The 141,717-nt window shown below is 49.0% G+C and overlaps 4 protein-coding genes across 7 annotated transcripts; 3 read left to right on the plus strand and 1 right to left on the minus strand.

The window, feature by feature from the left end:
* The first annotated feature begins 17,226 nt into the window (after positions 1–17,226).
* On the plus strand, positions 17,227–23,335 carry PROCR (protein C receptor). The gene is made up of 4 exons (XM_073360337.1): positions 17,227–17,449; positions 18,130–18,369; positions 20,272–20,553; positions 20,840–23,335. Exons 1-4 carry the CDS (start codon positions 17,395–17,397, stop codon positions 20,950–20,952), a joined length of 690 nt encoding a protein of 229 aa, XP_073216438.1. The 5' UTR covers positions 17,227–17,394; the 3' UTR covers positions 20,953–23,335.
* An 11,764-nt stretch (positions 23,336–35,099) lies between these two features.
* DNAJB11 (DnaJ heat shock protein family (Hsp40) member B11) lies at positions 35,100–54,902 on the minus strand. The gene is made up of 10 exons (XM_073360338.1): positions 54,615–54,902; positions 53,521–53,677; positions 47,984–48,081; positions 46,500–46,632; positions 44,629–44,771; positions 43,974–44,056; positions 42,028–42,085; positions 40,344–40,455; positions 39,787–39,946; positions 35,100–35,475 (listed from the first exon to the last, which is right to left on the minus strand). Exons 1-10 carry the CDS (start codon positions 54,680–54,682, stop codon positions 35,411–35,413), a joined length of 1,077 nt encoding a protein of 358 aa, XP_073216439.1. The 5' UTR covers positions 54,683–54,902; the 3' UTR covers positions 35,100–35,410.
* A 290-nt stretch (positions 54,903–55,192) lies between these two features.
* Positions 55,193–75,339, plus strand: TBCCD1 (TBCC domain containing 1). 4 transcript variants are annotated; one of them, XM_073360339.2, is made up of 8 exons: positions 55,193–55,576; positions 56,245–56,634; positions 58,918–59,073; positions 60,830–61,196; positions 62,426–62,612; positions 62,770–63,267; positions 66,839–66,999; positions 74,790–75,339. In XM_073360339.2, exons 2-7 carry the CDS (start codon positions 56,299–56,301, stop codon positions 66,966–66,968), a joined length of 1,674 nt encoding a protein of 557 aa, XP_073216440.1. In that variant the 5' UTR covers positions 55,193–55,576; positions 56,245–56,298; the 3' UTR covers positions 66,969–66,999; positions 74,790–75,339. The 4 variants fall into 4 exon arrangements, 3 of the variants coding, with proteins under 3 accessions (XP_073216440.1, XP_073216441.1, XP_073216442.1); XM_073360340.1 differs by lacking the exon at positions 55,193–55,576 and adding an exon at positions 55,610–55,695; XR_012160836.1 differs by lacking the exon at positions 55,193–55,576 and having other exon boundaries at positions 74,790–75,032; positions 75,267–75,339.
* CRYGS (crystallin gamma S) lies at positions 74,883–86,688 on the plus strand. The gene is made up of 3 exons (XM_078854210.1): positions 74,883–75,032; positions 81,715–81,957; positions 86,329–86,688. Exons 1-3 carry the CDS (start codon positions 74,883–74,885, stop codon positions 86,599–86,601), a joined length of 666 nt encoding a protein of 221 aa, XP_078710336.1. The 3' UTR covers positions 86,602–86,688.
* The last annotated feature ends 55,029 nt before the right edge of the window (positions 86,689–141,717 follow it).

Genomic DNA, 141,717 nt, shown 5'->3' on the forward strand with positions numbered 1-141,717 from the left:
GCAATGCCGTCTACAAAAGTGCCATGCGAACACCTGTTCTCGCTTTCAGGTGACATTGTAAATAAGAAGCAGGCAGCATTATCTCCCGTAAATACAAACTTGTTTGTCTTAGAGATTGGCTGAACAAGAAGTGGGACTGAGTGGACTTGTAGGTCTAAAGTTTTACATTGTTTTGTTTTTGAATGTAGTTATGTAACAAACAAAATCTACATTCATAAGTTGCGCTTTCATGATAAAGAAATCACACTACAGTACTTGTGCAAGGTGAATTGAAAAATAGTATTTCTTTTGTTTACCATTTTTTCAGTGCAAATATTTGTAATAAAAAAATAATAATATAAAGTGAGCACTGTACACTTTGTATTCTGTGTTGTAATTGAAATCAATATATTTGAAAATGCAGAAAAAATTCAAAAATATTTAATACATTTCAATTGGTATTCTATAGTTTAACAATGCCATTAAAACTGTGATTAATTGTGATTAATTTTTTTAATCGCAATTAATTTTTTTGAGATAATTGCGTGAGTTAACTGCGATTAATCGACAGTCCTAAAAACGAGAGAAGGTTTATTTAAGAGAGAATGGAGATTCAATTAGAGACAAAAGATATTGATGGAACAACTGGTCACAATATAAAACAACATCAAAGATTGAGTACTCAGGCCTACACTTATTAATAGATCCCTTTCCTAGCTAGTACAGTAGGTTCTCTGCCCCTGCCTCCCAGTTCAATCTGTTGCAAAGATGGCTGACTTCTCAGGAACCAGAATCCAAACTTTCATGAAACACCCCTGCGCCACGTGACGGCTCCTCAGTGAACAGATTCACAGGGCTTGGCAGAATTCAATTTTTATTTTTTTCTAAATTTGACACTTTTTATCAATTTTTCATTTAAAGATTTTTTTTTCTCTGTAGTTATTTTGATTTTTACACTGTGGGGTTGGGGTTAGGGCAGTGCTGACAGCAGGGCTGCAGGCCCTGTGCAACCAAGGGGCCCAGGATATGGGGCACAAGGTGTTGGGGAGGCTGTGGCCCTGGCTCTGTGGAGCAGAGACCCCCAGCTAGGGCTGAAAGCAGGAGATCAAGCCCCTTGCCAGGGGAAAGGCCACCCCACTGCTGAACAGTTCCTGTCTGGGGATGCTCCCCCATTCCTAGCTGCTGAGAGGTCCCAGTTGGCTGGCATGTGACAGCAGGGCTGCAGAGGGCTCCCTGCACTGCCATGGGCCGGTGTGCCTGATCCCTGCAGGTGCACTGTCACCCATTGATATTTTTTGCGTTGATTTCAGTGGGTCAGCTGAAACTGCCCTTTACTGACAGATAGTGATTAAAACCAAATCCTGCCAAACCTAGTTGTACTGAAGCAGTCTTTTGTCTTTATCTATAGGGCCACCCCCGTCTGTTGTAATTAGGGTGACCAGATAGAAAGTGTGAAGAATTGGGATGCGGGTAGAGGGTAATAGGCAAATATAAGACAAAGCACCTAATATCGGGACTGTCCCGATAAAATCAGGACATTTGGTCACCCTGTTTGTAATATTCCTTTTTGACCTCCAAGGGTTTTGATTGTTTGCAGTTGTCTTTGATGGTTTTTCATTGATGGTTCTGGGATGGAGCATTGCCAGACAACTGAGCCTGGTATTACAGTGCTGGCTGACCAGGGAGGAGTGGCTACGCCCTCTGCATGAATAGACTGTCACCGAGTAATATTACTGCTTGATGACCCCTTTTAACCTTAAGACCATCGGGGCATAATTTTCAATATAGTTACATTATTCCTTAAAAGACCTTAAATATCACCGATACACACATCACACCAGGATTATGAACATCCATAAGCTGCAAGTGTTCAGTAGAGACCTGAGTTGTTACCCTTGCTGGGCCATTCTCTGTATGTGGTGGATTTGACATAGTGAGTTTTTCAGGTCTGAGACGAACGTTGTTTGCAAAGAACAGGGGATCCATTGTCAAGGGGCCTTTGTGGCACAGAGCTGGCGGATGCTTTTCAGGACCAGGTCAACCCCTCTACCCCACCAGCCTGTGGAGATGTGTTCCTCCTGAATGAGCTCATTGGATCATCAGCCATGCACCTAAGCACAATAGGACTGTCTAGACTCATGGGGATCAGCTTCTAGCAGGCGAGGGGTTGAGAAGGACCCTGCTGTGACACTGGTGTGAGGAGTGGGCAGGGGGCCCCCAGAAGCACCCAAGCCTTGTTGTGGAAGTCCCAGTGAGCTTCCAAAGTCTTACAGGAAGGCCAATAAAACTTTTAAGGTCTGTAGAAGGAGTGAAATTCCCCCACTCCACTGCTAACCCATCACCCTTTCTTCACTGCCATGGCCCATACTCCTTTTCTCCCTGCTGTCCCCCTTCCTCCCTTTTCTGCTGTCCTCCCACTCTGCTGCCACCCTCCATACCCTAAAGATCCATGCTCTTCCTTCCCAGCAGGGGACTTGGGACATGGGTAAAGCAGGAGTGCAGGCACGCCCTGAAACTGACGCATCCCTCTCTCTGATCTGGCAAAGGAGCATTAGCAGAACTCCCTGATGGTGCTGAACACACTTTTCTTAAAGCATCCTAGTTTACCAACAATCCATCTGATGAATGTCAGCGTTTGGGGAAAATTCTCCTCTTCCCATTGACAGGCCCCTGCGAGCGTGTGACAGATTTCTGTTACCAATCTGCCTGAGGCATCAGGTGATCAGGCTGAGGCCACATAGGGGAGGAGATGACGGAACACACCAAGTGTCTAAATTTTAAAGCTTTATTGATAAAATAATAAAATAACAGCGGAGAGTGCTGGGGGGGGGGCGCTTCCCCCATCACTCAGAGGAAGGAAGAAAGCATTAGTGCCCCAAGCCCTAACCCACTTTCATACTCACACATGCACTACCCGAGGCTGGCCAGGCCTGAGTGTAACGTAAGAAGAAGAGGAGGAGGGGTGGACGGGAGTTCTGTCCTGTGCGCACAGTTCGTCCACGGTCCGCTGTTGATCTCCGATTTGCCTTGGCTCTCAGAAGGTTTTTTAAGTCCTGGGTTCTTTTGAGGGCGTTTTGTTCAGCAACCTCTGTTCCCCGTGCTCTTTGTACCAGTCCAAACTGGGTCTCTGTGGCCTCCTCAGCTTTCCTAAAACACATCGGCTCCAGGGATGGAAAACTTTGTTTTCCCTCGCTTCTGCTGGCTTTTGCCGTCTTGTTCATTTTTGCAATCTCTGCAGTCCTGCTCAGCTTAGTTCTCCTTTTCTTATGGCTGGCTGGGGTTGGCTAAGATACGAATACAGCTACAGAATATGAATACTTCTCGTCGGGCTTCGTGACCTTGGACTGGGGCCAGTGTCTTATCTTCGGACTGAGCTAGCTGAAGTATTGAGTTAACCTGTTCTCTGCTGTCTTCCTCCCTCCCCCTTTGGCCTCTCACAGCCTGCAAAGGAATCTTCCACTCCACACTCACACCTTTAACCCTTTCCAAAATGCCTTGCGAAGCTTGCAACAGCGTTAGCAATATACGATGCTGATCTGCCTCTCCCAGGGGACCCCCTGAGGGAGGGGCCATTGGGATGTGACAAGGGGTCAGTTTAAATGTGAATTCCGTCTTTGCACTCAGTCAATGATCTGTTTTAAAACAGCTGTTGAGCATTATCCCACTATCTGGAGCATCGCAAGACCCTGAGTGCCACTCTCAGGGGAGATTGTCAGAAAGCAGGGCATGAACCCCAAACTGGTGGTGTGTTCTAGAATTAAATTTCACTAACCCTGTAACAAATGTGAACTCAAGCACTATAACAGCCTTAACATGGAGTCACAGACAGTCCCCTTGGACACTCCAATTTATCTTGCCCTCCAGGCAAGCCTACCTTTGTGATACATGGTCTCTTATGCCAAGAATCAGAACAATATTCAAGTTACTCCCAGTCTGAAAGGGCAAGTTGCTTACCCCAGCAGGTCAATTGCACCCAAGATCTCTTACCAAACTAAACACTTGTAGCCAATCCTATAATAAACTAACTAAAGATTAATTAACTTGGAAAAGAACTGAGTTATTTACAAGGTTAAAGAAGGTGAAGATCCACACACAAATAAGATACAGTCTCAGGTTCTGAAAGATGATAGCAGCTGCTATAATACACATGTTTTATATGTCCTTTAGGGCTAACCCAAGGTAAACAGCTCAGAACTCTTTGCTTATGCTTAGAAACCTTTGTCCCTCAGAGTTCAAGCAGCACAGCAATAAAGTTTATTCTGTTCAGGCATTTTTATTCCTTTCCCCCAGAGTTCAAACTGACAGACAAGCGTCAGAGCCCGTCTCCTCTTCATGTGAATGGGGTAGTCAATCGACAAAGTCTTTGTCCTTTGATGTTGCACAAAAGCTACTCATAAGATCTAAACACTAAACATGTTCTTATCAACTTAACATCTAGTTAACAACGCTAACACACAGGTGAACCAGACTGGTCTCCAGCTATGCATTTGTCAGTGCTCATTGAGGCCTAAGAGCCTTGGCATGAACTGGCCCCTGGTCTGCCAGCGTCACAAGCAAATTCTGACATTAGTATGGTATTCAAAATCTTAATCACTTTCAAAATTAATTTAAGCAACTAATCTTTGTTCTGGGTGTGACGTTGCACTCCATAGGATGTTATGAAAATATGCTAATGCATGTGAATATAAGGTAACTGGAATATGCTTCATGCAAAAGGTCTCTTGTAAGGTATCATTACAAAGCTTATAATCTACTGAGTGTGTTCATCCTATTTGTATGAATGTATCATTCTTGTATCTGAAACTAGGAATATGAAATATAACCCTGAGGTCCTATTGTAGTTATGCAAAGTGTGGGCCATTAATGGTGGTTTAGAATCTTGATGGCTCCCATCAACCAGGACAATACTGTAGATGGCTCTGTTTACTTGCAAGCCTTCCTGTGAGTCAGGCTGGGAAGAATGAAGGCTTGGGGTCCCACAGGACATGCGACCATGTCACCTGGTACTGAAATCCAACTTAAACCTGGTGCTTTTCCATTTAGAAGGAAGGGTGGGGACCCAGAGAGACAAAAGGTTCCCACCTTGTGCCAAAGCTATAAAAGGGGTAGAACAGAACAAAGGGGGCTACAGTCATGAGAAATCCCCTAGTTACCACCTGAGCTGGAACAAGGACTGTAGCAGGGGAAAGGATTGGGTCCAGACTAGAAAGGAGTCTAGTCTGTGAAAGAAGCTTATTGGAACATCCCTGAGCATGAGATTTACCTGTATTCAGTTTCTTAAATGTATTAGGCTTAGACCTGCATGGTTTTGTTTTATTTTGCTTGGTAATTTACTTTGTTCTGTCTGTTACTACTTGGAACCACTTAAATCCTACTTTTTATATTTAATTAAATCATTTTTATTAATTAACCCAGAGTAAGCAATTAATTCCTGGGGGGAGCAAACAGCTGTGCATCTCTCTCTATCAGTGTTATAGAGGGCGGACAATTTATGAGTTTACCCTGTATAAGCTTTATACAGAGTAAAATGGATTTATTTGAGATTTGGACCCCATTGGGAACTGGGTATCTGGGTGCTGGAGACAGGAGGACTTCTTAAGCTGTTTTCAGTTAAGCCTGCAGCTTTTGGAGGACGTGGTTCAGACCTGGGTCTGTGTTGTAGCAGGCTAGTGTGTCTGGCTCAACAAGGCAGGGTACTGAAGTCCCAAGCTGCTAGGGAAAATGGGGCTCAGAGGTAGTCTCAGCACATCAGGTGGTAGTCCCAAGGGGATTTCTGTGACCCAACCCATCACACTGGGGCACTAGATTTCTGCTAGGTGAATTGTCCAAGCTAAGGGTCACAGTCATGGGGTTGGCTCACACCTCTGTCCCCTCCTGGTCTCTGTGTTCACCCCTTCAGGTGTCTGGTCCTGTGCCCTTACCTGTCTGAGAGTGGAATTTTGCAATTCTCCCACTCTCAGACTGGGCCCTGAGTATACCATCTCTGGAGGAGGGTTGACTGGTGCATCCTACAGTGGCTGTGTGTGGCATAGCAGCTATTTCTTTTCTAGTGCCCCCTGCTGGTTGCTCCGGCCCCATGTAGGCCCACCTCTTCTCACGACTCAGCCCTGCAGCCAAGTCACATTTTAATGCCTCCCCCTCCAGGGGAACAGAAAGTCCAACAAACAATAGGTCTTCAGACCTAACTCTGGGCCCTGTGTTTTTTGCACCCTCTTGTGGCAGGGCTTTCAAATATCCATATCCCCTTATATCATGAGGCTTCATCCCACCTTCCCAGTTGCTAGTAGTGGGACCCAGGCCCTCCCACTACACCAAATTCCAGTCCAGGGACTCTAGGACAAGCAGCCAAGGTCTGTTCCATAAGACACTTTGCAGCTGCTTTCCTGGACACCCTCCTACCATTAGCCTTTCTTCAGGCCTCTCCCCAGCTTCTTTCTGGGATTTTTGTGACAAACAACACCTGCCAGGGCTCCGCCCCAGACTAGGTCTGGTTCCTGGCCTTGTGTCAGGGTCGGCCACAGGAATTTGCTCTAATCCTGTCTTGCAGGCTTCCTCCTCCCAATGCAGGAGACTTTCTGCTCCCACTCAGCCTCCACTCCCTGCTACCTCTCTCCCTGCAGCCCCCTTCTTCATCATCAACATCTTCTTCGTGGGTTTGTGGCGCTGTTACTCACTTCCTGAATCTCTGGCCACCATTCACTGGACTCTGTAGTTATGACTTACAGTCTGTCACCCTTCCCAGTATTCTTAAAGAACTGCAGAATAGCTTTTTAAATTGGGGCCCATTTTTACTTGTACAGTAAAACATGCTTTAGTGACCACCTCTGAAGAGAGACCACCTGTCAGGAGTGACTACTTGCAGAGGCCATGGAACTTTTCCCCCTATCATTTGACTGTGATTAAACTCTGAAGAGCAACCGCCTCTCATCTGTGACCATTGACCGTATTTTCTTACTCCCTTCAGAGCCGGGTGCCTGGCCAGCAGCTGCTGCTCTCAGCTCTGCCTTCAGAGGTGGATGCTTGGAAAGCAGCAGCTGCTTGCTGGGTGCCCAGCGATAAAGACAGCACTGCTGCCAGCAGCAGTGCAGAAGTAAGGGTGTCATGGTATGGTATTTCCACCCTTACTTCGCTACTGCAGCTTGCCACGGTACTGCCTTCAGAACTGGGTGCCCGTCTAGTAGACTCCGCTCTCTGGCTGCCCAGCTCTGAAGTCTGCAAACCTTTGAAGAGAGACCATCTCTTACAAGTGACCACTTTTGCTAACTCTGATGAGTGGTCATTCTTGGCAGGTTTTAATGTATTCTGGACTGGTGCTGCAAAGAAAATTTTATTACTCCAAGGCTTCTGTGTTTTCTATATAAATATCTCCTTTCACTAGGACAGGCTTTACAATTCCACAAGAGATGATCTATTGTTTCCTGGACCAAACATGTTTTGCATAGCCAATCCTTACCTTTGTTTATTAGCAATAGATTATTATTAAATTGACAATGACCTGTTAAAATTCTGAACAGAGTCACTTCCCTCTTCCTCTCTAGGCCTTGGATCATATCACTATTTTCAACCCTTGGGCGTACTTTACAGAATTTTTTCCCCTCCGTTTCATGTGCCCACATTCTTCCCATATCTTCCTTAGCTCATTTTTGATTAAGTCAATTCCAGTTTGCTTAAGGGGATCTCTAGGTCAACTTGTACTGTATGTTCTAAATGGCATTTTTTGCCTCTTAGTCTGCCAATTTGTTGCCAGCTATCTCTACATGCTCTGGAATCCATGTTATTACTATGGTCACATGCCAGCCAACTGGGCCAATTCGGTTGTTAGCAGTAATATTTCATTACGCGTATCATTTCTGCAGTCAGACTTGCCATTGTATGGTGCCTACCACCCTGATAAGGAATTGGACAGGATGGCCAGGGCAGCTGGCTGCACATCTAAGGCCCAAGTTAGTGCCAGCAATATTCCTGTACGCTCAGTCATAAAGACAGACATAAAGTTAGTTAGTGCCTGAATGTGGGCACTCAGAAAGCTGTTCCCACTCTACCTGTTCCTTCCTCTTTGAAGCCACGAGTATACAGTTGGCAAAAGCATCCCAATTTATCACAGACATATTGGTTTTTTATATTGTGTATATTTATCATTATTCTCCTTTTGTTTATTTGATTTATAATTTCATGTCTCTCTCTGGAGCAGGGTGGCGGGGAGGGGAGGCAAAGAGGGGTTCTAGTGAAAGAGTATTTTCCCACAGCTATAGATTTCGGCTTCTTTTAAGTCTTTCTTTTCATTGAGATTTATTCACTTCTTTACCCTACTTACATGAGGAATGTTGAGTTTTTGTCCTGCCCGGCCTCCGCTTAATTCCCATCAGTTGGTGTATATTAGCTTAGGGTTATCTTCAATATTCCCTAGTACACTGGGCCAAAAGGGGAACTCTAGGAGCTTCATTCTAAGAGCGATAGACATTTCTCTAGATGCTATCTGCAGTACACACATAGCCTTCATAGTGATGAAGGCTATACGCAATGCCTGTGCTTCGATACAGTCTAGTTTTCTCAGGTTTGTTTTCCATGCTGACCTAAGGGCCTAGCAGCCATACTCAGTTATAGGTCGGGTTAACGCTCTGTATAGCATTATCACTCTTTTCTTATCCACTCCCCAGGAGGTTCTAGAGATACTTTTACGCAACTTGATTCTTCCTTTGCACTTATCTATAATATTTTCAGTAAGATTCCCTGCAGGTGCACTTATTATCAAATATCTCATCTAAGAATTTGTCCTTTTTTGCTATACTTATCTGCTGGTCATATATGTATGTATGGTAGATAAATGAATAGATTTTACCTCTTTTGAATCATCTGTGCTGTGAAGAACTTTCCTTTAGTTTTGTCAGTGGAGAACTTGAAGCCCTATCTGTTTCCCTGTTCTGTACTCTGAAATGCATCCTTGTTGCTTTTGATGGAACTTTGAAGGTTTCTGCATTTCATCCATGTGGCACAGTCATCAGCGAATCATGAGATGCCTATTCCTGTATGTGTCTCCTTTGGAAGGTCATTTATCACAATGACAAAAGGGGTGGGGCTAATCACACTCCCCTTGGAGTATGGTCACAGAATAGACTCAAAAGAGGGTGCAAAAGGCTTTCCCCAGCTGGCCTGTATAACTCTTTTGCTTAGGAAATCCCTTCTCCATCTGTACATTCTTCGTATAAAACCCTCATGTTGGAATGATTATTACTTATGCAGGGTTCTACCAGGGCACCAGTTTAACCAGAAATCCCTTTATTAAATCCAAAGGCCAAATGGTGTTTATACAATTACTCTAAACATGCCTAAAAAGCTGAACTAATAAGTAATTTACTACATCCAAACAGGAACAAAGCATTGATAAGCATTTCATCAAGATACTTACAAATGGGCTAAACCCAGAGTGTCCTACCTCTCAGGCAGGGATTAGCAGTGAGCCCTGAAAAGTTTACTTTGTCGATCCTTTACCAAACAACAGGGAAACCAGAACAGAGGGGGCCAGGAGGCCATGGCTCCATCGCTGTTAGAAGTGGGAGGGCTATGCCCTCTCACTTTTTACCAGCTGACAAGGCGAACAATGGGGGGGAAGGGCCAGTTCGGGGAGGCGGGACCATGGTTCTAGCACCGGTGTCTCCCCCACTTTTAGGGCGCTCCCGCCGCTCCTGCCAAACAAGTGATGTCGTTGCCAATTACTGACTTCAGCTAAAAATCAACTTGAGACAGTTCACCCTTATTTCCAGTCCTAACCCAGAGCACATTTACAGCCTCCTCTCCGCCCAAGAAGGCCTTTCCTTCCTGTCTTTTCCAGTTGAGCAACAGCTTTTCTCTAGCCCCTGGGGTCACGCAGGCCCTGATTTTGGAGAGAATGCTGCTGTGTGAGGTGGGAAGGGCCCCGTTGGCGCTTTTTAAGACAGAGTCTTTTTGTCTTTTTTAAAATCATCTGCAGCCACCACTATTGGTCAGACACCTTTTTTTTTAGAAACCATCTCTTATTTCATTCGTTCGCCTTTGAACCAGACGTCCTCCCTGCTTCCTTTCTTCTGGCGCATAACTCATTATTTTCTAGGCCTTCCTTCTACTTGCTAGTCGGGGCCCTGCCTTACAACACAGAGATTTCCTTAGTCAAACATAAGCTAGCTCTAAGTCTTTAATTTCCTCTGTCTCCTACACCACGGATGCCACTTTATATAAAAATGCCTCTCTCCAAAACATAGCGCAGGTTTTTTCAAAGTGCAGGAAGGTTACTATCAGGTATTCTTTACTTCTCCAGCTTTCCGTGCTCCTGTCGCTATCTGCACAATGTGGTCAGTCGTGCTCCTATCTCTTCTGAACCCACTTTGCTCCATTAATTTCTCATTACGTGTGTTGCTACCCTCGCAGTCACCAGTTTTTCCATTATTTTACCAAAGCATGCTGGGAGGGCAGTTGGCCTGGATGCCTGAGGTGTGGAGCGCATCTGGAGCAGCTGCATTAGCTTCAGTTCCCTGCCTCAATTCCATGGGAGTTAATTACACACTGCTGCACAGCTAGATGCTCGCAGCAATTTCACTTGGAGCAGTGCAGAGCTTCCGTGACTGAATCCAAAGCCAGGTGAAACTCAGCTAGCGTCAGATCCGAACACCCAGATGAAACTAGCCACAGTTCGTGCAGAGCAGTGTGGGGTCCACAGATCGCTTGGCTGGGTCTGGGAAGGCAGGGCAGTGTCAGTCCTGGGTCTGCAGTTTAGTTTGTGGTTTGTTTGTTACAGACCATGAGGGTCCCATGACATGCTGCAGGTAACAGGCTTCTGGGCCAATGACCAGCTGAGCCCCCTTTAAGCGGGGCAGTACGCCAAACGGCCATGCAGTAGGCAGCTGAGCTGTGCAATCTGTCACCGACAGTCACAACCTTGGGCCCGGAGGCAGGGATGGATGGAGGGCACAGGGCTTGCTTTGGCAGATGCTCCATCCCAGAGTCATTCCTGTTTCTAAAGTGGGGTGAAAGGCCACATCTGCGACTAGCAGCGTCAGCAGCCAGGAGGCCTGACGGAACCTCCATGCAGTAGAAGCAGGCCTGGAAGTTCATTATTTGAGGCTGGGGATTATTATTTTACCTAATCACCAGGCCAAAGATGATTATTAAAGAAGCAGCATGAGACCAACAGAAAGAATTTGCGGCAAAAGGCCCATGGTGCCTCACCACAGGAGACATGCCTTTCAAGGGGCTGCAGCTGCCATTGGGAGAGTGGGGGAGGCAGCTGTATAGATTGTACCATGCTGTGTGTGTGTGTGTGGGAGTTGGGGAGAAACACCCAGGTTCCACCGCTTCAGGGAGCCCCCTTTGGTCAAAGCCCAGTGGGAAGCCAGGGCATAAGCAGTTACTAACAAGGATTCACATGGGCTGGAGTGGGTCCGATGCCCAGGCTGGTGCTGGCTGCCGAGATGGCAGACCCAAGGGGGCAGGTTGCCAGGGAGCAGCAATATACATGCCCTCACAGGCCTGGATTAAAGTCTGAGGCAGGAGCGTTAAGGGCTGATGGGTGGTTTGATGTTGAAAATGATGCTCTGCCATGGCCCAAGAGGGCAGCAGATGGAGATCGCTCCCACAGCACATGCCCAGCATGAAAGGCACTGGACACAATGCCACACAGCTCCCCTTCTTTATGGACTTGCTTCTCAAGCCTTTATCTACAGCAGAGCAATTGCCTGCATCCGATAGCTGGGGGCAGCAGGAGGTCCAGGGGGACTAGCATGGAGTGGCTCAGGACATGCGGCTTTCAACACCACCTCCAGGGGCAAGGGGCAGAGCTGTCTCCAGCTGCATCCCGTCACCATGTGTGATGTTATCTGATTAAAATATGACCATATAGATCATTGTTGCAACCACTGTTATATATTTGCAGCAAATATTGTACAAAGGTTGTCAAGTGAGGTGTCTATGAAAAGGTTGTTTTGCTGGTTATGATTATGCTATCTGTATGCATGTATCATTTTTGTATGTGAAGTTATAAGTATTGGAATCTCCACCAGCTTTTTGCAGTTCACAGTAATTGAGTAACCATAGCTATCCCACACTGGGACTCCGGTCACAGCCAGATATGCCATGTAAGATATATGCAAAAATGTTATAATTTTCCAGATATGATCATCTTGTTTATATGTTTGTATTACCTTTGTATTATGAGTTAGAGATGTATGTATGTCTGTATTTCAAACTTATGCTATGCTTCTGGGTGACACCCCCAGACAGTTTGGCATCAGCACTGCCTAGCCTTCTTGATGGCCCATTAAGGACCATCAGCCATACAACTGACCCATTGAGAGAAGGCAGATACACCTTGTGACTCAGCAAGGCATGCAGGGACATGCCTATGGAGAGAACTCTAAGGCTTCCAAGCCATGTGCTGGGCAGCTTGTGTTTAAAACAAAGGACGCACAGGCTGCATGGCAAGAGACTATAAAAGGCAGCTGCATCTTCTCCATTTTGTCTTCAATCCTGCTTCTTACCTGTGAAAGAACTTTGCTACAAACTGAAGCTCTGAACAAAGGACTGAATGACCTATACAGCTGTGGATGTACTCCAGACACTTGACTTAAGCCAGCAGTTTATACCATCATTGCTACAAGCCTGAACCAAGAACTTTGCCATTACTGGATGTAATTGATTCTTTTAACCAATTTTAACTCTCATCTTTCTTTCTTTCTTTCTTTCTTTCTTTCTTTCTTTCTTTCTTTCTTTCTTTCTTTCTTTCTTTCTTTCTTTCTTTCTTTCTTTCTAAATAAACCTTTAGATTTTAGATACTAAAGGATTGGCATCAGCATGATTATTGGGTAAGATCTAAGTTATATATTGACCTGGGTGTGTGGCTGGTCCTTTGGGATCAGAAGAACCTATTATTTGATGAGACGGGTTGTAAAGAACCACTCATCTCTGAATCCAGTGTTTTTGGTGGTGATATAAGAACTGGAATGCCTAAGGAAACTGTCTTTATGTTTTCTTGTTAGCCAGTGTGGTGAAACGAGTTTATTTTTGTGGCTGGTTTGGTATATCTTATAAAAGAATAACCACCAATTTTGAGTTGTGTTTGCCCTATTTCTCAGCAGTTTGTCCTGAATTTGGCATTCTCAGTTATGACCCACTAAGGCATGGTTACACCATGTCTGATGGGGCAAGTCAAGGAGTGCCTTGGCATTGGCTGGGCCTTATCCAACAGCCAAGCATCTGCAATGGGTGGGATGGGGGCTTTGCACCAACCTCGGATGCTGGCCAAGGCACCCTCAGTGAGGCAACCCCCTCATTGTGGCGGATGAAACGGCAGCTGAAGGTGTCCAGCCTGAGAATGGGCATGTTCCAACTCCTGCCTTCAAACAGGAGGCTGGAGAACTGAATGGGAGAGGGGATACATCTGCTTTCATCTACATCTGCTGCAGGGCCACCACTCAGCCCCAGCTGAGAAGGCAGCATGTTCACCCTTTAGTGCAGGGGTGGGCAAATTTTTTGGCCCAAGGGCCACATCTGGGTATGGAAATTGTATGGCGGGCCATGAATGCTCACAAAATTGGGGGTTGGAGTGCAGGGACTGAGGGGTCCAGCTGGGGGTGCAGGCTCGGGGGGGCAGGAATAAGGAGTTCAGGATGTGGGAGGGGGTTCCGGGCTGGGGTAAGGGGTTGGGGTGTGTGTGAGGCGGTGTGGGCTCTGGGGTGTGGGCTGGGGATGAGGGGTTTGGGGTGCAAGAAGGTGCTCTGGACTGGGACCGAGGTGTTTGGAGGCTGGGAGGGGGATCAGGGATGGGGCAGGGGACTGGGGTTCAGGAGGGGTTGAGGGCTCTGGCTGGGGGTGCAGGCTCTGTGCTGGGGCTGGGAATGAGGGGTTTAGGGTGCAGGAGGCTGCTCCAAGCTGGGGCAGGGGATTGGGGCATGGTGTGGGACTCAGGGGTACAGGCTCCGGGTGGCACTTACCTCAAGCAGCTCCCAGAAGCAGGAGCATGTCCCCACTCCGGCTCCTATGCGGAGGCGCCGCCAGGTGACTTTGTGTGCTGCCCCGTCCACAGGCGCCGCTCCTACAGCTCCCATTGGCCATGGTTCCCGGCCAATGGGAGCTGTGGGGGCGGCATTTGGGGCTGGGGAAGTGTGAGGAGCCTCCTGGCTGCCCCTACGTGTAGGAGCCAGAGTGGGGGCATGCCAGTGCTTCCGGGAGCCACGTGGAAAGCCCCCAACCCCGCTGTCTGGTGGGAGCTCCAGGGCTGGATTAAAAGGTCTGATGGCCTTGCTGTGGCCCGCAGCCCCTAGTTTGCCCACGTCTGCTTTAGTGGCTGGAACAGCCTGGGGTCTCCTGGTTTTTGAATGTTTGGGGTTGGTCATACTGCACCTACATGTCTGTCTGTTAGGGGTTCCCTTTGGTTGCTTTGTTTTGCCAGGATTCCTTCATACAGCTCTTCCTGCTGGGGCTCAGCACTGCTACATGGGGCTGGACCTGGTCTGAAAAAAGTGGAGGCGACTGCCATTTTCTACAGATATGAAAGAGGCAAAGAGTCCTGTGGCACCTTATAGACTAACAGACGAATTGGAGCATAAGCTTATGTGGGTGAATACCCATTTCGTCAGATGCATCCGACGAAGTGGGTATTCACCTACATAAGCTTATGCTCCATCTGTTAGTCTATAAGGTGCCACAGGACTCTTTGCCGTTTTTACAGATCCAGACTAACACGGTGACCCCTCTGATACTTGAGATATGAAAGAGACAGCACAGCTGTTCTGCCCCCACCCCCAGATCCCTGTCAGTTCTATACCCTCATCTGTCCTGCCCCCAGCTGCCTGTCAGTTCTGCACCCACATCTGTTCTGCCCCCCACCCCAGCAGTTTTGCACCCACATCTATTCTGCCCCCAACTCCCTGTCAGTTCTTCACCCACATCTGTGCCCCCCAGCTCCCCATCAATTCTGCACCCACATCTGTCCTACCTCCAGCTCCCTGTCAGTTCTGCTCCCACATCTGTCCTGCCCCAGTTCCCCATCAGTTCTGCTCCCACATCTGTCCTGCCTCCCAGCTCCATCAGTTCCACACCCACATCCATTCTGCCACCCAGCTCCCCATCAGTTCTGCTCCCATATCTGTCCTGCCCCAAGCTCCCCATCAATTCTGCACCCCCTGGCATCACCTCTACTCCTCCTGCCACTCCTGGCATTCTTCACCCCCCCCACCTTGCAGGCCTGGGGGGTGGGTCTGTGGCAGGGTTTCCTCCCCCTTCCAGGTTGTCGGGGGGGAGTGGGGAAAGCAGCCACTCAGAGGGTTGAAATGTGGCCCCTCAGCCGGCTGGAGTCATTATTTGCAGGGTCTGTGTCCCCTGGGAGCCCAGAGAGTTTGAAGCCCCCTCGCAGAGGTAGTAGAACCTGTCCCAGACTCCCCCGTTCCCCAGCAGTGGAGACAGCTCTATTGCTAATCCCAGACGTTCCCAAAGCATGAGTCAGGCTTCAAAAATCATGAGACTGGCTTCAAAATAATACACGTTGTGTCCTTTCCCTTCGCCTTCTGGCTGCTGTCGAGGGGCACGCAGGTCACATGCTCAGGCTCTTCACCCAACTATGAGGGCGAGAAACTTAGCTTTTGTAACTGAAAGCTGAGGCTGGCTCCCCCTGACCTGCCAGTGCTGGGAGGTCTAGCCCCAGGCAAGGAAGGGGCTGCTGGAGTGGTGGGGCAGGCGGGGGGATCCCCATGGAGGTCACAGCTGAGCGGGAGCCAGGGAGAGCGAGGCCAGAAAACCAGTCATGCTACAGGCCCAGCTGCAATGACACATCTCCAGGTGAGCAGGTGCTGCCAATGGCACGGCAGAGGGCAATGGGCCAGCCAGCAGCAGGGTCACCAGGGAGAGAGGCGAGCCCAGGGCAGAGCCCAGTCCTCACAGATCGCTCCCCTTCTTGAAGCCCACTGGGAGTGACGGGGCCCCTCGGAGAGGAGCAGGCCTGGGCTGTGGAGCAGTAGGGGTTAAAGACCTGTGGCCAGCAGCTGAGAGCGGTTTCCACAGCATCCTGCACTACAGCCTCAGCTCCCCCTGTATTGGGGGGCAGAGTGATCATGTGGGGAAGATCCCAATTGTCCCAGGCCAGGCAGGCCGGGGGAGCCGGTGTCCACGCCCAGGGCTCAGCATAAATGACCCGGCTTGCTGTGCCTCAGTTTGTCTGGTCACCCCCCATGTGTGGCTAACTGTACGTGCCCAGGGCGGGAGTCAGTAGCCCCAGCCCTGCCCCTTGGGAACAGGACCACATCTGTTTGCTCTGCCCCCACAGGAGGGGCTGTGTTGTCCCTTCCGTGCCAGAGGGGCGAGCAGTGTAACGCCCAGCCCAGGCCAGAGAGGAGAGGGGGGCCTGCAGGGAACTGAGCAGCTGTGCTGAGGGCCAGCCATTTCCTGACACAGGCAGGGAGGGGCTGGGCTGCTCCAGGGGGTGACTCCCGAGCCAGCCAGCTCCGTGGTGCGCCGCACAGAGCCAGAGCATGGTCAGGATTCAAGCACGGAGCAGGCTTCTCTGTCCTCTCTGGAGTAGGCCATCCAGGGATCACTGTGCAGTTCATAGCCAGCCTGCGCGTCCACCCCTGTGCCTCACGTCCCCTTGGAGGGTCCATAGCCATTCTACAAAGGAGAAAACTGAGGCACAGAGGTGAGTGACTTGCCCAAAATCACACAAGGAGTCCGTAGCAGTGGTAGGCATAGAACACAGGAGTCCTGCCTGCCAATCCCCCTGCTCTAACCCATTAGTCCACACTCCCCACCACAGCTTGGAGCAGAACCCAGGAGTCCTGCCTCTGTCCATCACTCCAACACTCCTCATGTGAGCCTGGGAGTGGAATCCAGGAGTCCTGACTCCCACCCCACTGTTCAGCCCATCAGAGCTTGGCCTGGCAGCTGGGGTTAACAAACACTCCCCCCTGGGGGGGAAGTGCTGGGTGCGGGTCCTGGTACATCATGTTTGCTGGGGCCCCATTTCACGCATTACATATATTCAGGGGGGTCTCCAGAGCTCAGGGCCCCAGAATACTTCCTCCCCTCCTGCCATCAGCCCTGGGTGTGTGAGCTCCAGGGTCCAGCCCAGCTGCATTGTGGGGACAGCAGAGGGGAGCCAGGCCCTGGGCTGGCAGAGAAGGGGTGTCAGCAGCTGCGGAAATGGAACAGAGCTGCAATAACAGAGCTGGACTAACATTCCCGCCCTCTTCATCCCTGCCAGCCCCAGCTCCCTCCCACGGCCCTGATTGCTCCACAGCACTGCCCCTGCATTTATATCCTCTGCACAGCTCGGCACAGAGGCATGGGGCACGGGGTCCCTGCCATTGCTCTGCCGGGCTCCGGGACCTCCCACCTCCTCCACCAAGGGCACCAGGCTAGAACTGAGCAGTGACTGGGCCCCCCAGCCAGCCCGCGGGAATGCTGCTACTTCTGCTCCTTGTCAGTGCTCTCTGCCACCAGGGAGATGGGGCAGGTAAGAGGGGACCAGCACCCCTAGTCAGGGCCCCATGCGGCTCTGATGGCTTGGCCATGGAGACAACCCCTCGCTCTGATCAGCCTAGCTGAGAGAGAGTCAGATTCCCAACGATGTGGCCGAGGGATGGGATGGGGGGGTCTCAGGCCAGGTTTCCCCTGCAGACACTGTAACAGCCCCCATCCCCCTCCAGCCCCTGTGACAAGAGGAAGTGGCAGGGCATGTCCCAGCTTAAATGCTTTTCCTGCACTCAAAGCACCACAGGAAAGGCTGGTGCCAGCCAGTCTGAAACGGCTCCCGCAATGAGATACCAGCGGTGCTAGCATGACTGAGAGACTGGCAGTGCTGGGCCGGGGAGGGAACAGGATCCCTGAGAGGGGAGGTGGGCAGGGAGGCCCCACAATGAGTGAAGCAAGGCAGGGAAATCCCAGCAGCTGCTGAGCCCTCCTGCAGGAATTCCGTGTGGGCTTCTTTTCCCATGCATGGCTGAGTGTGGGTGAGCCCGAGCAGCTGGCCAGTGCGCCAGCAGGGGAGGCTGGGGCCTTGTTGCAGTGATGGAGGAAGGCCCCCTGGGAGGGAGGGCTTTGTATGGCAGGAAGCCCAAAGTCAGCTGTTGGGGGGGATGTGCGTGGCCCAGCGCCTTCTGGCTCTCTGATTCTCTGGGTGTCTGTTCCTCCCAGCCCTGCACACCTTCACCATGATTCAGCTCACCCACCTCCCAAACAGCAGCGCCATTGAATTTTGGGGGAACGCCACTCTGAACGGGGTACTGACCCACAGCCTGCAGGGCTTCAATGCCAGCCAGCTGCTCCCGCTGGAGCCCCCGCCGCAGTGGCAGGAGAGGGAGAACAGCCTGCAGACTTACTTACACTCCTTCCATGCCTTCGTGCAGGTGATCACCAAGGAGAGGGAGGTGCAGTGTAAGTACCAGAGCGGGAGTGGTGCTGGGGGCCATGGGCCCCTGTGACACCTGGAGCTGGTGATATGGTATGGCCGAGGGGGGTGGGGGGCAGCAAAGTGGACGAAACAGAGTTCGCATCAGCCAGATGGCATGGGGGGGCATGTGTGGAGTTTGTCACCCATAGATGGGTCAGCCAGGCAGGGTGCTGCGCTGTTGTGTCTCCCCCCCGCCCCCCGCACTGTGTGTATCGTGTGGGCAGGGAGACACAGTGGGGGCATGGGTGTTATTCTTTCCCAGGATTCCCAGGTGAACGTTTTTCAAGTAATTGGTTTTGGTTGAAAAATGCATTTTTGTGTCCAAAACCCAGGGCCGGCTCCAGGATTTTTGCCGCCCCAAGCAAAAAAACATTTTGGCCGCCCCCACGTTTTTTCGTGCCCCCTGCCCCCGGCTCCACCCCTTCCCCAAATCCCGGCCTGCCTCCTCCCCCGAGCGTGCTGCATTCCCCCTCCATTGCTTCCTGTGGCTCCCCGCTCCTGCAACAGCTCCCCTCCGCTCCACCTGGTCCCCGAATACGCCGCCGCTCCGCTTCTCCCGCCTCCCTCTCAGGCGAGGGAGAGGCAGCGCGTTCAGGGGAGCAGGCGGAGAGGAGGGGAGCGCGGGAAGTAAATGGGGAGGGGGATAGAGGAACCGCTTCCTGCCCCAGCTCGCCTCCGCTCCATCACCGCTGCCGCACGGCTTCTCCTCCCTCCCTCCCACGCTTGCCGCGCCAAACAGTGGTTTGGTGCGGGGCAAGCCTGGGAGGGAGGATGGGACGGGGGAGGAGCGGTGGTGGCGGGGCGCTCAGGGGAGCAGGCGGAGGCGAGCTGGGGCGGCGGGGGCACATTTCTAGGGGCGGCATGGCCGGCGCCGGAATGCCGCCCCTAGAAATGTGCAGCCCCAAGCACCTGCTTGTTTTGCTGGTGCCTAGAGCCGGCCCTGCCAAAACCTCAAATAATTTCGGCTTGAAATTTTGTGTTTCGTTCAGACTGAAACGTTACATCACCACTTTTCTACTCCCAACACCGTTTTGAGTTTAAATGTGGCCCGTTCAAAAAAAAACAACCCCAAAACAAGGGTGAGAAACACTTGAACTGGCCGGCTCAAAACAAAACATTTAGGGGGAAAATGGGTTTTGAGCCAACTCGATCCCTTTGAAACAACCTTTTCCCCTGCGTTGTTTGATTCCAGGAGCAAATTGGTTTTGGTTCAGATTCAACCGGATTTTTTGTCACATTTTTCAGTTTGGCCCCATTCCCTGCTTGGCCCCAAGAGCTGCCATAGCCTATCAACAGCAGTGACTTAGATCTTGGCCAAAAGGAAACAGCCAGGTGGGCCAGAGTCACGGCTCTGTGAGCAAGCACTGTGTGAGTGTCTCCTGGCTCCAGGCTGCGCCCACCCGGTGAACAAAAAGGCAGCTGCCACCCAGCTTTCCCGGGACTCTGAGCATGCCACGAAAGGGGAACAGAGACACATCAGTTACCTGGCAGCGTGTGGCACCCAGTGGGGTGGGCAGCATGCTGGAGATGGGGAAGCAGAGAAAGAAGGTGTGGGGGATGGCAAGGGAAGGAGGAGGGTAGAGGGATCAGGCCAAGGGAGAGAAAAGGGGTAAAGGAAAGCAAGTGGGGGATAGATCTGGGGAGCGCAAAAGGAGTGGGGGTGGGATCGGGGGAAAGAAGTGAGGGGACAGGGAGATGGGGCTGAGCCCAGGGAGCAGATAGCAGTGGGGAGGGTGCTGCTGAATGCCCCCAATCTGCCTGAGGGTTGCTCTGGCAAAACAAGGAGGCGTTGGGGTGCTCCCCCATGTCCCTTCCTTCTATGTGCCCTCCTGACCCCTGCATCTGGGCCATGCCAGCCTGACCCCTCTGGCTCTGCCCCCTCACAGACCCCCTGCACTTGCGCTGCAAGCTGGGCTGCCAGCTCTCCCCTGATGGCACCTCCCACAGCTTCTACGAGGTGGCACTCAATGGAGACGACTTCCTGAGCTTCCGGGCGGCCAATGCCAGCTGGGCACTATTGGGGCACAAGGAGGGGGACAAGCTGGCCACATTCGCCCATGCCCAGGTGAGCCGGTACCCACAGACCACCTCCGAGCTGCAGTCCTTCCTGGAGACGACGTGTGTGGAGTTCATGAGGCAGCACAGCAAAATGGATGATGCCAGGACCGGTATGTGAAGGGTGGGACTGCTGGGCATGGTTTCCCAGGGGTTCTGCATAGGGAGGGTATTGCAGCCCAGCAATCCCTGCGCCAGCCCATGCCCTCTGCCCAACAGCAGGAATATGAACCCCCTATCACACTGGCAGTGGCTCCCTTCGGGCCCCCAGCCCAGGGGAAGTAGAGGAAACATGGGAATGGAACCTGGATCAGTCCCTCGCACCAGGCCCGGCCCCCACTGTGCGCAGCCCTTGAGAGCGAAGCCCAGCTCTGAGCCCATTCCTCTTGTGTCTTGCAGAAGGACAGCAGAGGCGTTCGCACGCTCCTCTGGTGCTGGGCATCACCTTGGGAGCCTTTGCCCTGGCAGCCTTGGCCGTAGGAGTCTTTCTCTGCACGGGAGGGCGAAGATAGCGGCACCAGAGGAGGCCACCCCCCACCCAGCCCTTGCGGTGCAGCGTGGCGGGGACTCGGCAGCTGTTGCCCCCAGCGAGGGGAAGGGAACGCTGCTCAGTCCCCACCGCTGATCAGCTCTGTGTGTGGATCACCTCCCCTAAAGTACTTGCTCCCCAGCTATGCACCTGGCTGGCACCTGACCAGATATGGGGCAGTACCTGTCCACTGCTCCCACCGCACCCTGTTCTTGTAGCCACCCCCGGCCCCCTGCCAGTAGCCATCCGGCTGCCCTCTCCCATTCCTCGCCTGTCCCTATGCGGAGCCCAGGGTCTCAAGCAGTGACTCAGACACCAAGTAGCCCTCCTGGAGCCACGGCAGGATTGGGCCCTTTGTCCGTCCTTGGGGGGCTTTGCCCAGCCCTGGTTTGGAGTACTCCCAGCAAGGGCCTCGGCTCTGCTGGGGTGGGTGATGTGGTTGGAGACGCGGCCAGGACCTTTGCATGGTCCGGGGTGAGGGCGGTTACATTGACACAGATTTCTGTGAGGGACGGGGCTGCCCATTCTGGGCCAGAAACTGGGAGGGTGGCGTGGCGTGGGGGCGTGTCAGCACCCAGGCTAGCTGACACTGAGCTGCGAAGAAGCACGTCTGACCACGCCAGAGAGGAAGCCAACACACCCCCGGGGACAAACCTGGCATCACCCAGCCAGGAGGGGCAAGCTCAGGCACTAGCGCTGGGCGAGGAGGGGGCAGCTGGACCACCAGCCAGCTCCTCCCCTTTGGTAGCGGTGGAGAGCCATGCCTGACTCATAGGCAAGGCCTCACAGACGCTCCCAGTGCTTCTCCTTTGACTGAGCGAGGGCACTGGTGGTTGTAACCAGTGGCACCGGGCGTGGCCATCTGGGTGCCTGGCACCGTTTACGCTCAGCCGGGTCAGGGATGGTTCAGTCTGTGCTCTATTAGCCTAAATCCGGTGTTGTACATCCAGAGTGGACTGTGTGAACAGCCAACAATTTCTTGGCACTGCCTTGGGGTGGCCCTGAATCAGCTCAGGAGCCACCTGCCTCCTTGCCAACCAGAGAGGGGCTCTGCAGTACAAAGAGAGGATTCAATCGTTTGGAGGAACGAGGTTGAGGCCATGCAGCTCAGTGAACCTGCTGGATGAAGACATGCAGCATCCCACACCCCCAGGGGTCAAAAAACAGTGTTGCCAACCCTTCAGGATTGGCCTGGACTCTCCAGGAGTGAAAAATTAATCTAATTAAAGATTATGTCATGTGAAGAAACATCCAAGAATACCTCCAACCAAAACTGGCAACCCTAAAAAGCATGAGTCAGGCTGCAAAAAAGGCACAGGATTTAAAACTCTAATAAATGCTGGGTTCGTTTGACTTGTCTCGTTTCTCTAAGGGGTGCATGCGGGGTCACGTTTTCAAGTGGGTCCCTGCAACCATGTGATCTTGAAACTTCCGTTTTTCAAATGAAAACTGGGTTCTCCCACAATCTCCGGATTCCAGGAGTGAAGAGGGTGGTTAGGAAAAACACCAGGTCTTGTGAGGCTACCGATAAAACCATAAAACTTGGCAACACAGGGGTTGTATGTTTGTTACACTGCAGTTACTTTAACTGTGATTCTAAAGGAGAGAGGAGTGACTCCTTTGGGAAATGTAAATATGCTGGCCAAGATTTAAAATACAATAGGAGCACCATGTCCCAGTTTGTTCTCAATTCATTGCCATTTGGATAATTCAGTTTCATGGGACTTGTTCATTCTTTCCACCTGCTTGAGGGTGGAAGGGGATGTGTAACGGTAGGGGAACACTGGCCCATGTACCCACTTTGGTACACCTGACCGATGAAAGCTGGTCCATTATCAGAGTCAATAGTGTGTGATAAACACCATTTAGGAAAGATTTCTATTAACACTTTTGCAGCTGCCAGACTACTCTCTTTCCACCCATTTGCTGAAGCTGTCACAATTACAAACATAAATCTATTCTTCCTAGGTGTGGTGGGCAAGGGTCCCACAAAATCCATCTGCAAGCGCTGCAAGGGACCCTTTAAAGCCTGATGCATTAATTCTCCACACCTTTTCCTTCTAGCAGGGTCTTGTTTTGCACAAGTTAAACAACTATCAATATGCACATCCAAATCCTCTTTCATTCCAGGCTACCAGCCCATCTTTTTAAGTTTTTCCAATGCCTCTTTTAATTTCGGGTGTCCCCCCACAACAGAACCATGTATCCACCCCAAAGGGAGGTGTTGCATTTGCTAAGACTGCTAAAACCCATTCATTGTCTGGTTTTGCCATAATTAAGCTTCGTTCTTTTTTCAATGGAATGCCCTGCCACTTTGAATGGCATTCTACAATCCATTGCTGAACCAACACAATTTTTGCCTGAAGGTCCTGTAATAATAGCAACCCTTCCTGGTTGTTTTCATCATTTTTTTGTTCTGGTTTTGCTTGTGCCCAGGTGGTTCCTGTCACGAGCACAGCTTCCAATATTGTACCAGTGATTGCCACTTCATTTACAAGCTTATCTGCCTGTTCATTTCCCCATTGTAATGGACCTTTTGCTTTGTGTGATCTTATTTTAACCAGTCTGAACTTATTCAAATTGGCTGCCAATTCTTCCATTCGGTGCCAAAGGATCTTGTGATTAATTTCAGATGCATCAGTTCCTGTAAAAGTCATAGTTTTCCACCATGGAAGATAAATGGTGGTATCTTTATAAACATAACCCAAATCAGTTCCAATAATTATTTCAGTTTGTTTTTCATTCTCTCCAAAACTTCTACAACTGCTGACACATCTGCAGACTGTGTTCCTCCTGTCTTTAGCTTGTATTGAAAGGATTTGCCTATCTCCTGTCACTGAATCCTGTAATTCACTTTCCTTCTTTATAATATAAGCTACCATCCACAAGCCAGATTGTTTTCCCAATTACCTGTTCAACCGGAGTTGTCATAAAGACAGGGTGTGCTTTAGATTCCTCCTGGGGCTCACAAACATGTTTTTGACCAGTTAGGGTCAGACTCCATACAGATCAGGTTCTTTCAGGGTGAGCAACTGGACATTTTCTGTCCTGAGAGCAAAGACCCATTATATAGCCTTATCCACTCTCAAATGAATAAATTTTCCTGACTTAGGATAAATTTGGACACATTTTCCTGACTTAGTAGTTTTCCCAGAGCATGATGGCTTTTAACAATTACTTTACTTGCTCTGATAATTCCCTGGGCTTTCCGTAGTGTCCAGTAAGCAGCAAGAGCAGTTTGCTCACAGATTCCCAGTTTGCTTTCTGGAACCGTTAGTGCTCTGCTATAGAACGCAACCAGTCTTTGTTGGGGGCAGCCAAAGCAGATGCTTCCATTAACCCCCTTTTCAAGCTTTCCCATGCACTAGTTGCTTCTTCTGTCCAGATCCATTGCAGCCTTTTAAGCACCTCATACAAGGGTCCTGCCTTTTCTGTATATCTCACCATAAATTCTCAGCAAAAGTTAGTGAGCCCCAAAAAAGACTGCAAGGATATAGTATCCACTAGCATCAGAAGGTTACACTTCACTCTGTCCTTATCTACTGATCTTCCCCCCTGTGTGCAGAGTCTAATTTCCAGATACTGCACTTCTCTCTGTTTGATCTGGGATTTAGAAGGGTTACATTTCAAGGTGTGTGCTTGGCAGCAACCCAGTAACTGGTGCACTAACCCTTCATGCTCTTTTTCTGTTTCACTTACTACCAAGATATCATCCACCTACTGAACTATCTTTCCCCTTTGCAACAACCCTCCTTTTCCCCAATATATTCCTCTTAGCAGCATGGAATATAATGGGTGCATCGCAGTATGTCATAGGCAAAACATTTCAGCAATACAGTATTGAGTACCCTGGAACACAATGTTGCACTGGGTGGGTAGCACTGGTGGCAGCAGAGGTGAAAGTAAGCCGGTACGCCCCAGCACTGGCAAGAGCCGGTGCACCGTACTGGGGCAGCCCGGCTTCCCCAGGGGGCAATTCAAAGGGCCTGGGGCTCCCAGCAGTGGCTGGAGCCCCAGGCTCTTTAAATTGCCTCCAGAGCCCCGCTGCTGGAGCCCTGGGGTAGTGGCTGCAGGGCTCCAGGGGCTATTTAAAGGGCTGGGGCAGTAGAAGCAGGGGAGCCCTGGGCCCTTTAAACAGCCCCCAGAGCCCTAGGGTAGGGTGTGGGGCTCCAGGGGCTAGTTAAAGGGCTGGGGCTCCAGCTGCCTCTACTGCTCTGGTCCTTTAAATAGCCGCTGGAGCCCCGCTGCTTCTCCAGGGCTTCGGGGGCTATTTAAACAGCCCATGGCTCCCCTGCTTCTACCTGGGGAAGCGGCGGGGCTCCAGCGGCTATTTAAAGGACCGGAGCTGCAGCTGGAGCCCCTGCTACTCCAGGGGCTATTTAAAGGGCCAGGGCGGTAGAAGAGGGGAGCCCCAGGCCCTTTAAATAGCCCCTGGAGCCCTGGGCTGCTGCTGCTGCTACCCAGGTGGGGGCTTGGGGGGGTGCTTACATTTCAGGGTGGGCTGGGGCTGGCTCTGACCCCCTCAACCCTGCCTCTTCTGCCTTAGGCCCCACCCCTTCCGGGGGCCAGAGCTGGCCCCAGCGTACCAGTAAGTCACCCGACTTACTTTCACCCCCGGGTGGCAGAGATAAATTGCACATGGAAACAGGCTTCCCTGTAGGACAGTGAAAAATCCTGAGCTGAAATCTCTGTCAGAAATGGGTCTTATGTACTGTCCCTGACCCTGGGCAAAACCTGTGTGTCTTGAATGAGCAACCCTCGCCATCCTCCAGGAAGAGGGATAACCTCTGGCGAAATGAGGTTTGCATTGCCTGAGTCCAGTGGAAGGAGGGGCACCAGGATAGATGAAAGAGGGGGACTTAAATTTGTGGGAAGATTAACTCAGATCATGTTGCGAGCCCATTGTCTGATGTGGTATTTTTTTTAATATGGTTTGCCGCTTCCAGTGGAGGGGTTACACAGGAGAATTAGCGAGGTTGACAGGTCTCTGCATAGCTCCACCATTTGTCATTATATTGTGCACTAGACCACAGAGTGTGGCCAGCAACTCTTGCTGGTGGCCACACTGACCCTTTTTCCTAAAATACTTAATTAACTTTAGGAAAACCAAATAAATATGCTCTTATACACATCCACAGCATTGTAATTATTTATGTAGTTTTTTTTTTTTTGCAGACTCAATAATAAAAAATAATGCTCTGAAAAGGTGTATGTTCATTAATATCACTTTTCACAGCACACTTAGCCCTGGTCTACACTAGGAGTTGAGGTCGAATTTAGCAGCGTTAAATCGATTTAACCCCACACGATGAAGCCCTTTTTTTCGACTTAAAGGGCTCTTAAAATCGATTTCCGTACTCCACCCCTGACAAGGGGATTAGCGCTTAAATTGGCCTTGCCGGGTCGAATTTGTGGTACTGTGGATGCAATTAGACGGTATTGGCCGGGAGCTATCCCAGAGTGCTCCATTGTGACTGCTCTGGACAGCACTCTCAACTCAGATGCACTGGCCAGGTAGACAGGGAAAGGCCCGCAAACTTTTGAATTTCAATTTCCTGTTTGCATGGTCACCTGCAGCTTGCTACGCTGGCCAGAGCTCATCAGCAGAGGTGACCATGATGGAGTCCCAGAATCGCAAAAGAGCTCCAGCATGGACTGAACGGGAGGTAGGGGACCTGATCGCTGTATGGGGAGAGGAATCCGTGCTATCAGAACTCGTTCCAGTTTTTGAAACGCCAAAACATTTGTCAAAATCTCCCAGGGCATGAAGGACAGAGGCCATAACAGGGACCCGAAGCAGTGCCACGTGAAACTTAAGGAGCTGAGGCAAGCCTACCAGAAAACCAGAGAGGCAAACGGCCGCTCTGGGTCAGAACCCCAAACATGCCGCTTCTATGATGAGCTGCATGCCATTTTAGGGGGTTCAGCCACCACTACCCCAGCCGTGTTGTTTGACTCCTTCAATGGAGATGGAGGCAACACAGAAGCAGGTTTGGGGGATGAGGAAGATGATGATGATGAAGTTGTAGATAGCTCACAGCAAGCAAGTGGAGAAACTGGTTTTCCCTACAGCCAGGAACTGTTTCTCACCCTGGACCTGGAGCCAGTACCTTCCGAACCCACCCAAGGCTGCCTCCTGGACATGCCAGGCAGAGAAGGGACCTCTGGTGAGTGTACCTTTTAAAATATTATACATGGTTTAAAAGCAAGCATGTTTAATGATTAATTTGCCCTGGCATTTGCGGCTCTCCTGGATGTACTCCCAAAGCCTTTGCAAAAGGTTTCTGGGGAGGGCAGCCTTATTCCGTCCACCATTCAGAGGTGCCTGTTCCTGCTGGGCTGTTTGCCTATGGCTGAACAGAAATGTTCCCCGCTGTTAGCCATGGGGAGGGGTGAGGGGCTAGCTACGTAGTGAGGGGAGGCAAAATGCGACATTGGAATGAAAGCACATGTGCTGTGTATGTAATGTTAACAGCAAGGTTTACCATGAAAGAGTGTAGCCATTGTTTTAGAAAATGTGTCTTTTTAAATACCACTGTCTCTTTTTTTTTTCCCCTCCACCAGCTGCATGTGTTTCAAGGATCACAGGATCTTCTCCTTCCCAGAGGCTAGTGAAGATTAGAAGGCAATAAAACCACACTTGTGATGAAATGTTCTCTGAGCTCAAGGAAAGGCAGCTGGAGCACAGACCACCGCTACAGCCCCTCTGTAACCAACCACCCTCCTCCCCAAGTTCCATAGCCTCCTCACCCAGGCACCCAAGAACGCAGTGGGGGGGGACCTCTGGCCACCCAGCCACTCCACCCCAGAGGATTGCCCAAGCAACAGAAGGCTGGCATTCAATAAGTTTTAAAATTGTAAACTTTTAAAATGCTGTGTGGCCTTGTCCTTCCCTCCTCCACCACCCCTCCTGGTGCTTCTCTCCTCCACCACCCCCACCTGGGCTACCCTGGTAGTTATCCCCCTATTTGTGTGATGAATGAATAAAGAATGCACAAATGTGAAGCAACAATGACTTTATTGCCTCTGCAAGTGGTGATTGAAGGGAGGTGGGGAGGGTGGTTAGTTTACAGGGAAGTAGTGTGAACCAAAGGGCAGGGGGTTTCATCAAGGAGAAACAAACAGAACTTTCATACTGTAGCCTGTCCAGTCATGAAAGTGGTTTTCAAAGCTTCTCTGATGCGCACTGCGCCCTCCTGTGCTCTTCTAACCGCCCTGGTGTCTGGCTGTGCAAAACCAGCAGCCAGGCTATTTGCCTCAACCTCCCACCCCGCCATAAACGTCTCCCCCTTACTCTCACAGATATTGTGGAGCGCACAGCAAGCAGTAACAACAGTGGGAATAGTGGTTTCGCTGAGGTCTAACCAAGCCAGTAAACTGCGCCAGCGCGCTTTTAAACATCCAAATGCACATTCTACCACCAATCTGCACTTGCTCAGCCTGTAGTTGAACAGCTCCTGACTACTGTCCAGGGTGCCTGTGTATGGCTTCATGAGCCATGGCATTAAGGGGTAGGCTGGGTCCCCAAGGATAACTATTGGCATTTCAACATCCCCAACAGTTATTTTCTGGTCTGGGAATAAAGTTCCTTCCTGCAGCTTTTGAAACAGACCAGAGTTCCTGAAGATGCAAGCGTCATGTACCTTTCCCGGCCATCCCACGTTGATGTTGGTGAAACGTCCCTTGTGATCTACCAGTGCTTGCAGCACCATTGGAAAGTACCCCTTGCGGTTTATGTACTCGCCGGCTTGGTGCTCCGGTGCCAAGATAGGGATATGGGTTCCGTCTATGGCCCCACCACAGTTAGGGAATCATAGAATCATAGAATATCAGGGTTGGAAGGGACCCCAGAAGGTCATCTAGTCCAACCCCCTGCTTGAAGCAGGACCAATTCCCAGTTAAATCATCCCAGCCAGGGCTTTGTCAAGCCTGACCTTAAAAACCTCTAAGGAAGGAGATTCTACCACCTCCCTAGGTAACGCATTCCAATGTTTCACCACCCTCTTAGTGAAAAAGTTTTTCCTAATATCCAATCTAAACCTCCCCCACTGCAACTTGAGACCATTACTCCTCGTTCTGTCATCTGCTACCATTGAGAACAGTCTAGAGCCATCCTCTTTGGAACCCCCTTTCAGGTAGTTGAAAGCAGTTATCAAATCCCCCCTCATTCTTCTCTTCTGCAGGCTAAACAATCCCAGCTCCCTCAGCCTCTCCTCATAAGTCATGTGTTCCAGACCCCTAATCATTTTTGTTGCCCTTCGCTGGACTCTCTCCAATTTTTCCACATCCTTCTTGTAGTGTGGGGCCCAAAACTGGACACAGTACTCCAGATGAGGCCTCACCAATGTCGAATAGAGGGGAACGATCACGTCCCTCGATCTGCTCGCTATGCCCCTACTTATACATCCCAAAATGCCATTGGCCTTCTTGGCAACAAGGGCACACTGCTGACTCATATCCAGCTTCTCGTCCACTGTCACCCCTAGGTCCTTTTCCGCAGAACTGCTGCCTAGCCATTCGGTCCCTAGTCTGTAGCTGTGCATTGGGTTCTTCCCTCCTAAGTGCAGGACCCTGCACTTATCCTTATTGAACCTCATCAGATTTCTTTTGGCCCAATCCTCCAATTTGTCTAGGTCCTTCTGTATCCTATCCCTCCCCTCCAGCGTATCTACCGCTCCTCCCAGTTTAGTATCATCCGCAAATTTGCTGAGAGTGCAATCCACACCATCCTCCAGATCATTTATGAAGATATTGAACAAAACCGGCCCCAGGACCGACCCTTGGGGCACTCCACTTGATACCGGCTGCCAACTAGACATGGAGCCATTGATCACTACCCGTTGAGCCCGCCAATCTAGCCAGCTTTCTACCCACCTTATAGTGCATTCATCTAGCCCATACTTCCTTAACTTGCTGACAAGAATACTGTGGGAGACCGTGTCAAAAGCTTTGCTAAAGTCAAGAAACAATACATCCACTGCTTTCCCTTCATCCACAGAACCAGTAATCTCATCATAAAAGGCGATTAGATTAGTCAGGCATGACCTTCCCTTGGTGAATCCATGCTGGCTGTTCCTGATCACTTTCCTCTCATGCAAGTGCTTCAGGATTGATTCTTTGAGGACCTGCTCCATGATTTTTCCAGGGACTGAGGTGAGGCTGACTGGCCTGTAGTTCCCAGGATCCTCCTTCTTCCCTTTTTTAAAGATTTTTTTAAAGAATCCCATTGCAGCAAAGCCATCCACTATGACCTGCACATTTCCCAGGGTCACTACCTTTGACATCAGCAGATCTTTGATTGCGTTGGGTACTTGCATCACAGCAGCCCCCACAGCAGATTTGCCCACTCCAAATTGATTCCTGACTGACCAGTAGCTGTCTGGCATTGCAAGCTTCCACAGGGCTATCGCCACTCGCTTCTCAACTGTGAGGGCTGCTCTCATCTTGGTATTCATGCGTTTCAGGGCAGGGGAAAGCAAGTCACAAAGTTCCATGAAAGTGCCCTTACGCATGTGAAAGTTTTGCAGCCACTGGGAATCGTCCCAGACCTGCAACACTATGCGGTCCCACCAGTCTGTGCTTGTTTCCCGGGCCCAGAATCGGTGTTCCATGGCATGAACCTGTCCCATTAGCACCCTGATGCCCACAATGGCAAGGCCCATGCTTTGAGAGAAGTCTGTGTCCATGTCCTCATCACTCACGTCACCGCGCTGACGTCGCCTCCTCGCCCGGTATCGCTTTGCCAGGTTCTGGTCCTGCATATACTGCTGGATAATGCGTGTGGTGTTTAATGTGCTCCTAATTGCCAAAGTGAGCTGAGCGGGCTCCATGCTTGCCATGGTATGGCATCCGCACAGAAAAAAGGCGCGGAACGATTGTCTGCCCTTGCTCTGATGGAGGGAGGGGCAACTGACGACATGGCTTACAGGGTTGGCTTACAGGGAATTAAAATCAACAAAGGGGGTGGCTTTACATCAAGGAGTATTTCAGGCAGGACTTCACGGAGGGAGAGAGGGAGGGGGGAGCAAATGAGTACAAAACAAATCTAGTCTATTGCTTGTTTTGATCCACTCCATCTATCTTTTAGATCTTTGGCTGGCAGCAGACAGTGCAGAAGGACTGCAAGCCATACACATCTCTTGGCTGCTTGGCACAAGACGGCACAATAGGACTGCTAGCCATCCTCATCTCCTGCTTGCCTGGCAAAAGATGGTACAATAGGACTGCCTGCAGGACTAAAGAGAGTGACCTAGTCGACTCACTCCTAATGTAGTCCCTGCACCCATGTCTGCCCAGGCGCTCCTGGCTGACACAGCCAGGAGCACCTCGGACATGACGATGATGGCTACCAGTTCTATTGTACTGTCTGCTGCTACAAGGCAATGGGTTGCTACTGCTGTGTAGCAATGCAGTACCGCGTCTGCCAGCACCCAGGAGACATACGGTGACAGTGAGCTGAGCGTGCTCCATGCTTGCCGTGGTATGGCGTCTGCACAGGTAACTCAGGAAAAAAGGCGCGAAACGATTGTCTGCCATTGCTTTCACAGAGGGAGGGAGGGAGGGGAGGGCCTGATGACATGTATCCAGAACCACCGGCAACAATGTTTTTTGTCCCATCAGGCATTGGGATCTCAACCCAGAATTCCAATGGGCAGCGGAGACTAAGGGAACTGTGGGATAGCTACCCACAGTGCAACACTCTGGAAGTCGACGCTAGCCTCGGTACTGTGGAAGCACTCTGCCGAGTTAATGCACTTAGAGCATTTTGTGTGGGGACACACACAATCGACTATTTAAAAAGGATTTCTAAAAAACTGACTTCTATAAATTCGACCTAATTTTGTAGCGTAGACATACCCTTAGTAGCTAGCTGGGAGGCTGTGATAAGTGATACTAACAAACATACACATATCACTTATTACAGCTTCCCAGCCAGCTTGTAAGTCTGCTGGAAAAAGTGATACTTGTATGCTTGTTAATATCACTTTTCTCAGCGAGCCCCAGGACAAATTAAGCCCTGAAGAGGGGCGGGGAAGAGAAGGCAGTGGGAGCCCAGGACGATGTGAGGTGGGGTGGAGAACCTGCACGGCCAGAGCTGGTGGTCAGCGCATGCTACTGTGTGGTCAGAGCCAGGGGCTGTGTAGCAGAAGTCAGGTGTTGGGAGCCCGCTGCTGCACAGCCAGCACCAGGGGTCGGCACCCAGGGCTGGCTCCCGTCACATAGCGGCAGGAGCCTGGGACCAGTGGACAGACCAAGGGGCCAGAGGGAGCCTGAAGTCCCACAGCCTGGCTCCCAAAGTCCCGCCGGTGAAGCTTGCCACCCAACCACCCCAGTGCTGAAGCCCAAGCCCCCCACCTCCAAGGTAGATTAGGGCGACCAGATTGCAAGAGTGAAATATCAGGACACATTGGGCGAGCGGCGCCGGGGAGGGGGGGGGATGAGAGGGGCGGGAAGAGACGGACACAGGTGCACAGCCCCGACCAGAGCCAGAGGCACATTGGTCCGCCTGGCCTTGTGCTACCAGCATGCCCCTTCCTGTTGCAGGTGGGCCCATGCTGCACCATACAGCTCCCCTGCCCAGCACCCCCTGGATCCACTATGCCCAGGGCCCCCCTACAACCTTTACATCACAAATGCACAGTGCTGTGCACACCCCCCCCCACCCACCCAGCGCCCCCCTGCCCACAGCCCCACCATAGCTGCCCAGCTCCCCACACAGAACCCCCCCACTCACTAGTTTCCCAATACACACAGATTTCCCCTCCCTCCCTCCCAGTGCCCTTCCCCACAGCCCCACCACAACTAAACAATGCCCCACACAGACCCCCACTGCCCAGTGCCCTGACACACACATCTCCCCCACTTTCCAGCACCCCCCAACAGGCACCCCAAAACACACAAACCTCCCCCACTGCCTAACTCCCTCCACACACCTTCCAGACACTCATCATCAGACCCTGCCCCCTTCCTTGGCTGCACTCACCAGCCCTCCTGGGAGGTCTCTGGCTCCTAGGGTCAGAGCAGCTAGGGGAGACTCCAGACTCTCCACGTGCTGCGCCCGCCTCAACCATGAGCTCTCTGGCTCCCATTGGCTGGGAAAAGCACCGATGGGAGCTGCCGGAGCCACAGAGTGGGGCTTGCAGGCGCTGGCATCATGGAGAGCCCCCCCACCCTAAGAGCCAGAGGGACCTGCCAGGGGGCGAGGTGGGGAGTCCTGGCGGTGCTTACCTGGGGCAGCTCCTGTCCCAGGAAGCATCTGGCTGGCAGGTCCCTCTGGCTCCTAGGGTCGGGTCGGGTGGGGGGGTGCGGAGGGCTCTCTGCCTGCTCCCGGCGCCTGCAAGCCGTGGCCCTGCAGCATGCGGCAATCCTGCCGGCGGGCGGGTGCCAGGAGCTGCCCCAGGAAGTGGTGAGCAGTCCGGTCCGGAGGGTCCCGATATCGGAACAAAGGGTGTCCCGACTGATGAAGGTCGGGACGTGGGACAAGTCCCCTAAAATCGGGACATTCCCAATAAAATCGGGACGTCTGGTCACCCTAAGGTAGATTGAGAGCTCACCTTGCTCCTGCAACATTGTGCTGCACCAGTCTCTAGAGTCACTGCAGGGCAGCGCATCCAGGAGCGATAGGGAGGGAGGAGGAGAGGCAGATACTTTGTCCCTGTTTCCCCCCCATTACCGCTCAGGAAGCTGTCTGTTGTGGCCAAACAAAAAGCCTCTCGTGGCCGCATTTGAGAAATGCTGCACTAGAGAGAGCAAAAACAGAGGCGCCTCTATGATTGGAAGATAGTGAGGAAAAACCTAGTTGCAACAGATCCCAGAGCAGCAGATGGGAGAAACAGCATTTCCCCCTGCCATTGTCTAACACCACAGGGGACTGGGGAGCAGTAGGCCAGGGGAGAGAGGCACTGAGCTGTTCCCAAGCGCTTTATGTTTGTGCTACTCAGGATATATTTAAGAAAACTAAACTTGAATCCTCCCAGCTCTTCTGCCTCGAGTAAAAAGGCCCCAAAGTCTCTCTTACAGGGCTACAGTGCAGAGAGAGGGGTGGAGAGTGTTGGCTTTTCAGGGGAGAGGAAAGCAGCACTGCAGAAGGGAGCATGTACATTCTGCTCTGTGAGGGTCAGCACTAGCCCCCAGCAGAGCAGAGGAAAGGAGGTGGCACTTGCCCACAGGTGGGATTAGCTGGCTGCCATTTCTCACCCTTTACCCGCATGGAATGAAGTGCCACACAGCCAGTTTCTCCATCTGTATGTGCTTCAAGGCTTTTTCAGCTACGGCTTCCCAGCGTGCTGGGACACACAATGGCACACCGCCATGGGCAGCTAAACTAAGTGAGCAGAGCCTACTCTCCCTCACAAAGGACACCAGAAAGGGCCAGAGAAACCTCTCCCAACCCAGCAGCACAGCCCTCCTCTCCAGCTAAGAGGCTGCAGAGCTGTTGCATTTATTATCAATCAAACGTAGCACAGCTTGTAGGTCACACACCTATTTTCATTAGGGCAGAGCCTTCTTCAGACACCAAGTGCCTGCTGCTACAATAGAGCCAGTTCTACTTAGATGCATAGCCAGTCAATTGCCATTAAACTTTGAGCAGTTTTATTACAGTGGTCCCTGTTGCACCTGTTCTCTTGGAGGACTAAGTGCAGGGGATACCAAACTATTCCAACCAAGCCTTTGTGTGCAAGGAGATGGGGGAGTGGGAAGAATTCCTAACAGAGTTCTAGTCTGGGCACAGGAAGAGACGGGTTTTTTTTTTTTTTTTTTTAGAGCTCTATAAAGCAAAGAAAGGGCAAGGTGATTGCTGATATTTTCAAAGACCAGACTAAGTTCTGGCTTGAAACTTTGTGTGAATTTTGCAGGCAAGAGACTATTTTTGGCATTAAGAGAGTCAGAAGAGGACTGAAGAGGCCATCTTCACCACTGCCTCCAGAACTCCATCCAATGCCTCTGTAGCCGCTCCCAAGGCCCTCACTCAGTTCACTTCTAATAGAAACTGACCTCTTTCAGTGGAGTTGTGTGTTCTGAAAGAATACAGACCATTAGGCTCTGTGGGGAGGGACTGAGAGGAAATGTTAGGGGAAGATCAACATGAGAGACAAAGAGAAACGAGGAAAATACATTGAGAGGGTCAAGAAAAGTAACATCAAAATATATTTAAAAACCAGAATTTCCAATTTGCACTGAGTTTAACACCCCCCTGCCCCCATTTTCTTTGCTTAGGGGCTTTGCTCACTGCTCCAATACCGGGAACTCTATAGGCAGCACCAGTTATGCCCTGAAAAAGGAAATATTTTCCTTAAGCCATCTGACAACCTTCACCATTTGCAAAAATCTGCTTGAACCATCGCTCCATTTCCCTCCTTTTTGTTCTACAATGGGCAGAAGACTGCAAATAAATATCACTGATTTCACTTTTCATTTGCAATCAAGTCCAATTTGTTGTGTTAGTACCCCTGCAGTCCATTGTACACCTTCTGCACAGATGCTTGTTTCAACAGCTGTTTGAGACCTGCCATAGAAAAGGAACAGTTACCACACAGCATGAAAAACCCCGACAATATTTACATATCTGACTTGACACAGAAGCCACTTGGGCACCCCAGCTGGCACATCTAAGCAATGGAATACAAACATCTGGCAGTACAACTATCTCACTGGACAGTTAAACAGAAGGGCAGTACAAGTCCATTCTCATAAGGAGAGGTGGCGCTAAGTGGATAATGCTGTTATATTAAAGCCTTCTTACACGTCCTCCCACAACACAGAATAGGCTGAAACACAAAAGGGCTGGGACCCAATGAGACAGTCACCTCTGCTACAAACTAAGCAAGGCAGCAGATGGGGGTGGGGTGGAGACAAAAGAGGCTGGAGGAGATGCTCAAGATTCTCACACACATACTAACACACCACCCCGAGATCCCAGCGGCATGGGAGAAAAGTCGAGCCCAGGATACATTCTCTGGCCTCCTGTGTTGCTAGAACAATCCACTTACCCAGTGAAATGCTAGACTGTTTTCTTTACATATTAATATGGATACCACACTTAGTAAAGTCATGTTTAAGACTATTTCAATGGATTATTTTGAAGTTGTATTCTGATGTCCTGTCTATATCCACCTCTTGTCTGAAAGTGAGGGCTGGGATCTGATTGGCTGGCATGGGGTGTCAGATGCACTGGTTAGCACTCGCAACACAATATCCCACCTATGTGGGTCACTGTATTAAGGGAAAGACAAACAGACCTGCATCTCCTCCACCTAGTGGCCTGTCTTGCAGCCGACATGGGTGGGAGCAGGGGAGATAGGAAAGAGTGTGTACAGCTCTGCTGGTCTGGCGCTCTCTCTCCTGGATCTCAGCTTCCTGACATGAAAGCAGCAGAAATCCTACTTCACTTAGACTTTTAACCCTGTGGAGTGCTGCACGTTGCTTGCTCCCCTCTGAACAGTCCAGCCTGCTCCTTCAGCTGCACAGACGTTAAAGCTCCAAAAGAGTAATAAAGCCAATTCAAAGAGAAGCAATATAAGTATAGAGCTCAGGTGTAAGCATAGGAACCCTCTAGGAAGTAATCTCTGGCCGGCAGGTGGCAGAGAATCTGGTCAAAGGGACACCAGAGAAGCAGAATAAGGAGATAGTTTTCCCATCTTTAGGAGATGCCCTCCGGCAGGATTCTCACTGCTGGAGCAAAAGAAGCTCATGAGACGCCTCAAAAGAAGGTGCACTTAACATTACAAACAGAAGGGCCAGTGGCCAAGAATGAGAAAAGGAAGGAATTTTTCCCCTTGCTAGATAAACAGAAAAGTACAGGACTAAGTATTTCTTGAATATTTAGGCGCACAGCTGCCATTCAGACAGACAGTCAAGTTATGTTGTCGATCCCCTAATGCCTCCAGTAGCCCAGGGGAGACGTGGGTTGATCTTCTGACATCCTCCAGAGTGGTGTTCATCGTCAGTCAGCTGAGAACACATGAAGGCTCAGCCAGTGCAGTTACGCTACAGCTACCTCCACATATCTTGCTCAACCCTGGAGCACTGACACCGGCCCAAGAGACACAACATTGGCAGCGCTGCTCCCTGCAACAAAGTATCCTCGAGAACTCTAGGGAAGTATCCTAGAGTTCCTATGAACAGAGAGATCCAGCCTGCACAGTCACCCACCCTCCCTGAAGGACAGGAGGAGTGCCACTGAGCGCTCTGTGGCAGCCTAGCATAGGACAGTGTCCAGGCAAGATTGCCAAGCACAACTGGTAACCAAAAAGCACCATCACTCCCTCTGCTTCCAGTGCACTAATACAGGAGAGGGAAATCCAGGGCTCTTGATGGAGACCTAATGGCCCCTCCTGCCTTCGTTTCTTTAGTGAAGGCTCCACCTCCTTAGATGGGCTGGAATGCAATGCCACTGCCTTCAAGTGCTATACGTGAGATGGGGGCTGACACTTGGAGGAGCTCTTTGCTTTGGGGGAGATGTGCCATGAATTCTAGATGGGAAACTACCCAATAAGACTTCGTGGCAGGCAGCAGAGTGTGCACTAGTACCAAGTCTCAGTATACAGACTTCATTGACTCAGGATTTATTCTGCAGGGCATTTTGCACTAGCCTTGTGCCAAACCGACAGAATCTCTCTCTCCGGCATGGGTTGAATGGAATTCCCATCCCCATGCTTTTTAAGTGCGGAGTGACATTTGCAAGCATTCTTCATGTCCCTGCGCATTGTGACCCAATCCTAGTCAGGGACATCGCTCTGCTATGCTGGCAGAGCAGCCTTTCTTCCTCCTCTGACATATATGCCAAAGAGAAAGAGGGGCTCTGAAAGCCCAGCACAGATCAGAGCAAGCAACAATGCACTGGAGACAAGGCTCCTGGGGAAAACAGAAAAACACCTGGGAAGAGAGCCAAAGCTGCAGCACCCATCCAAAAAAGTGATGGAGAGCATGAGGCAGAGACCTCACACTTTTAAAATCAGCCACAGAATCAACAGGAGCAGGGAAAGGACTGAAAGGATGCTGGTGCTGCAGCTGTCAGGAGCTCCCTCACTGACTAGTCAAGAAGGAAGCGACTGGAATATTCTCAAGGCAGCATTTCTACACTCTGATGGTGGCACACGACACCACTAAGGGGCTGGCTTCCACTCTACAAACTCTGGGAGATGCAGTTCTGCCATTCTCACACTAGGAGACAGATGCCCAGGAGGGAGACTCCTGGCAGACAGTATCTTCAGAAAAATGCGTGTGGTGGCCCTGAGCAAGCCCAAAGGTAGTCCAGATGCTTCCCTCTAAGCTGCTTTGGAAGTGGAAGAAAAGAGTCTCTCCTGGAGCATCCATACTTAACTGTGCCAGGATCCAATTCCTTCCCCTATTAGTGGCAGAACATGGTTTCCATCATCCCCACTGGAGGGATATGTGGAAGAGGAACTCCTCTCTGCTACTGCCTGGAGTACAGAAGCAACGCCTGCTGCAGGTGCGGGGATGGGGTGCGGGGAGAAGAAGGTTCTTCTAGCAGTATGACAGGTTTCAGAGTAGCAGCCATGTTAGTCTAGGCTTATGCTCAAATACATTTGTTAGTCTCTAAGGTGCCACAAGTACTCCTTTTCTTTCTGATAGCAGTGTTTCAGAAGCTGTGAAGAAGTGGGGGCTAAAGATGATCCTTCTCTGTCCTGCCCCCAACTTTATGAGAGCTACCTGGCCTGCCAATCTTCACCCTCAATTTAGCTCAGACATTCATCCTCTAAAGAGGATTAAGTTGCAGCAAACTAAGTCCACTTTACTCCTGTGTGAGAGCATCAGAGGGGTGGGGGTTAACAGGTTATAATTTATGCATGTCGATTTCATAGCGAAAGCTGATTTTCCTCAGCATTCCTGCATAGACTTGGCCTATGTGCTTAGGGTAAAAAGAGGTGGGGAAAAAGCATTTATTTCCTGATGCAGCACAGCAGCTTCCACCTTAACGTCAGAGCAATACCCAACGCCAAAGAGAAGTGGAGGGAGATGCTGGGAAACTGTGCTGTTAAGTCTGAGATACCATTCTAAAAAGGGTGAAGCCAGTGCAGGGCTAGGTCCAGTTCTAACCCATCTCCAACAAGGGTGCAACCTGTCCCTTGGATGGGAGCTTTGAAGCGGCTCCAGATTTGTCAATGCTATACAGATATCAGACCAGTGGTCCATCTAATCTAATCTGGTAGGCATCCAAGTACAGCAACTGAAACCAGATGCTTCAGAGGAAAGAAGAAATTGCCCACAGTGCACCTAGCCAATTACATTGTGCCGGGGTGGCCAACCTGAGCCTGAGAAGGAGCCAGAATTTACTAATGTACATTGCCAAAGAGCCACAGTAATACTTCAGCAGCCCCCACATCATCAGCTCCCCCTGTCCCAGTGCCTCCCACACGCTGGCAGCCCCACGGATCAGCACCTCCCCCTCCCTTCCCGCACCTCCTGATCAGCTGTTTTGTGGCATGCAGGAGACTCTGGGGATAGGAGGAGGAGCGAGGGCATGGCAGGATCAGGGGAGGGGGGTGGGAAGGGGTAGAAGTGGGGGCAAAGCCAGGGGGTTGAACAGTGAACATCCCCTGGCCCATTGGAAAGTTGGCACCTGTAGCTCCAGCCCCGGAGTTGGTGCCTATACAAGGAGCTGCATATTAACTCTGAAGAGCCGCATGTGGCTCCGGAGTCGCAGGTTGGCCATCCCTGTATTATGCTGTATGCAGGGGTGGGGGGAGAGAATTCCTTCCTGATCCCTACAGGCGGTTATCTTAAATCGCATGACAAAGCTCTATCATTGTTCAGAAAATTCTGAGATGATGTGGTAGGTTTTTAAAGCACAAACCTTCCCGCTGTTCATCTGTCAGCTGCTCTTTGGGGAAATCCACATCAAAAGTAATTATCAGTGAGCCTTTGATGTTGTTGTTATCAAAGTTTGGAAGACCTTCTCCTTTTTTCCACAGTTTGGCCCCAGGTTTTGTGATTTTATCCCGGGCAACATGAACCTACAAAGCAAGGGAAAATTGAGAACAGTGTTAGTATCCGGTTATCCTAAATTTCCTTTATGGCAATATTAGACAGGCATGCTCAATACTGAATATGCCACAAAGCCAGTAATATTCAGTACCAGGACACGTAAGAGCACTGACACAGAGCTTAGGACAACATATGCCAGCACATGCCCTCTAGCCTGGAGGCTAACCAATGACTGTGCCCTCACTTGTAGCTTCTGGAGCAGACTCCAGATAGTCAAAATGGGTCTTTTTAAAATCTCTGGATGAGACAAGATTGTCTAGGGTCAACAGCTGCAACTAGAAGTGGACAAGTCCCTGTGGGGAACAGGGAATTCATTACTGAAATAATTTTGCTTGTAGAGAACATGAAAGAAAACTCTTGCCTCACCTTGTGCCCATCTAAATGGGCAATATCCATTTCAAAGCCTATCAGTGCCTCGACCAGCGAGATAGTGACGTTTGTATACAAATCATCCCCTCTTCTTTCAAAGACAGGGTGCCTGTGAACAGATCATAGGAACTTGAACCGTTGACCTCTCACCTCACCTCTTCTGCAAAAGTCAGGACTAGAGCTGAGCGAAATTGTTTTGGGAAATAGTAAAGTCACAGAAATATGCATTTTTCATGGCACTGAAACAAAAAAATGAGTTCAGGTTGAATTCAACGAACTGTTTTGGCTGAAAAAGAACGGAGAATAAAAATGTCAAAGATGTTGTTTCAATTTGACATTTGAAATGTTTCATTTCAACCTGAACAAAGCTTTTCAATTTTTCATTTTGGCGAGAAAAATTTAGAATTGGTTCAAAAGGAACTGATTTTGTTTTTTTTGTTTTTTTAAATATTTCCATTCAGGCACAGAACTGAAAAGTCAATTATTCAGGACCTCTAGGTTACTTGCTTCCCTCCATTTATGAAAAGGCTTGAAGAGTTCACATAAATCTCAGAAGAATGGAGAAGACATTCATAAGCCTGATTCAGCTTCCTTTTCCTGTGCTAGGGGATGTGCATTACTAAGAATCTTGCCCTGTGAACTGAAAGGAGGGGAGAGGTGTGATAGGCACACTCTAGCCCCCACATCCTCCAAGTGTCCCCCTGCAGTTTCCAGCCCCATATCCATTGGACACTCACAGATTTACCAGGCCTGCTGGTCCCAAAGGAACAGTTCTGTGTTGCACCTTAGAACACAGCTCTGTGTAACATAAAACAGAGAAAGCAAGTGTAACCAAGGCTGGCGGAAGTCACAGTAGGGCTGTAGACAGGCTGCTGGGGTCAGAGCTGCTGACCCAGGGCTGTCCAGCACATAGAAACTCAGGATGCAACCTGCATGCAGGTAGCTGCTTGTGAGCATCCCAGGCTGGAAGCTACAGCGGTAAAGCATTGTAAGGCAGCCATGGTTGCAGGGCAAATGGTGACAAAACTCCTCACTGGTCTGGACTGCACTGCACACCATCACATACAGACCTCACTTCTCACATTTTCCATACATACATCTCACAATGGTTATAATGACCAGTGTGACACAGACTTTCATTAGAGACCTTCCATTACATTCTCTAGTGAACTACTATGTAGATCACAGATGAGAGGATCCCTGTAACCCTTATGCACCCCTGTACCCTTTGACAGCTGGCACAAAGAGGGACCTGGGACACGAGAGCTTTGTCAGGCAGTCCCACATGACTCATCCAGCAGCTTCCTTTTTCCTGTTCTAGCGACGTGTTCCATTTCCTGTTCCATTCACAGGGCAAGAGGTGGAGAGGAGTGTCAAAATACCATGTGATTCATCCAGGAGCTACCATCTAATCTTAGATTTTGGGCCAAACAAAACAAAAATCCTGTGAACAGCTGGCAATAATCTCAAAGTATTCTAACACCCTTAACATATGACACTCTCTGCAGAGTCCTGCCTCCAGCCCTCCATTAAAACCATCAGAGGATTGGCTTTCTCGCCTCACTGATGCTGCTGCTGGGTAACAGGTGCCATTTGAACTGCAAAACTGATACAAAAGACACTGGTAAGTTTTCTGTCTCGTAGCCAGGAGAGAAGTGGGTTAGCTAGGCAGCTTACTTACTTGAGAACTTTTATTCGGAAGCGTAAGTCACCCGGCTCCCCATCTACATGGGGTTCACCTGTGGAAGTAAGTTAGAAATGGTGTGTTACACTAAGTCATCAACTGGGGCTTCACCAGCAATTAGCCAGCTTGTCTGACATCAGAGAGACTCGGCTCACTAGATGGCTTGGTCTTGTATTCTTCTTCTAACCTGAAAAAACCCACACCATTTTTATGAAAGACTCCCTACCTACATGCAGCATTCTTAGATGGAAGACCCCAGACTTTTGGAGTCATGTCTCAATGAACACTGGAGCATGAAATTAGTGCAGAAGAGTCACCTACAGACTGTGTGCGTGACAGATATGGCAGTGTCCTGCCACACCCTTGGGATACTTTATTGAATAAAGTTTAAGTATCTTTGAGACCCATTGTGTTAAATGAATGGTTTATGTATTATTGTGGTTGTCAGTTGCAATTATATGTAACCTCTCTGGATGGAGGGGATGGGGGAAGAGAGCAGACAGATGTGAGACTTTGAAGTTCAAAGGACTATATTAAAAATGTGCCAGATGAATGGATTTGGAGGGACAATTAATATTAAGGGGATTTCCAGGGGAATACCTAGGGAGAGGTTGATGCAAATTCTTCCCCTCTGGCTATGTGAAAACCCAGCCTTCTGAAGCTACGCCCTGAGGAGCAGATCATTGTCTTCCGATTACCTGTTCCCAGAGATGAGATCAAAGGCCTGAACTGTACAAAACCAGCTGAACTGCTCAGCCTGGGTTCTGGTTCTGAATCTGAGAGTTATGAACTTGTAACCACAGAGAAAACCTAGTTGTGGGTATTGAAGGACTAACACCTACCAGAGCCAGACTCCTGGTAAGCTTTTTAGCATCTGGGTAGGTTCTTTTATTTATTTATTTTTTTAATATGTTTTCTCTGTAATACTTTCACCTTAACAATAAATATGCTTGCTAAGAAAGAGCTATGTGGTAACTTATAACCGTGGGGAATAGACTAGTCATAACCTCTGGAGAGAAAGCAAAGCGCAGATGCTGGTCTTTTGGGCAGTCTGGCTTGCTGTTGACATCACAGTGTAGAACGGGAACTGCGCAGCCTTGAAGATCCCTCAGTCAGAACAGAGTGAGATGTGGGCCTCTGCCCTAGAGAGATGACTTTTTAGAAGCTGGAAACCTCTAAATGGGTGCTGTTGAGGGACCAAAGTGAAGGAGCACAGGAGCCACTGCCATGAACTGTGACAACGTGGATTATCCAAAACCTATACAGCTATAGTTGAGATACTGTGTAGCACTGCAGCTCACTTTGATGACTAAAGGCAACCAAGGGTTTATTGGGACATGAAGTCATGATATTAGTTAATTCTGTTAAATGGCTAGAAGAAAAATTTTTGCATAATGGAGACTTGCTGATAAAGCAGGTTCTAGGCAGAAACTGGGTCTGTTTCTGAAGCACGTACCTTTCAGCCCCCTTGGAACGTCAAGGGCGAGCTCAGGCATAGGGTGCAGTGATGTAGGATTTAGCATTCTGCTATGTTTTCCCTTTCGGCTTCCTGCTTTGACTCTGTCAGATCTGAACAAGTGATAATGGCGAAAGACTCCACATGCTTGGGCCAGGGGACTTGCATACACACTTCAAATAGAGCTGAGCATTATGGCAGACATATGTCACAGGTCCTCTTTCTGATAGGAATGCTTTCCCTTCCTGTTTCCAGATGTCTAATATAAAAGCAAGGGGGCTGAACTCTTTGAGCAGAGCGTTACTAAAATTGACTGCAGGGTGCAGTCTCTAGATTGAGAGAATGCATAGGACAAACCAACGGCTTAAAAAGGGGCAAGTTCAAAACAATACCCCACAGCAAGCACTGAGATTCCTGAATGCTGCCCTCATCATAATCATCCTAGTGTTACCAGAGCTGATCTTTATGGTGGCAGCTAGTGCCATACCTTCCCCGATGAAGGGGTACTCCATGTCATCCCTCACGCCTGGCTCTATCTCTACCTCTAGTGTTCGCTCTTCATTCACAAGCCTGGGGAGATAAAGAGAAACAAAATAGAAGAGTGGATGCTGTGCTCAGCAAGAAGACAGGTTTTACTCATTTTATTGGACTAGCACAGGCTACTCCCATAGTGGCCTGCTGCTTCCATCATTTACTACCCACTACGCAGAGTGGCGGGCAAAAGGTGTCTCTTACACGGTCTCCACTGGTCAACCATCATAGACAGCAAAGAGCTAAGCTACTGAAACCATCCCATGATCCCATGTACACTACTACTTCAGCAGTCCCCACCTCCACATATCCCAATAGTACTCCTGTCCAACTTTAGCCTCTTTCACAGCAGTGCAGAATGGCCTCTTTAGATGGGTGTAAAGTCAAGGAGAGTGGAGCTAAAAAATGCAAATTAGAAAAATCATCTACCTAATCCGGTTTCTCATTCCTGCCACAACTGCAAAGTATACGATAAAACCAGCTGCTGTTTCCCAATAAGCCACCCCGCCACATGGATCATACTGGTCACACATGCATGTCCTTCCCCCATCTAGTGGCCAGTTGTGATTAGCTATCCATATCACAGTATAGGGCAGAAACACAACACTCACTTGACATTGGGACACTCATCACAGACAACTTCTTGAGTCATCTGGAAACGCCCAGGGCCTAGCTGGGTGGTCCTCATCTCCTGCCGGCAGTTGCATTTCCGTTTGCCAGGAGCCTGCCTGGCCACTGGCTTGTTCCTAACAACCTGCAAGAAACACATACAGCAGTTTCATATCAAGCAGTCACACTGTATAATGATCTCGAGGCTTTGCAAATAGCTGAGTTCCTTCAAGCAACATTCTAGACAACAAGCCCCATGATATCTGTGCTGTACCCAAAACAATTGCCTTTGATCTTGGAAATGCCTTCCTGAATACAGTCTTCAGTTCACTACCTGAAAACCCACTGTGTCCCTGTTATAGTCATGTTCCTTTTAAGCCTGCTTCCCAATGCTTATCCACCTTTCTAAATAAAAATGGTAACATTAGACTGAAACATCTGATGCCTTCAATGAATTATTTTGGGAAGCTGGCTAAAATTCCATTCATTTTACAGTGACTAGGAAAGTTTTTTCTGTAAAGATATTTTTAGAATTTTTTTTTTTCTTCCACATTCACATCTCTGAACAAGCTTGATTTAAATCCGGCTGAGGCACTTGTCACTGAAGACAACACCTGAAGACTGCAAGCTGTGCAAGTGCAGTACTTGATGATTCTTCTTTTTAACAGTATGCCACAGTGCTAAGCTCCTGGCTTTATTTCAAAACATACCTTTATAACTGTTTTTTACTGGGTTTGAGGTCTAACAGGATTTCTATGTCCAGATGCAAGTACTTCTGATGTGCATGTGTGTCCATTTCCATATTATTTGGATGGGAAAACAAATAATTTTTTACACCGAAGAACCCAAGGAAATGAAACGTGAAAACTGTGTTAATCAATGTTGAGATTCAGGAAATTAAGTTATAGTTCCTAAATCTACCACAATTTGGTCATACTTTATATATTAAGGTATACAGTTCATATACAATATTGTATATTGCTGTTTACACACACTGGGCATATCTACACTGCAGCTGGGAGGTGTGATCACAGCATGTGTAATCTAGGTAGATCAAAGGTAGCTCCAGTAACATTAGCAGTGAAGATAACCATATCCACCCAGGGCATACTTCAATGGCTAGCTTGTTGCAACATGTGATGCAATCACACCTGACTGCAGTGTAGACACACAAACCCCTTAAGTTAATGGTTAATTACCTTGGGAACCGTAATTTTGAGTTGCCTGATTTACATACTTGAACCCTCAACTCTAATGCTCGATTAATATAGCTTTTTTGCATTTAATTCTGTACTGAGGATTGCCAGCATCAGAGACATAACTAGTTAAATGAAAGAAAAGGAGTACCTGTGGCACCTTAGAGACGAACAAATTTAAATGAAATCATCGTATATTTGCTAAACACAGAATGTTAGATGTCTGTTGTGACAGAGATGCTTGGCCATGTAAAAATTAAGTTAGATTAATAGTGTGGCAACTACTTTGTTGAAAGAGGCAGGATTTGATATGAGAGGACCTGACTTCAAGAGACTAAATAAGCTTACATCTCGTTTAATGTTTCATCTCTTTGCTGCAGCTTTCCATTGGGTTTCAAAGTGACCTACCTGGGAACTTCCCTTTCCCCACAGTGCTTTTGGTTCCAAGAACAGTACCAAGTTACTTGGCAGCAACAGGAGGATGCACAAGAAATCCCAGCATTGCCTCTCACCCATGTCTGTGTTGTACCTCACCTCTCCTCAGACACACTGTTAGGAAGTAACCCATTTCCATTTCTTTCTAAGAATGCACTATTCCCACCAACAGTTAAGCCAGCAGTCACCAGCAAGCTCAAGGGTTGAACGGGGAGGCCCCAGAAATAGACTGTTACACTTACTTCCACAAAGTTTCCTGAATACACTTCCTCCAGTGTAACTTCCAGGTCCACAATGATGTCACTTCCTCGTGGAATATTCCTGTCTTGCTGACGAGGACTTCCTCCAAACATGAAACCAAAGTCCCCAAAGAAGCTACAGAGTAATGGACATTCATTAATTCAGGAAGAAGTTTAAGTTCACTCCAGCTATGTGGCTTTACAAACAGGATCTCTGTTAGAACACAGAGACCAAATGCAGCAATAGGCTCCCTTGAAGACTTTTCTCACCACCACATAAGATGCACTGTTAAGCAAATTGACCATTGGCTGATATTCCTTCAAACACAAGTTGCGTGCTTTCAAAAACGAACAGAAATCAGTTATTTCAGAAGAGATTGCCTCCAAGTCATCACAGCTGGGAATAAATTTTTGGCACCACATCTAAGGTACTTATATGGCCCCAATAACCCTAGTATCGGAGTGCTTCACAGTCTAACATATTTATCTCCTGTAAAGCAGGAAGTGCTATAAACCTCATATACAGATGGGGACTGAAGCACTGAGAGGCTAAGTGACTTGCATCCTCACAAAGGAAGCCTGAGGTGAAGTAGGAAATTGAACCCAGGTCTCCGAAATCCTAGGCTAGAGCCCTAACCACTGGGACATCCTTCTATGCAGTACCAAAGTTCAGACAAGGGCAATATTTGAGGGTGGACACTGAGGGGTCTTCAAAAGTGCATTAACTGCCTTTAGGGGAATCCAGCCCTAGCTGGCAGAGTGTTTAGTGGAGGAAGAGACAGAAACCAAGCATGGCCTTTCTTTTTATTCAGTCAAACTAGTCAATAAGGGCTGCTCTCATCCTTCAAGCAGACCACACCAGCAGATACTGGCACCCTAAAGGACAACTATAGCAAAGATATCTCTATTAGAAATGAATAATCCACAGGTTTACCCTGAAGCCAGAGGTGCTGTTGGAAGTGTGAGTGAATGAAGAGGTCAGATTTTGCTGTATTTAAACCAGTAAAAACCAGGAAAAGATGCTGTACAGTTTTCCTTAAAAACAACCAACCCCCCACCCATTATCTGTGCCAGTGTAATTAACTGCCAGAGGATACAAGAAAGATTCTGCATATTTAATACAATTACAAATCTATTATACCTCACTCACACTCGCAAATCTGCCAAGTGAGTAATGCTGATTTGTGGGGGGAGAGAGAACAAACATGGTCTTCATGCTCATTACTCAGTGGAAGAAGGGGTGGCATGTGTGTGAAAGCAGCAGCTAGGATATGAGTGTTGAATACACCTCTCAGATTACCCTCTGTCATTAGCTGTCAGTGCTGATTCATTTATCTTTTGACCAGGGAAAAATGAGAAGATCCAGGCTACTAATAACAAAGCATCTGGTCAGTGCTGGAGTCTGTGAAGTAGTATTGGTGTCCTTATATTATGGACAAAATTAGTCTTCCCTGCCTGCAGAGCAGTTTGCCAGGATGAAAGCTTACTGTGAGAAGATGTCTCCATGGGAACCCTGGTGACCATCCTTCAGTCCCTCCTCGCCATATGTGTCGTACTGCTTTCTCTTCTCCTCGTCTGAGAGCACCTGGAAGGGCAGAGGATGTGGGACACTAAACATTAGTGCGTAAGCGAACTAGGTTATTTAGACAAGGCTTTTGAAATGAACCCTGCCGTTATTCCGAAATGAGGAACAAGACAGATTGTCATGACTCCATAATTACCTTTAAGTCAGAAGTTTTCAGTATAGCAAGAGCTATAAACCTTTATTTTGCATTCATCTAATTGAAACAGCAAAAACCAAGACACAATATAATTCAAAACTATTTCAATTTTTCATGGTGGTTCAATGGAAGACGAATTGGTAGAACAGTAAGAGTCCAAAAATACAGCCCTTTTGGCAGTCTTTCACAGAAGTGTGTGTCACCCTTCTTTGTAAACCACATTGCTGCTGCTCCTCCTGCTCCTTGCTCTAATATCAGTGATACAGAAGGAGCATTTGTCTCGAGATCATTTTATAAACTTTAGACAAAATCTCAAGTCTGAGCACTGATGTGAAGCCACTAAATATGACGATAAATCTGCCACAGCACAAACATTGGCACTCACTTCCGGGACAACATGGGGTGAGGGAGGGGAGGGAAGAGAGCAAGAGAGAACATGAAAGCAGTGACCTCAGCTGCATTAAGGTGGAATAACTTTCCAAATGCATGGAATGTGTGACAATCAGATGTACTGATCCATTGATCCAAAAGCATATGAGGAGGCTGTTAAAAGTTTTGCATCAGAGTGGGAGTTTGATGAATCTGGGATACATACAGCTTTTGGGTATCTGTTGGAGATGGAAGCAAAAGCCTTATGGAGTACTGGAGTGTGTTATTGACAGTGTTATAATCAATATTAAGGTGAAAAGGAAGGCACAAGCATTTCCTTTTAACTTCATATTTCCATGCTTTTCGGGTTTCAAGGGGGTAGCATACATCCTGATGCAACCTTAACTGCCACTAAATATAGCTTTTGTTTGCTAATTTATCTTGGTATTAGAAAAATTACCAGCAGCAATAGCTATAGCTAGGCTCTTAAACAGATATTAAATATTTACTACATCTGTTGGGGCACGTTCATAACTTTCCAAAATAACGAGGCGTCCGGTGGCACCTTAAAGACTAAGATTTATTTGGGCATAAGCTTTCATGGGTAAAAAACCCCAATTCTTCAGATGCATGGAATGAAAATTATAGATCCAGGCATAAATATACTGGCACATGAAGAGAAGGGAGTTACTTTACAAGTGGAGAACCATTGTTGACAAGGCCAATTCAGTCAGGGTGGATGTGGTCCACTCCCAATAATTGATGAAGAGGTGTCAATACCAAAAGAGGGAAAATTGTTTTTGTAGTGAGCCAGCCACTCCCACTCCCTATTCAAGCCCAAATTAACGGTGTTAAGTTTGCAAATCAATTGTAGCTCTGCATTTTCTCTTTGAAGTCTGTTTTTGAAGTTTTTTTTGTTGAAGGATGGCTACTTTTAAATCTGTTATTGAATGTCCAGGGAAATTGAAGCATTCTCCTATTGGCTTTTGTATGTTACCATTCCTGATATCTGATTTGTGTCCATTTATTCTTTTACATAGAGACTGTCCAGTTTGGCCAATGTACATGGCAGAGGGGCATTGCTGGCACTTGATGGCATAAATCACATTAGTTGATAAGCAGGTGAATGAGCCCAATGGTGTGGCTGATGTGGTTGGGTCCTCCAACGGTGTCGCCAGAGTAGATATGGGGACAGAGTAGACAATGGGGTTTGTTACAGGGATTGGTTCCTGGGTTAGTGTTTCTGTGGTGCGTAGTTGCTGGTTTCTGTGGTGCGTATTTGCTTCAGGTTGGGGGGGGGGGGGGGGATGTCTGTAAGTGAGGACTGGCTTCCCTCCCAAGGTTTGTGAGAGTGATGGATTGTTTTTGTGGATACAGACAAACATGGTTACCCCTCTGATACTTTCCAAAATAGAAACCTTCCATACTGGAGTGTTCCATGCTTGGTCTGCCCAGAGCTGAAGTGCTTTGTAAAGTTGGAATACTACTGGTTAAACGGTTTTAAATTAGGGGGAAGAGGCAAGAACCAGACCTTTCCTCCAATTTTATTTTTTTTAAGACCTCGCTATAGTAAAAATGGCTGATACATGAAACGGCCATACTTTTCAATGAGGGCTACTGCTTTGTGTGATTTTGTTTTAATTAAACAGGAGATTTGCAGATGGTCCTTATTCTACATGTACAGTGAGGGAAGATGGGCCGTGCATACACGCACAGCTAACAAATATACACTGCTTGGTTGAAGGCACTTACAACAAGGTCCGATGTGAGTGAGTTTGTAAATTTTGTATGCCACTCAGACATTCCCACATCACCTTTTGTAAACACACACAAGAAACACTGCATTGATGCAATACGAAGATTGCACAGTCAGGAAGTGCAAGAACTAAAGAGCCCAACAGCAACATTAAATCTGCTGCATTGCACATATCATATTTTCTAATTTTAGTTCTGCAAAATATTTAAGAACACAATGGACATGTAAGAGTCAATATTGGTGATGTTACCTGAATTTTTATGTTTCCTTAATGGGATTTAGTTGTGCCACCATGGTGCCTTAAAGAGATTAAATTTCAAGTTGACCATGTCAACTTAAAAAAGAAATTAATGAGTTTAATGTTTCAAAGACTACACGTGCCCCTGAGTCTCCCTGCTGATTTTTGTGAATTTACAATCATACTTTTCCCATTTTTCTAAAGCTATTATTGTGTCTGAGACGCACAGAAAGATGGAAACCTGATTATACAGGGAAAACAGTAAAATTAACTGTACGAAATGGAGTCAAAAGTGTCAGGACCCACATCCTGCGAAGACTTACACATGCTAGTAGCCCCATTGATTTTAAATGGGACTAGTCATCAATGTAAAGCTAAGCATGTGTGTAATTCTTCAGAGATCTGGAACTTTAAGTTTGAAAGAAAATAGGTAAATATTTTTCACATTGAAGAAGTGATGAATTTCATGATTTTCTGTTTGCAAGAGACACAGAAAAAACCCACTTCCCAGGATAATTTAAGAATTTCCATTCAAAGTGACCAAATAGTTTGCTTTAAAAAGAGGTCAAACTCAGCAAGACCAGTAGAAAACTTCCCCGTATTGTTTAACTGAAAATTAGATCTTCTCCTTTCATGCACTCATGACTATGTACCTGTGCAGCAGTGCTTCTACAGTGAGGAAAGCACCAGATGTGCAATGGCTACAGTTGCGGATCTTAGTCAGTTGCACAGCATTAGGGCCACCATTAAACCACTGCAGAAGCATAAGTGTGATCCGTATCTATTCTCCAGCACAGTATCTACTCCAGAAGTTTTACAGACATACATACACCAAATAAATAGATTCTTACACCTAAATAATGTGCTGGCCCAGGACAGCTGCTCACTCCTCCTCTACCTGAAAATTACTGTCAGTTCCTCCTCAGGGACCTCTCTCTGCTCCCTTGAGGCTTGAATGGAAAGGGATAGAGAAACAGCCCCAACCACAAGAGCACAGGAGGAAGAGGAAGGGCAGCAGCTGGTTAGTCACCTAAGATAGGAGGATCCAGCCTGCAATAATTTGAGGTGTGTCCAATATTAAACATGGGGGGTGGTACGAATATGAGGGTTGCATAAAGTGCATTTGGGATGGCAGGGCTCACCTCTCCTTCTGCCTGGCATTCCACAAAAAGCCCAGGCAGCTAGCACCTCACTAAATTCTTCAGTTGACTGGGTAGGGGCCCCCGACTTCAATTCCTTTTCCTGGGCCACAAACAGCCGAAAAGAGGAATACCTGTGTTGTTGCACCATAAGTGACAGACAATAGTTTTTAAGGATGTTCTCTCACTCCGTGAATTAAATACAGATTGCAAAATGGGTTTAATAGATGTGAAAGCCAGAAGGGAACATTACAATCATCTAGTCTGACCTCCTGCGTACCACAGGCCACAGAATTTCAGCCAGTAATTAAGCCTGAATCAAGCCCATATCTTGTGGCTGAAGTGAAACACATTTTTAGAAGGACATTCAGTCAATGTAAAGGCTTTAAGTGAGAAAGCACCATATTTGTTGATAATTAACCATTGAAACATCTTGCCTTCACTATTAGTTTGATTCTGTGTCTAACCTGAGTTAATGTAATTTTAAATTTCAGCCAGGGGATTTTGTCAATACCTTTGTCTCCCAGATCAGGGAGAGAAGATGTTTCTAACTAGGTACTTATATACACCACAATCAAATAATCTCTTAATTGATTTAAGAAGTATAAAGAGAACATTAACTCACATAGTGAGAACACCCTTAAACCAGCTTAAGATTGAAAACATTAATTGTGCCATAAGCAACAGACGATAAAAGCCAGGTATCACAGAGTTTGATCATTTGTCACATATTCTGACAATTTCCATTACACACTGACAGGTTTGAAGACTTAGAAGCATGCTTCAGCTCCAAACTTAAGGACAACCAGGAATCAAATTTCAAACCTGTATCTTGGTAGCCTAGAGACAAATGCTAGGGATGGAATAGGGCAGAGGAACTACAAATAATTTTAAATGATCTATTTCAGGTACAACTATGAAATCCCAGAATAGCATATCCTGTCTGAAGATTCCAAAAGAATGGATCGAGATGTCCATTTTATTAATCATGCACTAGTTTCCCTTCCTCAGCGAGAGAACTAACTTTACACCAAAGTTTTGGTGCTCTGAAAGAATAAGCTATTGTTTTCTAGAGAAGAAAATTTAGCCACCTCTGTCCTCGTACATCCTGAGCATCCACAGCAATCAAGCTGTCTTTGGTCCCAGAAAGTCAACTACTGCAACATCTCCTGCAAAATGAAACAAGATGTCCAGATCCCTATATGGGAATTTGCAAACTCCATCAAAGGAAACATTCTTTCTCTCCTACAACATGCAAGAGAGGATAACTTAACTCTGAAAATTAGAATCCAAAAGTTGGCCTCTGACCACTGCTAGAAATCTCAGCGACAGCAATCAGGTTAACACACACCAGGCTCTTTATGATTTTTCACTATCACCTCCACTGCAGTTTCTAGTCAATAAACCTGTCTTTTCACTTTTGTTGCAACAATTCGTTACCAATACGGCAATGTAATCATTGCTGACTCCTCCTGATTTGGGGGAGAGAGAGCTCAGTGGTTTGAGTATTGACCTGCTAAACCCAGGGTTGTGAGTTCAATTCTTGAGGGGGCCATTTAGGGATGTGGGCCAAAAATTGGGGATTGGCCTGCTTTGAGCAGGGGGTTGGACTAGATGACCTCCTGAGATCCCTTCCAACCCTGATATTCTATGATTCTATGAATGCCAGCTTCAAGGATGTCACTGGGAAAGAGCACTTGTTCCACTCTCCCGCAAACGATGAGATTGGCAGAGATGCCAACAATACAGGAAAACCATGTTTGTGTTAGTACTGGGAGCAGATACTGATTAACTCACTGACCTCATAGGCAGCACCCAGATCCTGGAACTTTTCTTGTGCTCGTGGATCATCAGGGTTTCGGTCCGGATGAAGCTGCAAAGCCAGTTTCCGATAGGCCTTTTTAATGTCTTTTACTGATGCACTGCGGGATACTCCCAGAATCTTATAGAAATCCCTCCTGAGAAATACAGAGCAAAATAAGCATCTAGTTGTGGCCTCTGCCACATAGAACTATTCCATATGTGCAGCACATCTACCACTCATATAACACCACCACCACCGTAGCATCCAAACAACTCAACCAATAATGAATGCATCCTCCTGGCACACCTGGGAGTTTGAATCAGTGCTATTAGCACCCTTTTACAGAGGAGGAATTGAAGCAGAGACATTCAGTGACTGGCTAAAGACAGAGCGTGTGTGGTGTGTGCGTAGGTGTGCGTGTGTAACGGGATAGTCAGAGGCTGTGTGTGGGGGATGGATGGTGTGCTGGGATTTTCAGGGGCTGTGTGTGGGGGATGGGCAGGAGCCAAGTTTGGAAGATGGGAGGACCAAGATAGTTGGAAGCTGTGTATGAAGAATGGGCAGCGGCCAGGTGAGAGGTCGGGATTGTCAGGGACCGGGGGGGGGGGGGGGGGAGAGGGCTGGGCAGGGGCCAGGTGTGGGAGTGGGGGGCTGGGATTGTCAGGGAATGTGTGTAGGGGATGGATGGGGAACCAGGTGTGGGAGCAGGGGGCCAGAATAGTTGGGGGCTGGGGAGGGGCCAGGATAGTCGGGGCGGTGTTAGGGGGCAGGGAGATAGGCAGAGGCCAGGTGTAAGGAATGGGGGCCCGAGATAGTCGGGGGCTGTGGGGGGGAGGAGGGGATGGGTGATGGGTGGAGGTTGGTCGCTGCTTGGGGTGGGCGGGGCGAGAGTGGGAGGAGAAGGAGGGGAATGGTGTGGGCGGAGACCGGGGAGGCCCGCGAAGGGTGGGGGCTAGTCGGTGCCTGAAAGGCCGGAGGCGGGGGCTCGGAGTCGGCCTAAGGGATCGCGCCCCCTTACGAGGAGCGGACCTAGGCCCCCACAGGCCCCGCTCCCCCGGAATCCCCGCCCGCCCGCCCGCGGCCGCACTCACCCGGCGCTGGCCTCCCCGAGGAGGTAGAGCAGCAGCAGGCAGAGAAGGCCGAGGCAGCTGGGGGCCATGACGACGGCGAGGCCTCGCTCCCCGCCGAGGCTGCACGCGGCTGGGACACGGCTCACTTCGTCTGGGGGTAGCGCGGGGGACTTCGGCCGGGTCCCGCAGCGGCGACGACTCAGTCACCGGTAACCATAGATATGAACCAGAACCCGGCGACGAGAGCGGTCCAATCAGACTGCGGCACAGACCGCGACCCTAGTCACACCTTGCCAATCACAGTCGCACACTTCAACAATCGCCCGGCCGTACTGGCCAATAACATCAGTCCACGTCAGCAGTGAGCCTCCTGACCAATCGTGACTATTTGCGTCACCTACCCCAGTGTCCAATCAGAACGCCAGGAAGGACAGTGACATCACTATCAGAAACCAACTAAAAGTGACTGCTCAGAGAGTACTGCTCCGGGTGATAGCCAATCACAGGCTGCCCGTGCCTTCCGGCCAATCACGGAGCGAACAATACTCTCACCTCCACGCTCCTCAAACGCACCAATCAGAACCTCGCTACTATGAAGGCTAGCGCAGGCGCTTAAGTTCCAGCAAAAGACTAGTCTGTGCTGCAGGCTATGTCCTGGGGAGCTTGTGTAAACCGCCCTCTCTTCCTCCCCCCGCAGTGCTCTGGTACTGGGGTCACGCCAATCACTGATAACGGTCATATGTAAATCAGGGGGCGGAGCAGCGCGAGAGGCCAGGCTGGCTGCAGCTCGGTCGGACGTTTATCGTACGGGGCCTCTGAGCCGTTACTTTGCCTGCAGCAGCGGCCAGCCCATGAGGAAGAATAGAAGGCCACGTGCGGCTTAGGGGTCTATGGGATGGAGCCTGTCCTGCCGGTGGTCCGGAAGGGGCCTGGGCGGGGCACGTCTAGCCAATGGCTCGATGGTGTTGGTGGGATCTGCCTAGGTAACGTCTCGCTGGTCTGCCGGCCGCGGCCGCTCAGTGCGCATGCGTGGTTGCTACGTGCGGCTGGGGCGGGAGCGGAGCACCCTGGCCCTGCTTAAGGGCAGGCGCGGCCCGCGCAGGTGAACGCGGGCTCGGGGCGCGGTGGCCGGGGTTGGTGTCGGCCCTGGGGCAGGCGGTCCTGGAGCTCGCCCGGCCAGCTACCGCCCCCAGTGCAGCCCCTCCTGGGGCTCGCAGGCCGGCCGCGCCCAGGCGTCCTGCCGCGGGGTGCAGGGAGCCTTCTCACCCGGGCCGGCTTCCCGGGGGGGCGGGGGACTCGTTCTCGCCTCAGACCCGCCTCTGGGCGCCGGGGGCGGCCTGGCCTTCCTTTGTAGCGCTCATGGCTCCCCCAGCAGGCCGGAGCTCCTGGGTCTGTAGGAGTGGGTTATGAAACACGTGCTATGTCGGGTTGCCCCTTGTAGCAGAGGCTTTCCAAGCATGGTTCCGCTGTTGGTCGTTTGTGGTCTGGTTGGGCTTGTGAGTCCCAAGCCTGGCCCAGGCCCCCTGCACTAGGTGCTGTACAAACCAGGGGCAAAATGCTGGCCCTTGCCCCAAAGAGCTCACTCTGGCCTTGGCGCAAATGAAGCTGAGTGTTTTTGGATCAATGTCTGGTGTTTTGTTTTGTTTGTCAGATCTGCAGGGAAGGCAGTTCAACCCTAGATGTGGAGTTCCCAGAGCTGGTTAAAATGGATCAGTCTATGGTGCACCTCTGGGTGAAAACAGAACCCTTCATAGTGGGGGCTTTGCAGATCCCCCCTCCATCCAAGTTCAGCATGCACTATCTCCGGAAGATGTCCACGTATGTCCGGACGCGGGCCAGTGAGGGCTGTTATCCACGCCTTTTCTGGCCTATGTGGCGGCACATTGCCTGTGGGAAGCTGCAGTTAGCCAAGGATTTGGCCTGGCTCTACTTTGAGATATTTGGCAGTCTAGTGGAACGGACTCCAGAGGAACATCTGGAATGGGCAGAGGTGGTGTCCAGCTGCAAGTCAGAAGAGGAATTAGAGAAGCAGAGGAATAAGGCATGAAATATAATGTTGTAAGCTTTCTCTGGTGAACAGTTTTAGGCATTAGAGCATGGGCTGTGCCAGTCAAGGTTGTATGATTAGGTCCTTTTGCTACTCATGCACAGTCATTTGGGATCACGTCCAGCCTTTTGATCTAAAGTGTTGTACAACCACATTTCCTGCAGCCTTTTTCTCACACTCTTCATGGCAGTGAAGCCCTAATCATTCTGCTAACTGTGCCTGTGAATGCAGATCACGCATTCAAGTTGTTGGTTGTTAGTTGTTTTCTGTTTGACTGGGGTAAATACCAGTAATCAGATTTGCCCTTCAGAGTCACATTGCTACTTTTCCACTTTAAAAGACAAGGTAGCATTACAGGTAGCATTAGGACCTGCTTTGAGCAGGGGCTTGAACTAGATGACCTCCTGAGGGCCCTTCCAACCCTGATATTCTATGATTACAGAACAAATGCTGTTCAGCAAGATTACATATGGTTGGTATAACCAATAGACACTTTTCTAGAGTAAAACATTTGACATAAAAAATAACAGGGTCTTGCTTAAACCCTCAAAAGCAGAGAAATCCCAAGTCTGGTTTGTTCCTAACATCCTATTATTTTTCTACACAACATGGGAAGAGTTGCACAAAGGAGACTTCTGTAAAGGTGACCTGCAGACAATTTAAATTAGACTAGTCCTTTTTTGCTGGTTTATGATGTATAAAATAGATTTGAACATCTACATTTTTTTCTCTGTTTCACTTTATCAGGATTTTCAGCTATTTTTCCCCTGGTTTTGCTGGCTGACTTGTAGGGAAAAGGGGGAAAAAAAGAAAGGTCTCAGAATGTATGTTCCGCCACAAAGGGTGGGACCATTCAGAAAAGTTATCCTTTAACGTGTTAGTTGGTCTTATCAGAAACGAGATTTAAACAGTCTAATTAAAAATCCGCTCCTCTTTTTCTTGCCTCTTGCAATGTCATTTTGCTTATTCTCTAATCATTGTAATACTAGACAGGACCTGAATTTGTAATGGGGCATGGCGGAAAGCAGAAGAAAGCTTTTGTCCTCCTTTGGATACAAAAAGTTTGGGCTGTTTTTTCTTTTTTAAAGAAGGTCCCGTCCCCTCTCTCTCCCCATCCCCCGAGGCACAAGTCCAATATTTTTCCTTTGCATGTCACTGTTAAATAACTCTTTCCACACTTTTTGATAAACTTTAAACACTTTCAGCATTTATTGATTGTGGCCCTGGTGGAAGGGTCTGGATCAAGGCTCGTTCTTGTGGGAGGAACCTGACCTCACTTCCTCTGGTCTGTACTGGAAAAGCCAGTGGTCTTCTGAAATTGAGTTTGTCAGAGAACAGCATTACGTGTGTGGTGCAAAGAGGCATGCTAAGGAGTGCACATATAAAAGATCCATGTGATAGTCCTGAAATCAATTGAGCTTAAACAGCAAGCTCCCTAGTCCATGAGTAGCTGTCCATTCATTATTTGCACTGGCCCTCTGGGTCTTGTGTTCATTCACAAAGTCTATGTGCTATTATCTAGTGGACCTTTGGTAGCACTTGCTGTAGTCAAGATTGCAAAACAGGTTTGTTATAACCATGTTTTTGCACACTGATCTTTGAAATGTACAGCATTTAGGGGGCACGATTTGAACACAGATCAGCCATTTGACCTAGAGGGTGAAAAACTATATCCATTTGAAAACCATTCTAACACTCATTAAAGACTACACTTAATTGTGTGTGTGTGTTTTTTTTTTAATTTGACACTTGATAATGGCCATTTTTCATTGGAGGGCCTAGTGCTTTTGTTTGATGGTGTCCCAAACTATGCATATTGAGCCTAAGGAGAAGTGTTTTTAGGAAATTGTGGGAAAGTGGAAAAAAAGGTTTGAGAATGAGGGTCTTCCCAAGGTTACCAATGGCATGTGCAGTGACAAATATTGTGATGTAGACAGTGAGAGAGGCTGAGCTTTTTGCATTCCTGTAATGTGGTTAAGGAGGGGTGTATAATTAAAAACAAGGAAACGGAAACAGAAACCATGTAGAAACCAAGCAAGCACTTGTCAAGCCCATAAACCTAATTTCTGGGTGTGTCTGTAAACTACAGCTTTCTTGAGGCTTGTTAATAGCTGATAGTAACAGCACATACCTATTTGTGAAGGGGAGCCACAATCAGTTATGATATTGTAGATACCCTGTTGTCTACGTTCTAAAAGAATAGGCTCTTTGGTTGAATTATTGCATGCATTGGTCATGTTCTGGTATGTGTTAATATTGTGTTCCCCTCTCGGCCAGCTGTCAGTAGACTCTCTGCAGTTCCTGCTGTTCTTGTACATTCAGCAGCTAAACAAGGTTTCCTTGCGGACATCTCTGATTGGAGAAGAGTGGCCAAGTCCCACGGACAAATCTCAGTCTGCCAACCTGACTGGAAAATCCACCTGTCAAAATAAGGTATTGTTTGTAACCCTGTCCCCACAGAGGTTACTGTGAGGGAGGGGCTGCAAAACCTTCACCTTAAAGTGGGGTGGGGAGCAGATCTGCTTTGTGGGGGAAGTGAACTCCTACCCAAGACTTATGTATGCACCTAGGGTGCACTTAGCTCAATTGACTAAGTAATGAATTAGATGGTCACTGTAACATGAATTTTGAAAAATCTAACTTGCCCATAAAAACTTGCAGCAGACTGAACTTTCACATCCAGTCTCAATCTGTGATATTTTTTAAAATTTCCCCCCAAAATCTTTGCCCTTTAAATTAGAGGAGTGTAACAAAGCAGAAAATGTTCATTTATTTCAGAGGCTGCTCCTCCATAATTACATGTTCAGGCTTCTAGGGTAACCATTCTTAGAGTAATTTCTGAATAAGTTACACAAAGCTGGGAGTCAGAGAAATAGATTAGTTAACCACCTACATTTGATTATATTTGACTAAGTCTTGTATCTCACATTCAGAAGTATCTGAAGTTAGCCAGGTCTGCTGCACTACCATGTTCGAAAGTGAATTACAAACGGACAGCAGCACAATAGAGACACTGAGCTGACCCCACACCTTGAAAAAAGTCCAGTTGCCAGGGTCAGCAGGATTTTGTCAGGGGTGTGACATCAATACCATGCATGTTGTAGTGTCACATGGAACAAGAACTGTTGAACTGCAACTCAAGAGCATCTGAAACTAAAAATAGGGGTTAGTGGACTTTAAACACAAAGACTTATAATAGACAAGAGGGGGAAGTGCTTATCCAGGGCTTTGTGCTGAATGCTTCTCTTTACACATACTGTTCAGGGCATTCAGCATCATTCTATAGCGGATGATTTTTGTTAACTGCAGTTCAAGTTCAAAACTAGACTGGCCCATCTTGTGAAACTTCATGAGTAGATAATGGATCTGCCATATCTATTTCAGAAGCTTCATTCCCACGCAGGGTGGGGGATTATAGTCCTTGGGGTTATCCTTTTGTGAACCATTGAGGAAATGCACCTACTTGCCGCTAACTTTCTAGGTATCTGGAATGGGCACTCTAGGTGACTGTACCTCTTTGGTGTGGTCCAGTGAGGCCCGTCCAGCATAAGCTGATGTTTGTTAGAGTTTTCATCGTTGGCTGTCTCATATTCTGGTCTTCCCTTGCTATGGAGACCATCTGCACTTGAACTATAATGATCCTTTGAGATGAATATTTAATGAGATTTTTCCTCATAATGGACTATCTAAGGTTTTTCCCACAACTCCTGAGTTAGTACTTGATTGCATCTATTCTGAGCATCCAGGTTCAATAGGAACCATAATTGCCTTCATGGAGGCTTAGACTGTCAGGTATTTGTTACAGTTCATTCCAGCCCTCATTTCCAAGCACCTATGTGCTGAACCTTTTCATGAAGAGTGGAGTGGTAATCCATTTCCTTCTCTCACTCTAACTAATACAGTGACAGGTTGGTCATGGCCACAGCAAGTAGAACTACTGAACCTCTTCCACTCTGAAGGTGGCTAGTGGATCCAATGTCCTTTATTTGCTGGGGGAGTCTGTTGTGGGTGTAAGAGAAGGCCCGCAGAATCAATGGGGTTTGGGGGAAGGAGTGTATTCTGCGTCTACTGCTTTCTCCTTTTAGAGCTGCTGTGGGTGGGATCTGAGCAGGATGCAATGGATAGTGCATTAGGAAGGTGTCTCAGCCTGGTAAGAGCTCCTCTGTTTGTTTTTGTTTTGATTTCTAAGAACTGGAATGATTACACCCACCAAGCGTTTGTGCAGAACCACCTGTTGGATCTGCTGGAACTGCTACTGGACCCGGACCAGCTCACGGCCTCTTCCCATTCCACTCACAGTAGCTTGGTCTCCCCTGAAGCTGTTCGAGCTCTCAGCTTTCTCATTGAGGGGACCGTGAACAAAACCAGGACTGTCCATCCTCTTCATGAGCTTGCTCTCTGGCAGCCCTTGCATGCGAAGAACGGCTACTCGAAGATTTCCAAAGCCTTCTCTTTCCCCAAGCTAGAGGCCTGGCTGAGGGCCTGCCTGACTGGGAGCCCATTTGGGACGTCTGCCTGCCTCAAGTCTGGGAAGAAACTTGCATGGGCGCAGCAAGGTATTTGAAAGCCTTGGCTTTGCTCTTTAGTTTTAGGATCAGACTCCTGATCCACCGGAACAGAGGAGAGTGGAAAGTTGGTTTGTGGGCATTGGTGCTCTTTTGCCTGTCCTCTTCTTTACAGGAGAGAAGGGGGAGTTCACAGCTGAAAGAGCTGTTCATGCAAAATGCCTTATCCTCCTGTTTCCAAACTCTCCTATTTAACACTCATTACTCCTTCTGTGTTCTCTAGCTTGCATGTGTCCCCCTTCCCCACTTCAAGTTGATATCCAGATCCTGTGTGGTGTATATTGGCTGTTGCTAGCAGGCTTTCTTATTCTTAAAGACTCATTTGTTTGGAAGGTGCATTCTCCTGCATAGTGAATGTTAATGCCCAAGAAAGCAAACGATTGATTGCACAGGCTAAACCCAGGGTTAGGTGGAATTGCTGTATCGGCTGCTCCATATAGCTCTGTCAATGTAATTCAGACCTGACTAGTGTTACTACTTTTCTGTTCCTAAGTGGGGATTAACAGATAAATGGGGTGGCTCTCTAGCTGTTCAGGTACTTCCATGGCCTCAGTCACTGTTGTATCTGAGTGCCTCACAAACATTAATGGATTTACTTTTAAACACCCCTCTGAGGTGGGTCAGTATTATTACTCCCATTTGACAGATGGGAATTGAGGCACAGTGTAGATTAAGTGACTTGCCCAAGGTCGCAGAAGGCAGTGTGTGGAAGTATTTGCACTGCAGCTGCGACCGCAGCATATGTTGATGTACCTAAACTATCTATGAACTTCTGTCTGTGGGAGTCAGAATGAAGACTCCTGATCTCATGTAACATGCAATTATAGGTTTTCAGAGGGAGAGAAAACTAGTCTTAATCCATTCCATCAGTAAGAATGGAAGAACATCCTGTGGTAACAAGTGCCCTGAGGGCTGTATACCTACAGGGAGCACACCACTTGGTAAGAATACATTGGAACAGACATGCTCCTATTTCATCAGCACAGTGGTGAAAATTTGCAAACTGCTGTAAATCTCAGTTTGGCAGAAAGAGCCCTGATGTTCAGGAGGAATTTTACAAAGAGAGTTGGGATCTAAATCCCAAGCATCAGGATGACTTTGTTTTTTTGATAGGATATTTTCTCTGTGGCTGCCTGGTGAAATGTGATGTCATGGTCCGCCTGCTTAGGAAATATGTTCAGACTTTTTTTGTGCTAATGTGTGTAACTTTTGCCTTGCAGTTGAAGGAACAACCAAGAGAGCAAAGATTGCGTGCAATGCCCATGTGGTCCCTGAGGTTCACCGCATGGTGGTGATGAGCCAAGTCTACAAACAGACGCTGGCCAAGAGCTCGGATACCCTGGTGGGTGCTCATGTGAAGATCCATCGCTGCAATGAGTCCTTCATATATCTGCTCTCTCCTTTACGGTGAGTTTACATTCTCCTGGAATGCAGTGAAACCTCTTCGGGTGGGTTGCATTGGTATTTCCTGGTTCCCATTAGACATGGCAACCCCACTTGAACAGTGTATGGCCTTGTCCTGTTCTTGGGGATCCTGGCTTACTGCGACCTTTCTCTCTTTCAGATCTGTGACCATTGAGAAGTGCAGGAATAGCACTTTTGTCCTGGGCCCTGTGCAGACAGCCATTCACCTCCACAGCTGTGATAATGTCAAAGTCATTGGCATCTGCCACCGTTTGTCTATCTCCTCTACGACAGGCTGCACCTTCAACATTCTCACGCCTACACACCCTCTCATTCTCTTGGGTAACCAAGCAGTAACTTTTGCCCCTTATCACACCCATTACCCAATGCTTGAGGACCACATGGCCCGGATGGGCCTGGCTACAGTGCCTAACTACTGGGACAGTCCAATGCTGGTGTGCAAAGAGAACAGTGATGCCAGTGTCTTCCGACTCTTACCCCCCAATGAGTTTTATACATTTGTCATTCCTTTTGAGATGGAAGGAGATACGACAGAAACGCCTGGGGGGCTGCCACATGCATACCAGAAGGCACTGAGTCAACGAGAGCAGAAGATACAGGTTTGGCAAAAAACTGTGAAAGAGGCAGGGCTAACGAAGTGAGTAATTGGCTTCCTCCAGAAGGGGAGGAATGTGTATTTAATGCTCTGAAACTCAACTTGTCCATACAAGTACAAATCTCTTTGACCTGACATCACTGAACAAAAATGCTCTTGCATGAGGTCTGTTTATCTAGTCCAGTGGTCTCCAACCTTTTTATACCCAAGATGACTTTTTGAATGTGAGGGCAACCCAGGATCTACCCTGCCCATTCCCTGCGTCCCTGCCCCTTTTCCGAAGCCTTGCCCTGCTCACTCCACCCGTTGCTCGCTCTCCCCCACCCTCACTCACTTTCACCAGGCTGGGTGGTTGGGGTTTGAGAGGGGGTGCGGGCTGGAGCCGAGGGGTTTGCAGTGTTGGAGGGGGCTCCAGGCTGAGCCTGGGGCAGGGGGTTGGAGTGCAGGAGGGGATGAGGGGTTCAAGCTATGGGAGGGAGTTTGGGTGCAGGAGGGTCCTCCGGCCTGGGGCAGAGTGTTGAGGGGCAGGAGTGGGTGTGGGGTGCTGGCTCTGGGATGGGGGGTTGGGATGTGGGCTCCCACCAGGCGGCACTCACCTCGGGCAGCTCCCGGTCTGTGGTGCAGTGGGCTAAGGCAGGCTCCCTGCCTGCCACGGTCCCATGCCGCTCCTGGAAGGGGCCAACGCGCCCCTGCGGCCTGGGATGTGGGGGAAGGGAGGGTCACGGGCTCTGCACGCTGCCCCTCTCTGCCGGCACCTCCTCCGCAGATCCCATTGGCTATAGTGCCCCATTACCGGCCATTGGGAGCTGTGGGGGCAGTGCTTGTGGGAGCAGCGTGCGGAGACTCCTGGGTGTGCTGACCTCTTCCGAGAGTGGTGTGGGGCCGGGGCAGGCAGGGGGCCTGCCTCAGTGGCAGCCTCACTACACCACCCGACTTCTAGCCATTGTGATCTACTGGGAGAGTCTCCAGGATCGACTAGTCAATTGCAATTGACTGGGTGGTGACCACTGATCTAGTCTGTGTTTTATTCATGAGTACACTGGGGGTGTGAGGAGCTGGCAGCATTTGGTATCCTGCTTTTGTATTGAAAACTCTAGCCACCTTATTCTGTTTGAAGGAAATCTGGTGTGTGTGTGTGTGTGGGAGTTACAAGCTCATAAAATACAGGAAAAATGTGCAAAGATCTTATGAAATGAAAACACATGTGTACTGTGTGTGTTAACTCCTCAAACACAAAATGAGAAGCTTGTAGTTCTGTAGGTAAAACATATTAACACACTCAAGTCTCCAATCTACTAATTAGGCCTTACTTTGCTTTTGTAGCTTATCTTGCATAGTAATCTACCCTTTTAGCAATTTACTGCTTTTTCAGCACCTAGGCTGTTAAGAAGTTTTAAATAAGTTAAAACATGTTCTTTTGATGCCAGTTGGCTGGATAGGAGTGCAGGACACCAGATATTGACCGTTCTGAATTTAGCTGGTCCTGTCTTCAGGATTTTACTCTTGGTATCATTTTGATGCAAACAAACTGTCTCCCAATGTTGATAAATGCAAAGTAAAGCACATTGGAAAACATAATCTCAACTATACATATAAAATGAGGTCTAAATTAGCTGTTTCCATTCAAGAAAGAGATCTTGGAGTCATTTTGGATAGTTCTCTGAAAACATCCACTCAATGTGCAGCGGCAGTCAAAAACAAACAGAACGTTGGGAATCATTAAGAAAGGGATAGATAATAAGACAAAAATATCATATTGCCTCTATATAAATCTATGGTATACTCACATCTTGAATACTGCATGCAGATGTGGTTGCCCCATCTCGAAAAAGATGTATTGGACTTGGAAAAGGTTCAGAAAAGGACAACAAAAATGATTAAGGGTATAGAACAGCTTCCATATGAGGAGAGATTAATTATGAGACTGGGACTTTTCAGCTTGGGAAAGAGATAACTAAGGGAGGATATGATAGAAGTCTATAAAATCATGACTGGTGTGGAGAAAGTAAATAAGAAAGTGTTATTTACTCCTCATAATGCAAGAACTAGGGGCACCAAATGAAATGAGTAGGCAGCAGGTTTAAAACAAACAAAAGGAAGTATTTCTTCACAGAACATGCAGTCAACCTGTGGAACTCTCTTTGCCAGAGGATGTTGTGAAGGCGAAGACTATAAAAGGGTTTAAAAAAGAACTAGATAAGTTCAGGGAGGATAGGTCCAGCAATGGCTATTAGCCAGGATGGGCAGGGATGTAAAACCATACTGTGAAGTGTCCCTAGCCTCTGTTTGCAAGAAGCTGGGAATGAACAACAAGGGATGGATCACTTGATGATTACCTGTTCTGTTCATTCCCTCTGGGGCACCTGGCATAGGCCACTGTCAGAAGACAGGATACTGGGCTAGATGGACCTTTGGTCTGACCCAGTATGGCTGTTCTTATGTTCTTATTACCTCCTTTACAAACCCACAGTGCGAGTAGAACTCTGGATCTTCAATTTTAAAGGCTAGAAGAGAAGGAAGCAACAATAGCTTGTGTTTCAGCTGGTTTTTGTTTCCCTGATCTGGGCTCAGCCTGTGGCTTCTAGATTTGGAGTCAGTAAGCCAAGTCATGGAGAGAGTCCCTAGCTTCTCTGAATTGTTTAATTTTGGATGGTCTCAGTCCTCAGTTTAGTTAGATGAAGCCAGGGTTCCAGTGAAACTGAGTGGTATCATTGGTCTGTGATTTGTCAAGTCCTTCTTTTGTTTAGTGCATGAAGAGTCCCTTGTCATGAATACTACATTTGATCAAGGTGCTCTTTGGACTCGGTGCAGACTTCAAGACTTGCATAGATTGGAGAATAGCATTGGTATCTGACAGTCTTTGATTCAGAGTTTATATTGCGCTACATTACATCTGTCTATTCTTGAATCCTGACTCCTCCAGTGCCTGTGTGTGTGAGTCTTGTTGAGTAAAGGCAGAACTTCAGACGTGAGTGATTTAATACCATTGACGTTAGGGGTTGGGTAAGTAGCATAGGGGTTAATGTGTCACTCACTTCTCTGGCGATACTATTTACATTTTGCCTGGGTTGCAAATGGCAGACATGTATAGACTTAAGTTTTATGTGATGTAGGTATTTTTAGTAAAAGTCACAGGATGTGGGCAATGAACAGTAAATCACGGAAACCGGAGCTCCGCCACCTGGGGCTGAAATCGCAGAGGTCACACAAAATCACCGAATCCCTAACCTTTGTGACAGACTCATGGCCTTAGGTATAATTTCCTGTTTGTGCTCTGAGAATCCTAGGGCAGAAGTCCTACAGGTCAGAGGTACAGTAACAGCAGTGTGGGGAAGTCTGCGTGGCTTATTTCAACGCCAGCAGTCTCTCTTTCTGAGGTATTCTAACTAATAGTTTTTATTAGGTGAATTCAGTCTTCCCCAGGTGGGCAGTATGGGAAACAAATCCAATGGCTTTGTTAGGCGTGGTAAGTGTAGATCTGTTGCTTATTTTCAGTGAGGATGGAAAAGGCTACTAATTTGAGTACCCAAGGAGAGATGTTTGGAAGTGTGGTGTGAATGCTTACAAGACTGTACTTCACTTGCTACATTGCTGATGTTCTGGTGGGTTTCAGGGATCAGAGGAAGCAGTTCCAGGTGCTGGTGGAGAACAAATTCTATGAATGGCTAATTCACACAGGACATCGTCAGCAGCTGGACAGCCTCGTGCCTCCTGCAGCAGGCTCCAAGCAAGCGGCAGGATAGGATGCTCTCCTTTAACAGAAGGAAAGGAAGGGTGAGTACTGGGACAGTTTCTCTCCTGCTACATGATAGAGAAATTGTCATACTACTTTACATACATTTGTGTGTACATGGTATCCAGATGGGAACAATGAGTGTGAAATTGTCCGTGGGCCTCCTCCCAACAGCCTGAGATCTGGCTTTGGTTTTCAGTTAGGAGCCAAAACCTCCTCTGAGCTTCTATCTGCTCCCTTGTTTACTCCAATTCTTCCTTCCGTCCCCATGGCCCTTCTGGCTGAAGAGCTCTTTATGGATCTCTGATTTCAGTTTCTGACAGAATAATCTTGAAATGAGGTTGAAGTACTTCACTTATGCCTCTGGTCTGTGTATAGTATCTGTCTCTGACAGACCAGCCTGCATGTGTCTGCATAGACAAGATACGTGCTTCAGGTATAGTCTGAGACCAGATCAGTTAGAACAGCCTAATTGTTCTGATGCCCTTACTTGCCCTCATCTCCTGCTGCTCACCAGGTACCTGAGGGCTTGTCTACATGGGGGTTTCATCCACAGTAGCTCAAGTCAGACTGGTGTGAAAATGCCTGTGCACTCACGATGCAATTCCTTAGAGCGCAGTTATACCACAAACTCTGGAATCCTCTTTCAAAGTGTGTTATGTTCGATTGAGTTAGTGCAGTTGGTTGTATGCACGCAGTGCTGCCATGCGCTACTTTGGCAGTTATTCAGCTGGTATCCCACATTGCTGTGTGTGTGTCCATTATTGATCTGTCTGTTTACCTGTGCGCCCTCCACTGCTCTGGGTTGAAGTTGACTGGATGTTCCTTTCCCTGTTTAAAAATTGCCATGGGAACAGAGTTTTCCCATTTGCTCCTGGATTCAGATATATCGGCATTCCTTTACACTCCAGCAGCCTTTACAACATGCCTTGAGCACCCACTTGGAGCCTTGCTGTGCCTCAGATCTCATCGCCACCTGGGGATCAGTGCAGCAAGTTCTTGTGGCCAGCCACCAGATAAAGGATCTCTTTGTGGACATTGCTAAGTAGAGGTCCATGAGGGGCCATAACCAGGATGCTGACCACCAGTGTGGGATAAAGAGCAAACAGCTCAGGAAGACTTATATTAAAGCCAGGGGTGCCAGGAAAAGATCCAGCAGTGGAATTGTATTCTGCCTATTTCTTGAGGAACTGGATGGGCTTTTGATCAATTACATCGTTACCAAGCCCAAGGAGCTGTGGACCCTGATGCTCTCCCTGTAGACTGCAGACAAGTGGCAAAAGTCATCAGAGGAGGAACATGAGGAGGGCAGCGAGGGGCTCTCCCCAGAAAGTCAGGATCTCGTCAGGAATCAGGACCCTAATTCTGGCTATGTGGGTGAGCCAGAAACCAGGTTGAGACTGAGAGGCAGATTACATGCCCTCCATAGGATCTATCTTTACAATGTATTATTGTTATATGACACCACTGTGCTAGCTTCTGATCCAAGTGTCCCATGGCTACAGTCTTTTTTGGCGGGTGGGAGCTGGGAGCCTTTCCAAATCTCCAGTACCTGCCTCCCTTTCTTATCCCACGTTTTCAAAATGGTGTCTACTCCAGCCGAGCAATTGGCTTCTGTTTCAGGTGAAAACTTTTCTTTTTTTTTTTTCTTTTCTTTTCTCCTGTCTGTCCTGTCTGGCAAATACGAGCTCCCCCCTCACCCCCAAAACCCCTGTCCATCTGCTCAAAATAGTGGCTGGCAGCATGGCACAGCTGCAGTCTTTACTCCATCTCTCACTCCCTAGCTCCCCTCCCGCAGCATATTGGAATAATGAAAACACTCAGTTGTACAACTTTGAACCATTTGGGACAATGGCTCTGGGCAAAGGGGTTTGGTTAGTATTCTCAGATGACGTGGGCATTGCATGCCTGTAAAGCACTACTCCTACAGCTCCCTGCTGAGGCATAAACACGCATTTGTACAGGAAAGAGGTCCACCTTACGGACAGCTTTTAATGTCTTTCCACAGGCTTATATAGAGAGAGGATTGGAGCAGTTCATGCTTTGGACAGTCAGTGCAGAACCTGATGTTTTTCTCTACACTTTCAGCATGTCTGCAGGGGTGATAAAGTAGAACCAGAGAAATTGCTTGACTTCCACCCCCACCCCCTATCTGCACTTTATCTGGGATAGATGCACAGTCATTGCCCTGGCATTCCCTCCACTCTGGCCACACTTCTGGGGGACCAGCTTGGTGAAGAACTTCACAGTGATGTCACTAGTGTGCCTTTGCCATTGTGAATAAGGCTGTTCTCTGTCGCCTAGTCACCTGCTTCAGTGTAACATCACTGAGTCAGGCCACGGATTACTATCCCGCTCGTTCCATATGCTCCCCACTAACTCCTTGGACGCCATAGAAACAACTCCAAGACGCAGCCAAATTGCAAAACCAGAGTGGGAACATAATTCCCAATCCCACCCTCAGCTTCCGAGGCACAGCTGCAACTCAAGCCAATCTAGCCCTGCTATGCACACACGGCCTGCTGGCTATGAGGGGCCCACCAAGACCAGAAGAATCTTGGGGGTGGTGGGGTGGGAATGAGAGAGACGTGTTAAAGAGGCTAGCCTAGCCTGTCCAGAATCCCACTAACATCTGCTTGGCTCGGTTTTTTCACTACTCCCTCAGCAATGGCACCTGCAGTGGCCAGACCTTCAAGGTCAGGGCCTTTATCCATGGCTGGTAGGGAAGAAACAGAGAACTTGGGATGAAATATCCAGCTTTCATTGTAGACTCCCCTCCCCACAAATAAAAAGAAACCGGTGAAGAGCTGGTGATTGTATTTGATGTCAGAGAGGGAAGAAGACCAGGAGCTATTGAACAAGAGGGTTGAAGTGGCTGGAAACAGTGTCACCATGGCTAGGGACAGCGTTGCTATGGCAAAAGGCACTGTGGAGGAAGAAAGAGAAATGCGGAGGCAACTCGGGGAGGTTGTACAAGTTCAGAATGCTCTGCTGAAGTGCATGCTGTGAGTGGGCACACAGACAATCCAGTGTCCTCAGCCAGGACCCAGCCATGTTGTTCTTTGAGTGATTGCTCATATTGATTCCAATTAGGTGTGTGCAGTCGTCAGAAAGTTTTTCCCTTAGCAGCACCCATCAGGTTGGCTGTGGAGCCCCTTGGAGCGGCGCCTTCATGGTGCTCAATATATGACCCTGCCGACCTGGCACCTCCTCTGTTCCTTCTTACAGCCAGTGATGGTCTTTGGAAATGTGGCATCTTGCCTGGCAAGTTCTACCACATTTCCCTAACTTTGTTTGTTCTCTATACATATTAGTTAGTTTAATTGTTTGTTAGTATTAGTAGTTAGCAGTTGGGCTGGGGGGTTTATCCTCTGTCCCGACTGCTTTTTCTTGGGAGGGATGCCATGTCCAAGTCCCAGGGGTTCAAGTCCTGCAGCAAGCCCGTGCCAATGGGCGACCCCCGTGACGGTTGTTTAAAGTGTCCGGGGGAGGCTCACCAAGCCAATTGGTGCAGGATTTGTAAGGGGTTTTGCCCCAGAACCAAAAAGCAGCGAGACTTTTGCCTTATGGAGGTGGCACTTAGACCTCAGCCTCTGCCGGTGCGGCAGGACCTGGCGCTGATCTCATATGGTGCGTGGTGACGGCAGCAGTGGTGGAAGTAGCACCACGGGTGGACTCTGGCAGAGACCTGTGGCACCGCTGCTCCCCAGCACCGAAACTGGCAGGACCCAGCATCGCTTCCACTCTCTGGTGCAGAAGCGGCACCGGAAGCAAGGGAGGAGCAGCTCTCCGTCCCAGAGGTCCACCCCTCTGGAGCCGGCCAAGGGGGCACGTCCTCGTTAGGAGCACCCAGTGCCGAAGTCTGCAGAGACAGCACCGTCGACTTTGGCCCCGCAAGGGGGGCCGTTGAGTCTGGTGCCGTTGGACTCTCCGGTCCAGGTCATCGAGGAAGTGGAGCTGGCCATCCACCCCAGACACCTTTGAGGCTGCAAGGGACCTCACTGCCATGACAGCGCCCAGGTCACCCACTCTTTGCTCCAAGCTTCCGATACCACATCGTATGGCACCGTCTCGAGGCAAACCAGTGATGCTCCAGCCGTTGGCACTGCTGATAAAGTCTCGGCGCCACTCTAGGTTGCACCAGCGCTCCCGCTCGCAGCGCCGATCCCCACGTCGATCCCCATCATGCAACAGGTTCCGGTCCCAATGCCGCTTAGCGACCCCGCGCAGCTCCAGGTTGCGGCATCGCTCTAGGTCGCAGCACTGCTCTCCAGCCCTCGACATGAAGAACACGTATTTCCATATAGCAATTCGTCCCGCACATTGGCACTTCCTATTCTTTGTGGTCAACCGCAAACATTACCAATTCGCTGTCCTACCATTAGGCTTCTCAACAGCCTCCCAAATGTTCACCAAGTGCATGCTGGTCGTGGCTGCTTTCCTCCGTTGACAACAGGTGCAGATATACCCCTATCTCGGTGCGGCCCCTGAGCAGCCAGTCGTCAAGGGATAAGTGCAATCCCAAATCTGTTTGGTCAGGTGCATATTTGTTCGACAGGGTCTCCTCCTCAACTTGGGGAAGTCGACCTTGGAATCGACCCAAAGAATAGAATTTATTTGGGCAGTGTTAGACTTGTATCAGACGCAGGCCCTTCTACTGGAGTCCCGATTCTGAGCCATCACAGACATAATTCAAAGCCTCCAACAATTCCCAGCCGCAACAGCAAAGGGTTGCCCGAGTCGCCTCGGCCACGTGGCTGCCTGCACTTACGTGACCCAGTATGCCAGGCTGTGGCTCAGACTTTTGCAGGCAAGGCTTGCTTCGGCCTACTACCTGGGGCGCAACAGCTTGAATTCAGTGGTCACGGTGCCTGGGCAGGTCCTTACACCCCTCCATTGGTGGCTCCACCCTTGGGCAGTGTGTGAAGGAATCCCCTTCCACAACCCTCAACCTTTCTTGTCCCTTGACACGGACACGTTGGCTCTGGGATGGGGGTGCATCTGGGAGACCTCCAGACGCAGGGCCTGTGGTCCCAGGACGAGCTCTCCCTACATAGCAACATCAGGGAGCTGAGGGTGGTGCACCTAACCTGCCAGGCCTTTCAGGCCTGAGTACAAGGCCAGTGCGTAGCAGTTACCACCATGTTTTACATCAACAAGCAAGGGGAAGCCCGTTCCTCTCCCCTATGCCAGGAGGCCTTCCAGCTGTGGGAGTTCTGCATAACCCACTCCATTCACCTGGAAGTGTCCTTTCTCCTAGGAATTCAGAACACGCTGGCGGACTGCCTCAGCAGGTCCTTCTGCACACACGAGTGATCCATCTGGCCGGATGTCATACACCTCATTTTCCAAAGGTGGGGGTTTCCCCAGGTCAACCTGTTTGCCACCCAACGCAACAGGAAATGCCTACTGTTCTGCTTCTTCCAGGGTCACAGCCCAGGCTCCCTCACGGACACATTCTTGCTATCCTGGAGAGGTTGCCTGCTCTATGCCTTTTCCCCCATTCCCTCTCATGCTCAAGGCCCACAGGGAGGGGGCAAAGCTAATTCTGATAGCTCCAGCGTGACCTCGACAACCCTGGTACAGTACTCTACTGGAGCGGTCACTGGGCGCACCGGTCACGTTACCTCTCCTCCCTGACCCAAGCTCAGGGCAGCGAGAGCAATTGCACCTGGGAACGTAGCTCTTTTGAGTCATCCAGTGCCCCTGATAACTTCGAGCCCTGTCACTCAACACCAGACACCCCAAGAACAAGAGGCAACAATGAGGCGTGTACTCACCCCTTTTTGTAGTCTGCCGTCCACTGCACTGTCACTTTAAAGCTTTGTTTCATTGTTTAATTAAAGCTTCATTTCTGCTGGTTTAAAAATCCATTCAGAAAGAGTCAGCGATGCACTTTATACAGGCAGTCCATTCATTTTGACTAAGTCAGAGGTTTTTACAAAAGGGTAAAGGCACAGACAAGATAAAATAAGGATTGCCACATCTACCACCTATCAAAGAAACAGCACAGCTCACAATCCATTCCCTTTGGGATAACAGCTGGATGTATAGCTGCACATTTTCAGGCCTGAAACTCCAGGAGCCATAGCCTGCACTGACTGTTTCCATTTTCCATTGGGCATTTTGCTGGCTGCTCAGACCCCTGAGCAAGTGTCTTCACCTCAGCCTCCCACCCATTGGAAAGCCTCCCACCCTCTCACTTACTATCTCAAATATTGCGCAAAATATAACCTGCAGCATGGGGTTTTTCTTTCTCCAGCTTCTAACCTATTCCACAAACAGTGCCACCTTCCTTGCAGGTGGCCAAGTACACACTCTGCTGTCATTCTGCAGCTACTGAGGTGATAGGGTCATGAACCAGGGCAGCAGCAGCAGAGTGTCCCACGATAACTGGAGCAATTCCCACACCATTAATATCCAGAACGATGCTGGGGGCAAATTCTCCTTTATTCACTCAGATAATTAGAGCTGAGTGTTGAAAGAGCCTAGCATTGTGGGACTTTCCAGACCACCCTATGTTTGTGAACCTGCCACAGTGATCAACCAGCCCTTGGAACACCATAAAGAAATATCCCTCTGGTTATACACTCTGAGCCATGGTGTGGGGGACAAGCAGTTGGCATGTAGATCCCATCAGTTGCCCCAATGCTGTTTGGGAACCCCACACTTGAAAAGCCATCAACTTTCTCCTGAATGCTACAAATTGGCTGGTTATGGACCAGTAGCATTTGGAGGTGGCCAGCTTGCACATGGCATTGGCGACCAGCATGTCTATGGGTTTGGGCACCACATGTTGGTATGCTGCCGCTGCAGCTCTGGGGCTAGCTCAGTGCAGATATCAAAAAAGATAGCCCTCGCCATCCTGAAATTCTCTCATCACTGCTGGTCATCCCAGGTCTAGGGAACGATCCTTTCCTACCAATCCCCACTGGTTTCCCAAGCCCTGAAAAGGTGTTGCACAGTGTTCCTGCTCCAGGAACAGCTCCAGTAGTAGCAGTTGCTCTGTGTCATCCTTGTCTTCGTCCTTGTTCCTCCACCACTGCCCAACCTGCTGCCAAAGGAGCTGCTGCTGGAGCCGCCACATCTGCTCAGTAGTGCAGTGGGTGAAGTCCAAAGACAAAGCCAAGTCACTCAGCTCGAGAGCTGAACTACATTCCAAACAGCCTCTACCTGTATGCAGTTGCCAGCATAGTGGTGTGGAGCATTGCTGGGTCCATGCTGGCTGACAGCAATTTGCAAATGGCACTCGCCTCTCCAGAAAGAGGGGAATGATGGGCTGGAGAGAGCTGAAGCATAGGATGTTTTTGAATTTACTCCAAGTCCTGGAATTCCACTGCCGCCTTCTATGCATCCCACTGCATGCAGTGAGAACATCCCCAGCATGCACACTGCTTAGCGTTGAAGCAAAGGACCGTGGGATACCCTCCGAGAATGCCAAGTGCTTAGTGCACAGGAAGCCCCTGCCATGTGGACACACAGATGCAAACTGAAAGAAGGAACAGCCAGCCCATGTGCACACTATTAGTGCAGCTTGCATATTGTGCATTAATTCTGCAGATTAATCGCTCTGTAGACAAGCCCTTAGCGGCCACTTCCATGATGCTTCAAAGAATTCTTTCCCTTATAATCTCTTGAATTTCTTAGTGGTGATGCACAAGGAGCCAGACACTTGCCCATGGTATGGATACAATCACCACGCATTTGAAATAGTTTGCTAAATGAAACTGATCATGCTCTGGGTTTTTCTCCAGCAAGCTGTTGGCCTGGGGAGGGGAAGTCACTGAATTGTTGGATTGCATGGTTGGAGTGAACTCATGTTTTGTTACAGAGTTGTGAAGATGGATGGTGACAAGCTGACAGTGGTTTCCAGTGAATACTTTGAGGCCATGCTGGTTAGACATTCCCATGGTGTTGCAAATTAATGAGGATATCTGGACCTCTGCATCAGCATGAGCTGGACACTTTTTTTTGCCCTGTTCAAGACATCACTGCATCACCTTGCTCCTTTCCAGGACCTGGGGTACATCAACTGCAGCTGGCTTCAGGAGGAAACCAGATGAAGGATTGCGTGGTAAGGAACGGTGATGCAAAGACAAGCCTGCGGTTTGCTGTGGGCCTCTTAGGCAGGGTGGGTGCCTAGTTAAAATTCTGGGCATGTATGTATCTTGCGAAGGCACTCACCTTGGTGTGACACTGGCCGCAGGGACATGAGGCTGTTGTGTGCACCTGTCTGGGGAAGAGCTTGTTACTCCCTTTCATAAATGATAATCAAATGTTTGATTTATTTTTTTCCCCCTCTCTCCAGTGTGTAAAATGAACTCGAGGTATTTTTCTATGTGGAGATGGCGTTAGCACTTAAAGGATGAAGTTTCATGAAATTGCCTAGGTCTTTTTCTTTGCCTCCTCCTTGCTTCTGTGAAATGTCAATAAATGGAATTTTAAGCCAAGTCAGGCATGTTTCCTACGAAAAGATTTCTCAGTAATGAGGTGGCCAAGGATTGAGGGGGCTCAGCCCCCCAGATCTGAGCAACCCTAGCCCAGCTCAGTGGGTGAAGCTCTGCCTCTGGCAGTTCCAAGCTGGCTTGGCACGGAGCTGCCTGCCTGCCAAGTAGCAGGACAAGCAGGAAAGTCGCTAGAGGCAGCAGCAAGAAGGGTGTGCCAGGTCCCCGCGTGGTGCAGAGTCCCTCCTGAGTGCAGCCATGCCCAGTGCTGGTGTGGTGGCGGCAAGGCCCTCTCAGCTGTTGCCTGGGTGCAGAACTGGCTCTGGAGTTGGTGCCAGGCAGGGCAGGAGTGAGCAAGAAGGAAGGGGCTGCAGAGAAAGGAGCCAGACACAGCCATCCAGCTCCCAAATAACCCCCCACCCAACGTTGTCCTCCTGCCCCAAATAAACTCAAGCCTCACAAAACCTCCTCCTGTTACAGCCCCCCCACTCATCCCCCTCCCATTTAGAAGAGCCTGCCACAGCAAATCTGTGAATCCTGAGAGTCAACAGGCCAGAGTGGAGAGCTAGGCTCAGCCCTGTGCGTGTGAGGGGGGCTCACTCTCCTATTGCTCCCCAGCCCTCCCCTGCACACAGGCTGGGATGGAGAGAGCAACCTGCACACATGCACTGGAGAGCAGCATCCGACTGTTTTGACTCATTTCTTCCCACCACAAAGAATATTTTCACTAGCCACCTACGGTTCTAGCTCCTGTGATGCTCTAATAACATATAAACGTGGTCATATTTCATGTGGGGGGGGAACGTTAATTCCCTTAGCAACAGTGGGTGAGACATCTCAGTCCTGGAGGTCAGTGAGTATAGTATCAGCCATGGCATCCCTGACATGACAGTAGTTTGATCTGAGCAGCGTTTCTTGTCATCAATATTTCAGCTTCCCACAGTTGAAAATCAGCAGGAGTGGGTCTCACCCTCATTTCCTGCTCTCAAGACAACCAGTCTCCAAGTGTATGTCCACATGGGGATAAAAACTAACCCACGGCTGGCCTGAGTCAGCTTGGCATTTGGGCTTAGGCTCCAGCCTGAGCTTGAAGTCTACGCTGCAATTTTTAGCCCCTCAGCGAATGCCCCTCACGTTCGAGTCAGCTGACCCAGGGGCTTGTGGGGTACGTCTGAGTGACCAGGTCACAATTAGTGAGGCAAACGAGGTAAGCTGCTGCGTGATTGATTGCATGCAACATAGTGAGATGTTTATCTGAACCACCCAACTGGCAAATGTGAAACAGAGAAACCAAATGTGTGGAGCACAAGGAAAATAAAAGGATCTGATGTGCTAGCCTCGATGACATCTGGAACTATGCATGCATAAGTCAGCATTTCCAGAAGGCTCCTGGAGCCAGTAAGTGGGAGGGAGAAGGGGGTTGAGGTATGGTCTGAGGAGAGACAGTGGGGCCACATGTTCAGCTGGTGCAAATTGGTATAGCTCCGTTGACTTCAGTGTAGGAGTGATGTCTGATTGACAGCAGCTGATCTAGCCTTCTGGTGTTCAGCCAAAACTCTCCTAGCCATCAGTGGGCATTTGTTTTGCCTGAGTAACAAGTGAAGGTAAGACTTGGACGTGGCTCTTAGAGGTGTGGGACAAACCCAGCTACACCCTCAGGTTACTATCCTATCCAAAGTGGTGATGATGATTCTGTCTTAAACATTTGCAGGATGATGATTAAAATCTAATTTGGCAACAGACTCTCATAGCTTTGTAATGTCACAATTTTGTCCCCCATAGGACAACTTACTCAAGCAAACTCCCTTTCCCCCATCCCTTGCCCTCCCCCCACCCCCTCCCCAAGTGGAAGTCTGTCCTAGGCCCAGGGAAGAAATGGAGGTGTTGGCTCTGATGTGCACCTACTCAGCACTTAAATGGGGGACGTGGGATAGCAAAAGGGAATCCAGTTCTGGGATTAATATACCGAGCCACTGTAGCTCCCTTCAGTGGAAGCTGGGTCCTAGGCTGGATGGTGGAATCTTCATAAACAGCTCTTGGATTAATGGTGGTGAGTGGCCTCATATGCTAGCAGAAAACCAGTGTGTGTAAGCCACAGACCCTGATACTTAAAGGATTAGGCAGGAAGGAGAATGGAATGCCATTGGGCAGATATCTAGTTCAACCTATTGGCCCCAGGGTGCCTCTGGAGTTGGCAGGGTTTAAAGGTGTGCTGGTTTAGACGGCAGCGTGTGGAATCAAAGGGATGAAATGGATCCGTTCTGACAGACTTGAAATAACAGCGGAATGGTTCAGGCGCTGCTTGCCAAATTCATCTGCTGTCTTTGTCTCTCTAAGCCTTTGGAGTGGTGCCAGCAATAGCTGGAGAGGTGTTTATAGTTATAACAGAGTGACTTCTGGGGGCACAGACATCTGCACCCCTGTGTTCCATGCTTTGTGCCCCGCTCTGATTGTGGTAAGTATTTACCTAGCCCAGTGCATCGCGTCAGTGTAAGGGTGTCCCTAAGGAGGATGTACCTGACTCTGACATGTCCTTCCTGTAGGACTGTGGACACCTCACTTAATCCCTCTGTGCTTCACGTTCCTCATCGTAAAATGGGGATAAAAATCCCTCCTTCGGGTATGTCTGTTAATGTTCTTAACAGCAGTTTGAGCCCCTCAAATGGAGGGTGCTATAGAAATAATGCCCTAGGTCTTACCTAGAGATCCCTAGATCTCAAAGCACTCTACACAGGTCAGTATTTCTTTCCCCATTTTATAGATGGAGAAACTGAGGCACAGAGAGACGTGACTGGCCCAAGGTCACCCAGCAGACTACCGGCAGAGCCAGGTATAGAATGAGTCCCAGTCCAATGCTCTATCCACTAGGCCACGCTGCCCCAGTTCAGTGTTATCACTGCTGCACAGACGTTCCTGTTACTTGCTTTCAGATAGTGTCCTCTAAGCAGAGGCCATTCTCTCCAGCTCTCTTCCCACCTTTCAGCTGAGCATGTGTTTATGATCTCCCCACTGCACCTTGCAACAGTTAGAAAATGTCCTCTCACAAGGCTTGGTTCCTTTTTACAGAGGGACGTAGGACCTCGGAACCTTGGATCCTAGTCGGCGGTGGTCTTTTATTGGAATGTTCAAAGCAGAGAGAGCAGCCAAACTGTGTCATCCCCCTAGGCTTCTTGGTTGGACTGTTTTGGTGTTCTGACTCAGCAGACCATTCTGCCCTGATGATGCAATAGCAAAAAAATAAAGCGTACAATGAAGCCTCCCTTTATTCCCTAATCCTGTTTGCTTTTCTAGAAACAATCCCTAGCCCTAGCATCACTGATTTAATTCTTGGATCCCATTTTCATGACAAAGCGAATGTCTGGTACAAAAGGAGCCTTATAAAAAGGGCCTCCCAGATTCTGGCCCTTTGCAGTTGCTTCTGGAATTCCTGCAGTAATTGGGGTGTAGTGTCTAGAACGGAAAATGTCCAAAACAGGAACCAGGGTAAGTTTGTTTGTGTATCCTTCTGAGGGGACAAGATGCAACTTAGGAAGTTGCTCTTGTTTACAAACATGGCAGAAATGTAGCAGGAGCTTAGGGTAATAGAGCAGAATTTAGCACAGTGGTAGAATAGTCTGTTAATTCTCTGAAAGAAGATCAATGAATAAAAAGCAAGTGATTCAAAAATGTATGTGGCTTTTCCACTGGGGACAGGAGCTTTTCAAACCGAAAGCTCGCTCAGAGAGATAAAATGACTATTTAAAATACAGGGCTGTATTTTGAGTGACAAAGATGGTCTTTCCTCCCTTTTTCTTCACACTGGATATTTCTCTTTCTACTACAGTACATCAGGAGAGCGGAGGTGGGAGGCGAATGCTGTGGCTGTTGGGGAGACTTTCAAATGTGCCCCAGTGCCTCATGCTCTCCTCGGTGTCTTACTGGGGAGAGCTGCTGGGCCGTGAAGAGAGTGGCAAGCTTGCGGGAAGATGCCCTGAGTGTCTGCAAAGCATCTGAGTTCCAAAGCTAGCAGCCAGCACCAGTGTATGCTCCATAGTCAGGCTGTCGAGAAGGAAGCACAGCATGGCTGCTGGGATGCTGATGCCTGACTCTGATCACAGGCGGGGGGAGACCAGTTGTGTGAAATGTGTAATACTGCCAAAGAGGGCACTGCCCAGACACTTGAGCTTCTTCAGGGTATGTTTAGAGTGAGCCTCCCAGCCCAGGGTGACAGACTTGGGCTAGCAGGGCTTGTGCCAGCACTCTAAAAATACCTGTGCAGACAGTGCTTTGAAGGAGCCACTAGGGCTCTGAAGCCCACACCCTTCCCTAGCCGAGCTGCGGCTTCAAAGTGCTGTCTGCACCATTATTTCTAGAGCACTAGCGTGAGCCCGGCAAGCCCAAGTCTGATGCTCCAAAATGCTGGGTAGACCTACCCTCAGACTACAGTACTGTACCCAGGGATGTTGAGAGCAGCTTTCCCACTGACTTCACTTTGGACTCCTAGCAGGTTTAAACCAGACAGGGATGTAGCTCACAACCCTATGTTCTGCCTAGGGATCAAAGTGCATGAGACTGAGAGCCTGGGTGCTGGTTCCCAGTTGTGTGCTGCCTCGCTGAGTGACCCTGGGCATACAGCCAAAATCTGAACTTCTTGCTCCCACTGGGGGACACGCTGGAGTGACCCTTCATTGCTCTGTGTGCCCGTATGTAAAACGGGCACAATGACACTGCACAGACGTGCTGTGCAATAATATTCTTGTCATCCGCTCCTGTCTCTGAGTCCCATCGCAGCATGAGAATGGGGCACTGCAGGGAGGCAGAGATCTGCCCCAGTATCAGGTGGGCAAAAGAATTTGCTCATGTAGAACTTACTTCACCTCTGGAACCTAAGCTCTTCTAAGCAGGGGGAAAGGTGCTTTGTCTGACAGCTGGTGGTGTTGGGGCTGAGCCTGCTGGCGGACAGTAACTGACTAAAGATCAAGGACAAAGGTTCACTCACTGCTTTGCTAATGTAACTTAAACTCTGTGGAGCAGGAGACTCTAGTGTCCTCTGAGAGGCAGGATGGCTCAGTGGTTAGGGCACTTGCCTAGGACTCGGGAGACCCGAGTTCAATTCCCTGCTGTGCCACTTCCCTGCTGGTTAGAGCTGAGACATCTCACTTGAACTAATGATCTGTGCCCACCTGCAGTGAAGGAGCTTAGTAGAGGGCTCCTGGGGAGGAGCGTGTTCCTTACACATTCCTATGAGCTCTTTTCACTAAGACTAAACATACTGATGTTTATTGTTAGTCCATTCTTTGCCCTGTGGACATAAACTTCAGGGGTTCTCAGTTCTCTTTGTGATCATGTTTGAAGGGGGATGGGAAACAGCCTGCAAACAGGAGCAGTGAATTGTTCTCTCTGACTACAAAACTTTGATTAGGGAAGTCAAATGTATCTTACAAATTTCACTTCTGAAACTTTGTTTCAGTGGCAAAAAAAAAGATGGCCAGGTTATGGCACTATAGCATAGGATGTGGAAACAGGCTGCTGTGTGTTATACATAGAGACTCTGAGAACTATGAAAGGGAAAATCATGCAGTTAATAGATAAGGCCCGATTATGCAAACATGCACGTGCTTAGCTTTAAAGCACACGAGTAGCCCTTTCACACAGTATTTGGAGGACTGGAGCCTAAATGTCTTTACCTCTGTTGCTAACCATCCCAGAAATAATTAAAATGACAATTGATGTGAACCAAACTAACTTTTTCCCTCTCGATGGTTTGTTTACTTTTTGCATTTCCCTTAGCGTGGCCAATTAAAACAGACTGTTTCATTCTTCAAAATTAGAACAGGACTGTGGCGTTTGGGTTGCAAACAGTGGTGCCAACCCTGCAGTTCTTGTTACAAAAGCTAGCCTTCCCTCGGGCTACTCGCTCTTCTAAGGACTATTGGTGGGCATGAGGCGTCACAGGATTGGGCCCACAGCACGCAATTTAAACCAAAGCAACACTTCCCTCTCCACCCACCCCAATTTTTTTTATTGCAACTTTTTTGAATGTCATTCAAACCATTCTAATAATATTAAGCGTTGTCATTTCTTCCCAGGGCAGTCCCCTTTAACTGCTCATGGTTAATGATGCGCCTTTATGTTAAAGGCAGTAGCTAAGGAGTCAGCCTTGTTCAAATGGTGCAGTTTCAACTAACACATGCTTGCTTCAGTGACAGCACTTGCAGTTCTCACCCCCTCAGCCTGACTCTTCGCTGCTTTTGCCCAAGAGCCATCGACTGAGCCGTCACCATCTGTTTGGGAGAAGGAACCTCCCCTCTCTCTGCTTTGCTTGTGTTTCAGATCACTTTCTACGAAGAAAAGCATTTCCAGGGCCGTCGCTATGAGTGTGACAGTGACTGCCCTGATTTTCACACCTACCTAAGCCGCTGCAACTCCATCCGAGTGGAGGGGGGTGCCTGGGTTGTCTATGAGCGGCCTAACTTTGCAGGGAACATGTTCGTTCTGACCCACGGCGAGTACCCCGAGTACCAGCGCTGGATGGGCCTTAATGACCGCCTCAGCTCATGCAAAGCCATTCACTTAGTAAGTCTGACCTTCCCTTCCTCTCCCCAGTCTCCCCCAAAGCACACGTGTTGCTGCTGCTCCTCCTCCGTAACACACGGGTGGGATATTCCTAGATATAGTTGAGAATGAGGTAACAGAATTCCAACAGGTCACATGGGACAATTTCTGCATCATCAGAAGGTTGCAATCTTAGGGGCAAGTGAACAAACCATAACCCTGGGAAGGCCGGGAGAGTAAGAAAACCTTCCCAGGAAAGCTGCAGTGTTTTCATGTAGTACGTAGCTGAAGTTCTGTTGAAATGCTGCTGCAGCTCAGTCTAATCCATAACAGAGGGAAATGCTCTGAGCTTCCCCATGGCCCTGTGAAGTGGGGCAAAGAAATTTGATGTCAACAGATAAAGAGAAACTCCCCCACTGATTTTCAGTGAGAACAGCAGTTTGCTTTGGGCAGGTTGTAGGTAAGTTTCAGTGGATACCTCTAACAATTGAGGTGTCGGTGTAATTTTGTTTGGAAATAACATTGCTGCAGTTTGCTTCTAGGCAGCTGGGGTTTGGAATTTATACAGGGGAGGTGGTTACTCTGTACCCTGCTTTCTTGAGTTTGCTCCTCTACTCTCCTTGCTCCTTTTCCCTGCAGACGCAGCTTGCAGCAGCTGGTGTGTACACAGGGTGACATTTCCCTAAGCACTTATGTCAGTTAGGGGCACAAGCCCCCTAGGAATTTCCATCCCTGGGATTTGTGCTCCCCACTCAGTTGCTTTAGAGAATCTCCGCTGTACGGCCTGTGCCAGCCTGCGTTTGTCTGAACCTCTGTAGCTTGTTTCCCACTCCGCTCCCTTCTAGAACTGATCTCCTGCTCGTTCAGTTTCAGTGCGACTGGCACTAGAGAGAGGAGTTGGCTGGCAGGCAGTAGCTCAGTCCCCCACCCCCACAGGTGGGGTGTAGGTAAGGGGATGGTTCCCCGAGGAGCATTCTGCTGGTGAGGGCTTGCAGGTGCCTGCCTGTGCACAAATCCCCCACCCCATCTGCCTAGTTAAAGTTGATTGAAAACAAAACCACTTGCCCCCTCTTCCTAGGGATTCAGAGTATGTTTGGAGATACAAGTCAGCATGCTGCCTGCTTTCCCCATTGATTCAGCTGGACACAGGCTCCATCCCTTTCACTCAGTCAAAGTTCCTGCTGTTTCATGACGTGTGTGTGGCCTGCATGGATGGAGCTCGCTGTCTGTAGCAGGGGCTGGGAAGGACAGCGAGGATGTTAAATAAAGCCAATTGCATTTTGATACAAGACTTTTAGTAGAGGGCAGCGTCCCCTACTCGTCGAGGGGAGAGTCCCCGTTGCCCCATGCTGGAGGCAGAAAGGAGCAATGAAGTGGGTGGAAATGGCTCCTAAGAACAGCTCCAGCTCACAGAGGGCTGTTCTTGCTTCTCAGGAACTTCAGCAGAGCATGGGGAGCAGTCCCTCAACTGCCCAAGACTAGAGAGTACAAAAGGGGAATTTTAAGCACAGTCTCACCTCAGGCACCTGCACTAAATGCAGGAACATTGGATCTAAGATTTCTCATTCTACCCTGGTTGCAAATTGCTCCATCCAAGCATTTAAGTAGCTCCTGCTAGCACTCGCAGAGCATAGGGCCTGGCCTTTGGAATACTGGCAGTGCCCCTGCTTCACTGAGGAATCCATGCTTACCCGCTCTTACACAGGAGTGGAAGTGAGCTCTATCCTGCAGCTTGTGCTGACACCAGCTCACCTTGTGGGCAACCTGCTGAGTCAGCAAGGGGCAGAGAATGCTCAATAGTGGTGCGAAAGAAACAGCTGACACAAGGTGGACGGGAAGGCTGGTTCCCTTCCAGAAGTTTAGAGGAAGGGAATGTGGGGTAGCCTGGCACTTAGGCTGGCAGGGTGTGACAGGGTAATTAAGGTGTCTACCCCTGAGTACAGGCACATGGGACCCTAAGTGACGTGCAGGCAGTTTTCCCAGGGCATCCCCGTTCCTCAGTCTATACTGAAAGCTCCCATGGCTATCAAAGGAGAGCACAGAGCTTGGCTGGCTTTTTTGCCCTTCTTTTAAAGGAAGGCTTTGCCACTTATGCTCTGCCTGCTGGCATGAGGAACCCATTGCCATGACTAGCCTGTGAAGAGCAGGGAAGCTTTCATCTGCTGCTGGCATTTATGTTACCCTCTCCACTGGCAGGGAATAAAAGCCAGGAGCATCAAAAGTACAGGCCAAAGCTGATTTTGAAAGGGACGCAGCTCAGCAGTGTTTCACTGATGGTATAGAGCACCCCTTTGCATCATCCTGCATGTTTTGGTTGGAAATGTTTTTAACTGATCAAATGCTGCTTTGTAGCTCTGTAGTTCAGCTGCCCTATGAACTATTAAGTATGGAATAAAGAACATCCCTAAAAACGCAGGTCACGGAGCAGGTGCGGGGGCCATGTCTCAGCGTAATGCTGCAGGCAATCGGTGTGCTTAACAGTGATGCCCTGTAGCAACCAATAACTGTAAACTAAGAGATGATAAACCAGTGTCCAGCCAGCTAGTGTCCAGAGCATTGCCCCTGCCAGAGGAGGGAAATCTAACTCATTAAACACTGCATGCCTCCATCTTCTAGAGGCAGGACTGGGGCATGAGCAGCTGCTCCAGCATTCTCTAGCCAGAGCATACCTTCTTCTAAGGGGCTCTGGAACAGCTGGGTGGGCCCCTGAGGACAGCACCTCCCCTACCACTGGTCTCAAAGAGCTGCCCCTTCCCGCTTGCTTTAACAGTGGTAGAGCCCTGCTGATATTCTATAATTAAACACTGGGTGGAAGTATTTAACTTGTAATTCTGACTGTTAACCCAGTCAGCTGTGCCCTGGTTTAGAGTCTTTGGCCTCCCATGCTGCCTTCACCTATGCCAAGGCCTTGTAGCGGTATGTGACTGCTTTCAACTGTGATCGGTGCTTGAAAGAGCCAGCTGATGGGGGCACTCAGCTAGGGGGGTATTAGATGAGTGTGAGCTATAGGAAACTTCCCCACATGGGCATGGGACTCCAGCGCATCCAAGGCAGCAGTGAAGCGTTCCTTTCCGGTGGGGAGGGCAAGAGGAACAGGCTGCCCTGAGGAGAGGCAATTCATCACCCCTATGGGAAATGGTGGCATTCAGGCTGGTGCTGGTAACAGACCAGGGAGGGAGGGATGAGGTGGGCCAGGCTGCACAGGAAGCTGGAAATTAACACTCTTGTAGCGCTTAAGGCTATTCAGTGCTTGAAATCTCAGCAAATATAATGTCTTGTACACGTGAAATGCGAGTACAGGCTGTCACCATCTCATTGACTCCTTACTGCCCTGGGCCACACAGCAGCTCCAGTTCTGAAACCTGCAGCACCGGAAGGGTTACATCAGTCAACCTCCCCCACAGAGGGAATCAGTTTAAAACACTGAAGTGCAGCTGGTGCCAGCCAAAGTGCATCTCTTATCCATCATCAGCAGTGCCCTGGCTCTGCCCCCTTGAGCCTGGGTCTGCCCTGCCCCGCCCCTCATCCAGTCTCTTCCACCCGAGGATCCTAACGCTGGCATAGCAGGGTGGCAGCATCTGGCACTGTCTGCAGATGGGCCAGTGACTACATGAGGTGTAAAGCAGGGGAGAATCAGACCCTCTGAGCCTGCAGGGCCATGCTTACGTGTTAATGCCTCTGGGCAGTGGAGGAGCTGGTACTGGCACAGCAATAAACTCCAGACGGGTTGGGGGAGCCCAAGGGCACCTTGAGGAGCAATAAACTAACTCAGGTGAACTGGAAAGCCAGTTGATTGTTTTGGTCGGGCCTGTATTTTATACGCCTGGGAGCTACCTCTTCCCCCTCCCCCTATCCTCTCCTAGTCACTATGTTCCCATCAGTGCATTCCCCGAAGTTGGGGGGAGAGGGGGAGAAGGGAGGTTTCTTGCCTCTCAAGCATAATGAGGCCCCTTTAATTGTCCACCTTTGATGCTCATAAACAGCACAGTCCCATGCAAAGCCAGGGTCTCCATGGCCAGCAGCATCGTGCAGCCTCCATCCAAAGCCACTGGGACATGAAGAAGGAGCTTGCACAGGAGCGCAATGAGCAAGGGGGTTGTGGTATAACAGCTGATGCTACTCGGAGTTCTGGGAGGGAAACAGAACCTCCTGCTCTACTGTGTAAATCAATCCCTAGCTACCAGGGATTAGGACAAAACCTTGGGAGGTAGATTACCCTACATCCGCCTGTTGTGGAGTCCTTTACCCTTCTCTGGAGCATCTGGCAATTGCCAGAGGCAGGATGCTGGACTCCTGTCCGATTCAGCCTGGCAGTTTCTATAGCGAGAGGAGAATGAGCTTGAACTGTGCTGCTGTGCCCAGCAACGTGTGACTCTCTATCTCCTGTTTCAGTCCAGTGGAGGCCAGCACCGTATTCAGATCTTTGAGAAGGGGGACTTTGGTGGCCAGATGTACGAATCCACAGAGGACTGCCCTTCGGTCTTGGACGAGTTCCGCATCCGGGAAATCAACGCCTGCAAAGTGCTGGAGGGGGCCTGGGTATTCTATGAGCACCCCAACTTCCGGGGCAGGCAGTACCTCTTGGAGAAGGGGGAGTACCGCAAGCCCGTTGATTGGGGGGCTGTGTCCCCCACTGTCCAGTCCTTCCGCTGCATTGTAGAGTGAGGGGTGGGGCAGCTCCCCGGCGGGGGCTGACACCCCTGCTTTGCCAGGGAAACTGAGTGGAGTCTGTGAATAAAGCTAGTGGCTGAGGCAATGCTCCCTGTCCTGCTTATTTCCAATCAGTGTGGCTCTGGTGGTCAGGCCCTGGTTGGGTGCACCCTGCAGCCACCCCTCACTCCTGCTAGGGGCTAGACCTTTGCTACCATTCTCCCCTCCCTGACCTGTGCCAGCCTCTTCCCTCCTGCACCCCAAATCCCTCATCCTTGGCCCCACCCCAGAGCCTACACCCCCAGACAGAGCCCACACCCCAACCCCCTGCCCCAGCCCAGTGAAAGTGATTGAGGATGGGGGAGAGCAAGCGATGGAGGGAGGGGGGCTGAAGGGTGGGGCCTCAGAGAAGGGGCAGGGCAGGGGCTTTGGGGCAGCGCAAGGGTGTTTGGTTTTGTGCAGTTAGAAAGTTGGCAACCCTACACCCTGTGCCAGCCTCTCCCTTCCCCGTGGCACCAGTGCTCCCCTCCCTGCCCTGTGCCAGCCCCTGCCTGGCTAGTCCTGCTGGGAGCCTTGGCTCCCAGTGCCCCAGGCCTGATTCTCCATGGCCATGCAACTGGGGGTGGCCTTTGGGGGCCTGTGTATTCAGTTCCTGGCCTCAGTCACCTGCCCTGCTTCCAAAGAGGGCCCCTGTCACTCGCTCCAATGGCTGCAGCTACAGTTGGTCCCTCACCTGGAGGCAGGCACATGCAGCCCAAGGATCGGGCTGTGAGTGGCAGGAGCAGCTGGCCACAGGGATATGGAACTGGGGGACTGGCACTAGCTGCGTGAATGAATGGTGACTGGCCACCTACCCAAGGTGATAGCATGTGGGGCCTTGTGCCTGTCGTGCCAGCCTCCTCCAGCGCTGCGCACCCGTCCCACCAGCAGGATTGAGCCCTCATCACAACACCAGCCGTGCTAAAGCAGAGAGCTGCCCACAGGGGACAGACTTGTGGAGGAACTAGGAGGGGGAAGTCGAGACGAACCCGAGAAAGCAAGAGCAAGAGGGGAAGGATCCCAATAAGGGATAGAGAGCTGCCGCCCCATTTTCTGCAGGGGCAGCCAGGGAGTTTTGGTAGCTCAGCCTCTTTGTGACCAAGACACCTTGTGCCTGCGTGGCGGGAGGAAGGGAGACTCAGCTGAGAGACAGGATCCAGGGAGAGCCAGACAGAGGTGGGGTTGGGGAAAGAGGAAGAAAAGGGAGATGAAGGTGAGAGAGCAAACAGGTGAGAGAAACGAACGACGTGGGAAGAGGAAGGAAGGAAGAAATGGGGGGACAGCAGAAAAGGATATAGCTCAGGTGGAAGCAGGGCCCTGCCCATGCAGAGCCTGTGGTGGGAAATTATTCGTATGGCTCATGGTTAACTATTCATGTTCCAACGGTGTAGAGAGGCCCTAAAGGAAATCAGGGCCCCATCCTGCTGGGAGCTGCACGTATGCACACTGAGAGAGTCTCGCCCCCCCAGTAAGCGTACAGCGAAGGCCCTGCCTCTGCCGATTGCCGGAGCGCCTACCTCTGATCTCCAGGGGTGCCCCGGACCAAATGGGCCTGCTCGTGTCATTAAAGCTGACCGCATGCTGTCCATCTCTGGAAGCCTGGGGCCATGTACTTACATTGCAGCCTGTGCGGCTGGAGCCACTCGCATTCGCTTATCAGCATTTTGTCTTTCTACCCTTTGGGGTGGCACAGAAATATTCTTGGCCTAGAGCAGGCATGCAGGTAAGGCCGACCCCGGTGAATACCTCTACGAGGGAAAGAGTGAACTGTTCCTTGGAAGGTAGATAAACCCCCTAACCCACAAGGGACCATTCTCAGATGCAGCAGGTTTTCCCCGCCAGAGGGTCCAGCTGCCCTGGTTCCTGGTCTGGGCCTTTCTCCTGAAGAGGTGTGTTTCCTCACTGTACCACGAGGTGTCAGGCTGGATCTGCTGGGCCCACCGCCACTGATATAATCATTCACATTTCCTGGGCGATGCATCGGCATGCAGAACATGACAAATGTCCATTTTGCGGGGCATTTTCTCCTCACTGGACTCTGGGGAGCCAGCGAGTTTTTTGCATATCAAGCAAGGGGATCGGGGACTTTGGATAATGACATTTGCTGCTTAAAGAGAGCCCCTCCCAGCAATGGCCCTGCAGTCTCGTCCAGGTTGATAGATGAGGTTATTACGTGGCAGTGAGGCAGGTTAAGTGATGCTTGTCAGGCGCTGCAAGGATACAGCCCCCTGTGAGTACATTAGTAATTGGGGGTGGGGCACGTGGGGAAGAGTCCTGCTCCAGAGGAGAGGGGGTCTGCTACAGCACAGAGAGGGAGGCAGGGGGTGGGCCTGCATGCCCTGGTTATTGGCAGGCAGTAGCATCTGATTGCTTTCTGGGCTGCTGTAAGGGAAAGGCCTGGTGGGCAAGTTCAACTGGGGAAGGGGGTCTGTGGCACAGCACCGGTCATGGGCACAATGTGTTTAGAGAGGTGGCTGTGGGGAGAAGCTTCTGCAGCTGGAAAAGCAATCAGCTGCCCAAAGCAGTAACAGCCTCTTCCCCCACCTGGACCGCAAGGGAGCAGAAAAAACCCCTCCTCCCCGTCCTGGAGCAGGAGTGCACAGGGCTTCCTCCGGCTCACATGTCCCGCCCAGCTAGGCCCAAGCTGTGCAATCACTGCCCTTAGTCTTAACCCAGAGTGCTGGACGCAGAGAGGGCCCAGTGGCTGCTGAGCTCTGTGGGCTGATCCTTGCCAGCTGTCTGGACAATTCCTGCTGGTCGCTCCCAGGGAAGCGTGGCACATTGCCCGTCCCTCTGGCACGGTCCTTTGCTGCTTTCCTCCTTTGCACTCAGCTTTTCCAGTGTGTTCCTATTCACTCTCAATTCTCCTCCTCTCTGCATTTCTCTGTCCCCTTCTCCCTGTGTTGTCTCTCCTTCCACACCATCAGCCCTTCAGTCTACTCTTCCCCATCAACCCTCCCTCTTCTCTCCCCTTTCATTCTCTCCCCTGTCCAGTACTCTGCTTTCACCCTCCTCCATCGCTACTGCCTGCCCTCAGGCCTCCAGGGGTCACTGCCATGGCATAGGCAGTGCGCATACTTCCCTTGGGGCCAGCAATCTCTCTCACAGGGCAAGAAACACAGCTAGAGCAGCCCCGGACCCTTGGCTTCTCTGCCCAGCCACTCTCATGGCTCTTTGCAGGTGGTGATGGAGCACTGCCTTGTGCAGAGAGGGGGAGCATTGTGTGGGGCACACCTTCCTCTTCACTAACACCCCAGGACAAGCGGGGCTTGCAGGTCCAGACAGGCAGCGTGGCCCTGCAGTGGAGCACTGTGCTGCCCCCTGTATGCACGCTCACCCTCATGGTACAGGATGCCCTGCCATGCACACAGTGCGATCCCCTTGCCATGCATTCAGCAGGGTCCGGCCTGTACACACGCTGTCTCCTCAACACACACATTACAGTGCAGCTCGCTTCCTGTGCACACAGATGGCACCTTTCAATACCTTTATTGGGGCTCCCCCTCCCAGGGTGTTCCCACAACCTGATGTCCCTCACCCTTGCACAACAGTGACCACTGAGGCAGATTTGAGGATATTTTAGGGATGATTAGATCATCTAGTCTGACCTCCTGCACATCAGAGGCCATTGCATTCCACCCCAAACAACTCTGGGTTGAGCCCAATGATTGAGTTTGACTGTAGCAAGGAGTGTGGCCTTCCTTGGAGATTGACAGGTGGGAACAGCCAGACGCCCCCTGGTGGGTGGAACCTGGAAGGCCTTGTCCACCCTGCTGAAAGCAGAAGGGCAGGACAGGAACCGGAAATACAAAAGGTGGGCCCTGCAGCTCAGTTGAGGTGGAGCTGCTGAGGGAGACAGATGCTTCCAACCTGCTGCTAGAGCAGGAGCCTGCAGAAGACCTCTGCTGTTCTGAGGACTCACCAGAGCTGCCAAACATGCCTGATGCTGAGGAGCTGCTGGGATTGCCCCTGGCAGTGTACCCCAAGGAGATGGAGAATGACCCTGGGACTCAGGTACACCCCCAGGGGAGGGGAGGAAGTAGGTCAGGGATGGCTGACTCTCGTCTGGCTGTATTGCTACCTGAATGCAAGTCAGCATGTTGTGGCTGGATTCCCTGCTGACCCAGTGGTGGAATTCTCTGCCCTGAGCTGGGACCCGGTGGAGTCGGGTGGGCCTGGGTCCCCCTAACCTCTGCCACCCCACCCCTGAGGTGGTAGCTTCCTCACCATAGGCCAGGAGGCACGTGTTAGTCTACCATCTACCAGAGCTAGGATGCCAAACCATTTATGGCTCTGCCCTTCCTAAAGGCCTGGGCCCTGATGGCAGATTAATGCTTGGCCCTGCCAAGAGAGCCTGAGTTCTAGAGACAGCTACTTTCCCCCTTTTACAGATTACTGTTCTGAGTGTATGACCGTGAGGAGGCGTGGCCTCCCTTGGAGATTGACAGGGAGGGATGGTCACACACACCTACTTTGACTAAAGCATTTCAGTGCTCAGGAGACTAAAGTGTGCACCGCAGGCAAAGAGCTTTTGAGTTTGCAAATCAACAGAAATATATATTTTTAAAAGTGGTGTGTCCTCTCTTTTTCCCCCTTTGTCTTAATGAGAGTGTGAGATTACTGAGGGAAGACCTATCTTTTTAGATTTGTCAATCACCTACCATGCTTGGGGGGCATAATTCGAATAGAGCTGGGCAAAAGATTATGGAATCAGAAATCTGTACTGAAATTTTGAAATTGGAAAAAAAAGAAAATACTTGGCAAAGTTTGCACAGATTTCCCCCTCTCCTTTCATATTTCCACCAGTTGTTGAGCTGGTCAAAATTTTGATTTCTCATTTCAAAATTGAAAAGGGGAAAAAATGGCAATCCTCCTCCCTGTTTCAAACAGCAGGCCTAATCCAATGACCATAATAACAGAGCATTATTAGACACATTTTTCATATGAAGCAACTAAAGAAAAGTTCAATGAACTGGCTGAGAGGTAGTGTTGTCTAGTAGGTTAAGCACTGGCTGTCTGACCCACAGACCTGCAGTCAGCTCTCAGATCTGGCTCTTATTTGCTGTAGATTTGTTTGCTTTTTTAGCATCTCTGACCAGTGTTCATAGTGATGGTGCTGAACGCTGTGCAGGGCACATTGATAGGGTTGCCAGTTTTGTTTGGACATATTCCTGGAGGCTTCATCACATGACTTCATCTTAATTCCTGGAGACTCCAGGACAATCCTGGGGGTTGGCAGCCCTACACGTGGGATTGGCACACTTAGGTCTGTGCAAGTGGCTTATTCTTCCTGGGCCTCGGTCACTCTGTGTCTGAAAAGAGGCCAGCCAGCCATTCTCGCCTCCATAGAGCATTGGAGCATGTACAAATGAACAAGTGCAAAGTAGCACGCTTAAGCCCATTTCACAGAAAGAGAACTGGGAACCTGGAGAGCTGAGAGAGATGGCTGGGTGGATTTGAGTGTAACCCTTCTGCCAGGTGCTAAGGCCAGTCACAAGCGCTGGTTTGAAATGTGTAGGGGTCTTTCCTGAAAAATAAATAAAACATCTCACATAGAGCTGTCAATTAATTGCAGTTAACTCACACAATTAACTAAAAATAATAATAATTGTGATTTAAAAATGTAATCGCTGTTAATCACACTTTTAATAGCATTGTTAAAGAATAGAATACCAATTGAAATTTATTAAATATTTTTGGATGTTTTTCTGCATTTAAGTATATTGATTTCAATTACAACACAGTATACAAAGTAGACTGCTCACTTTATATTTATAGATACTAAGATCAGAAGGGACCATTATGATCATCTAGTCCGACCTCCTGCACAATGCAGTCCCCAGAATCTCACCCACCCACTCCTGCGAAAAACCTCCCACCTATGTCTGAGCTATTGAAGTCCTCAAATCATGGTTTAAAGACTTCAAGGAGCAGAGAATTCTCCAGCAAGTGACCCGTGCCCCATGCTACAGAGGAAGGCGAAAAACCTCCAGGGCCTCTTCCAATCTGCCCTGGAGGAAAATTCCTTCCTGACCCCAAATATGGCGATCAGCTAAACCCTGAGCATATGGGCAAGATTCACCAGCCAGATACCTAGGAAAGAATTTTCTGTAGTAACTCAGATCCCACCCCATCTAACATCCCATCACAGGCCATTGGGCCTATTTACCATGAATATTTAAAGATCAATTAATTACCAAAATCATGTTATCCTATCATACCATCTCCTCCATAAACTTATTGAGTTTAATCTTAAAACCAGATAGATCTTTTGCCCCCACTGCTTCCCTTGGAAGGCTATTCCAAAACTTCACTCCTCTGATGGTTAGAAACCTTCATCTAATTTCAAGTCTAAACTTCCCAATGACCAGTTTATATCCATTTGTCCTTGTGTCCACGTTGGTACTGAACTTACATAATTCCTCTCCGGTATTTATCCCTCTGATATATTTATAGAGAGCTATCATATCTCCCCTCAACCTTCTTTTAGTTAGGCTAAACAAGCCAAGCTCCTTGAGTCTCCTTTCATAAGACAAGTTTTCCATTTCTTGGATCATCCCAGTAGCCCTTCTCTATACCTGTTCCAGTTTGAATTCATCCTTTTTAAACATGGGAGACCAGAACTGCACACAGTATTCCAGGTGAGGTCTCACCAGTGCCTTGTATAACAAGTACCAAAACCTCCTTATCTCTACTGGAAATACCTCTCCTGATGCATCCCAAGACCGCATTAGCTTTTTTCACGGCCATATCACATTGGTTGATCATAGGATGACTATGACCGCCAATACTCCAAGGTCCTTCTCCTCCTCCATTACTTCTAATTTATGCATCCCCAGTTTATAACTAAAATTCTTGTTATTAATCCCTAAATGCATAACCTTACACTTCTCACTATTAAATTTCATCCTATTACTATTAGTCCAGTTTACAAGGTCATCCAGATCCTCCTGTAGGATATCCCGGTCCTTCTCTAAATTGGCAACACCTCCCAGCTTTGTATCATCCACAAACTTTGTTAGCACACTCCCACTTTTTGTGTTGAGGTCAGTAATAAAAAGATTAAATAAGATTGGTCCCAAAACTGATCCCTGAGGAACTCCACTGGTAACCTCCCTCCAGCTTGACAGTTCACCTTTCAGTAGGACCTGCTGTAGTCTCCCTGTTAACCAATTCCTTATCCACCTTTCAATTTTCATATTGATCCCCATCTTTTCCAATTTAACTAATAATTCCCCATGTGGCATGGTATCAAACGCCTTACTGAAATCTAGGTAAATTAGATCCACTGTGTTTCCTTTGTCTAAAAAAATCTGTTACTTTCTCAAAGAAGGAGATCAGGTTGGTTTGGCACAATCTACCTTTTGTAAAACCATGTTGTATTTTGTCCCATTTACCATTGACTTCAGGGTCCTTAACTACTTTCTCCTTCAAAATTTTTTCTAAGACCTTGCATACTACAGATGTCAAACTAACAGGCCTTGAGTTACCTGGATCACTTTTTTTCCTTTCTTAAAAATAGGAACTATGTTAGCAATTCTCCAATCATATGGTACAACCCCATAATTTACAGATTCATTAAAAATTCTTGCTAATGGGCTTGCAATTTCGTGTGTCAATTCCTTTAATATTCTTGGATGAAGATTATCTGGGCCCCCCGATTTAGTCCGATTAAACTGTTTGAATTTCGCTTCTACCTCAGATATGGTAATATCTACCTCCATATCCTCATTCCCATTTGTCATGCTACCATTATCCCCAAGATCCTCTTTAGCCTTATTAAAGGCTGAGGCAAAGTATTTGTTTAGATATTGGGCCATGCCTAGATTATCCTTGACCTCCACTCCATCCTCAGTGTTTAGCGATCCCACTTCTTCTTTGTTTTCTTCTTATTTATATGGCTATAGAACCTTTTACTATTGGTTTTAATTCCCTTTGCAAGGTCCAACTCTACTTGACTTTTAGCCTGTCTCACTTTATCCCTACATGTTCTGACCTCAATAAGGTAGCTTTCCTTGCTGATCCCTCCCATCTTCCACTCCCTGTATGCTTTCTGCTTTTTCTTAATCACCTCTCTGAGATGCTTGCTCATCCAGCTTGGTCTACAACTCCTGCCTATGATTTTTTTCCCCTTGCTTGGGATGCAGGCTTCCGATAGCTTCTGCAGCTTTGATTTAAAGTAATCCCAGGACTCCTCTGCCTTTAGATCCATAAGTTCTTCAGTCCAATCCCGTTCCCTAACTAATTTCCTTAATTTTTGAAAGTCAACCCTTTTGAAATCAAAAACCCTAGTTGCAGATTTATTTTTGTTAATCCTTCCGTTCAGTTTGAACTGAATTAGCTCATGATCACTTGAACCAAGATTATCCCCTACAACCATTTCTTCTATGAGGTCCTCACTACTCACCAAAACCAAATCTAAAATGGCATCCCCTCTAGTCAGTTCAGCAACTACTTGATGAAAGAATCCATCAGCTATCGCATCTAGGAAAATCTGAGCCCTATTATTATTACTAGCACTCGTCCTCCAGTCTATATCTGGGAAGTTAAAGTCTCCCATGATCATGCAGTTTCCATTAGTATTTACTTCATTAAAAAGGGCTCTATCCATATCCAAATTAGATCCCAGCGGTCTATAGCACACCCCAAGCACGATCCCAGGGGAGGCTCTAATAGTTTTCTTCTGCAATGTAATTTTTGCCCAGACGGACTCTGTCTTATCCATTCCATCGCTTCTTATTTCTTTACATTCTACCTCATCATTGATATACAATGCTACTCCACCACCTTTGCCTTTATTTCGGTCTTTCCTAAACAGCACATACCCTTCAATACCTGTAGCCCAGTCATGACGACTATTCCTCCAGGTCTCTGTTATCCCTATAATATCTGGTTTCACTTCCTGCACCAGTAGCTTTAGTTCCTCCATTTTGTTACCGAGGCTCCTCGCATTGGTGAGCAAACATCTTAATTTTTGCTGTTTGGCCCCGCTCACATTCTGTACCCTATTAGGCACCGTCATTCTACAGCCAGTATAACCTATAGCCTGGAATCCACACTCCCCTTCCTCCTTATATACATTCTCCTACCCACGTCTGTATCCTTTCTTACTTCGTTTTCTTCCCTCTCAATGCTAAAATCCGGCATGGAGATTACCTGGGCATCTCCCAACCATCTCCCCCAAATTCCTAGTTTAAAACTCTCTTAATCAGTTTTGCTAGCCTCCATCCTAGAAGTCTATTTCCTTCCCTACTCAGATGAAGTCCATCCTGAGAGAACTGTCCTCTGTTCATGAATGCCTCCCAGTGGCCATACATCCCAAAGCCCTCCTTATAGCACCACTGCCTAAGCCATCTGTTGATAGTCATAATCTTGTCACACCTTTATGCCCCTCTCTAGGAAGAGGCAGAATCCCACTAAAGATCACCCGAGCCTCGATTTCCTTAGGCATCTTCCCCAGCCTAGCATAGTCTCCCTTAATGCTTTCCAGCGAGAATCTAGCCGTATCATTTGTTCCCACATGAAGGATAATTAAGGGATTCTTTCCTGCTCCCTTTAGGATCCTTTTCAACCTCAGGTCTACATCCCGTATCTTAGCACCTGGAAGACAGCATACCCTTCTATTCTCTGGATCAGCTCTGGTTATAGGCCTGTCTATTCTTCTCAGTAAAGAGTCCCCAATCACATAGACCTGCCTTTTCCTGGTGACGGTGCTATTCTCCAGTCTATCCCCTGTTCCCTCTGGCTGCAAGTTCTTTCCGTTCCTATTCTCCCTTGTAATCATCTTCAACCCATCCTGTATCCTCCTGGGGCTCATATTTGGTGTAGTCTCTATTGACTCTTCCCCTTTTCCTGTAGGGCTAGCCGCTCTTCTTCCTTGCCCTTCCACCTTCAGTGACTACCTGCTGAGCCCCTTCTTCATTTTCAAACTCTGCAAACCTGTTCTTGAGCTCTATTTCTCCTTCACTAGCCCGTCTTTTCCTTTGCCTGGTTCTTTTATTCACATGCTTCCACTGACCACTTTCCTCACCCAGTCTCCCCTCAGAATTCCTCAGTCCTGCTTCCATCTGCAAGTCTGAGCTTTTCCCTTGATTAGTTTTGATTAAATATTTGCACTGTAAAAATGGCAAACGAAAGAAACAGCATTTTTCAGTTCACCTCATACAAGTACTGTAGTGCAATCTCTTTATCGTGAAAGTGCAACTTACAAATGTAGATTTGTTTTGTTACATAACTGCACTCAAAAACAAAATAGTGTAAAACTTTAAAGCCTACAAGTCCACTCAGTCCTACTTCTTGTTCAACCAATCGCTAAGACAAACAAGTTTGTTTACATTTACAGGAGATAATGCTGCCCGCTTCTTGTTTACAATGGCGCCTGAAAATGAGAGCAGGCATTTGCACGGCACTTTTGTTGCCAGCATTGCAAGGTCTTTACATGCTGAATATGCTAAACATTCGTATGCCCCTTCCTGCTTCGGCCACCATTCCAGAGGACATATTTCCATGCTGATGATGCTAGTTAAATAATGCATTAAGTACATTTGTGACTAATTCCTTGGGGGAGAACTGTATGTCTCCTGCTCTGTTTTACCTGCATTCTGCCATATAGTTTATGTTCTAGCAGTCTCGGATGATGACCCAGCACATGTTTCTTTTAAGAACACTTTCACTGCAGATTTGACAAAATGCAAAGAAGGTACCAATGTGAGATAGCTACAGCACTTGAGCCAAGGTTTAAGAGTCTGAAGTGCTGTCCAAAATCAGAGGGACAAGGTATGGAGCATGCTTTCAGAAGTCTTAGAAGAGCAACACTCTGATGCGGAAACTACCAAACCACCAAAAAAGAAAAATCAACCTTCTGCTTGTGGCATCTGACTGACTCAGAGGATGAGAATGAACATGCATCGGTCCATACTATTTTGGATGGTTATCGAGCAGAACCCGTTATCTGCATGGACGCACGTCCTCTCGAGTGGTGGTTGAAGCATGCAGGGATACGTGAATCTTTAGTGCATCTGGCACAAATATCTTGTGATATTGCAAACAAGAAGCGGGCAGCATTATCTCCTGCAAATTGTAACCAAACTTGTTTGAGCAATTGGGTAAACAAGAAGTAGGACTGAGTGGACTTGTAGGCTGTAAAGTTTAACATTGTTTTATTTTTGAATTCAGTTTTTTTTAATACATAGTTGAACTTACAGATGAAGAATTGTCATGATAAAGAGATTGCACTACAATACGTGTATGAGGTGAATTGAAAAATGCTATTTTTACAGTGCATATACTTAAAATATAAAGTGAGCACTGTACACTTTGTATTCTGTGTTGTAATTGAAATAACTGTATTTGAAATGTAGAAAACATCCAAGACTATTTAGATAAATGGTATTCTATTGTTTAACAGTGTGATTAATCACGATTCATTTTTTTAAAAGTCACTTGACAGCCCTAATCTCATGCTGTCTCACTGGCTTTGGGGAATAAAAATACAACTTTTCTGGTCACCTCTGCCGGCGGTTCCTTCCCCCAACACCTTGCAAGCATCAAAGTCTTTTGGGCACATGGCACACAGGAATATGCTTTATGTTTAGGGAAAAAGGTGAACACTCCAAAGAAATGTGGGGGAAACCCTTTTTATATAGGTATGAAATTGATCAACTTAAATGTCACAATTTAATAAAGCTTGAGAGAGAGATCTTGAAGTTAAAAAAAACTGAAAAAATGGGACAGGGGCTAATAGGTGCCTATATAAGAAAAAGTCCCCAAAACCAGGACTGTCCCTATAAAAACAGGACATCTGGTCACCCTACTCCAGGAGGGGTTTGGTCATTGCCACCGGTTTCAAGTGCTAACCGTCCAGAATGCTCTCTCACCACAAACTCCCCCCTGCCCAATCAAAAGCCCTAACCACTGACCCAGTCAGTCTGCCCAGGTAGGCAAGGGGCATCTCTGGTCTGCCCCGGTCCTGACAGAATGGCTCCTCCAGGGCCTACTCCGAGGTGCAGCCGGCTGGGATTTCAGCAGTCCAAAGCGCTGGAAAGCTGGCTCAGTATCGCAACAGCCAGGTCTGCTCCATCCTGCCAGCCCCACTAGGCCTGTATGATGGCCACTCTCATCAAGTCGAACTTCACCGTAGAGATCTTCATATCATGCATAGTACAGGGTTTTCACCTGGGGGAGCAAGAACCAGCTCCTTGACCCCCAAGTCAAAGGCCTTTTCCTTCACTGAGCCCAAACTTTGTTAGCCAGCCAAAGTCCGTTTCTTGTAAGCTCAGGATGATCACTCCCCTCACCCAGCACACATCCTGCACAACTGCTATACGTTGGGCCAGAGGGAGACTGGGCCCGAGAGAGAGAGCAACTTTCAGGGCACTCAGCTGGGATGGGAGAGAACCGGTATCAACTCCTTGCTCCAATATGAAGTTATCTTTGCAAAGTGGATGAGCACCAACAGGAGAGATTGAGGGTGTCCTTCCCCTCAGTGGAGCCAGTAGGTTGGTGGTCGGGCACTCTCATCACCAGACTGGCACCTCTTCCTGCTCATTCTGGGGATTAACTAGAGGCTGACATCCCCCGTCTGCAGCTTGCACACCATCACTGCATCTCTGCCATCCACCTGCAGCCCCTCTCACAGCCTCAGGAACCATGTAACTGTCCATATCCCCCCTTCCAGGGGAGTTTAGCTCCTAGTCCTGTCATTTTCCCAGTGGTGACTGTAGTCAATTATCCTGCTACTTGCCCAGTGGTGAGTGTAAGAGGATCCAGGCACATCCACTACTCCAGGTCCCAGCCCGGGACTCTGTGGATAGCAGCCTCCTGCTGCACCTAAAATTCATCTGACCATTGCTATGTCTCCCTGGGCCACTTCCCCATGGCTCCAGCACCTTCTTCACCCTTCCTCAGGGCCTGTAACTACCCATTCCCAGCAGCCAGCCAGGAACTCCTCTTGCTCCCCTGGTCTCTACCTGCAGTAGCTCTGTCCAAGCTGCCACAGGTCTCTTAGCCTGCTAGAGACACAGTCCTCACTTCTTGAGCTCCAGGCAGCAACTGACTGAGTCTGGCCCTGCAGTTCTTTTTATACGGGCCTGCTGGGTCCTGACTGGTTGCTCCTCACAGCTCCTCTCCTATTGGCTGCTTTCTGCGCAGTCTCCCTAGGGCTCTATTAACCTCTTCTCTGCCAGTGGGGGGTGGATGCCCCATCACTTGAAGGAGCACCCCCTTCTGGCCAAGATAGGAATCAATGCGGTAGCTGTTGGCAGCCTTCTTGTGCTGGACGATTGCTGCAACTGGAGATGGGGGAGGGGGAAGGGCTTTATACAAATCTAGTGGGATGTCTCGTCTTTTCTCCATGTTTAGGAGCCCTTCCCAGAGGCTGGGAGCAGAGATGTGGATGTTAAATGCCCCTAGATGGAACCCCACGCTCAGGAGAGAGAACGTTCCAAGGGTGTTGCTCTACACGGCAAACAAGTCAGCTTGAGCCACTCCATGGTTCTGCTGATCAGGGCAGAGCAGCCAGGTCTGTGACAATCTGTTCCAACGGGCTAGCAGCAGCCTGTAACAAGCCACCCCTGTAACACCCAAGAGCTGCTCCCTGCCACACACACCAAACGATCTGAGATTCTCGCATGGCTGAGTGAGAATGTGATGAGTCTGATTCCAGTGTGCAAACCATTTGCTTGCCTGATCCATTTGCCCTTACGTTAACATTTTCTTTTATTGGAGCACTTGGTCTGCCCACCACCAAAATGCAATTATCAGAACGCCTTTTTTTCCCCTCCCCTGAATGGCTCTTGCCCTCTGGTGAATTTTGCATTGTGCCCCAAATGTTGGCAACTCATACCAAGAACAATAAAACGTGCTCAGGTTTTTTTTTGTTATTATTTTATTTTAGATTACTTTTTCCACTGGGGGCTCCCTTGTCAAGGCTGCCCACAGAACGGAGTGCATATGTATATGAGCCACAGACTGAGGGAAAGAAAGTGAGCAGGCAATCCAAACCCGGGCTGCTGATGCCTTCGCTTGACAGCTAATTTCCATTTTTCAGTATCAGGGGGTCTGTTCCAATAATTGGCATGCAGATTGTGTCTGACGGGCCTGTTATACAGAAGAAAGGAATCTGCTAGTTAGAATAAGCCAACCCCAGGCTGATGGATGGGGCATAAGGAGGTCATTTCAAAAGAGAATATATATATATGTGTGTGCATACACATATTTCACATTTCATACCCTCCCCCCTCTCCTACTATCTTTATCCTGCAAACTCTAATCTAGCATATTTCATTGAGATGACTCCTTCTCCGTTTCTCTCTCTCTTTCCCTTTTTTCCCTTTAAGGGATATTTTTGACAGCACCCACTCTTGGCTTTAATAATAAGATGGTGGGGCGTTGCAGAAATTTAAAGTGGTGCCATGGTTCATTTAACAGCTTGGGATCATCCAGAACTGGCCCACATGTTAATTACACTTCCGGAATTAATTGGCGTGAGGCATTTCTCTCTTCCATCATCCTTAATCCACTGGGCATGCGAGACGTTCTGATAGCCTGGCAGAAATCATAACACGTCTTTGCTGCCTCTGTTTGGTCTAAATTGTTATTATTCCTGTGTGTTCTTAAATGATAATTCTCACTGGCTTAGGTCATGTATATGTCAGTCACAGGCATCAACTCTTTTCCCCTTGGAATGCCCCCTCCCACCCCGGGCTATCCATATATGCAATGGCCAGATACTAGAACAAACCGAGCCATTTCATGGCGTCTCCATGCAGTGCGTGTGTGTGTGTGTGTGTGCACATTACCACAGCTAAAATTCACACTAGGATGCTGATGATCTCCAGCTACACCATCACATCCATAAAGGGTTAAGTTGATCTCAGGAGTTGCTAGGAAACAACATCTTGTCTTCGGGATCACTGATCAGCCAGTGAAACTTGTTCTGATGGTTTGATCTTGCGTGCCATTAGCTGAGTGATTTGTCACTTAGTATCCCCTTGGAGGGCAGAGAACTTTGAGAAGTGAGAGTAGACTTTGTTTCCATCGCTCAGCTAAATAGGAATTGTTGAGCCCTGGGTTCCAACCTGGGGCTCCAGCATCTACACTGTATTATGTGGGATTGAGTCCAACTACACATATCCCAGACTTCCTACTGCCCTCCCCAAAAGTGGCCACTCTAGCCCTTTGTTTATGGTGCAGTGTGGGAAAGCTTGACTAACCACCAAACTGGACTAACCAGCGGAAAAAGAAAGTCGGCCTGAGGGATTGTGGGATACTTTTAGTGGACTCCCAGAGCATGAATCCAGTGGGGCTGTGTCTACACTGCAAAGCAATAGGGCTTGAACCCTGGGTCCTGGCTTGACCCAGGCTTGGACCCTTGTGGGGTCCTGGGACACTGGGTCCAAGCCCTGGGTTAGAGTGATTTGTGTGTAGATGGAAGGTAGGTTAGGCTTGAACCTGTGTTCAAATTCTGGGCTTACACTGCAGTGTAGGCGTGCCCTGGTCAGTGACTAAATTGGTTATTTTGAAAGCTGCCTAACCTTTGTGAAAGCAAAGGTAGTCAGTCCACTGGACAATTCAGCACACTGTACACCTCCGGTTTCTCAGGAGCACACACCAAAGCACAACCTGAACCTGGCCCTCTGACATTTAGGAGAACAATAACAGACTTGTCAAGTACACGTCTGTCTGCCGGTAATATGCCGTACCCTTGGTGGCGGGGAAGGTTTTCATGGCATGATCAGGATTAATTGCATTACCTATGTATGAGTGACAAAAGTCCTGCAATCAAATCTTGTGAAATAAGTGTCAGTAAAACCATTCCACCCTGCCCCATCATCCTGCCATTCTGTCCAGGCCAGGCATTTTACAGTACATTTGACATGATGGGGATTCTTAAATTGAGACTGGCCCTCTTTCTAAAACTGCTTCATTTACATGGCAGAGAAGAATAATTCCCGTCATTGCAGTCACCTCTGGGTGAAGTTCTCTGCCGTGTGCTATGCAGGAAGTCAGGCTGGATGGTCATAATGGGCCCTTATGATCTTCACATGGGATAGCATACCGGTACTTCTCATTTCTCCATCTGTAAGGTTAGATTACCTTAATACCTAACTGCTCTGTTCTGCAAAAGGACCAACTATAATTACATTGCAGATGGCCTGACATAGCTGTTTTGTACACAAGCTGTTCTATGCCTAATCCTCGGCTTCACGACTTAAGTCAATCTCTCTGGCTATTCGAGATCAGGATGGGACCTAATGTGGGAGGAAGACTGTCCCATTTCTGCCATCGCAGGGTTCCTACACCTTCCTTGGACACATCTGGTCCTGGCCACTCTCAGAGATGAGAGACTGGGTTAGATAAACCTCAGGTCCGGTCCATTATGGCAACTCCTATGGTCCTAAGAACACTGTGATGTCTTTTAATCAAGCAGAGCTACAAACATGTTTTTACCATTAAAAGGGATGCTGGGGGCTCCTGCCTTCCCAGGTCCCGTTTCTAGTCCTGATTGTCAGATCCCAGCCTTGAAACCTGTCACTGCTCCAGGACTGACTATTGCCTGTCCTAAATCTTAGGCCAATGTAATGTGCGTGTGTGTGTGTGAAATTTATACTGCCATAAAGAGCAGATTCCCATCTCCCCCTGGAACACATAGCATTACTTCTAGCTCTGAAAGGTTGGAGACAGCAGCCCTTAGAATTGTGACATTTTCAGAACAGAGAAAAGCTATTTTACATCACTCTCAGACATGGTTATGGCTCCGGCTTAGCCCTGTGCAGTTGGACTCATTGTAACGAAAGGTGCCTGAATATACAGGTGGTGAGATACCAAAAATAGTCATCGTAATGTGTTTAAAAACTCCAAACCCCCTGTGGATTTTTTTGTGGACCACAGGCAGTACATACAGCGTGTAGGGTGTTGGGAGCGTGGAGTAGAAGTGTGATGGATTCTCATTTGGGACAATTAGCATAACTGAGAAGATGGCTAATCCCAGACTCAGGACAAAGTGCTTGTCCCGCACCTCCCCTTCTCGTGGTTATATACAGAAGTGGCATTCATGTGTCAAACTGCAGCACCGTGGGATAAATGAGCATTTGAACTTCTGGCCACCTCATCTGCCCTGCCTGCTAATCTGCCTCCACCGGGACTACGGATCGCCTTCTAAATATCTCAACAGCCACAAAGAGCTGCCGTTTAAACAAAGTAGTCTCACAAAATAGTTCCTTTTTGCTCCCAAATCTGGAATTTCTCTGTAAACCACACATTGATCTCAGTCCCAGCATGGGTGGTATTCAGTCCTGGACCAGGGACAGTTTTGTGGTCGGCAGGAGGTCAAACTAGGCCACTGGAGTAGTTCTAGCCTGTACAATTGTGAATCTCAGTGGTGACCTGCCAGATTTAGAAATGTCAGCTGGGCTGGGGAGAGTCCCAGCTTCCTCATGGGACCCACAGTACGTCCTGCTATTCCCATTTATACTGTGACCTTGTTATGCATGTAAGCACTCTTGGACGTCAGCTGTAGTGGTTTTTATGGCTCCCTCTAAGCCCTGTGCGGTGGGACTCATGGTAAGGAAGACCCCGATCCTACAAGCTACTCCCTGTGTGCAGAACCCTATACCATGCAGAGCCTCACTGACATACAGGAGCCTCCATGTCACCACAGGGTTCTGCCTGTGCAGAGCAGCTTGTGGGATTCGGGGCCAAAAACTCCTGTCATTCTAATGCCAGGTGATCCCAAACCTATTTTTGTTAGAACCTTTGTGAATGGGTTTCCCTGCAACATGTGGGGCCCAGGCAGGAGGAAACGGGCTGATGTATAGAGGTATGATCAGCCCTTGTGATTACCTCTGTCAAACAGCAATAACGAAGCAAAGAAATCCTGTTTCTGAAACTACAATAAATCGTTGCCATTGTGTTCTCCCAGTTCCTAAAATAAACTGGTCTCCACTCACTTCTCTTCCCCCTCCCCTGTCTCACCTTGGATTCAGCACTAAAAAACTGTAAAAGACGTTAATAAGACAGCAGACGCTTTATGCCAGAGGGTATGAGTGATACGGTTGGAAATGAAGAATATTCTTATGAATGTTGTCAATTTGTTACTTCTCATGGCTGGTGGCAGCTCAGCAAGGGGCATGGTTATCTCTGAGCCAGAGCATCATAGCTCTGGGTTTCTGCCTGGACTCTTAGATATTGCTTCATGGCCCCAGTGGGACATTCACAATTTCTTTTTCCTTTAGAACCGTTAAACGGCTATCAGGTCCTAGCTGCCTGCCTGCACGATGGGGCAGCTACCAGATGGCACCGGTCAGTAGCGTAGTGCTCGTGAGAATGATTTGAACACCTGGCCTACACCGTGTGGTACAGGTAAGCACATGGCCAATAGTGCCAGAACATGGGCATGCTCCAGGGGGTGAGTGGCTGGATTGTCTGCTCCCTGGACAGCTCTCTGACCCCTGGAGTTGGTCGCCCTATTAATTAGATTCCTCTGAAATCTCCGGGGAGGGGGAATCTTTCCACAGCTAAGGCTTGTTTAGGCTCCTTGAGACCTCAGCTATTTAGGGCCATTAGGTACAGAACTCTCCCTTTTAGGGGTCTGTCCCCAACCTTCTCCTGGCTGGACAGGACCGCTCAGTTCCTTCATGGCACCAGCAAGGAGAGGCCTTTCTCAACCCGTTTTCCCTTCTCCTTACCCTTTCAGGGTGCATGCTGTTAGCAATAGCATAGTTAGGTTTGCTGTTCTATTGTCTTCCTCCACCGGGCAGTTGCAGATGTCGGGGCCTTGCTGGTTGGTGTCTTGTTGGAGAAGAAATCATTGATGTGGAATCTGGATATTTACTTTGTGCAACTTGTATATTTGTCACTGTACCCACCAGTCCTTGAACAGAGGTGGTCACAAGCAGCATGCAGGTAAGCCCCTGTCACTGACATCTCTACTCACACACTGCCTTGAGAACTGACTCTAAGAAGAAATTAAGGCAGATAGCAAGCTCTCTGGTTGCTTGCCACAGCTCCCCCTAGGATCCCAGAGCCCAGGCTCCACACCGAGCCCAGAAGTCTACACAGCACTGAAACAGCCCTGGAGCCCAAGCCCTGTGAGCCCAAGTCTGTTGGCACAGGCCTGTTGTGGGTTTTTTTTCTCTGCTGTGTAGACATACCCCTAGTTAATGCAGATTTGGATGCAGAGTTAGTGAAGGGACTTGGAAAAGGTTGTGATGTGGTCAGAGCAGCAGGCAAGGAAGGTAAGTTTGCCTTGTGGGGTGCATTTTGGACAGACTGGAAGGTTGTGAGGCAGGTGACTGAAAAGCCAAAGAAAATGTCCTAGAAAGCAGATGCTTGCCAGATGCGAGTCTGCACAGATGTGGAGAGGTCAGGCAGAGAGGTAGATTAGGGAGGCAGTGGCTAAGGATTTGGGATAATAGTGCGCATATTTCCTGGGCTTTGCTAGTGCTGAGAATTTCAGGATTCCATACCCCCGCCCCCCTGCCATCTTCTAGTGTGAAGGGAGCCCCCAGCTCCAGCAGGGCTCCTCAGATCACCATTGGGTGGGTGAGAAAATCCAAGTATTTGTCCCATGGCCTCAGTGCAAGGAGGGTGCCAGGGCCATGCACAAGCTCAAGACCTGGAAGTATTCAAGAAATTAAGAATTAGGGCTAACAGGTGCCTGGAGAATTCGTAATTTTCAGGGTTATACTTTCTTCTATAGCACATTGACAGCACAGTTAAAAAAAAAGCTGTTTCTCATCCCCGTTACTGATGCGACCATTAGGTTTGCTGGTGTCTGATTTTCGACTGGAACGCCTGGTCGAAAAAGGACCCTGGTGGCTCTGGCCAGCACTGCTGATTGGGCCATTAAAAGTCTGGTTGGTGCTGGGCTGTTCACATCTTTCCTGAAATGTGGCACCAGAACTGGACACAGTTGAGACCTAATCAGCACGGAGTAGAGCAGAAGAATTACTTCTCATATCATAGAATCATAGAATATCAGGGTTGGAAGGGACCTCAGGAGGTCATCTAGTCCAACCCCCTGCTCAAAGCAGGACCGATCCCCAATTAAATCATCCCAGCCAGGGCTTTGTCAAGCCTGACCTTAAAAACTTCTAAGGAAGGAGATTCCACCACCTCCCTAGGTAACACATTCCAGTGTTTCACCACCCTCCTAGTGAAAAAGTTTTTCCTAATATCCAACCTAAATCTCCCCCACTGCAACTTGAGACCATTACTCCTTGTTCTGTCATCTGCTACCACTGAGAATAGTCTAGATCCATCCTCTTTGGAACCCTCTTTCAGGTAGTTGAAAGCAGCTATCAAATCCCCCGTCATTCTTCTCTCGCTTACAACACTGGGCTAATACATCCCAGAATGATGTTTGTTTTTTCCCAACAGTTACATTGTTGACTCATATTTAGCTTGTGATCTACTGTGCCCCCCAGATTCCTTTCCGCAGTACTCCTTCCTAGGCAGTCATTTCCCATTTTGTGTGTGTGCAACTGACGGTTGCTTCCTAAATGGAGTACTTTGCATTTGTCCTGATTGAATTTCATCATATTTACTTCAGACCATTTCTCCAGTTTGTCCAGATCATATTGAATTTTAATCCTATCCTCCAAAGCCCATGCAAAAAGTCCCTCTGCTTGTCCTCTGGAAGAGCTCTAGAATAATCAGCCCATACTTTTCAAGTTATCAGCAGAGGGCACTGAAGGCAAACGTATCTTTATTATTCTCCCCTGGCAGATGCACCTGTGTGTGAGCTCTAATTCGCTGCTAGCCCAGATACTGAATAAAGAGCTATCTTGGTATGGCATTGACTCCAAAGCCCATTTTTCTGGGGTATGTTTTCAGGTGTTGGCCTTCTGAAACCTGGAAATGCATGTTGTGAAGTAGGGGCATTGTCTGTAATGGACCCTTTGGTCCCTTTCTTTTATGTGGTGTGCTGTTAAGTGGTGTCACATAACGCGGCATTTGAATGTCCGACTCCCAGTGGAAATGTGCTGGGGTGGGTGAGCAGGTGGGCTTCTTCTTGAAACCCACCTTTCCTTGCATTGGTCCCCAAGACACAGGAGCAAAGACTATCTACTCATGCATACAGGACTGCAAGTGCAGCAAGCAGTTCGCTGACCCAAGCTTCGTGTCCCTGCTCTTGTAGAAACGTGGCACAGTTATGATGAGTGCATGTGGCCAGATCGAGCTGTTTGCATCTGTCTATCTGTCTATCCATCACCAGGCAATCTGAGCATTTAAACAGATTTCAGAGTAGCAGCCGTGTTAGTCTGTATCTGCAAAAAGAAAAGGAGGACTTGTGGCACCTTAGAGACTAACCAATTTATTTGAGCATAAGCTTTCGTGAGCTACAGCTGTAGTAGCTTATGCTCAAATAAATTGGTTAGTCTCTAAGGTGCCACAAGTCCTCCTTTTCTTTGAGCATTTAAAATGTATTAGGATGGACGAACTGGCAGAGTCTCTCTCTCTGCCCCCTGCCTTTGTCAGGGGAAGTTCAGTGCTTTGCTATGAAATCCACCTACACTTCGGTGGGAATGCAAAGCGGCTGATAAAGTTCTTTCTCCAATGTGTAAGAGTCTCCCCCTATTGGTCAACAGGTTAATTGTTCCTGTGTAGCCTCAATTGGTGTGGAAGGTCCTGGCCGCTGTGGGGGGTAGGGAGGGGATGATCTCTCCAGCAGCTTGGGCCAGTCCCATGGAGAATGGGACCTTAACTATGACTCCCTTTTCAGTGGGAGCCAGTGCAGAGGCCTGGGGAACTGTGGCCTATGTTGTTAAGCAGACAGTACCAGAAATGATGCAAAACTTGGCAGCTTTGCGGATTGGATTAAAAGCTGTTTGGATTGAAGACAATGTGGTATTGTCTCCCCCCCCCCACTCGGATTCGCCAATGCTGCACTATTTAACTCCAATGCTTAATAAATACACGGGAGAAAGAAAGTCTTTGGTAAACATTCAGTACTTTCAATGCAGCAGTGACGGGCCTGTCTAGATCTTATCTGAGGCCCCCAACAAGTCTTCCAGCAAAATCTAAGGAGACTAGATTTGATATTCCTGATGTTTTGAAAGTCCAAAGGAGGCGGATAGCATTACTTAACGAAAACCAACCAACCCAAACTAACAACCTTACCCGCAAACCTCCAACCATCAATACTGTCTACACCATACAGGAGCAGTGCTCTCTATAACCTATACGATAATGCGCTGCCTTATCTACATGAGGGCTCTGAGATGCTGGTAGTGGACCTTATGGGAGTGCCAGGCACTTTTGTCCCAGGCCCACACTTGTGCTTTACGCCACAGCTGCCATTTCACTACCCTCTGAGTAACTAGCCCATGGTATGTGGCACCCTTCCCTGAAGCCATGTCTTGGGGACATTTCAAAAGGCCTTCTGGGAGCCCGGGGGGCTTTTGGGAGAAGAGGTCAAAATTCCCATAAAACCCTGGATGGGATGGGCATCATTTCCCAGTCCTTCGCTCAACATGGAGGCCAGGGGGACTGTTCAACTCTTGTTCCCTGTTGGCACGGTTACTGCTGGTGCTTTGGAAAAGCAGATGCATCTGATACTAATGCAGGGGGCAGAGGAGGGTATTTTGGCATAGTCAGTGAGGAGCCAGAGACCGAGAGCAGAGAGGTTTCTTGTTGCAATGGTTGAACGCCTTTGCAGCCCCAGGAGTGCCAGATCCATGCTGTACTTCGGCACCTGGCTCACTAGGTGGAGAACTGCGTTGGGCCCAGACCTGCGATCCCTGGTGGTGGGACCAAATCATTCTCCAGACTGCTGGGTCACCTTGGGCAAGTCACATCTCTTTCTGTGCACGTGTGAACCGAGGCTAATGGTGCTGCCCTCCTTTGCGAAGCATGGTGAGATCCGCTGATGAACCATGCTCGGCGAGAGTTTGGCGTAGATTGTTCAGTCCAGAACCAGGAAAGAGATGCTTCTGTACCTCTGCAGGGACCTCACCCTGCCACTGCAGCACCAAGCCACTCAGCTGGCACAGAGAGTGGCAGTTATTGGGGGGGACTCTGGCTACCCTGGTAACCAGTCAGTTAGGCACCAGTTTGGGGGTGAGGCATTTGGGGGAAGCTGCTGTTGTGAGTTCCCAGCATTACCTTGAGATTTACACCATGTATGTGTTTAGATGTATACAAGAGCTAAAAAGGGCCATATCATTGCTGAGCCAGTGTTTTATGTCTAAGAAGTGACAAAGTCCTAGCAAGGAGAGAGAGAGGGAGATGCTTCACATCTCACAATGTGATGGCCTGAAATTGGAATCTCTTTCCTACAGCCAGGGCAGATCCTAAGGAACCCTTGGGGTACTGCAGTTAAAGTTATGGCTCCTTCACAGGACTGAAACATTCACAATGGCTGCCTGGATACCTCTGACAGAGCAAGCCAGAGTATTACGCTAAAAGAGGATTGCCAACTTTCTAATTTCTGAGACCCGGACACTATAGCAGGAGCGCTGGAAGCTCCCCCTGCTCTGCCTCTTCCCCCAAGGCCCTGCCCCTGCTCTGCCTCTTCATAGAATCATAGAAGATTAGGGTTGGAAGAGACCACTAGAAGGTCATCTAGTCCAACCCCCTGCTCAAAGCAGGACCAACATCAACTAAATCATCCCAGCCAGGGCTTTGTCAAACTGGGCCTTAAAAACCTCTAAGGATGGAGATTCCACCACCTCCCTACGTAACCCATTCCAGTGCTTCACCACCCTCCTAGTGAAATAGTTTTTCCTAATATCCAACCTAGACCTCCCCCACTGCAACTTGAGACCATTGCTTCTTGTTCTGTCATCTGCCACCACTGAGAACAGCTTAACTCCATCCTCTTTGGAACCCTCTTTCAGGTAGTTGAAGGCTGCTATCAAATCTCCCCTCACTCTTCTCTTCTGCAGACTAAATAATCCCAGTTCTCTCAGCCTCTCCTCATAAGTCACGTGCCCCAGCCCCCTAATAATTTTTGTTGCCCTCCCCTGGACTCTCTCCAATTAGTCGACATCATTTCTGTAGTGGGGGGACCAAAACTGGACACAATACTCTAGGTGTGGCCTCACCAGTGCTGAATAGAGGGGAATAATCACTTCCCTCAATCTGTTGGCAATGATCCTATTAATGCAGCCCAATCTAACGTTAGCCTTCTTGGCAACAAGGGCACACTGTTGACTCTCATCCAGCTTCTCATTCACTGTAATCCCCAGGTTCGTTTCTGCAGACTGCCATTTAGCTAGTCGGTCCCCAGCCTGTAGCAGTGCATGGGATTCTTCCTTCCTAAATGCAGGACTCTGCAGTTGTCCATGTTGAACCTCATCAGATTTGGCCCAATCCTCCAATTTGTCTTGGTCACTCTGGACCCTATCCCTACCCTCCAGCTTATCTACCTCTTCCCCCCAGCTTAATGTCATCCACAAATTTGCTGAGGGTGTAATCCATCTCATCATCCAGATCATAAATGAAGATGTTGAACAAAGGTGGCCCCAGGACCGACCCCTGGGGCACTCCGCTTGATACCGGCTGCCAACTAGACATCGAGCTATTGATCACTACCTGTTGAGCCCAATGACCTAGCCAGCTTTCTATCCACCTTATAGCATAGGCACCTACTCCGTGGGTCCTCTGGGGCTGGAGTACCCATAGGGAAAAATTAATGGGTGTTCTGCACCCGCCGGCAGTCAAGCTCTCCTCCCCTCCTACCCCATCTCCTTCTCCCCTGAGCGCACAGCATCCCCGCTCCTCCAGCTACCTCCCAGCGTTTCCCACCCAGCCGCCACCAAACAGCTGTTTGGCAGCATTAGCATGCTCCGGGGTGGGGGGGAGGAGCGGGAACATGGCATGCTCAGGGGAGGAGGTGGGGAAGAGGTGGAGCCAGGGCAGGGACTTGGGGAAGGGGTTGTAATATTGGCAGGGAGGGGGTGGAGTTGGGGTGGGAATTTTGGGGAAGGGGTTGGAATGGGGGCAGGGAAGGAGTAGGAAGAGGTGGGGCAGGAGCGGGGCCTCATGGAAGGGGTGGTGTGGGGGCAGGGCCAGGGGCAGATGTGGGGTCGAGCAACCACGAGAAAGAGGGGAAGTTGATGCCTATGCCTTATAGTTCATTCATCCAATCCATACTTCTTTAACTTACTGGCAAGAATACTGTGGGAGATTGTATCAAAAGCTTTGCCTTAGCCCTGAGAAGACGACAAGGCTCCTTTAGAAGTCCAAGAGAAGGGCTGGATTTAAAGGACCCAGAGCTGGGGCTGAAGACCCTGGTGAGGGCAGACAATTTGGTGATCTCTTTGCTACTCTGGCAGGGGTCCATATTGACTGAGTGACCTATCCGGAGGGCTGAGCTACTGAAGACCTGCCTATTCAGGCTGGCAACCTAAAGAAGGTGCCAGGAGCAGGAAAAAGATTGCAATAACACACCCAGCTGCTAGGAGGCACTTAAAGTGTGTGCCACCCTGTCACAATCCACCACAACCTCCAAATCTTTGCCAGAGTCACTGCTTCCCAAGATAGTCCCCCAGCCTGTAAATACTTTTGTTCCTAGATATACACACGTATATTTAGCTGTATTAAAACACATATTTTGCTTGAACTGTTTCGACTCAGAGAAAGACCTAAGACAGGAATAGGGTGTAGAAGTGACTCATGCAAGCAGAGAAAAGCAGGCAAAACCCAACTTTCCCTTCAAGAATGTTGCCGCTTGCCCAGAATTGCTGAGGTAGCTAAATTAGGGGGAGCATTAGGGTGAAGAGGGTTTAAGATTGTGCTTTGGTAAATGTTATGTTTCCTGGAGTACACATGGGAGTTAGATAAAAACATAAATACTCTAGCTAAAAGTTTGCACTGTAATGCTACTTTCATTTCTAGAATTCAGAATGATAACACACAAGAACCCCAAAACAGAGGGAGACAAAGCAGGCTGCTCCCTAAGGCAGAGGCAGCACTCATTCCACCTGACTGTAGGCTGGCTCTCTGAAGACTGCTGGTAGGCCCTTATTACAAGGCTTGCCCATTTTCCTTGGATGTATTCCTGGAGGTTTCATTACATGATGTAATCTTTAATTAATTATTAATCTTTCATTCCTGGAGACTCCAGGACAATCCTGGAGACTTGGCAACCCTAGTTATTGCACAGTTGCCTACAAAGCACTCAGCCTGCAGACAGAACCAGGAAGCGTCCCTGAAGTTTAAAGTGACAACACAGTTTTCAATACACCACAACAAACCTTTCCACCTTCTGTAGCACAAAGTGGGCAGTTCCACAGGTAGTCATTCTTTGCTTGCTGTCCTTTTGTGTGGCAGTGAAAGAAGAGTCTCTCTCCTCTTCTGTTCCATTCATTCTTTCACTACTGTTTTTTAAAGCGAAGCTTGCAAAGGAAGACCCCGCACGAGAGGTTGAAATTGCTCCTAGCAACTGCATTTCACATGTCCTGCTACCTTTTATCACATTTGCCACCACATTCGACTAGGCTTTGTGAGTAGCCCTATGTCACGCTGGCTCAGATCCCACTTAGAATCATAGAATCATAGAATATCAGGGTTGGAAGGGACCCCAGAAGGTCATCTAGTCCAACCCCCTGCTCAAAGCAGGACCAATTCCCAGTTAAATCATCCCAGCCAGGGCTTTGTCAAGCCTGACCTTAAAAACCTCTAAGGAAGGAGATTCTACCACCTCCCTAGGTAACGCATTCCAGTGTTTCACCACCCTCTTAGTGAAAAAGTTTTTCCTAATATCCAATCTAAACCTCCCCCACTGCAACTTGAGACCATTACTCCTCGTTCTGTCATCTGCTACCATTGAGAACAGTCTAGAGCCATCCTCTTTGGAACCCCCTTTCAGGTAGTTGAAAGCAGCTATCAAATCCCCCCTCATTCTTCTCTTCTGCAGGCTAAACAATCCCAGCTCCCTCAGCCTCTCCTCATAACTCATGTGTTCCAGTCCCCTAATCATTTTTGTTGCCCTTCGCTGGACTCTCTCCAATTTATCCACATCCTTCTTGAAGTGTGGGGCCCAAAACTGGACACAGTACTCCAGATGAGGCCTCACCAATGTCGAATAGAGGGGAACGATCACGTCCCTCGATCTGCTCGCTATGCCCCTACTTATACATCCCAAAATGCCATTGGCCTTCTTGGCAACAAGGGCACACTGCTGACTCATATCCAGCTTCTCGTCCACTGTCACCCCTAGGTCCTTTTCTGCAGAACTGCTGCCTAGCCATTCGGTCCCTAGTCTGTAGGGACTTCATAAAGTCTAGCACAGTAGTATGCTCCATTCAGAGATGAGACTCAGTGGGCACCAACTCCTATTTCAATTGCCATTCCTGCCTCTCCTGGTCCTCCTCCTCCTTCAATTGCTGTTCTATCTGCCACTGAATCTGTGGGTCCAGGTTCTTATGGACACCTGGCCCCCTCCAATCAGGACTCAGATGAAGATTTCTGTGTGATCTGTGGATAATCTGCAATTGGTTGGATGAGTCTTGGGCTTTTTTGAGACTAGTAGTTTCTGGGGTTTCCCTGTAGCCCAATGTGAGGCTGTGAGCAATGGCTACGGATCTGAGTCCCCACCCAGGTTCCCTGTAAGCCGTACGGCCACATGGCCGTAAAGCTCCCTATTAAGCCCCATTCAGGGGTTAAGGGCTGCAGCGGGGAGAGATGGAGAGGGGTGAGTTTGATGGGATCTTAATCAAACATAATTCAATACTGATCAGTGTTTGAATTTCAGTCCAGGAATCCAAATAAATTCCTGGCAGGCTCTTACTCTGTCTTTGCATAGAATTCCAAATGACTTAAAATAATCGAAAAGGCCTTTGGCTTTTGAAGATTTCCATGGCACGATCCGTGAATCACCATTTGTCTTTTAAATTCATCTCCTCAGGTCCCCTGCCTGCCTGCTTTTCCATGGCGAGCTCTGGGCCATGGAATGGCTCACCAGCCCAGAAGATGATGGAGATATATTTTTCCAGAGTTAACCTTTACAGGGAGTAAAACTGAGGTGTTATTAGGCAATTACCAAAAGAAGAGGTGATGGAGCAACTTGGGGAAACTATCCTGTAATAAATCAGTTGGGGGTGAACCAGGAAGCAGTGAGGGAAAGTCAGAAGGAAGGACCAGCCAGGCACTTTGGTTTTGTTGCAGCTCTACAGAAGAACCATTTTTTGGCTGCTCGAGTTGCGTCCTGCTGGGCTGTAGTTGTATGTCGTGGTGTTATTCAGCAGGGCTCCACTTGGTGGCACTGCTGCCCTTCTTCTCCCCCGGCAAAGATGCAGCCAGAACAGGTCATATGTTAGGAGAACAGTAAAGCTAACTTATGGGTAATAATTAAATCTGTGCAAACATTAGTTTGAATAATATTGAATCACTTAGATTTAAAACCCTCTTCTTGCCTGGATTGGCAAAGCTTGGGCACGCTGGTGGAGATAGTGCCAGGGTGGGCATGAGGACCAACTGTAGTGTGGGTTTCCAGTGAAGTTTGGCAGGTAGGTGGTCGTGAGATGCTGCATTGACATCTGGCAACTGAATTCCTGTCTCACGTGGCAGATCTCCACAGAGCATTCGGTCGCCTGCGTCACCTTCTCCACTTGCCAGGTTCTTCACAGCTGACTCATGCCTAGCAGCTTCACACTGGGGAGATGCTCTGGTTGCAGCCGCTGGCAGCCAGCCTTTGGACTCGCTGTACCTGGAGACACCCCCAGAGTAGACAAGTAAATCTGACATGAGCTGTGATTAGCACTCATGCAATATGGCTTGGTGTCAAGCAAGGCTAAGTGCTACGGGTACCTATTCCTGTCTACACTACATGGTAGCACCAGTTTAGTCACACCAATGGCAGAGAATCAGTGGCTGAAAGCCCCAGAAAAGACAAGGCCTTAGATATTCCCACAGATCCTTCTCCAAGTCCAAGCAGCAGAGGTGCAAATTAATACAGCTTTTTATGCAATTAAATGTGTGTATATTTTTGTCCCTTTTTTGGTGGGGGGACACCCACTTTATATCATTACAGTCATGTCTGTTGTTTTTTAAGAACACTATTTCCTATGGAATCTATACTAAAATATCCTTTTAATTTTTATTTTTCCATTCTTTCTTTTGGAACATCATTTTACTAACAGAGTTCTTCATTACAGCAATTTGTATGACTCTCCATCAGAAAATGCACAGGGATTGCAGACAGGGTCAGACCTGAGGTCCCTCTAGTGCCGTAGCGTAGCTCAGACAGTGGCTAATACCAGATGCTTCAGAAGGAGATGAAAGAAACCCAGTACTGGATAATGCTAGAATAACCCACCCAGTGGGGAAGGTTTCTCTTAAGTCCAGGCAGTTGTTAGTTGATTTATGCCCTGAAGCATGAAGGTTTACATCCTTTATAAATGTTTTATCCCATCTAATGTAATGGTCAGTGATTTATAAAAATGTCAAATCCAAACTAGCTCTTGGCCACAGTAATGTCATGCGGCAATGAGTTCCTCTGGCTAGCTATGCATTGTGGAAGAACTATTTCCTTTTATCAGTTTCAACAGCATCACCTTCCAGTTTAATTGATTGTCTCCCTTTGGTTTTCTGAGAAAGCGTAAACAGTTATGTTCTCTACACCATTCTTTATTTTGTACATCTCCTGTATAAGCTGAAGGGTCTTAATCTTCCTCTCTCCTTCTGGAAGGGGGTCTTCCCATGCCTTGGATCATTTTATTGGACTTTTTCAGGACCTCTGCTCTTTCTGCTAGACCCATTTGGAGATGGAGGCAACTAGAATTGAAGACAGTATTTCAGGTGAGGGAGTACCATTTATTTCTATAATGTCAGGGCTATTGTCTAGCCTCCTCTCTTTGTTTGTTGCATTACACAGAAGTTTTCATTGAGATGCTCAGATCTCTTTCCTGAGTTGATGCTGTAGTTTTAGAATCCATTAAGTTGTAGAATCCATCCACTGAATATGTGTAAAAGTGGTTGTATCTGGTAAGTATACATAGAGATAGATGAGCCTGACCCCACTGAAGTCAAAGGAGATACATCATAGAATCATAGAATCATAGAATATCAGGGTTGGAAGGGACCCCAGAAGGTCATCTAGTCCAACCCCCTGCTGGAAGCAGGACCAATTCCCAGTTAAATCATCCCAGCCAGGGCTTTGTCAAGCCTGACCTTAAAAACCTCTAAGGAAGGAGATTCTACCACCTCCCTAGGTAACGCATTCCAGTGTTTCACCACCCTCTTAGTGAAAAAGTTTTTCCTAATATCCAACCTAAACCTCCCCATCAACTTACACCGGCTGAGGATGGATCTGACTTTACATATTGAATGGGGGGGGGGGCAGAGTCAGAGAGCTAGTGGGACATTTAAGGACCTACAATGAGTCCATCTGCGTCCTGGGCCTTTGACATCCTGCCTCATGGGTGCAGCAGGTTCTCTAGAGACCAGATCTCTGTGGTGTCTCGACCCTTGCACTCCTCAGCCCTGTTGCCCGCGCTGGCTCCCTTCTTCCACAGTCCCCTGCCCTGTTGCTCTCCTATCAAACACTTGCTACCTCCTTAGAAACGACAACAAAGGGATGGAGAGGAGTGAATGTGGCGCAGAAGGTAAGCACTGAGGGGGACGAGGTGGATGTGACCAGAATGGAGTCCAGAGTGTGGAAGGGCATGTGTGGAGGAGGCTCGGGGGTGGCACATGGGGAGTATGAGGGAGGTGTAGACAGACTGCAGAGGAAGAGCAGGGATGAAGACATGGGAGTACAGGGGACAGGTGCTCCCATTTAATGCCAACTACCATCAGGGAAAGTCCCATCCACCGTCTCCACATCCAGTTCTCAGAGTCAGACTTGAACCCTCACCCTTACCTCCAGCCCTGGGCCCAGTTACAGTAGTCGGCGATCAGCACTTCTGCACTGAAACCACAGAGACCATCTCTGCTGAAGTCCATGGATCTCCAGATTTCCAGCAGCTGGGGATCTGGGTCCAGAGGGCATCCCTGTAAGAGCCACCCCTGTCGACATTACCACGCTGCTCTCTCCCCATCTCTGGGCTCTTGTCCTCTTCTTTACTCTTTCCTACAGCCAGCTCCAGATGCTCCTTTTCTCTGTGCACCTTACCTAGAGACAAACTGCATCTTTCTGTTCTACTGGAAACAGCGATTACTGGCTGCTTCCTGTTGGAGACTTCCTAGGAGTTCTCTCTTGCTCCTCTTTGCTAGCTGTAGCTTAAAAACAACATGTCTCAAAGTCAGTTGGATTTCCAAGAACTGGGAGTTTGGCTGGGTTGCCGTGGAGGCTGGGTGGCGGGTGGGTTGGTGTACACTGGTACTGGCAGGGCATGCTGTGCGGTGACCCTTAGCTTAGGAACATACTTGTGGAGATAAGTAGTGTGTCCAGACCCGCCCGTTGCAAGCAGAAGGAGGGCTGGACACAGTGCAGCTGAGCAGCCGGATGGGGAGTAAATCAAAATACACTAACAAACTGACACACCAATCTGCCCATTTTGCAAAGCACATAGCTAGCAGTGCACCCCCAATGTGTACGCAGAGGCTGGAATGCCCCCTTAGCTGTCCCCACCCAGCCATGCTTACTGCAAATGCCAGGGGCCAGTGTGCAGGATTCCCAGTGCATGCAGCTGGCAGTTAATTTCTGGCTGTCTGTGTGTCTTTCACTGCACCTTTCCTAGCCATGGATTCTCAGAACCCAGCCCCAGCCACCATCCTGCCCCCTCACAGTGTCTTTCAGCAGCCATGGAGTCAGGGCCAAAATCACCTTGCCCAGGGAGAGCATCAGGACAGTGGCAGTAACACTGGGGCCACTGTCCCACCTTGCCGAATCTGCAGGAGTCCCTGCCCTGAGAATGGAGCTGTCGGCTGCCCTCCTGCCTGTGTGCCATCATCCCCCAGGAGAGCACATTGCCACCCCCTTCCCAGGCAGCGCAAATCCTTCCCGGCAGGTAGGAGCAAATCCAGTGATGGCAGGGTGACCACTGGAGAGTGGTGAAGGATAAGCCCTGAGGGGGACGTGGGATGGGGTGCAAGTGAGCAGGAGGGCACGGAGGGAGTACGACAGATGGAGGCAAGGAGGTTGCAGGGGAGGGGAGGACTAGAGGAGCGCATGGAGGGGCATGACCAGGAAAAGGACCATGACCTGCTATAGGCTGTGCAGGCCTTAGAAGAGTTAAGAGGGGCGCACCGACGGGCTGGTCACGAGCTGGATCGTTCTATCCAGAAGCTGGCTTAGGCCTTGTAAGTGCGCCCCGACAGCCTGATGTCTGTGACAGACGCCCCTATGTCTGCTCTTACCCTGAATCTAGCACAGCAGGCTGTCTCCAGCGTCACCCCAGGGATGCTGGGTGAGCGGAGACCCCTCGTGAGTCCCCTTTCTTCTCTTTTGAACTAGAGCAGCTCTCTTAGAAAAACACTTGATCAGGATTTACAAATTGCCAGTGATGGAGAATCTTCCTCCCCCGCCCCTTGTGACCCTAGGTAAATCATTCCAATGGTTAATTACTGTCACCGTTAAAAATGTACACCTTTTCTCCAGTCAGATCTGTCTAACTTCACCTTCCAGCCATTGGATCTTACACCCTTTTCTGCTAGCTTGAAGGGCCCATTATCAAACATTTGTTCCCCATGTAACTACTGATAGACTATAATAACGTCACTCCTTGACCTGCTCTTTATTCAGCTGAATGGATTGTGCTCTTTGAGCCTTATCACTAGAAGGCATGTATTCTCATCCTGTAGCCATTCTCCTGGCTCTCCTCGGGACCCGCTCCCATCTATCAGCATCCTGCCTGAGCTGTGGGCACCAGAACTGGACACAGGACTCTAGCAATCGTAGCATCAGGGCCAAACATGGAGGTACAATTACCTCTCTAGTCCTATTCAAGATTCCCTTGTTTATGCATCCAAGGATCACATTAATATGAGTGTTCAATAGTGTACGGGGCGGGGGACAGTAAAAATGGCCAATGCAGTTCTGGACTCTGTATGGAGACCCCACACCAGGGGACAAGGCCCTTTCAAAGTACCCTTTGGGATTGCATTCTGTTTCAGGTCCCTCCACGCCAGGAAATTGGAGGGAGCAGTTCAGAGAAGATGAAGGGGCTGGTGGGGCTCATTGAGGGGGAAAAGGAAAAGAACAAAAATATCTTTGGCCTGGTTAACCGCTGAGTGCAGGCCACATGATAGCGGTCTGCTGGGCACGGGGGCGGGGGTGTGCGCCAAGGAAGCAGACGGATCATTAAGGGTGCTCTGGAGGGAAGGGGAATAATGGAACGAAAGGGAGCAAAGGGAAATGTGCTCTTAATGCAGCCCACATTCCCATTTATTCTATAACATTATCAATTACATTTGGATTATTATTACTTATCCAACCCATGGAGCGGCACGGCCAGCTAGTTCCTAATGGGGAACCGTTACAGGCAACTTATTAACGAACAATGCGTCATTAAGGGGGGAGAGCTTCAAAGACTCATAAATGCATTTCAAAGGACACAATATGCATAGAGCCTGCAATTGTATATCTGGGGGACATGGCAAAATTCGTAACGAGGAATAGACTGGGTTCAGTGTAATTAACTAATTCTTGATCAAAGGGGTTTAAGAACGGAATGGTTAGGGAATTCAATTGTGGATTTCCTAACGAACTGGTGTATGCCCGAGCTGTTGGGCATATTTGCTTATGGAAAAAACAGAGCAGCGGGTCATGCTTGTAGTTTCTAGGGAGGTGTAAAGAGCTAAGCCCAGGGAGAGAGCACCCCAAACAGCATGTGGCCCTCAAGAAGCATGGAGCCACATGCTGTTTGGGAGAGAGAGGGCCTGATCTTGGCGAGACATGTAGCCTTATCTATATTTCTGGTTAGAGCTACCTCACGAGTGTCAGCCTAAGGTAGAGACAGGGCCATGGCAGGTGATTTCTGCTTACATACACCTGTTCTCAGAGGTGTTCAGTTCAGCGTGGCGAACGTTGTTGGAAAAGTAGTGGTAGCGTCCTATACCATGTCAGTCTTGATTACCTGTGTGTCAAATGCTCCACCAAGCAGCTGTCTCTTGAGGTGCTGGTACAGTTCCCAGTGCAATGAGGCCTGCATTCAGCTGGGGCACCCAGGCACAATCATAATACAAACAGTCAAAGAGAGCATGTGGGCTGAGATCACAGAGTCCCTGAGGGGGAAAAGGCTTGAATTGTTCCCTCCTGAATACAGTAGGTTTAATTAACAGCAGAAGCCACCAGGGCCAGTCTACACTACTGTAAAGAGCTCACAGTCTATAGGTATGTGGGGCAGGAGGGGATGCAGGCACAGAGGTGAGGTGACTGGGAGGTGAATTGGAGGATTGGGCCAAAAGAAATCTGATGAGGTTCAACAAGGACAAGTGCAGAATCCTGCACTGAGGACTGAAGAATCCCATGCACGACTACAGGCTGGGGACCGACTGGCTAAGCAGCAGTTCTGCAGAAAAGGACCTGGGGATTACAGTGGATGAGAAGCTGGATATGAGTCAGCCGTGTGCCCTTGTTGTCAAGAAGGCTAACGGCATTTTAGGCTGCATTAGTAGGAGCAGATCGAAGGAAGTGATTATTCCCCTCTATTCAGCACTGGTGAGGCCACATCTGGAGTATTGCGTCTAGTTTTGGGCCCCCCACTACAGAAAGGATGTGGACAAATTGGAGCGAATCCAGCGGAGGGCAACAAAAATGATTAGGGGGCTGGGGCACATGACTTATGAGGAGAGGCTGAGGGAACTGGGATTATTTAGTCTGCAGAAGAGAAGAGTGAGGGGAGATTTGATAGCAGCCTTCCCCTACCTGAAGGGAGGTTCCAAAGAGGATGGAGCTCAGCTGTTCTCAGTGGTAGCAGATGACAGAACAAGAAGCAATGGTCTCAAGTTGCAGTTGGGGAGGTCTAGGTTGGATATTAGGAAACACTATTTCACTAGGAGGGTGGTGAAGCACTGGAATGGGTTACGTAGGGAGGTGGTGGAATCTCCCTCCTTAGAGGTTTTTAAGACCCGGCTAGACAAAGCCCTGGCTGGGATGATTTAGTTGATGTTGGTCCTGCTTTGAGCAGGGGGTTGGACTAGATGACCTTCTAGTGGTCTCTTCCAACCCTAATCTTCTATGATTCTATGACTTGTTCAAGGTCCAACAGCCGGACTGAGGCAGAACCAGGAACAGACCCTCTGCCTCCACATCTTCGCCTTTTGTTATGTGGGGCGGAAAGTCTTGAACGAATATACCTCCCTTCCCTTGTAATTCCCCCCACTCGCAGCTCTGCCATGCTGCTAGGACAGTCCCAGAGCTGACAGGATGTGGAGACACAGTATATTAGCTCTTCTTACGCTGGGGGCTGGCCAGGTCCTTGGCTGCCTCAGAACGCAGGGAGTAAAAGGTGGCTTTAAGAAACCTAGTAGTTCAGACCCATCAGGTAACTCTGCCCTGTTGCACACCTGTACTAGCCCTATTTATATGTTAAAACACCACATCACCATTCACTCTGTGCTGGTATACACAATATGGAGGATGCGCAATGTGGCCCTGGGTAATGTTATTATGGTGCAAGAATTTGAATTGCATGACCTTTGAAGGTGGAATTTCTGTTGCATTCCCATTTGTTCCTGGAGGTGATATATATTCATTATTAAAAAAACTACATTAACAGATTATTAAGATTGTGTATAAAAGTCAGGAAATGCCCGAGTTAAGGTCTGGATTATGGTTTACTCTATTTACATGATCACATATATTTCTCAAATAGTACAGTTTACATCATACCATCGTCTTCTACCCACCTTAGCCCATCTTGTAATATTTTACACTCCTGTCTTGCACTAATTTTAATGCTCATGACACTCCACTATCTGACACAGACCTTTTTATGTTGTTACCTGCGCTCTAATTGCTCCTTCAAGGTGCTAAGCAGTCTGGCCAGGATCCAGCAAAGCACTTACGTACAGGAATAGCCTCTCTGAAATCAGTGATCCCAGAGGTTAAGGGCAATGGAGAATCAGGCCCACTTGCTTTAGCTTTATGTAGTCAGCATTGTGCCTGGCTTCTTCTGCCATCTCCCACTGGAATATTCATACAGATTTGTGCAAAATCTTGCCCCAAGAAAAGACTATATTGCTGTCGGGTCTTATCCTGAACTCACAAGCAGTCAGAATTGGGTTTTTAGTTAAAAATATAATTGTTCTTAGTCTATGAAGGGGGCATTTTCTAGTCCTGCAGTAGTTTCTTTTATTGCAGAAAGTTGGTTTGCTCACTTTACAAAGGAAATGTATTATGAATTTTCCCTTCATTCCTCTCCTTTTTTTCTCCACGTTTAACAACTGATTTGTGTGTTGCATGAAAGTTACACAGTTCTTTAGATGCATTTGCTATTTTATTTTCTTTCATTCAAAAATATGGCAGTAATCTTTTTGTTAACATGAAAGATAAAGGATTAGTAATGCAAGATGCAGTTTTCTTGTAACCTTCTTGAAAGCAGACTATAGTTTCTTATCTGGCGCTAACATTCATTTTCCTGAAATGAAAAAAAAAAAGACTTCTTAAAACGAAATAAACTATATTCGATTCAGACAAGCATTGCTAGCAGAGAAATTTATTGCAGCTAGCAGAATTGAGAAGCTAAACAGAAGTCCTTCTTTTCCAGCAGTGGATAATTTTTAAACAAAATATATATACAAAATTTTGCACATAAAATACAATTGCAAAAAGAAAAGGACCGTGACCAAGTCCTGCATTGATCATAAACTAAATATTACAAGACATGACTGTCCAGTTAATTCCACCAACCACATGAGTCCAACAAAGCATGTGAAAAATAAAAACCACAATGAGATATGACTCTGCTTGTCTGGTGAGTCTGAAATAGCACTGCAACAGGGAGATCCAGAACCTAGACCAACTAACTAGGCTGGGACAGGCTGGAAGACTAGGAGGCAATGGAGAAATTATCCTGGATGTAACTCCACTGAATTCTTTAGACTGACATCAAGGATGAATTCAACCTAACAGATTCATCTCTAGGGGAATGACATATTTCATTAACCCCTTGTATGCACTGTGGAGGTTCTACCTACTGCATAGTGTAGCATCCTATGGAAGATCAAGTGGTACATTATATGAATTCTTTTAAACTAGGCATATCAAACCCCCCCATCCCCCAAAAGCAACATTTCTGATTTCCCCAGCACCACTGAGAATTATGGCCCAGCTCCTCAAATGTGCCTAAATACCTTTTGAGGAACTGGGCCTACTTGTTCAATAAAAGCCTTCTGCTATGCTGATGGGAAAGTGACCGTTACGTGCCTGTTCTTTTCATCTTTGAATGGGTCACAATTTATATTAGGGTTCCATTTTTAAATGGTTTAAAAGCGTTCTTTTATTAATAGATGTTTTCATAAATGATTAGTCAATTGTTCTAGGTTGTCCTAGAGTCCAACAGGTAGTTGGTAGTTAGGGTTTACAACCATCTGAAACACCTTTTGACCGATGTGCATATAACTATAACACATACTATCCATCTCTGTAACATGCTTATAACATCTATTAACCTGTATAAACCATATATAAATGGAACTTAATCTAAAGCGTGACCTTAGTTTGTCTAGGCCAAATTCTCAGTATAAATTGTATTGACTTTCTTTTCATAATGAAGATGTTTTTATAGTTTAAGTATTTAAAAAGTCTGCTGGGAGGAGAGGGAGCTGGAATGAAGGTCTGGAACTGGAGGAGCTAGGGGGCAGTGTACCATGGCCCCAGAAGGACTGCAGGACCTGGTAGGACCAGGGGAAAGTGCAGAGTGTAGGCGCTCTGAGCAGAGGGGAATCCTGGGAACACAGGGTAACTGGAAGGTGACATGGATCCCTGGGGCTCGGGGATGACAGTCCAGCTGCCTGTGCCAGCTCCTCACAATTCCCCTGTATGCATGGTGGCACATTGCAGTGGGGCTTACGGAGGTGAGGTTGATGGAAGCCTCTGCCTTTGAAGTACTACTACAGCCTCCACGTTCTGCAGTCTCTGAGAGGAGGACATCACTGGAACATGGCTGAAGCCGAGAGGAGGGTGAAGCCTGCTGACAGCCCCCTGCGCAAGCTGCTATTCCCACTGTTCTGTTTGTGTACAAGTCCTCTAACAATGAGAAAGTCTTGAGCCGTAGATGGTCTCCTTTGCTCCACTCATACATTTCAATCTTTAGAATTGCAGCACACCATTCAACTGAAGAAGAACGGAGATGATTGGTTGAATTACCATTAATGTCACTAAGACACTACAATGCTTCAGAATGTCCCGACTCTGATTATGGTCAGATCAGTGAGATGCAAAGATCACTATTAATTTTGCTTAAATACAAATCTCATTTCTTCAAAAGGAGCTTATTTACAAGTAGCAATGAAAATGTATGTGAGAGAGAATTTTTGGCTCTAGGAATTTTGGATAGGTAGCTAGAAGGTCCCCTGAACGGTTATAATCTCAGGTTGAATCCATTGAAAAAAGGGAGTTATTCAAAAATGTTTCTTTTGCAAAAATTATTATGGTTTTAATCAGTAGAATCTTATAGAAAATTCAGTCAGCCCAAATGTGCTAAAATTGGAGCTTACATTCTAAATGTAAAATGAGTGTAAAATCAGGGACTACTGTAATTTCAAATCTCTATACATCTTAAAGAGCAACACCATTTGGGAGCCTTCATAATTGAGTCATCCTTAGAGGACTGTGACCACTACAGCTATTTTATTCAGAATTTGCTTGACTAGTTTGTACAAACCTATGCTAGCATTTTGAGTTTTTCACAAACTGTTACAAATATTAATTCAAGTATTTGATATTTCAGAATTTGCAGTTCAAGTGGTATGATTGGTCAGCTCATTCACATGGTATTGTGTCTATTCCCTGATTGGATGACCTAACCTTTCTATAAACTCTACTTGAACGAAATTTCATTGAGTTGTGAAACCAATGTAATTGCTTGATCAAAGAAGGATCTGAGCTCCTTCAAACTCAGATCTTAAGCTAGTACTAATAACTCACTGGTAGTCTATACACCAAGGCAAAAAAAAACAGTTGGTTCCAGAAAAGATGGAGCATTCTCATACAGGAAAAGTTGATATTAAAAGAGCCCATTTGCAGAGTTACCTTGAAATCAGGCAATCTTTTTTTGAATTTGCAATGGAAGACCAAGCAGCTAACACCCCCTCCTCCATTTGTCTCATTTTGGCCTACTGTATTCAGAAATCCTCTTCATCATAGATTTCATGTAGTTTTCCTGAATATGCACACACAGATGCCATTTCCCATATTCCTTCAATCTGACCCTGGTTAGAACTGGTGCAAACTCCAAAAGAACACAAGGTGTGATCTAGTGACAAAGGGCCCAGGACCCAAAGGACATTGGTTCTAGTCCTAGCTCTTCCTGCTTGATGTGAGATTTTGTGCAAGTTGCTTCCTCCCTTTGTTTATCTTGTCTATTCGAGGTCTGGCCTGTTTCTCCAGCCCTTAGAGCAGTGATAGAATGTGCGTATAGGAGGAGTAAACAGAGATCAAAGTGGGGGAAATGGAAAAAGAAAAGCTAGGGGGCCCAAGAGAGAAGAAAGGAGCAGGAAGTGAAGCAGGACTGGGAGTGGGGCTATGAGTGTTAGTGCAATGGCCACCATAACTGTGAGCTTCTCCCAGGGTCTTTTAGGCACTATCAGTCTAAAGTAAACAACTTACATTTCATGGAGGCTTAATTCTCTTTGTAGGCAAGATGGAATTAAAACAAACATTGACAGTGAGCCCAGAGTAGTCCTCATGGCAATGTGGCTCCTCCTGGCTAAAAGCAGACCCAAGAATAAACAAAAAAGGAAGCCATTCATCCTGAAAGAGGTCAGCTATTCCTGTCCTTCTGCACCGAATGCCAAGAAACCCTATTGCCTCAATTTCAACTCTCTGTATGAGCAAGGGGAGAGTGGTCATTGTGGACTTAATTACTTGTTTTTAAAAAATGTGATGGCTTTTAAAGGGTTAAACGGGACTTACATAAAAAGGACTGGGTTTAAATAGCAATTAACTAATGGGTCCTCAAGATGCAGAACAAAGTGCTTTTCCCCCAGCAGGTGGATTTGGCTAATGCTGATTTAGCATAATAAGGAGCTAGCATTCTCATCTTTGTTTATAATCTAATTTGCTGTGGATACTTTGTTTTGCTCCTGAGAAATTTGATATTTTCTGTTATCCAGAGAAAGAATAATTTCCTTGGATTGCATTCTGCTCTGTCCTCTGGACTGGACAATTTAAATGAGATTCTAGTTTTTCAGGCTGAAATCTGCCTATGGACTTTAATGGGTCTCCTTGTCCTGTGCTAACAGATGTGTGATTGCATTTAAGGAAAAGTATGTTTTCATCTCAAAGAAAAATCCCCCAAACCCAATCTCCCCTCTCCCCACTCTCCATGCGGGCACACATGCGATTTTAATATTTTATATATTTCATAAGCTTTTATGCCTCTAAAAGAGAAGTGAATTTGTAGAGCGTTGAGCTGTACTTCAGAGGTAGGAAGTAATTCAGGGTGAAGCCTGTATTAATCTCAGGTGAGAGAGATATTTAAATTCAGGCAACCAGTGAGAATATCAAATGGGGAACTCTTTACAAAAATTTCAAATTGTAATATGCAAAGCTTACAGAAAAGAAACCCCAAGGGAACAGCTTTCCTCTTGAACATTTTGTTCCCAACATCTTTTTGCCATTACTTTTTTTTATTTCAAAAACCCTCCCTTTGCCATTTTATATTTTTAAATTAAATCTTTCCATTTTTAAAACGAAATTCTTTATGGCTGCAGGACTGCAAGGGGGGAGGGGGAGGGGATGCAGGCGCTGGGGTGGGGAGAACGGCACCCAGGTCAGAACTTTAGCTAGCACAGAAGTAATAGGCAGCACTGGGGAAACAAAGAATAATTGCTGCTGCCAGGGGCTGCCCCAGCCTGTCTTCTGAGCATAGGCCAACAGGGATGCAAATGGCAAGCTGGAGATAGCAAGGGCCACCCAATCTGTTCCAGGAACCAGCCTCACTACGCTGTCTGTCAGGACCTGACTGGCCGGCTTTGACCCAAAGCCACTAAAACATGCCACCTCAGTCCAGTCCCCGGCATCACCACCCCCAGTTACCAAGATTGGGAACACAGCACACTGTTCACCAATGGGCCCGTACATTGCATCTTTCTTTCCTTCTGATCATCCTTTCAGATCAGAGTCAGGCTGCCAGTAGCCCTGTGGACACCTGAGCTGCCGGAGCTGCTTACTGACACCCTCTATTAGCTTGTGAGTGGCATGCACAGAGTCACTGAGTGAAATCTCCTGCCACTTTAACAGCACCACCAGAAAGAGAAGGGCAGCAGCCAAGCAAGGGGGCTTAGATTTACCCCAGCTCATGGGACCCAGAGCAGTTGAACACCCTGGGAATAGCTCACATTGCTCAACCACCTGGGACATAGGACAGAGCCCTATGGCTGTGAATTGTGGGGTGGGTGAGCATAGGATGGATGTTATGGCCCACATGCCATGCTGAAGTATGGGCAGAGGCCAGTGGGGTTCAGGAGCTGCCAGGTCAGGCCACTTTGGGTGGAGCAAGCACCTGGATCACAACAGCAGGTTGTGGAAGGAGGAGAGAAAAGGTGGGCGACTGAAACTGGAGCCAACAGGCTGGCTCCCTCCCACTGGGGCATGGGAGAGGGAAGCAGACCATGGTGCTGGTCACAGAAGCAGAGACTGCTGGAGACCCTTCAGTGTCAGGGGCTCCCCTGCTGGCTGCAGAGCCTCCAGGCTGTTCCCCTGCAGCCAAAGCAACAACCCCCCCACTGTGCCTGCCCTCCCATGGGACAGATTGCTGGGGAGTACTCCCAGAGGCGCCCTCCTTGGTGTTCAGCTCTTATCTTCATTTAAAGAATCCTTATTGGGGTTACAGGAACAAACCATCCTGATGTGTAGAAAGAATAGTAAATATGGCAGGCGAGCAGCTTGGCTTAACAGTGAAATCCTTGCTGATCTTAAACACAAAAAAGAGGCTTACAAGAAGTGGAAGATTGGACAGATGACCAGGGATGAGTATAAAAATATTGCTCGGGCATGTAGGAGTGAAATCCGGAAGGCTAAATCACATCTGGAGTTGCAGCTAGCGAGAGATGTTAAGAGTAACAAGAAGGGTTTCTTCAGGTATGTTGGCAACAAGAAGAAAGCCAAGGAAAGTGTGGGCCCCTTACTGAATGAGGGAGGCAACCTAATGACAGAGAATGTGGAAAAAGCTAATGTACTCAATGCTTTTTTTGCCTCTGTCTTCACGAACAAGGTCAGCTCCCAAACTACTGCACTGGGCAGCACAGCATGGGGAGGAGGTGGCCAGCCCTCTGTGAAGGAAGAAGTGGTTCGGGACTATTTAGAAAAGCTGGACATGCACAAGTCCATGGGGCTGGATGCGTTGCAACTGAGAGTGCTAAAGGAATTGGCGGATGTGATTGCAGAGCCATTGGCCATTATCTTTGAAAACTCATGGTGATCCGGGGAAGTCCCAGAAGACTGGAAAAAGGCTAATGTAGTGCCAATCTTTAAAAAAGGGAAGAAGGAGGATCCTGGGAACTACAGGCCAGTCAGCCTCACCTCAGTCCCTGGAAAAATCATGGAGCAGGTCTGCAAGGAATCAATTCTGAAGCACTTAGATGACAGGAAAGTGATGAGGAACAGTCAGCATGGATTCACCAAGGGAAAGTCATGTCTGACTAATCTAATTGCCTTTTATGATGAGATAACTGGTTCTGTGGATGAAGGGAAAGCAGTGGACATGTTATTCCTTGACTTTAGCAAAGCTTTTGACATGGTCTCCCACAGTATTCTTGTCAGCAAGTTAAAGAAATATGGGCTGGATGGATGCACTACAAGGTGGGTAGAAAATTGGCTAGATTGTCGGGCTCAACGGGTAGTGAACAATGGCTCCATGTCTAGTTGGCAGCTGGTATCTAACGGAGTGCCCCAAGGGTCGGTCCTGGGGCCGGTTTTGTTCAATACCTTCATTAATGATTTGGAGGATGGTGTGGATTGCACCCTCAGCAAGTTTGCAGATGACACTAAACTGGGAGGAGTGGTAGATACGCTGGAGGGTAGGGATAGGATACAGAGGGACCTAGACAAATTGGAGGATTGGGCCAAAAGAAATCTGATGAGGTTCAACAAGGACAAGTGCAGAGTCCTGCACTTTGGACGGAAGAATCCAATGCACCGCTACAGACTAGGGACCGAATGGCTAGGCAGCAGTTCTGCAGAGAAGGACCTAGGGGTGACAGTGGACGAGAAGCTGGATATGAGTCAACAGTGTGCCCTTGTTGCCAAGAAGGCCAATGGCATTTTGGGATGTATAAGTAGGGGCATTGCCAGCAGATCGAGGGACGTGATCGTTCCCCTCTATTCGACATTGGTGAGGCCTCATCTGGAGTACTGTGTCCAGTTTTGGGCCCCACACTACAAGAAGGATGTGGAAAAATTGGAGAGAGTCCAGTGAAGGGCAACAAAAATGATTAGGGGTCTGGAACACATGACTTATGAGGAGAGGCTGAGGGAACTGGGATTGTTTAGGCTACAGAAGAAAAGAATGAGGGGGGATTTGATAGCTGCTTTTAACTACCTGAAAGGTGGATCCAAAGAGGATGGATCTAGACTATTCTCAGTGATAGCAGATGACAGGACAAGGAGTAATGGTCTCAAGTTGCAGTGGGGGAGGTTTAGGTTGGATGTTAGGAAAAACTTTTTCACTAGGAGGGTGGTGAAACACTGGAATGCGTTGCCTAGGGAGGTGGTGGAATCACCTTCCTTAGAAGTTTTTAAGGTCAGGCTTGACAAAGCCCTGGCTGGGATGATTTAGTTGGGGATTGGTCCTGCTCTGGGCAGGGGGTTGGACTAGATGATCTCTAGAGGTCCCTTCCAGCTCTGATATTCTATGATTCTATGATTCATCGGCTACCTCTCCACTGGGTGACAAACAGCCAAAATAGGGAACAACGGCTTGGAAGTGGAACTGTCTCCATCTTATAGAGTTGTAGACACATCAGGCTGGAAGGGACTTCAAGACGTCATCCAGTCCAGCCCCCTGTGCAGCAGCAGGTCCAAATAAACCTAGACTAGCCCTGGCCGGTGAAGATGGGAATTCAACAGTGGGGCCTTGTCCAACAGCAGGGACTGAAACAGGGACCTCTAGAGCTGAGAGCAGGAGTCGCTACAAAGCCAGGTGTTCTAGCTGGGAGTTGTAACAGTCACATCCTATGTGGACCTGCTGAGCCTGTAACTCATGCTGGCTGGTAGGTTACAGCAGCACTGACAGATTGGATGGCGGGTAACCGCAGAGCTGGTTGTTAAGGACAGTTTCTCACCAGCTGGAGTAAATGAACCAGCCTTGCAATTTGAGAAGAGGTGCAGAGCTGTGACCGGCGGCAGTGCTGCTGCGGGCAGGGTCAGTGCCTGGGAACAGACCCGCACTGAGCAAAGCCAGTCTGTAACCACACTTCGCAACAGTGTGACAAAATCCAAGGAAACGCCCCCTATGGCCAAACTGGGTATAAATCAGGGGGCTGTAAATATGCAAACCCCTCAGTTCGGGGTGGTTGGGGAAATTATTGAGACAGTGTTTGTGTGGTAGTGCAAGAAGAACAGAAATGTTTTGGTTGCAAGCTATGACAACTCCATCAGGTAATGCTGCCAGATAGAGGGGGTACAGGAGTACACAGAGCAAATGTGGCATTCTGAAATTTGGGAGCCTGAGAGTAATTGCACCCCCCCCCCCGCCCCAAAGGAGCATTTTGCACTGTGCTTTGGAAGTTAACAAGGAGGTTCCTCTCCTTTGCAAATGGGTTACCTTGGTGTGCAAACAGGGGAACAAAGATGGTGGGTTTAATAGAAGCTCCTTCCCCTTCTGGCATGGACACATTCTTACTGTTCTCCACTCAGTTATTGGTCATTGTAGCAGACAAAACCCGTAAGCCACATACCTTTAATTCTGTTTCCCAGAATCCGCGATGAGACCAGCACTGGCTGATCCTGAACCTGCTGCACCTGAACGATTTATTCTTATGCTGACAGTGCTCCAGAAGCAGCATTCAGACTCTGATGCATGCATTCATCCACCTTTTGCCCAGCCCTGTGCCCAAGCTAGGGTAGAGGCTGGCCGGGCAGGAGCAATTGCTCTAGCCCACTGCAGGAGCAATCCTCTGGCGTGTTCGTGCACCTGTGTGGGACCTGGGGCTTTGTACCCTCTCTCAGATTCCTGTCCGTCTGGAATAAGCAGACACCTCCTTGAGTGTCGTCTGGAGATGGCGGTAGCAACAGTGTGATTTCCTCTGGGTCCATGCATCCATCCATTCCCTGAGGCTCTATGCAGGGGTTCTGGCTGGCTTGGGTCAGGCCCCCCAGATCCTGATTGGCTAGTGTGTAGCCAGACTGCTTCAGCCATGCTTGTCTGGCTTGCGGGAAAATAGCTGGCCCTCAGAGTCCTTGCAAGGCAGCTGGGCTGGGGTGTCCCATGGTGAGGTTGCCATGGGTGGTTTGAGGTACAGCATGTTTTATTGGCTGCTGGTGCTTGCAGCTGGGTGGGCCCCATTCATATTTCCAAGGAGGGCATTTTTCTGGGTCATCCCTCTCACTTTGCCAGGCCCAGCGGCCTCGGGCCCAGGTTGTAGTCTCCTTTTAATGTCATGTCCATGCAGCATGTGGCTTTATGGGTGCAGTCAGAGGTGAGCCTTGAGCCGTGAAGCTCAGCTGTGAGGCCAGGTTGACAGTGGCATGCCCCAGTGCTCAACTGTGGCTGGCGGCTATGCAGGGGCTGAGAGAATTGAGGCATGCCCTGCCTGACCACATTAGACCTTTGCTTGTGGCTCTGGATGGTGGACAGCCCTGGCTGCTGGCCTGATGCTCAGATTTTGACGTAGGTTGGAAGGGGTGAAGCCACTAAACCCCTATAAAAAGAACAGGAGTACTTGTGGCACCTTAGAGACTAACAAATTTATTTGAGCATAAGCTTTCATGAGCTACAGCTCACTTCATTGGATGCATTCAGTGGAAAATACAGTGGGGAGATTTATATAGACAGAGAACATGAAACAATGGGTGTTACCATACACACTGTAATGAGAGTGATCAGGTAAGGTGAGCTATTACTAGCAGGAGAGCGGGGGGGGGGAAGGGGGAAAGAACCTTTTGTAGTGATAATCAAGGTGGGCCATTTCCAGCAGTTGACAAGAACATTTGAGGAACAGTGGGGGGCGGGGGGAATAAACATGGGGAAATAGTTTTGCTTTGTGTAATGACCCATCCACTCCCAGTCTTTATTCAAGTCAAAGTTAATTGTATCCAGTTTGCAAATTAATTCCAATTCAGCAGTCTCTCGTTGGAGTCTGGTTTTGAAGTTTTTTTGTTGAAGAATTGCCACTTTTAGGTCTGTAATCGAGTGACCAAAGAGATTGAAGTGTTCTCCGACTGGTTTTTGAATGTTATAATTCTTGATGTCTGATTTGTGTCAATTTATTCTTTGGACACTACAGTGCTTATGCTCAAATAAATTTGTTAGTCTCTAAGGTGCCACAGGTACGCCTTTTTTTTTTGCGGATACAGACTGACACGGCTGCTACTCTAAACCCCTGTGTGGACACACTGATTCAGATTTAAAGTGGCCTTAATTTGATTTAGTTTAATTCCTTTCCAAAGTCTCCCACCCAGTTCTTAAAAGGACAGATCCCATTAACCAGATACAAATAATAAAAATGCAACAGTGCAACAAATATTAGCACAACATCCAAATACTCTTCTAAATACACTGGGCTGCAATATAGTGCACTGCCAACAGGGTCCTCCCTGTAGACTTTATACCTAGGTGTATACTTTTTATTGACTTCCACAGGGGCTAGCAGCAGGGTTTGAACCCCACTTTTCAGTGCCACAGGACAGACTTTTCCCTGTATTAGCTACAGGTGTAACAGACGTGGATGTGACTGTGATTGTTGACAAAGCCCAGAGTTGGCTACATTCCTGAGGCATTGATGCCCCTCACACAGGTCAGGATGTGGGAGGGGATGGGATGGCAGGCCAGCTGGGTGAGCCAATACCGGAGGATTGATCTATAGTCCTTGCAGCTGGTATTAGCCATGGGAAAGAGGTTCCCAAGCTTTCTGTGGGAGCTCTAGGGTTGCCTGATTGGAGCTGAGAGATGCTATATGTGACGGGTTCGGTCACAGAGACCCCCTTGGAACTGTCACCTGACATGCTGAAATTACCTCTGAGCCCATTTTCCCTGCCAGCTTGGGACTCCAGAACCCTGCCTTGTTGAGCCAGACACGCTACTCCACTGCAACACAGAGCCAGGGTCTGGGCCATGCCCCCAAAGCTGCAGACTTTAACTGAAAACTACTCAGCAGGTATTCCTGTCTCCAGCACCCAGCTCCCAATGGGATCCAAACCCCAAATAAATCAGTTTTACTCTGTATAAAGCTTATACAGGGTAAACTCATGAATTGCTCCCCCAGGTATTAATCACTTACTCTGGGTTTAATAATAAACAAATGTGATTATATTAAGAATAAAAAGTAGGATTTAAGTGGTGTGACAGGGTCGGGCCAGATGGCTACACGAGAGTAATTTTTTTTTTTTGAAGCAGAAAAGAATTTTATTTGTGTAACACTTACAAGGAAATCACCAAAAAGGATCAAGCAAAACTATGCAACAAAACAAAGGCAAATGCAGGGTATAACACAGCAGCCTTCAGGAGGGAGAAGTATTCAGGCTATATCAGTATCCTGGGCCCAGAGCCGGAGGGCTTCCTCGACACTCATGGTCTTCCACCCCCTCGAGTTACCTAGTGCCACGCCCAGTGTCACCGATTATTCCTCTCCAGAGAGTGCCCGACAAGATGGGCATGGCTGCAGGGTGGGCGGTTTGGGGGTTGGGGGGACGTACACCCACGTGTGATAGGACCCCTCCTAGGTGACAGTGATGATGGTATCCACAGCGGCAACGGCTGGGGCTGGGGTCTCTCGCTCTTCCCCTCAATCAAAGGGTCAGACGGAGGGAACCGGACAGGGTCACCAAGCAGAGAACCCCGGATAGCACCCACCGCTCCTCGAAGGTGTCAAGGGAGTCGGTGGACGCCGCCCAGAGGAACTCCGCCCGGATACGTGAATGCACTGAGGATTGGAAAACAGCCCTACAGTTGCAGGACGCTTCATTGGCCAGCCTCCTCTCTCTGGTTTTACAAATGGCTGTTTTAGCTAGGGCTAGGAGGAGGTTAACCAGGAGAGCCTGCGACTTTGTGGGGCCACGGATGGGCAGTGTGTAAATAAAAAGGTGAGGGGAAAAGTGTAGCCAAAAGTGTAATAAAATATTCGTGAGGAGCCGGAAAAGGGGCTGCAGCCTGGCACACTCTAAATATACATGTGCCAGGGTTTCCCTCACATTGCAAAAAGGGCAAGTATCCGGGATGGGGGTGAACCGCGTCAAAAACATGCCCGTGCTCACAGCTCCGTGAAGGAGCTGCCAACTAATGTCCCCGACGGGCCTCGGGACCAAGGTGGAATACAGGCTGGCCCACTGGGGCTGCTCACCCTCCAAAGGTGGCAGGAGGTCCCGCCACTTTGTATCGGGGCGGGACACCAGGGTGTGGGCGTGAATGGTGTGAAGCGTGAGTCTATATAGATGTTTCCTTGGTACGGTTTGGAAGCTGACCGGCTGCAGTTCGTGCAGCCGGCTCACAGTGAAAGGGTGAGGGGTTTGTTGGGACCTACGGGGTTGGGGCCCAATTGAAAGGTCCGGCGGACTTGGGGTAGAGGGTGGGCGGGGTGCGCCCTCGCGCAGGGCTCAGTTGAGATAAGTCTGAGCAGCGGGTGTCAAGGCGGCCTTCACGTCCTGAAGTACGCGCTGGGGGGTATGAGGTCTGGAGAGTCCCATGTGCCGAGCGAGCATCAGGGGATCCAGCCAGTCTCCCCGGTCGTAGTCCAGGAGGTCTCCGACTCTCGTGACTTCCTCCAGGACCAAACTCTGGCGCACCGAGCGGGACTCCGCCACCTGCACACGGAGCTGGGGGTTGTGTAGCAGGGGCTCCGCGAGGAGATGTGCTCCCACGGTGACCGCCACGGACCTGGTCGAATGCCTTCTCCTGATCGAGAGACAGGAGGGCGAACGACAGACCTTCTCTACGCCCGAGTTCCAAAAGGTCTCGGACTAGAAAGAGGTTGTCAAAAATGCTGCGACCCGGGATAGTATAGGTCTGGTCTGGGTGGATCACGTCCGTCATCACGGACCCTAGCCGCAGCGAGATTGCTTTCGCTACGATTTTGTAGTCCGTGCTAAGAAGTGAGACGGGACGCCAGTTTTGTAAATTGCGGAGGTCCCCCTTCTTCGGCAACAAGGCGAGCACTGCTCGCCTGCACGAAAGAGGGAGGACCCCGCCCTGCAAAGACTCAGCCCAGACAGTGGCTAGGTCTGGGCCAAGGATGTCCCAGAACGCGCGGTAGAACTCCACGGTCAGCCCGTCCATGCCTGGAGATTTATTGGTGGGCATGCGACGGAGGGCTTCCGAGAACTCGGCCAGGGTGAGAGGCAGCTCTAGTCAGTCTCGGTCGCCCACGCTGACCGTGGGGAGTTCCTCCCAGAGCACCCTGCAAGCGCCAGGATCGGTCGGATCCGGGGAGAAAAGGCTTGTGTAGAAGTCACGGGCCCTCCCACACATCTCCACCGGATCCGTGAGGGGGACGCCGTCTTCTGCTAGAAGGCAGGTGACGTGTTTCTTGGCCCCCCTCGTTTTCTCCAGGGCGTAGAAGAAACGAGAGCCGCGATCCATCTCCCGAAGGAGGCAGATGTGGGATCGAACAAAGGCACCTCTGGCCCGATGGTCCTCGAGGGCCCCGAGCTCCTCCCGCTTCTCTCCGCAGAAGAACGGGTCCTCGGGGCTGGCGGCCAGACGCCTCTCCATCCCTAAGACCTCCCGTTCCAACTACTCTATTGCTGCATTTCTCCGTCGGCTGGTGCCCCGGGTGTAGTCACGGCAGAAGAGCTTGGCGCACACCTTCCCTAGATCCCACCATCGCCGCACCGAGGGAAAGGCACACCGCTGCTCTCGCCAGGCCAGCCAAAACTCCCGGAAGGGCGTCACGAAGCCCTCATCCTCCAACAGGCTGTTGTTAAAGTGCCAATAGGCCGGCCCCGGCCTCTCTGCATGGAGGGAGGCTGTTATAGTGGCTAGATGATGGTCGGAAAAAGAGGCCGGCCGAATGTTGGAGGAGTGGGCCTGTGAAAGATGGAAACGGGATAAATAAATACGGTCCAAATGAGAGTGGTGTGACCGATGGGCCTCCACCCGAACAAAGGTGAATGTGGAAGTGTCATCTGGGTGGTGGTCACGCCAGATGTCTACTAGGGAATGATATTCAACTATTTCTCGGAGAATGTTCGCAGCGGCCGGGCTAAGCTCGGCCCCTGAGCGGTCCCGTTCCTTGAGGGTGGTGTTAAAGTCCCCTCCCAGGACTAGGCACTCGTGAGAATCTAGGGTGCCGAGGAAGTCGGACACCCGCTGATAGAATTATGGCCGTTTCGGGCTCGTTGTCGGGGCATAGATATTAACAAAGTTGACCACGAGTCCCTCCATACGGACTTGGAGATGCAGCAAGTGGCCCGGCACGGCCTCAGTGACCCCTAGCACCTCGGGCTGTAGGTTGGGGGAGAACAGGGTCGCCACTCCAGCTTGCCACATCGTGAAGTGGCTAAAGTAGACCCCGTCCCCCAACTCCAGCCGCCAGCTGTCCTCGGCAGTCGGATCTGTATGGGTCTCCTGCAGGAAAACTACAGAGTACCCCCCTTCCCAAAGGTAAGAGAGCACCTGGGACCTACAGAGAGCCATCCTACAGCCCCTGGTATTCAAAGTTGCGATAATGAGAGGTGTCACGCGGAGGGCTGGGGGGGGTGGGGGTTCCTTATTGGCGGGGGTGTTTGCAGCCCCGGCGGGTCGCGCAGCAATCCGTGACCCATCCCGTAAGTTAGTAAATCATTACAGAAGCCACAGGCCCGCCCGTAGGCTGCAGCACCGCGCCTTCCTTGCCCTCTACCCTCCTTTATAAGGGCCCTTGTGACCTGGAGGATTTGATCAAAGTCCCCCCATAGCTGGAGAGCCAGCTGTACCCTGTTGCGGGCGCCACGGATGTTTTCTAAAAACTTCTGCAATGCATTTCGCAGCTCATGGGGGGGTGGGGTTGCAATTTCCGGGTTGTTCGTGGGGCTCTTGATGCATCCTCGTGGTCTGCTGAGGCGGGCAGGCAGGGTGCGGACCACCGACGGGGCGTCTGACAGGCTAATCTCACCTTGGGGTAGAAGGGGATGGCGGAGGGAAAATTGCAGCTCCTAATGGGTCGTGGCAGGAAAATGCAAAGGCTGCTCCCTGGGGGAAATCCGCAAAAAACGGAAAAGAAATAACCCCAGGGGTGGCAATAGCATTGCAGGAGGAGGTGGATTGGGCAGGGACAGGGGTGGGGGCGGGGGCAGAGGCAAGGCTCTGGGCTTCGGGAGGCAAGCAGCTGAAAGGTGGTGCCTCCTGAGCAGATTCGAGGGTTGAGGGGTGGGGGAGGGGGCTCCCAGTGATGCTAGGCGCAGGCTCTGTGGTGGATTTGGTGGCCATGGCATCAGGTGGTGGACCACCTTCTGCAGGGTGCTCTCCCGGGAAGGCGGTTAGGGGGAGGGAGCATGGGGAAAAGGGGACTGGGGTGAGGTTGCCCAGATCGAGGCCAGCCGGCAGTACATTATCCTCTCCCTGGGTGACCGGAGTCAAACCTAGGGCCTCAATCTCCTCATACATGGAGGAGAGGTCGTCTTCAGCTACCCCGGCGGCCTCTCCTCTGGGGCCCGACTCGACGGTCGCTTTGGGGTTCGTGGGGGGTTCAGGTGGTATCCGGGTAGAAGGGGCTTCCTCAGGGGTCTTGGAGGGGAGGGTCTCCCGTGGAGGGGAGAATCTACCTTCCAATGCCATTCTGTCTTCCCCTCCCGACACCAGCGGATGGATCTGATTCGTGGGCATAGCAGAAGGCTCAGTATCAGTGCCTCCCTTCCTGGTCTTCCGGGGGGCCTCCGCATCGGATGGGTGCAGCGGAGCTCGAGCCTTCCGCTTGCCTCGCTTCCCCTGGACTAGGGTCCAGCCCTCCATAGCGTCGTCTGGGGGTTGGTTAGCAGGGGTCGTGTCGCGGGGCAGAGGCGATAGTTCAGGGGTTCGGGGGGGTAACAGTGAGGCAGCATGAGAGGCAGGGGGTTCTCCTTGGGGCGGGCCCTCTCCTATACCTTTGCTGCACCCTCCTCCATAGGCTCTGCTGGATTGTTAATAGCAAGGGTGGGATTCCCTTGCTCGTCTGGGCGTTGCAAGGGAGGTGTCTCTTGGGCCCAGACGGGAGCAGCGGTGGATCGAGCAGGAGGAGAGGTGGTTTCAGGTGCCGGGCGGCCAGGGGCGTCAGCAAAGACGGAGCCCATGTCCTGCTGGGTCTCGGGTGCCCCTCCCCGCTGGGTCAAAGGGCAGTCTCTTTGGACATGCCCCGCTGAGCGGCAGAGGTAGCACCGGGCCTCTCCCGTGGAGTAAAAGACCCGATAGCGGGCTCCCTGGTAGGGGACTAGGAAGGACCCCTCGAGCGCCTCTCCGTCATGCGCTGCCGGCAGCGGTAGAAGCTGCACTTGCCGGCGGAACGAGAGGACGTGACAGAGGGTGGGGTCCTTGCAGCCCAACGGGAGAGGGCTGATGACAGAAACAAGTTTCCCCAGGGTGGAGAGAGCGGGTAACAGGGCAGCATTGGGTAGAAAGGGAGGGACGGAGGTGAGGACTAGGCGAACGTCCAGGTCCTCTAGCAGCTCCAGGGGGACAAACACCCCCCCACCGCCAGGCCCTTCTCCACCGCCTCCTGGGCGGCAGCCTCCGATGCTAAGAAAAAGACGACCTTCCCATACATTTTGGAGGCCGCCACGATAGCCGTGGGTCCTACCACCCTCGCCAACGCCTGCACGTATGTCTCCACGTGGGGCGAGGCGGGCACCAGGAGGCAACGGACGCCGTGCTTCCTGGTCATGGTGGGAAAGGGGCCCCGGCCGCTATTGATGGTAGCGGAGGCGGTGGGTGGGCGAGATGACGAGGCGGCAGGCGGGGGGGGGTGGTGCCACTGCCCGGGCATACGTCCTGGGGGCCGGGGGAGGGACGCTCGCAGAGCTGGTGGAGGGAACAGTGGGGAGGGACGCCATGGTCGATGACGAGGCCACAGCGGTGGGGGCAGCCCCTGCCATGGAGGGCCTGGTGGTTTTAGCGGGGCCCTTTCCTGTCTTTGCACCCTGGCCTTTCTGGCCTACTGGGGGGGGGTTCCTAGAATCTGGGGGGGCGGTGGATGTTGCAGTGGCAGTAATCGCCCGGGTGCCTCCTGCTGCCGATGCCCCAGTGGGAGCTGGGGCAGATGTTTTGACAGCAGTGGTAGGGGGGAGGGCTGGGGGGGGTTGAGCGGGGGGGGTGGGGGAGGGGCAACTGAGGTTGTGAGAGGGGCCTCACCCCTCTCATTCCCCGCCATTGTGAGCAGGGAGAGACGGGAGACACCAGAAGGAGGAGGGGGGAGGGGGAAGCAGATTAACCACTCCTCCCTGCTGGGCTGCAGGCTGGGGGGGGGGTGCCAAATGGGTCGGACTGGACGGAGGAGGAAGACAGGAGTTGGGGTCTGGTAATAGGGGCAATCTGTAGGGTAAACAGTCCTGGGGGGGGGACGGGACATGGACCCACACACGTTTGGCCAAAGAGTCTCGTTTGGTCGGCTGTTGTATCCGGTCCGAACGGCAAAATTCAAAGCAAACAGCTGAATCCAAAGGCAGATGGGAAGTTGCCAGCAGGGACGGACAGCGGGGGGGCCGTGATGGTCGTAGTAGTGTTGTGGGGGGCACCGATGGATCGGGGGCAGCTCCGTGCCACACCCCCGTGCCCCTACAAAGGCAATTAAAACACAGTCAAACTCCCTCCACACGAGAGTACAATTCAAAAGTTACTCAGTCTTACGGCCCCCTCCATGATGGTTCGTAGCTTCCCTGGGTGATTTTTTTCTGTCCGCTATCTTCTCTTCCGGCTTCGTAATGAGGCTTTCAGCAGGCCAAGAATGTTGCAGAGATAAGAAGAATCTTCCTAGCTCGGTACGGGTTTAGAAATAACAGCAAAACGGCTGGGTCTGGGGGCTTCCACTCCCCTCCTCCGGGTAGCAGGTCGGCAGTCCTCCCCCGCCCCTCCGGGGGTTTCAGCTGGAGCAAATAGCAGTGTCCGAGAGCAGGCGTGGGGGGGGGGGGGGCTGGCAGCAAGCTGGCAACCGACCAGCACTCGAACGGCAGCAGAAAAACAGCAAAAACAAAACCAAAACGAAGAAAAAGCGTCTGGCCCGGTCTGGCGGGGGGGAACTAAAGCAGGGTCAAAAAGTAAGAAAAATCCAGGCCAGGGGGCTTTAGGAGAGCATAGAAAGCAAATAGAGTAGCAGCAAGCGAAGGAGGTCCCTTTTCCTTGGGTAAGGGAGCAGGGAACGTTCCCGAACAATCAGGAACCTTCTGGAGACAATTAAGACAGGCTGATTAGAACAGCTGCAGTCAATCAATAAGCTGCTAGAATCAATTAAGGAAGGCTAATCAGGGCACCTGGGTTTTAAAAAAGAGCTCACTTCAGTTTGTGGTGTGCGTGTGAGGAGCTGGGAGCAAGAGGCACTAGGAGCTGAGAGTGAGAACGCAGACTGTTGGAGGACTGAGGAGTACCAGCATTATCAGACACCAGGAGGAAGGTCCTGTGGTGAGGATAAAGAAGGTGTTGGGAGGAGGCCATGGGGAAGTAGCCTAGGGAGTTGTAGCTGTCACACAGCTGTTCCAGGAGGCACTCTAGACAGCTGCATTCCACAGGGCCCTGGGCTGGAACCCGGAGTAGAGGGCGGGCCCGGGTTCCCCCCAAATCCTCCGAACTCCTGGTCAGACACAGGAGGAGTCAACCTGGACTGTGGGTTCAGAAAAACGGCCAAGCTGAGGGCTGCCATGAAGCTCCAAGGTGAGCAAATCCGCCAATAAGTGCAAGACCCACCAAGGTAGAGCAGGAATGTTGTCACAGTGGTTTCAAGTAA

The sequence above is a fragment of the Lepidochelys kempii genome, chromosome 9, assembly GCF_965140285.1.
Source record: "Lepidochelys kempii isolate rLepKem1 chromosome 9, rLepKem1.hap1, whole genome shotgun sequence".
Taxonomy (NCBI): Eukaryota; Metazoa; Chordata; order Testudines; family Cheloniidae; genus Lepidochelys; species Lepidochelys kempii.

Excerpts from the sequence above, each read along its gene's own strand:
- PROCR (XM_073360337.1), top strand. The coding sequence starts at position 17,395 with ATGCTGCTACTTCTGCTCCTTGTCAGTGCTCTCTGCCACCAGGGAGAT. Across the intron at positions 17,450-18,129 it reads CCACCAGGGAGATGGGGCAG|CCCTGCACACCTTCACCATG; the intron begins GTAAGAGGGGAC and ends TGTTCCTCCCAG. Across the intron at positions 18,370-20,271 it reads CAAGGAGAGGGAGGTGCAGT|ACCCCCTGCACTTGCGCTGC; the intron begins GTAAGTACCAGA and ends GCCCCCTCACAG.
- DNAJB11 (XM_073360338.1), bottom strand. The coding sequence starts at position 54,682 with ATGGCCCCCAGCTGCCTCGGCCTTCTCTGCCTGCTGCTGCTCTACCTC. Across the intron at positions 48,082-53,520 it reads ATCTGGGTGCTGCCTATGAG|GTGCTCTCAGACGAGGAGAA; the intron begins GTCAGTGAGTTA and ends CTGCCCTTCCAG. Across the intron at positions 39,947-40,343 it reads CCCATTTAGATGGGCACAAG|GTTCATGTTGCCCGGGATAA; the intron begins GTGAGGCAAGAG and ends CTTGCTTTGTAG.
- TBCCD1 (XM_073360339.2), top strand. The coding sequence starts at position 56,299 with ATGGATCAGTCTATGGTGCACCTCTGGGTGAAAACAGAACCCTTCATA. Across the intron at positions 62,613-62,769 it reads TATCTGCTCTCTCCTTTACG|ATCTGTGACCATTGAGAAGT; the intron begins GTGAGTTTACAT and ends TCTCTCTTTCAG. Across the intron at positions 63,268-66,838 it reads AAAGAGGCAGGGCTAACGAA|GGATCAGAGGAAGCAGTTCC; the intron begins GTGAGTAATTGG and ends GGTGGGTTTCAG.
- CRYGS (XM_078854210.1), top strand. The coding sequence starts at position 74,883 with ATGAGGATATCTGGACCTCTGCATCAGCATGAGCTGGACACTTTTTTT. Across the intron at positions 75,033-81,714 it reads ACCAGATGAAGGATTGCGTG|ATCACTTTCTACGAAGAAAA; the intron begins GTAAGGAACGGT and ends CTTGTGTTTCAG. Across the intron at positions 81,958-86,328 it reads CATGCAAAGCCATTCACTTA|TCCAGTGGAGGCCAGCACCG; the intron begins GTAAGTCTGACC and ends CTCCTGTTTCAG.